This window comes from Podarcis erhardii (genome assembly GCF_964252035.2).
Source record: "Podarcis erhardii genome assembly, chromosome: 7".
Classification (NCBI taxonomy): domain Eukaryota; kingdom Metazoa; phylum Chordata; class Lepidosauria; order Squamata; family Lacertidae; genus Podarcis; species Podarcis erhardii.
Genome location: NC_138511.1, coordinates 69,047,486 through 69,189,865, shown reverse-complemented (window position 1 = coordinate 69,189,865; position 142,380 = coordinate 69,047,486). Strand labels below are relative to the sequence as shown.

The 142,380-nt window shown below is 46.8% G+C and overlaps 3 protein-coding genes and 1 long non-coding RNA gene across 8 annotated transcripts; 3 read left to right on the top strand and 1 right to left on the bottom strand.

The window, feature by feature from the left end:
• Window positions 1-19,556: 19,556 nt before the first annotated feature.
• ID3 (inhibitor of DNA binding 3) lies at window positions 19,557-22,657 on the top strand. Its single transcript, XM_081871734.1, has 3 exons — window positions 19,557-20,043; window positions 20,958-21,027; window positions 21,795-22,657. Exons 1-2 carry the CDS (start codon window positions 19,717-19,719, stop codon window positions 21,012-21,014), a joined length of 384 nt encoding a protein of 127 aa, XP_081727860.1. The 5' UTR covers window positions 19,557-19,716; the 3' UTR covers window positions 21,015-21,027; window positions 21,795-22,657.
• Window positions 22,658-24,431: 1,774 nt separating this feature from the next.
• LOC309346270 lies at window positions 24,432-48,071 on the bottom strand. 2 transcript variants are annotated; one of them, XR_014158548.1, is made up of 4 exons: window positions 47,400-48,071; window positions 37,885-37,982; window positions 29,708-29,743; window positions 24,432-24,611 (listed from the first exon to the last, which is right to left on the bottom strand). It is a non-coding gene; the product is annotated as an uncharacterized lncRNA (long non-coding RNA). The 2 variants fall into 2 exon arrangements; XR_014158549.1 differs by lacking the exons at window positions 24,432-24,611; window positions 29,708-29,743 and adding an exon at window positions 36,259-37,768.
• Window positions 48,072-65,079: 17,008 nt separating this feature from the next.
• CATSPER4 (cation channel sperm associated 4) lies at window positions 65,080-100,327 on the top strand. Of its 3 annotated transcripts, XM_081869128.1 has the most exons (17): window positions 65,080-65,168; window positions 67,671-67,751; window positions 71,966-72,109; window positions 74,768-74,869; window positions 76,238-76,335; window positions 77,861-77,981; window positions 78,412-78,545; window positions 81,120-81,312; window positions 83,070-83,284; window positions 83,840-84,002; window positions 85,433-85,510; window positions 87,232-87,282; window positions 89,230-89,274; window positions 91,106-91,150; window positions 93,376-93,453; window positions 97,070-97,114; window positions 99,423-100,327. In XM_081869128.1, the coding sequence occupies exons 1-17, from the start codon at window positions 65,142-65,144 to the stop codon at window positions 99,447-99,449; spliced, it is 1,647 nt and encodes a 548-aa protein (XP_081725254.1). In that variant the 5' UTR covers window positions 65,080-65,141; the 3' UTR covers window positions 99,450-100,327. The 3 variants fall into 3 exon arrangements, with proteins under 3 accessions (XP_081725254.1, XP_081725255.1, XP_081725256.1); XM_081869129.1 differs by lacking the exon at window positions 89,230-89,274; XM_081869130.1 differs by lacking the exons at window positions 65,080-65,168; window positions 67,671-67,751; window positions 71,966-72,109 and adding an exon at window positions 73,091-73,109.
• A 2,043-nt stretch (window positions 100,328-102,370) lies between these two features.
• E2F2 (E2F transcription factor 2) lies at window positions 102,371-141,683 on the top strand. 2 transcript variants are annotated; one of them, XM_081869269.1, is made up of 7 exons: window positions 102,371-103,661; window positions 128,477-128,582; window positions 130,176-130,395; window positions 131,388-131,546; window positions 133,019-133,133; window positions 135,096-135,243; window positions 136,765-141,683. In XM_081869269.1, the coding sequence occupies exons 1-7, from the start codon at window positions 103,377-103,379 to the stop codon at window positions 137,010-137,012; spliced, it is 1,281 nt and encodes a 426-aa protein (XP_081725395.1). In that variant the 5' UTR covers window positions 102,371-103,376; the 3' UTR covers window positions 137,013-141,683. The 2 variants fall into 2 exon arrangements, with proteins under 2 accessions (XP_081725395.1, XP_081725396.1); XM_081869270.1 differs by lacking the exon at window positions 102,371-103,661 and adding an exon at window positions 119,680-119,697.
• Window positions 141,684-142,380: the final 697 nt, after the last annotated feature.

The following is a 142,380-nucleotide window of genomic DNA, read 5'->3' as shown; positions in this document are numbered from 1 at the left end:
CCCGCGATGGGGTGAGCTCCCGTTGCTCTGTCCCAGCTCCTGCCAACCTAGCAGTTTGAAAGCACGCCAGTGCAAGTAGATAAATAGGTACCACTGTGGCGAGAAAGTAAACGGTATTTCCATGCGCCCTGGCTTTTGTCATGGTGTTCCGCTGTGCCAGAAGTGGTTTTGTCATGCTGGCCACATGACCCGCAAAGCTGTCTGTGGACAAACGCCGGTTCCCTCGGCCTGAAAGTGAGATGAACACCGCAACCCCATAGTCACCTTTGACTGGACTTTACCGTCCAGGGGTCCTTTACCTTTTACCTTTTTACCTGCATGCCAAAGTTCCTGGAAACATTTTTCATGCAAAGCAAAATGCTCCAGTACTGGGCTATAGCTCTTCCTGGTTCCACAGCTTCTACCACTTCTCAGTACAACAGGATGGATGGGAGAGAGAGGAGAAGAAAAATTGCTCACTCAGGAGAACATGAAACTCAGGGTTATGGGTTTCAGCCCCACATTGGGCAAAAGCTTTCTGCATTACAGGGGGTTGGCATAGATGATCCCCGTGGTCCCTTCCACTTATATTTCTATAAGTCTAAACCACAGGCCAAAGAACAGACTGGGCACATGTGAGCCTTGCATTTAAAGGAACGTACAGACTCCGAGAGGAGATGGCTTTCAGAACATGTCTCCCCAGATCCTAGGCCAGCACTGCCTTTCTTGTCCAGATCACACCGGCCAAAGGAACTGCCCTCGACTCTGCTTCAATCAAAGCGACCCACTGATCCGGGGGGGCAGTGGCAGTGGTGGTGGGGAGAAGCAAGGCGAGCCAGAGTGCTGCCGCATTTGTGCCTCCCCGCCCGCCCTCGCGCAGCCCCGGCATTTCCACAAGTGTTTTGTGAAGGGTTAATCCCCTCTTCAAACAAGCTGCCTCAAAACTCTCCCTGGGAAAAGATTTGACATTCCCCAAGGCTGGCTCCGGGTTTCCCAGAGACGGGCAGCCTTGGCCATCTTCTGGGCCCAGGGGAGATAATAACAAGAGTGGATGCAGCTGTGTGACATGGATGGGAATCGGTGGAGCCCGTCACAAAGAGTGCTGGACCACCCCTAATGAGAGAGAGAGAGAGAGAGAGAGAGAGCGCTCTGGATCACTGCCGGGGCGGTCTTTGGATTCAGCAACATTTGCCAGCTAGGAGCAGCTCTTGATGGGAATCCGACTCCCAGATCTCCCTTCTCATCATTTACAGGAAGAGAAGGGAAGTTGCTCAAACCGACCAAAGCAGGCCAGTGGAAGATAAGAGCTGCAGCCAGGGCTGGCGTCGACGGTAGGAATGGTTGGGCACCGGCCAAGGGTCCACCTCCCAGATGGGGTCCCACAGAGAAAGGCCCCCTGAACTGGCTGCTCCTCTCTGCTACTGCAGCCTCTGTGGTCACTTGCCTCTCCTTCTGGCCCAGAGGGGATGGAGGAGCCAACACAGTGGGGGTTAGAAGAAGCGGCTCTGGCTCAGGGCCAGGTAGAGATCTTTCGAGGCCCTCGGCACTGCAAAGGTTATGGCGCCCCGCTCCCCAATGTGTAATTAAAAAACCCCACAAAAACACAATGCTAAACCGTAAAATGCAAAAATTATCTTTCGAAATGACACAAAGCAGACATGTATGGTGGAATCAAAATAGCTTCTTTGCAGATTTTCAGATTGCAAAATTCTGGGTAAGTTTGAGCTGACTCAACAAAGCCTGTCAGCTGCCATACACAGTAGGGAAAGTGAGCCGAGTCTGTCCCCACAGAGGTATACACACACACAAATATATATATATATATATATATATATATATATATATATATATATATTCAACATACAGTGATACCTCGGTTCTCAAACATAATCTGTTCCAGAAGACCGTTCAAGTTCTGAAACGTTTGAAAACCGAGGCGCAAAGGGCTGTCTGCAAATTCAATTGAAAAAATTGAAAAACATGCAGCGGAAGCCTTTCGACTTCTGAGGCGCGTTCAAAAACGGAAGGATTTGCTTCCAGGTTTTCGGCGTTTGGGTTCTGAAACATTCGTCAACAGAGATGTTCAAGAACCAAGGAACCACTGTATCAATAATAAAACATGAATTTATTGCCGTACATGACAGGGTCTGATTTCCTCACATTATTTCAATCTATGTTAGTAGCACTACTTCCTTTGCTTTCAGTGGGATAAGTAAGGAGAAGAGAACAGAGAAAATGAGGGTGGAATGTGGAGTGCAAGGAAATCAAACAAAGTTCTGACTTTTCTTATGATTACTTCACTGTTTTCCCCCCTGAAATATAAAATTCTTTCCTTTGAAAATTCTTTTGGTGTGTTTGCACCACTGTAACATCCCCCCCCCCATTTCCCATAGATAGCTTGAAGATCACTGAGAGTCTTGTAAAATGATTAGATCTGCTGTGCTAGATGCCGTAATGATTTTAAATTGCATTTTTATTGTTTCTTTCCATCCTTATATATTGTGTTTTATTGAATTATGGTCTGAATTCTATATAACAATCTGAAAAACAAAAGAAGCTTTAAAACATGCAGTTCAAAATCAACGTGAATACTGACTGCAATGGACGTGCCATCTCCCATCTTCAACCACATTCCAGTCATACAGTAGAGTACCTCACCGAAGCCCATGGACCAGAGTTTGATCCTTCCCCAATGGTTGGTTGGTTTGTTAGTTTATATCCTGCCTTTTTGCCCTGATCAGACTCAAGGCAGCTTACAGTTGAGAAAGAACTGCTAAAAACATAAGGAAAAAACATTATTAAAAAGCAATTAAGCATTGATAAACTTAAAACACTCTCTCTCTCTCTCTCTCTCTCTGTGTGTGTGTGTGTGTGTTTAACCTATTAAAAAACACACAAATAATTACAATAAAACAGCCTGGCACCAGCCCTTTCATTAAAAGCAGTCAGTCCCCCAAAGTCTGTTGAAGCCTGAGAAGAAAGTCTTCACCTGCTGCTGGAAGGACAACAAGCACAGAACCACATGCATGGAGCATGAGACTCTTAATCTCAGGGTTGTGAGTTTGAGTCCCACATTGGGCAAAAGATTCCTGCAATGCAAGGGGGTTGGACTTGATGACCCCCATGTTCCCAACTCTACGGTTCTATGATACAAAAGCAAGGACCAGTCTTGTATCTCTAGGGAGTTCCAAAGTCTGGGAGCAGCCACTGAGAAGGACCTCTCCTGTGTCCCTACCAAGTGTGCCTGTGAGGGTGGTGGAACCAAGAGAAGGGCTTCTGCTGAAGATCTCAGAGCCTGGGCAGAAGGAATACAGCTTTTCAGATAGCCTGGACCTAAGCCATGTAGGGCTTTGTAGGTCATAGCCAGCCCAGAAACAGAGTAGAAGCCAGTGGAGCTGTTATAACCAAGGAGTCCTATAACCAGCCTTGGTCAACAATCTGGCTACAGCCCTTTGAGCCAGCCAAAGTTCCTGAGCCCTTTTCAAAGGCAGCTCCACGCGGAGAGCATTACAGTAATCCAAACTGGATGCAACTTAAGGCATGTGTCAATGAGGTTAAGTAATGTCTGTTTTAACTTTTTATGGCTTTATTGAATGGTTTTATGGTTTCATTGCTGTAAAGTGCTTTGATATATATATATTTATGGCACAGCAGCATACAACTATTTTTATAAATAAAATACAGTCTAACGGGGGAACCTGCAAGAAATGACCGAAGGCCAGCCTTTACGCTGTTGACGGTGGAACCCAGGTCCATGGAATGACACAACAGAAGTCAATAACGTGACTGTTGTTTCCTGGTTCTGTTTGAATGAAGCTGTCAAATATTATCCTACTGGCACGCCCATTATTTTCTGTCTTTGAAATCATCGGGACTCTTTGGGTCTGCTTCTTCTCGGGCCTCCGCTGGCAGATATCCACCCATGTTTGCCTTGCCTTTCCTGCTTTGTACCAGCCTGACCAGAAAGGGGACTGGGGCCCTTTTGTTCCTCCTCAAGATTTATGATCCTTCACTAAGCCCTTCCCATCTTCTCCTCTGTCACCACTCCTGATGACTGAACCACCTGCCTATCTCAGCTTCCTTGTCCTCAATGCCTTGACTTCAGGAGGAAGCCCATTAGCAAACAAGAGAGATACCTGAGACAATGGGACTGGGATAAATAATAAAAAAGCTTGATAAAACCTGGTGGCAAACTGTTTCCCTGAGCCTCTACCTGTTGTAATGCAAACACTCCCTGGCACCAGGAATGTTTGCCTGTCTGAGTGACTGGTAACAGGATGAGCCTGAAGTGGAACAGCTTTTGAGCTAGTTTGCACTTGGCTTAAAGGTATTATTGGTCACCAAAGGAGACTGGTGTCGTGGTACTGTGCCCCTGAGAGGCAGTAGGATTACCTAGAGGGGTGCTAAGACGTAAGGGGGTGGCAGTGGGGGAGAGCGCTGGAGGTGTAAATGACCATCAGGCTTTGAAAAACTGGTATCACTGGAACAAGTTCATCAGCGTTTTTGAATTAAACAAAATAGTTTGAACTGGATTTTGAATAAATTGCTACTGTTTTGAATTCTATTGTGTTATTATCTTCCTTAGTGGGCCGTGCAAACCAGTATTCTGAATAATGTTTTGGGTTTTTTTAATAGGGTAGAGTAGAGGGCACTACAAATGATTTTATGGAACCAAGAAGGCAGTGGTCCAAAAAAGTTTGGAAATCACTGCTTTACAATTCTTAGAGAAGAAAGGCACACTTTAAATCCTCTGGATGACCTGCTTATTTAGCATTCATCCCCATTTCCTTGCACAGTGCTCACACTGACGTTTGATTATAAATAGTCTTTACCAAGCATTTGTTCTGACTTGTTCGTGAGGAGGTCATACGACAGCGAGCGTTCGTTGTGATTTCCTTGCAGAGTGTTTATAGGTCATCCCATGAATCATTTGTTCATTGTTCACTTTTCAATACATTCCCTGGTCCCTTTCCAGACTGCAAAAAGTCCGTTTTTTAGAGTGGGTATGTTGTCCTACTAGCCGTGATGACTATGTTCTACATACGTTGTCAGAGGCAGTGATGCTTCTGGAAACCAGTTTATGGAAACCGAAGGGTGGGGAGAGTGTTCTTACGCTCAGGTCCTGCTTCTGGGCCTCCCATGGGCAACTGGTTGGCCTGTGAGAACAGGATGTGGAACTCGTTGGGCCATGGGCCTGGCTCAGCAGCGTTCTTCTAGTCTTAAGGCAATGGCCCAGTCCTCAACAGGGTGCAAAACCTTGGTCTGTACTATGTAAAAGTGTAGCTGGGAACTCCCATGGTGGAATGCTGTATCTCTCTCTCTCTCTCTCTCTCTCTCTCTCTCTCTCTCTCTCTCACACACACACACACACACACACTTCCTGATTATTTTTATTATCTATTCATCATTATATACAGTGGTACCTCAGGTTAAGAACTTAATTTGTTCTGGAGGTCTGTTCTTAACCTGAAACTGTTCTTAACCTGAGGTACCACTTTAGCTAATGGGGCCTCCCGCTGCTACCGTGCGATTTCTGTTCTCATCCTGAAGCAAAGTTCTTAACCCGAGGTACTATTTCTGGGTTAGCAGAGTCTGTAAACTGAAGCGTCTGTAACCCGAGGTACCACTGTAACAAGGTTGCTCTCTGGGCAGCTCACAGAATAAAAAAAATTGAAAAATACAACCATACAATGCAATAAAGACTTTTTTTTTCTTCCCAAAAAACTAGTAGCAGCCATTAGCTCTGGGATATATCAGATGGTAGAGCACGAAACTCTTAATCTCACGGTTGTTGTGGGTTCAAGCTCCATGTCGGGCAAAAGATTCCTGCATTGCAGAAGGTTCTCAACCTGTGGGTCCCCAGATGTTGTTGGACTACAACTCCCATCATCCCTGAGCTCTGGCCTTGCTAGCTAGGGGTGATGGGAGTTGTAGTTCAACAACATCTGGGGACCCACAGGTTGAGAAAGGCTGGGTCACTAGATGATCCTAGTGGTCCTTCCAACTCTATGTTTATGTGATCATTTTGTTTCCCATGGTGCCCCAGAGCGATGCTATGTTAGCAATGTCCCATTATCAAAGTTCAATGAGACATTATGGCCAGGCAAAAACATTGGGGGTGCAAAACAGGGCTGGGGAGGGGTGCTGTGACCAGGGGAGAGTTCTGAGGGCTATATAGGGAGGCCTGAAGAGCCACATATGACCCTCTGGGCATGACATCCCCCCCACCACTCTAGATCAGTGTTTCCCAAACTTGGGTCTCCAAATGTTTCTGGACTACAGTTCCCATCATCCCTGACCACTGGTCCTGCTAGTTAGGGATGATGGGAGTTGTAGTCCAACAACAGCTGGAGGCCCTCATCTAGATTATAGGAACTGCCTTTCTCCTTGGAATTATGGGAGAGGAAATAGAACACCACAGTCTCATCTCCCCATTTTCTTGGGGGGTGAGGAGATCAGTGTCCTAAATAATGTATAAAATAATATAAAGGCGTCCTTGCATTTTCCAGGGATGTCCCTGATTTGCGCCTTTCTGTTTTTATTTTTATTTATTTATTTTTTAAAAACTTCTCTCTCTGTCCCTTATTCTTCTTCCTAAGTCCATGGCTCAGCAGCTGCCCGTCAAATCAGTTTGAATTCTTTGGAATTTGCTCACAGCTGTGTCTAGATAGAGACCATTGTAATGACCATGGAAGTCACAATGAAGAGGGTCTTCTTCACTCAGCTGCCTTGCCTGCTCAGATGCAAGCCGAGGAGCAGGACTGAGAGAAATAGCATGACTAGTCAAAAAGCACAATGGTTGCATTAGCCCGGTCCGGGCAGTGCGAGACTCTGTATCACTCAGCCATCATTTTATTTAGTGTGAAGCAAACCAGCCATTTCCTTCCCTAATACTGCACCATTGTGTCCCTTGATTCAAGGTCGGTCTTCTCTGATCCCAGCCCCTTTTGACAGCTTTTATTCCTCATTTGTAGAGTCAAAAGTTTGAGAGTCATGAAGCACAGGCAAGGGAGTGCACTGTGTTGCTTGCAGGGAGGTCACTCGTGATCTGACTACTCCAAAAATAAACTAGGCAATACAAAAACTGCAAGCAGATTCTCAGGGCTTTCTCAGAACGTTGTTGTTGTTGTTGTTGTTGTTATATTTGTACCCTGCCCATCTGACTGTGTTGCTCCAGCCATTCCGCGTGCCTTCCAACATGTTTGTTTGTTTGACTTATTAGTTACTTAAAGGTAAAGGGACCCCTGACCATTAGGTCCAGTTGTGGCCGACTCTGGGGTAGCGGCGCTCATCTCGCTTGCTTGGCTGAGGGAGCCGGCATACAGCTTCCGGGTCATGTGGCCAGTATGACTAAGCTGCTTCTGGCGAACCAGAGCAGCGCATGGAAACGCCATTTACCTTCCCGCCGGAGCAGTACCTATCTATCTACTTGCACTTTGATGTGCTTTCGAACTGCTAGGTTGGCAGGAGCAGGGACCAAGCAACAGGAGCTCACCCCGTTGCAGGGATTCGAACTGCTGACCTTCTGATCGGCAAGTCCTAGGCTCTGTGGTTTAACCCACAGCACCACCCAGGTCCCAGTTACTTACTACAGTACCGCCAAAAATATGTCTAGGAGAGCAATCCAAACCACCCTGGGGTATGTGTGTGGTTTCTGCAGAGGTGTCCTTCCTGCCGGCCGCCTCTTAACAGGCCATCCATACCTCAGCTCCTCAGACTGCTGAATATAGCTCTACAATGTGAATTTTCAAAGCCCAGGAAATCTCTGAATTTAGGGAAGAGAACGGGTAGGACAGCAGTAGTTCGAGGAGGAGGAGAAGCCTTCAGGAATGAGGGGGTTAACAATCTGCATTAAGCTGAGATATGGACAGGCCCAGAATGACACAAATGACTGCCCACCAAACATGCAGGCGTGGGCAGTGGTCCTGGTGCCCACTGGGGCAGGTAAATCAGAAAGCAGGGAGCCGGACAGGAGTCAATGACAGGCAGAGCCCATCCTCCTCCCTGCTGAGTTCTGCCAGGGCAAAACTGAGGGGGAACTCGACTCTTGTTAAGCCACCCATTGTTAAGTAAGAAGGCAGGCATGCAGGGTTGGTTGAGGGCAGATTGAGGTTGATGGGGCAATGCACTGTTCACCCTAGCAGACCAGCGTCTGCTGGGCATGTGGAAATGCTGCTGGTGGGATTCCTATGCCCACAGACCAGCAAAAAGCCCCAGAATGGGACATTCAAGAGGAGAAGTTGAGAAAAGAGGCCGAGCCAGCCCAGGATCCACTGAATCCCAAACCTCTTGCACTGCTCTCATGTGACAGCATCACTGCCCTTTCCTAGCTGGGTCCTTGATTGCAGGGGACAGGGACACTCCAGATAAGTAAGACTACCATGGGCACAGACAGCAGCAGAGTCAAAGGCCAGCCAAGGTTTGCACAAGAAAGTCTCTATTTTCATCCGAGAGAGGTTGGGATGGATGAAATTGGGAGCAAATAATGCACTCTCTTTATTTAGTAACTACAGGGCATCCAGGCAGCGCTCTTCTCCCAACACACTCTTTGTGGGGCACAGTTTCTTATAACACAAAGCGGCGATATAGTTGTAAAATTTGAAGTTTGGTAGGCAGGAGAAAGCTTAGTCATTTATTTGCAGAAGTATTTGCCTAACATCAGGGTGATGTACCAACAACAGAAAAACAATTAAAGCAATACCAAGCAATCATGATAATGACTGGCTACTCAAGAGAGATTTTAACCAATTTCATAGGCCTTAATTGGTACCCAGCACCTCCTGGAACAGGGAGTGGGATAGACACTTCCTGCCACCCCAGCTGATCTAGGTATCTGTGTGTGAAGCAAAAGCTACAGTTAGACACTGGAACTTTAAGAGCATCTTAGGAAACTGCCTGCAGAGCTCAGGCATAGGATCAATGGGTCTTGGCTATGTGTTGGGTTTAAACTCCACCTGTGCTCACCCTGCATATTTATAAATTTTACAAAGAATTTATTTATTGAGTTACTCTTTGCATTTGCTACCTCCCAACAGAAGTCGGCCAGGTGGTGAACCATAATTAAACCTAGAACAAAATGAAAACATAACATAGGTAACAATAAACATATTTGACACTGAAATCCCAGAACCAGCACAGAAACTTAAAATAGAATAACACCAATGCATGCCAATAAGGCTGCAGTCCTAGCCATGTCTACTCAGAGGTAAGTCAACAGGATTTACTCCCAAGTAAGTGGAGTCAGGATTGCAGTCTTAGCCCAGGCTTCCTCAGCCTTGGCCCTCCAGATATTTTTAGACTACAATTCCCATCATCCCTGACCACTGGTCCTGCTCGCTAGGGATTATGGGAGTTGTAGCCAAAAACATCTGGAGGGCCGAGGTTGAGGAAGCCTGTCTTAGCCTCTAGCAACCTCCTTCCAAAGGAAATCAAACCTGGACAAGAATTTCTCACTGCCCAGAGAAGTGGGATAAGGTAATATCTTGTTCTGGGGAAATTATCTATTCTTTCATCTCCACACAGTGTTACAAAAATAAAAGCTACTGTACTGTCATATTTAGATTATCACCACTATTAGACCACAGTAGTCTACTGAAGTTTGTTTTTAATTATTTTGGTTTTAACTTGCTTTTAACTTGTTACGACTTTTACTGTTTGGTTTTATATTGCTGTAAACCACCGTGATATATATTTTATGGCACAGTGGTAGAGAAATATTTTCATAAATAAATAAAATAAATTGGTTAGCACCACTGGCTGCCAATTAGCTAGCGAGCTCAGTTCAAGGTTCTGATTCTGGTGTATGAAGCCCTATACAACTTGACACCAAGGTACATAAAGGATCGTCTGGCCACTTGCATACCTCGTCGGTCACTGCCCTGAGGGAGAGGGCCCTCAGATCTGGAGGTCCATTCAGCACCATATAGGAATTGGGCCTTTAGTGCTGTCCTTTGGAACTCCACCCCCCCCTTGAATCTCTGCATTGTGGGGGGTTGGGTTGTGGGGTCCCTGCCACAGAACTCTACAGTTCTGTGTTTCTATGCAGTGCTTTTTTTCTGGGGGGCTGCAGGGGCCCACATACCCCTAAACATTTTGTGATGTTTGGCCTCCTTGAGGGGCAGTATTTCAATATGAATAGGAAAATGAGAGTACCCCTTAACATTTTTTAAAGGAAAAAAGCACTGATTCTAGGTATACTTGGGTTGCAATCACATTGCAAACACTTACTGGATGGTGCTAGTGCATTCACTGACGGTGAGCAAAACAGCTTCCTCTCCCCAATTTTGTGAGCACAATTGACAGTTTTCTGCAGGGACGTGCTGGACATTTATCCAGTGTTTCACCACCACAACCATTCTCAATCAATTAGTGAGAAAATAATTTACATACAAAAAAAATCAAAAGTGTTGTTATCCTGTTGTTGTTGTTCTCATGGTTGTTATCTGGGCTTTCATCATGGTCGCCTTGCTTTTGAGGTGGCCAAGGGCTGTCTGTGAATATTCCTTTCACTCCAGGTCCACTGCAAGAAGACATTTTGGCACCTGAGGCAAACTGCAAAATGGCGTCCCCCTGCCACTGCCAGGGAAGAAGGGGAGAGTGAACTTCCCTTTCGGTCAATTTCACCCCAATCAACTGCAATTCATACATCCCAAGCCCAATTCCTAAAATGCCAGGGGAATCTCTGCAGTACAAGTCTATTTGTAAACACTCAAAAGTTCAACGGTGCCTACTCTCTGGTGGAGAGGGTTGTGGGTACGAGAGTGAGAGGGTAAAGGTAGCCAGGTTTTTTAAAATAGTTTGTGCGGTTTCTCTTTTTATAAAAGCAAATGATACAATACATTGGGCAAAACCACCTTTCCTTTGCACCATACCCATTAATTACATGGGGAAATGGATAGCCCACGATAACGGATTTGCGGAAGGACCACACAAAGAAAAGTACTATTGGGGTATATTTTATGCTAGGATTGTTGCAAAGTCCTGTGCTGCCTTTTAGGATGTATTAAAAATAGCCAAATTCTTCTGATATTGCTAAAATGTTCATCCCTAAGCTCAGACAACCAAACATCAACTGTATTTAATTTATGCAAATCAAGGGAATCCGTGTTTTGGGCAATTTTTCAATGCAGCGCTGTCAACAACAATAAATATAATAAGGGACTTGATGGGAAAACACCATCGTGTGAGGTTCGTAGTGTTCCTTTTTAACTGGGATGGTTACAGCCGAACGTGGTTTAGGTGCAGCCCAGCATTGAATGGGAATTCTCTGAAAAGAAAATGACATGAGATGAATTGGCCAAAGAGGTTTTATGTGTCGCCCCCCCCCCCCAAACCACTCTTTCCCTTTGGGTTTGGAAAAATAAGTAAAATTAGGCCTGCCAGAAGTCGACAGATCCTCTGAAAGCCAGGCACTTTTTTTTTCCAAGAGAGAAAGTTAATCCAGATGACTATGGAGGAAGAAGTTCCCTATTTAGAGTTTGCCAGGGCTGGAACCATTTCTCACTTGTATTTAGCATCATTTCCTTGGTTGCAAAACTGCCAGGAATCTTCAGTTTTTTGGAGCATTGCGAACAAGAACTCCCCCCCCCCCCGCAACCGCCAGAGCAGGCATCCCTTTCCAAGAAGTTGAGGTTAGACTGGTATGATCAGCATCTGCGGAAGATATGTACTCCCACTTCGCTGCCCTCTCTTATTGTCTTCTGCTTTCCACTCCAAACCTGCCAGTCAAAAACTTCTGAAAGGGGGGGGGATTGTTGGAAGGGGGTGAAAAATCCATGATTGCATTTGGAATCCAACTGTCTCGAATGTGTTCATATCCTGCCCCCTCCATACTTTTTGCTTTTAAACATTTTAGGAGGCTCTTAAAAGTCCGCTTGTAATACAAGGCCCAGCTGGTCACTTTCTAGTAACATTTGAAAAAAAAGGGGGGGGAGGATTCCTATTGAGAGGCAATTTTCAGAGACATAGGTGACTCGGTGAGGGTAAAGAATGGGCGGCAAATGGACTAGGGCAGTTAGTTTTAAGGTTTGGAAAGGGGACGGAGTCAGCGTGAAAATATATATAGGGTGGAGAAATGGCTGGACAACAGGACAGTCAGCTGCAGGCTAGAAAGCTCTTCAGAGAATGGAGCTAGGTAAGGGGGGAAGGAGTAGATTGTGCTAAAGAAGGCTGCACTTATGTATACAGTATATGTATTTTAGCTAGTGGAGGGTCTTGATCAAAATTGCTTTCAGGACAAATCGCAGTTCTGCAAGCAATACAGACTCCTCTCCTGGCGAGCCAGCCTCGCTGTTCAGTCATTGCACCCTAGAGCCTTGGAGGCAATAGCGGGGCTATCAGCATCACTCCGAAAGCCAAGAAAGCGAAGTTCACGCTTTGCCAAACTGACCTAAATTTGCGTGTGGTAAATGATTAAAACTCATAATTCTGGAGTATATAGAAATAGATGCCCATGCTTTCTGCCGGGTGGAAGAGATGCCCCCAAGGAAAAGGGAAAATAAAGCCTCAAAAAATGGTTTTTATGGCCCCAACAGACTGTCTAGCTTTTTTCCTTTATAAAAAAGAGAAGAATTCAAAGCTTTTAAGAAGAAAGGCGCAAGCCATCTGCGAGAAAACCTCCCTCGACTTATTCCCTTCCACGCCTCTCCCATTCTGCTGCTCCGATTTCCTCCCCTACTACCGGGAAGCCCCGCCCCCTCGAGCCCCGAGGCCCCGCCCCGCCCTCTCCTCATTGGCCCTCGCGGCGAGGTTCCAGTTCGGTGCCTATGGCGGCGGCGAGGTTGCCTTGGCCACGCATCCCTGTGTGAACGCATGACGTTCGCAAGGCTGGCGCCAGGCTGTCTGGAGCTGCGAGTTAGATCAACACAGCTGGAGGGACAGGGACACAGCTGGGCAAAGGGAGCGGATTCCTCAACAAAAAATAGGATTGTGAGAAAAGTACTTAAACAAAAACAGTTCAAACAAAAGCCTTAATGACATCCTTTCATAAAAAAAGAGAAAGAAAGAAAGGGAGGGAGGGAGGGAGGGAGGGAAGGGGGAAACGCTTGCAGGACTGGGGGAAAAGGGAGCTGGCAGTGGGAACAGGGAGTTCAGATGCACTGAGAAGCAGCCTTGCTAAACAGCCAAACAAGCGCGATCACAAGCGCGCGCACACACGCACACTTCGAAGAGAAGGAAACTTGGGTTTGGTGCCATCAGCCCTGGGGAGATATTTCAATCTGATCACCCACAAAATTAGAAACGAGTTTTAGAAAAGATTTAAGGCCTCGATCCTATGCACACAGTGCAAGCCCCCTTGCACATAGTGGAATCTTGCCTCCCAGTAAACATGCACGGGGTGGGCTGTGCTAAAAATAATAATAATAGGAGCATTGTGTGAAACGGCATGGGATTCCTGTTAAGCTGCATTTGTAGGGCTGTTCAAGGCTTATGGATCAATTGCATTTGTATGCCACCTTTGTCTCCCAAGGAGCTCAAGGTAAAGCACATGGTTCGCCCTCTCCTCATTTAATCCACATGACAACCCTGTAAGGTAGGTTAGGCTGAGTGAGAGCAGTCGACTGGGCCAAGGTTACCCGCCGAGCTTAATGGCCAAGCGGGGATTCGAACCCTGGTCTCCCAAGCTCCGAGTCCGACACTATTAACCGCTACACCAAAGCGGTTAATGTGTGGAATGGGGTGGGTAGTCTTAAGGGTTTCAAGGAACAATGGACAGTAATGTGGGTGGGATAAACCCACATATAAAAATATGTAAATATGTAGCAAGTATTGTATGCCTGGGTTTAGGAACTGACTTGATTTGAAAAGCTGCAGGGCTGTAATCTTACGTCTGAGGAGTGGCTTCCACTGAAATCAACAGGACTTCCAAGTAATCATGAACAGGGTTGTTATAAAATCCTTGTCCTCACAAGTGGAAGAAAGCGCTAGATTATAGTTTCGAAAGGTAGCAAACAATTCAAGAGCATACAGAACTGGAAGTTGTGATTTCCACTTGGAGAGAATGAAGGACCTCTAGAAATCAAAACCAAAATAAAATGGCCTCTTTGGTTAGGAGTTAAACAAAAAACAAAAACTGGCAGGATCTAAGGAAAAGAATGGAAGAAAGAGGGATCTGTTGGGTTACCCCAAACCCATTCATTGCTTTGGACAGCAAGTTTGCATGCTAAACATTCTTTTAAAAGTTTTTCAGTAACACAGACTCAGTCATTTAGGAAGAAGAGTTTCTCTCTCCCCCCCCCCCACTGAACCAAAGCACCCACCAAGCAAAACATGATTTTTTAAATTGCAAAATGTAAACAGGGTAAAAAATATAGAAATGGACCACGATTAATTGTATACACAATGTGGTCTGTGTGTGAGTGAGAGAGAGAAAGAGTGCAAGCCTGGCTAAAAGGAATTGAATCCAAAAAAGAAAGAAAGGGGGAAACTTTGGTTTGTTTCTTTTTTTAAAAAAGCCAGCTGTGGGATGGGATAGGAGAGCAGTTGGGAAATTAAATTTGAGTTTAGGTATTCTGGTGAATGCTCTACTCGTGGGCAGGCATAATTTATTCCAGGTGCCTTTTCCTTCTTGACTCTAAAACAACATTTTCAAAAGTTGTCTTTAGCCAGAGGTGACTACCCTGTGTCTCTAATCCTGGACTACAACTCCCATCAGCCCCCAGCCAGCATGACCAGCGGTCAGGAATGAGGGGAACTCTAGTGCAACACCTGGAGGGTTGGGTTCCCTGTCTCTGGTTTAAGCTTCTTAAATTTCCAGATGCCTGATTTGTATTTATAGCCAGTCATGGTGGTACGGCACAGATGCATATTAATTATACCCAAGAGGCAAATGGCCTTTGGACACTATCCCTTGGTCTCCGATCTAGGATCAGTTCCTATATGCACTCTGGAGACCAGAGGCCTCCCTTAATTACATCCACATGTTCTGGGAGTCTCTACCTACCAGCAGCACTGGCTGTCACTGCCCTTGAGACATTGACGCCCCCCTCCCACGGCTTATTATAATATCTACCCACCTCCTCCAGCTGTCATTTGGATGCCCAGAACCCGCAGGCTTCTTCTGCCAATGCACAGGAAAAACCAGCAGGAACTAGGGACCCATGGACCTGTAGTTTGTGGGAAAGGACAGAGCTAGGGAACCTGCGATCTGGGGACCAAATGTGATCCTTCGGGCCTCTCTGCCCGGTCCTTATTTTATTTATTTAGAGTTCTTTGACCAATATGGTGGTACCTCGGTTTTCGAACGTAATCCGTTCAGGAAGACTGTTCGAGTTCCGAAATGTTCAAAAACTGAAAACTCAGTACAGAAGCCTCAAAACGGAATGAAAACTCAATACAGAAGCCGCGTTTCCCGTTCGACTTCCGAGGCGCATTTGAAAACCGAAGCATTTACTTCCAGGTTGACGGCGTTGGAAAACCGAAATGTTCGTCAACGGAGATGTTCGAAAACCAAGGTACCACTGTAAAGTTTTCCAAAGTGCCTTACATGAAATCAAAACAAGACGCTCCCTACCCACAAGTTTACATTCTAACTAACTAACTAACTAACTATGGTAACTAACTAGCAAGCAAGCAAGCAAGGGCAAGGGACAAGGAGAGAAGAGGAAAAATAAAACTCAAAATGCAGGCACTGATTTCTATACAGTTGTTCCATATAAACCAGCTGGCATAGTTCAGAGGCAGGAGGTTCCTGTTGGGCTGCAGCAGCAAAGCGGATGCAATGAACCCTGCTTCCTATCTCTCACACTGAGGCAGCCTGATGAAAATGGCTGCCCCAGGTGACAGTTGAGGGGAGAGGAGGCCTGGTGGAGCCTAGCCTGGCTCTGCTGCTCAGCTTCTCAGTGCTTACACTTCAGTACCATGGATGCTGCTCCTCTGTTCAGTTAGGATTAAGCAGGGTCAGCCACAAAGAGGCAAACACAAAATCCAAACCCAGGACTCCAGGCCGCCCCTCTCTTCTGCTACATCCACTTCACCCAGACCAAACCCCATCACCAGCCTTGCTTCACTTCCCCTGGAGTGTTTTTGTCTGGCTGGAATGTGTCCTTGACTCAAATGATGACTGTTTCTTGCCTGGATAAAGTTAAAATTTACTATCATGGCTCCCTGGACTTTTGCCTCCCCAGCCATGTGGCCTTCCCAAAAGTGGATGTGCCCCTCAGGCTGTAAAAATGTTCCCGATTCCTAATGTAGGGAGTTTCGCTTCTCACTATATCCCAAGTGACAAATCCTGGCATTTACTGCATCTATTGTTTAGGCCACTTTTCTGGGCAAATGCCCATCCTTAATGCGGGATCTGCTCATTGTTCAAAATGTGTATCTGAGTCCACCTACCATTAGGTATGGTGAGGTGGTGGCCTCAGGTAGCTGCTCTTGGGTGTCAAGACAAGTAAACTATTATTGTTGTTGTACAGGCAACTCCCCATTTGTGTGAGGGTTGCATCGTCCAGGTCATTGTGTGCGTCAGCGGTCACACATAAGCTCATTCCACCCCACCCGGTTCTGCCCCCTTCTGGGGCCAAAAGCAACGTGTGCATCAGCAGTTGCACGTGTGCAAAATGGTCACCGCCTGTATTTTTATCCCATGGAAGGTGTTTTGAGGGGTTTAGGAACATGAGAAGAGCCCGACAGATCAGCACCTGGTTCTCACCATGGCCAACGAGATGCCTATGGGAAGCCTGAAAGCAGGACCTGAGCATAGCAGCCCACACTCCGGGGCAGACCATCTCTGATAGTGAAGGAATAATGTAGTTGTCATGGCTAGTAGCATCCTCCTCCATGAATTTATCTAATTCTCTTTGATGGCTATCCAGGTTGGTGGCCATCACTGCTTCATGTGGAAGTGAGTTCCATAGTTTAGCAATGTGCTGTGAGAAGAATTGCTTTCCTCTTGTCTCTGCTGGATCCTCCCAATTTTCAGCTTTAAGTTTTCCTCCCTCAACCTGGCTAGCCTTGTACCCTTATGAGGGTGGCCAGATGCAAATGGGACAGGGATCTTGCATCTTTTAACCATTGCGATTTCAGCAGGTCACGCTTGTAAATGAACAACACCTACTAAAACCCCCCATTGCAAGTACAGTCATACCTCGGGTTACAGACGCTTCAGGTTGTGCGTTTTCAGGTTGTGCACTGCGCCAAATCCAGAAGTACCAGAACGGGTTACTTCCGGATTTGGGCACTTGCACTTGCGCATGCGCAGAAGCACTAAATCGTGCTTTGCGCATGCGCAGAAGTGCCAAATTGTGACCCGTGCAGGCGCAGGCGCAGCGCTGCAGGTTGCAAACGCTGCGGCTTGCGAACATGCCTCCTGCACGGATCACATTCGCAACCCGAGTGTCCACTGTAAATGTTAGAAGGTGCCTGGTCCGCCCTAGGTGCAGTGTATCTCAGCTTCAGGGGGTGGCATCATTTGCTGATCTGCCCTACATGGCCCGCACTGTCTGTCCCAATGCTGCTTCTGAACAAAGGGCAATACGTTTGTATCAACATCCTCAAGCAAGATCTTCAAGAGAGTTGGGGGGGGCGGGACTTGTGGCCCTCCAGATTTTGTTGGACTCCAACTCTCATCAGACCCAGTCACCATGGCCAATGGTCAGGGACAATGGTCTGAGAGTCGATAACGGTTCCCCATCCTTAATTCCTTGCAATAGTGGGCTTTCAAGTGAGGCTGCATTTACCCCATGCATTTAAAGCAGTGTGAAACCACTTAGAATCATAGAATTGTAAAGCTGGATGGGGCCCCCAAGGGTCTTCTAGTCTAGCCCCCTGCAATGCGGGAATCTCAGCAAAAGCATCTAAAGCATGTTAAACAGTCCCAATAATTTTGGGAGCTGTACTTTGTTAAGGGCACCGAATGTTGTTAAGAGACCCTTATTCTCCTCCCAGAGCCACAGTTCCCTGAGTGGTTTAACAATGAATCCCTCTTCTCAGGGAACTGTGGGTCTGTGAGGGGAATAGGGTGCTGGGAGTTGTAGCTCCGTGGGGTATAAACTACATTTCCCAGTTAAAAAAAATGGGGGGGGGGGGAGAACTTTCAATGTATGGTGTGTACATCTTAATTTGACTCACTTGGGTGCCTGGTGAAAAGATTTGTATGAGCTTGTGCAAGGTGGAACAGCTATTGCTGCAGATTCCCACATAATGGCCAGTCGGACCTGCTTGTTCTGTTGAAAACTTATGATGGCCATCTGTTGTGGATGCTTTAGCTGAGATTCCTGTATTGCAGGGGGGCTGGACTAGATCACCCTTGGGACCCCCTTTCAGCTCTACAATTCTATGATTCTGTGAGCCTCAAATTCATTGTGACCCAAGTCCCACTGACTGGATACAACCCAATATATTCACAAAGCACCATCCTTTTATTTATTTTATTTAACAGAAGCTATATACCACTTGATTGTACATGGAAGCTCTACGTGGTCAACAAGAGAGTTAAAATAGTCAATAAAGAAAAAGTTTAAGACATGTATTTAAAAATATGATTAAAATCAACAGTTAAAGTGAAAAGCAGATTTAAAAGCACCTCTCTCTATATATTTACCTGTCTACTTGGAAATAAGCCCCTATGAGATTTCCTTCCATGCAAATGTGCACAGGATTACAGCCCGTTTAATGGGTTCCCAAACACATATATTGTTCAGGTATGTAGGACAGGGAATTCAGACAGGGCCAAAGTTCCTCTTTCCTGCCCGCTTTTTCTTTTCAGTCGGAAAAATAATCCTGTTGTCCTAAAATATCTTAGCAATGTATTGCCTGGATTTTTGTGTGCCTGTTTATTTGTTTATCAAGTAAATTATGACTTGTAAGTAATTTCCCCATAATCTCCTCCGCCGCCCCCCCTTCCCTCACACACGTTTCACTACCATTATTGCTGGCTGAAATCTGCTTTCTCCATCGTAGCCTCAGCTTTCCCGCAATTAATTTTTTTTTTTTAACTTGGTCACAAGATAATTCCTGACGCCAGAAAGTCTGGAGGTCATATGAGTAGCAAATTGAGGAACAAGGCGGCACTAAGTCCTTACAAGATTCCCTCCCCCAAACCCTGAAGAGGAGGAGGAGGGGAAAAAATCTAAAACCTTGGGAAATTTCTCTGCCGTGATGGGATTTATGGCTCCTGAACGTTTTAAGGGCTGGGTGAAGGCAGAAAAGCAGTAATAGAAAAATGTGCCCTTTTTTTCTCGGCAATATAGCTCTCCTTCCCTCCCCCTTTATAAGACTAATAATCATACCCAAATATAAGAATTAAATCGGACAAGGCGAATTGCACACATTTCGAATTTAACTGTTTAATTGAATGGAATAGAGAGAGCGAAAGGGGGAGGGAAGGAAGGAAGCGCTTTTGATAGCTGGCCCCTCCTTCTTTGTAATCAGAGCTTCCTCATTCCTTTGATGTCCTCTGCTATTCGGTGTCAGCCGAAGCCAATAGAAACCTGTTTTGCAGTTTAACCATCTTGTAAACGTTCCATTCCAACATTTTCGCTGTCATCAGAGCGAAGGGGAGTGGGAGGGGGAACGCGGTGGCTCATTTGCATCAGCGGGCGGGCTTGAGCGCTCACACTCGGCTATAAAAGCAGAGCGGGGTGACAGCCCTCGGTTTTTTTTGCAAAGAAGCATCTTCTGTGTGTGCACAATAGAGAATTAACCAGGCCGGGGCAGGATCGATCGATCGTTCGCTCGCTTCTCCGCCTTAAGGAAGGAAACCTTGCCCTTCTGCAAATCCCTCTCTCCTCCTTCGCTGCCATGAAAGCCATCAGCCCCGTCAGATCGGTCAGGAGCTGCTACGAAGCCGTGTGCTGCCTCTCAGATCAGAGCCTCGCCATCACCCGGGGAACGAACAACAAGAGCCCGGCTCTGGAGGAGCCCATGAACCTCCTTTACGACATGAACGACTGCTATTCCAAGCTGCGGGAGCTGGTGCCGGGCATCCCGCAAGGCACCAAAGTCAGCCAAGTGGAAATCTTGCAGCACGTCATCGACTACATCTTTGACCTGCAGATCGTGCTGGAGGAGCAGGCGAAGAAGGGGCAAGATCCGTCTGCAGCCGAGACTTCCCTACTCTCTTTAAAAGTAAGGAGATTTCCCTTAGAAGGAAGAGGGGGCGAAAACCCAGGGAGCCTTCGTGGGCGCACACAAGGTTGAGGGGCGGGGGGGGGGGGAGCCGGAGAAAATGCTGTTACTATAGACGCGCCATCTAGGCTAATTTGGGTTATGAGTTAAAGTAATGATCTAACGGGCACCAGCGGGAGCCGCGTCGTCCTGCCTGCGGTCCGCAGAGCGCTGTAAGGCAAATTGCAGTGGGTCGCGAGATAATCCGTCCTTTGCGCTATCCAGCCTTGAGCAAACTGCGCGCGCCTCTAAGGCTGTGGAGTCCTATCGCAAATGGGCTGCGGGAGTACTTTGCTTGCTCGGGAATAGGCGCACAGTTTGCGCTCTTCTCTGCCATATGTGTGGGGAGGGAGGGATTTATGGACGCTTTTGGTTCCGCTGACAACTGTGCCGTCAGCGGGGTCTAAACTGTGATCCTAAATGTTTTACCTCCAAAAGAAGATCCGCTGTATTTATTTGGTGGTGGTGGGGTGTGTTTTTTAATCTTAATAAAGTGCTTGGGATCCCAGTTTCAGTGGGACTACTTGAGCAGGATCCAAGATAGCAATCTTGGGTTCTGATCCTAAGGACATTTGATGAAAATTGAATTGGCACTACTGTCCCTTCAGGCTGCAATCTGAGGCATTTTCCTGGGAGTAAACCCTGTTGAATGTAGTGGGACTTCTGACGAGGCTAGGCTTGCATTGTCAGTCAATAGGTGTTGCTCAGCAGAAATCCCACTGAAAAGTCAATAGGATCATGGTCTTGTGTGCAGCAAACCGATTCTCAAAGACTACTTACTCACTGTTCTAAATCTTTATTTTTTTGTATCATGTGGCGTATATTAAACTGTGAACTCAATATCTCCTTAACGCTTCTCTCCCCTTGTCCCATAGGCTGCAGAGCTGGCATCAGAACTTTGCTCAAAAGAGGAGAGGAATCTCTGCCACTAACCTCTTAAAACAGGTAACAGCCAAGAAATACCCAAATTATTTTTCCCCCATCCCCGATCTCAACCAGCAAGACACTTCCCTGGTCATTAGCAGTTTTTATTAAAAAAACAACCACCAAAATATTTTTTTAAAAACCCTACAGTCAGTCTAGAAATCTAGATTTGCACCCCAATGTTTACTCCAGAGTAGTCCTACTTGACTGCCCTCCCTGGAACAGATTGTGGTCTTTAGAGCCCCTTGTCACTGCTTGGCAATAAGGCAGCAGCCTCAGATGCCTCCATGCTTTTGCCTGTAAATGGAGTCATTATTTTTACAATGTCATTCTTTTTATAGCTTTAAGTCTCTGCAGCTGCTTAAACAGCCCTGTTGAAATCACTGAATCAAGAGGCACTCTTCTTCTTTCTCTCTCTCTCTCTCCCTCTCTTCTCTTCTCTCCCCCTCTTCTTTCTTCTCTCTTTTTTTTTTAAAGTCGGGAAGACACCACTAAAGAGTTTGTCCCCTCCCTCAGAATCTGTAATTTTAGATACATCTGCAGAAAGTTAGAAAACAGAAGGGTCCATTTCATTCCACCCTCTGCTGCCCCGCCTGCTTTAGATTTTTGGTGCCAATTAGCAAACCTCCAGCTTAGAGTGTTGGCTCCTGATTCCTTATCAGCTGGAGGTAAATAGAAGCTTCCTCTCTGGCGCCAGGATGTCTGCAGACCTGCCTCTGATCTGTTGCTGAAACTGACATGTCTTTCTCTCCCGCCTCCTCCCCCTCCCTCCCTCCCCCTTTTTTCAGACTGCAGGTGTGGGATCCTGACACTTGGTTCTCTCCAGTGAGACAGAAGATAGAAGAAGAGGAGAGAGAGAAAAAGATCTTGAGTGGGGAAAGGATCTGATGTTTTAACCCCGTGCATCCAGTAATGGAGAGACCTCCATCATTATCTTCCAGATAAACTGTGGAACATGGGTCTTGCCTGGCAGTTTCAGATGCCTTGACTGGACTTCCAGAAACAACTTTATGCCCTCAGTCTGCTGTTCTCTTCCAACTGCCTGAAAACAAAATTTGCAGGCCAGAGGAGGGGGGCGGGCGGGTTGAAAGCAAGCCCACCTTTTAATCCACTCTCAGATTTAACTATCGGATTGCTGTATTGCACAAGAAGAAACTTTGTGGGGTTTGTTTGTGTGTGCGTGTGTGTGTCGGGACGGTTTTTGGTTTTTTTTTAAAGCTCTGAGCCATCAGATTTTTCTCGTTGATCCTGGTCGGGAGATTTCTTAGTGAAATCGCACACTTCCAACATTGCAACAACTTGTGACAAATGTGGACTGATCTGTCGTTTGCTCAGAAAAAAGGGCAACAAAAAAAACAAAACTTTGCAGATATGCAGCTTGTATGTATATTTTGGATTATAGTTTTTTAACATCATTTTTTTTGGGGGGTGGAAGGGGACTTTCAAGAACATGAAAACTGAGGCGTCTTGGGGCTGTTTCGCCTCATGGTTTTTATTGTTGAACTCTATAATAGAGAGAACACATGTACCTTTTTTTGGCAGGAAGGTTAATTTCTGCATCCATGAATTGTACTTCCTTTGGTTAAAAAAAAAAACTTTTTATAAAAGTTTCTTACATAATAAATTTTAAGCTGGTTTTTTTAAAAAACAACATCTGAAAACTTTTTGGGAGGGTGGAAAAAGTTCTTAGACCAGAACACCACCATCACCTTTCACATCTCTTTATAAACACTTGAGGTATTCTGAGCCGTCCTGGCCCAACATGGTGGCCTCCAGATTTTTTGGACTACAACTCCCATCAGCCCTGGCCAGTATGGTTGTGTTGGCTGGGGCTGGTGGGATCTGTAGTCCCCAAAATGGGACTCCCACCAGGTTGGTGATGGCTGATCTGAAGATCCTACAGATTATAATCCCCTTAAAACTTGGAAACTCTTTGTCTTGCAGCAACTGCAGTTTCCTAAAATAGGTGCAATGGCTGCTGCCTCGTTTTGACCACTCCAGTAGCCTTTAACCACCAACAACAAAAAAAGGCAAATGTTGATGAGTGTTGAAGCCTTGGAGGAAAACATCCAGTTATCTGCTAGGTGGAATTGGCTGAACCAGCTATAAACAATATTGCAAATGTTATTGGTGGTGTTAAAACAACTTGTGTGCACTGTAGGCAGCAACCGAAGGTGTTCTCCACTGAAACTCTTTAGGGAGCCTCTGAGGCAGCTGGCGCTCAACAGAGATGCCATTCTAATGGAGTTGTGTGGAAATGGGACAAACACAGGGCTGTACCAGCTGCACGAACCACCCACATAGTTGCTTACGGCACCAATATTTTTGGGGTGCAGTTGGGAAGCACAATTAACACAGCTCTCCAAGGGATCCTGGGATGGGTGTTATAGAGTCATGGCTTGTGGAAGCAACATATAAACAACTGTACAGTTCATTCATATTTAATCCAGAACTCTTGATGGGTGAGTTAAACAGTGAGAAGTGTTAACAAGCAAGCATAAAAAGAAGGCACTCTTTGAGCTGGTGTTGGGTGATGAAAAAAGAAGCTGTTAAGTCCCTGGTTTGAATCTCTGAACTCACTAGGTAATCTTGGAAGACAACAATTGGGTCTCTGCCTCAGTCCTTGCATCTGCAGCATGGACATAATACTAAGTGGTTGCATTTGACCACTTGCACATGCACTCCAGACATCAACATTGTATTTCTTTGCTTCTGTCCTCTGCCTATGCAAAAAACCTAGTTTGAACTAGTAAATCATTCTCCCATGCTTAAATGGCAAAGCTGAGCAAGATCCCAAGGTAGCTGCCAGTTGCAGGCTGGGAATTTACGCCTAGTTGAAAGTTGGCAAAGCAGCCGGCAGTTACTGATCTATTGCAGTTCTTCAACTGAGCATCTGCCAGTCTTAGCCTGATTGTCTTGCTGGCACAGGCCAATGCAAAGCATACCTCTCTCTGCCTTTGCAACACTTTAGGTCATTGGAAGTCAAAGCGCTTTTTCACTGCCCTATGTGGTACACAATTGCTTAAGGTGGGGGGGTGGTTGTTTTTTTAAATTAAAAAAATACAGTGTCATCCAACCAGTACTTGTACTTGATATGCTTGTGATTCTCTGGAATCTCACTATATTCTGAAGCCACGATGGTCAGTTGTGCAAATAGATCTTTGTTCCAACCTCTGCTTAGCTAACATTCAGTGATTAGTCCTGAGCAGGTCACTCCAGTTTCAGTAGGGATTGTATATATCCGGGACGTTCAACCTGTTGATCGCAATCTACGGTTGATCTCTGGGTGATCCTGTTCGATCACGTGCTCCTGATTGATCCCCTCCCCAAAAAAAGCTCAACAACTTTGGTCAATCCAATGGGTAGATCACTGCCAGTTTTTTATAGTGAGAGTAGATGGCAGTCTCTTGGGAGTTGGACATGCCTGGTATATTATCAAGTGGGTAGACTGGGATCTACTGGTAGACTTCTCTGATTTACAGGGAATCTGCTTAAATTTATGACTCTTGACAGGTTGAACAATAGGGCCTTGTTTTGTTTTGTTTTAAATTAAATTTCTGGGATGGCTGACGTTCTGCTAACCACTTAGCCTTGGTATTGCTCACCTGTAAAATGGGAGATATTGCAGTGCATTAGGATTACTCAGAAGTCCCGTTGAATTTACTCCCAGGTAAGTGCAGCCGGGTAAGTGCATTAACTAAATAACATTAAGTGCAGCCAGGTAAGTGTTGCAGCCTTAACCAGTGGCCTTTGAGTTAGTCCTTGCACAGTTTTAAGAGTTTTGAGGTGGAATACCTGATCCGCAGTAACTTAAGATGTAGATACACACTTAATGTGTGCAGCTTATGAGATGTGGAAGGAAAGTAGCTCTGCCCTATTTGCATTTGGTTCCACCTTCATAGCCACTGTTTTCACACCTGGATGTAGTTGGTGGACCTTTGTGTCGCTAGTGAAAACAGCAAAGCAGATTCTGTAGGCTGGTAAAGGAGACTCTCTGGGCCAATCAAAGGTGGTCAACAGCTAGACAACAAGTTAGTGCTTAATGAAATGATATGGCCCCTGGGTTTAAAGCAGACTGCCCAGGTGGCCTTTTCAGTAGAGAGGGATACATAGTTAATGATGTGTTGGAATGCTGTTTCTCTGCGGCATAAAAGCTGCAGGACTTCAGAGAGTGAATAATAATAATAAATAGGACCCTGTTCACATTTGTCTAGAGCAGGAGTCAGCAAACGTTTTCAGTAGGGGGCCAGTCTACTGTCCCTCAGACTTTGTGGGGGGCCAGACTATATTTTGGGGGGGAAATGAACAAATTCCTATGCCCCACAAATAAACCAGAGATGCATTTTACATAAAAGGGCACATTCTACTCATGTAAAAACACCAGGCAGGCCCCACAAATAACCCAGAGATGCATTTTAAGGAAAAGGACACATTCTACTCATGTAAAAACACGCTGATTCCCGGACCATGTGCGAGCTGGATTTAGAAGGCGATTGGGCCGGATCTGGCCCCCAGCCCTTAGTTTGCCTACCCCTGGTCTAGAGCCTCTCCCACCCACTTCTATTCTTTACCAACTGAAGAACATAAGAAGAGTCTGCTGAATCAGGCCAGTGGCCCATCTAGTTCCGCATCCTGTTCTCACAGTGATCAACTGGATCCCTATGGGAAGCCCATAAGCGGAACCCAAGCGCAACAGCTCTCTCCGCTCATGGGATTGCCAACAGCTGGTATTCCAAGGCAGACTGCTTTCCAACAGTAGAGGAAAAACGGAGCCATCAGCATTAGTAGCCATTGATAGTCTTAGTCTGAAGCCAGCGACATGCCTGCTATGTTATTTATACTCCAATGCAATTGGATTTAGATGGCATTCATGATAATTCTGCAACAGCCCTCATGCCACTCAGCTGGGGGCAAGAGCAATGGCTAGAAACAGACATAGCTCTTCCCCCTTTATCTTACGTGTTCAGTGAGGGTTGATGAGATTTTGGCCGGTTCCTTCTTCTATCTTTTGGTATGAGGTTTGCAGTTCAATCCTACACATGCCCATAATCGGAAATAAGTCGCACTGCATTCTTGGATAATTAATCCCAGATAAAACAGGATTGCAGCACCCTTTCTCTCCCTTTTTTTGATGTGCCCTCATCTCTTCTGACACCCCTGAACATATGCAGAAGGTCCCCCCTCCCTCTTTCCATTGCTTTATCCATTTCACCTTATTTCTCATCTCCCTTTCTGGGCTTCCCCATCCCACATAAAATTAGTTCGAGGTCTCCAGTTGCCCCACCCAAAGTGTTGATTTATTTTGTGTAAGCTATTTGTCTGCCATCCTTCAAAAAATCTTATCCCAGGGTAGTACTTTAAAAAAAAAATCATAATAAAATATACAATAAACTTCAGAAAATGGCAAAACTGCTTTTTCTGAAAAACTAGTTATGTGCAGAGACACAACCTCACTGCTTCTTTTATTTTTTGGGAGGGGGATTAGACAGCAGTGTTGGGAGGGGAAAAATTTGGAATAGAAATACAACACGGAGACTACAGTGGTACCTCAGGTTAAGTACTTAATTTGTTCTGGAGGTCCGTTCTTAACCTGAAACTGTTCTTAACCTGAAGCACTACTTTAACTAATGGGGCCTGCTGCTGCCGCCGCACAATTTCTGTTCTCATCCTGAAGAAAAGTTCTTAACCCAAGGTAATATATCTGGGTTAGCGGAGTCTGTAACCTGAAGCATATGTAACCCGAGGTACCACTGTAGTTGCTTAATCCTTTACCCTCCACTCCAAATCCTCCCGCTAGCTGCTTTTCCCTTACAGCAGTGGTGTCCAAACATTTTTCAAAGAGGGCCAGATTTGATGAAGTGAAGGGCCGTGAGGGCCAACCAAGCTGTTGACCTTTTTTTTAGGATTGAAGTTGTTGAGCTTCTTTCTGGGCTTCTCCGTCCCACATAAAATTAGTTCGATGTCTCCAGTTGCCCTTCTTTCTGGGAAGAAAAGTACAGTAACCCACAAGTGGGTAATTTTGAACAGAGAAGTTGTGAGTAGTTAAGCTCCTTCTTGCTGTTCCTTCTCTACTGCAAACTTCCTCCCCAAGCTGCTTTTCTTCAACGTTTTGTAGATAATGAGCACAACTGATACAGCTGCATCTCTGCTATGCACCCCGTTTTGCATGAACAGTTACCCAGAGCTCCACTCCTTGTTGGCAAAGACCTCTTAAGAAAACCACCTTCACTGCGTTTCAGGAGCGCGTTGTTTTTCAAACCTGGAGCTATTAAAAAGATGATCAGCCAATGGAGGGACAAACCGTAATCCTGATACCTCTTTTCTACCTGGCTTTCGGGATTCTTTTTTTCTCTCTCGCTGCCATAATTTCCCAATCCATGACAAGTGGGGAAGTTCTTCCCAGCTGTTTATTCTATAGTTAAGCACATAGTATGGAATTCGCCCGCGCACGAAACAGGCACCAACTTGGACGGCTTCGAAAGAGGATTAGGCAAATTCATGGGAGAGAAGTCTATAATGGAATCAGTGTGTGCCTCTGAATACAATTCTCTTGGAAAAGCTGCTGTTGTGCTGACGTTCTGCTTCTGGGCTTCCCACGTGCACCTGGTTGGCCCCTGTGATAACAGGATGTTGGCTTGTGACAGGCATTTGGTGAAGGGTCCTTCTCCTGTTCTGACTATCCAGCACCAAACAGGATAGGAATATCACCTGCTTCCTTTCCCAACTCTTCATAATGACGAAGAAAGTTTAGGCAAAAAGTGTACAAAATGGTACTGAAATCCAAGCAGCAACTTCTGCTTTGACACTTGTCACTTTGTTCTGTGGTCACATTCACACCAGGCATTTGAAGCACTTGGCTTCTTCCACCGAACTGTAATCTTAGCCCTCACAGAACTGTAGATCCGGAAGGGACCGTGAGGGTCATCTAGTCCAACCCCCTGCAGTGCAGGAATTTTTCACCCAACATGAGACTCGAACCCACGACCCTGCGATTAAGAGTCTCATGCGCTACAAACTGAGCTATCCCTCCCTTAATACACTACAGAGCCAGTGTGGTGTAGTGGTTAAGAGCGGTAGACTCGTAATCTGGTGAACTGGGTTCGCATCTCCGCTCCTCCACATGTGGCTGCTGGGTGACCTTGGGCCAGTCACACTTCTCTGAAGTCTCTCAGCCCCACTCACCTCACAGAGTGTTTGTTGTAGGGGAGGAAGGGAAAAGGAGAATGTTAGCCGCTTTGAGTCTCCTTCGGGTAGTGATAAAGCGGGATATCAAATCCAAACTCTTCTACAGTTCCCAGGATTCTTGGGCAGAGACCATTTTGTGCTTTAAATGGACATTCAAGATATGGTGTTCATGTGGTCTATAAATGGGCAGGACAGAGAGCATGCAGAGAACTAGCAGAGGAACCACAACAGAGCTCACCTCAGTATGAGCAAATGCACCTATTTCCCCCCATCCGTATTTATCTATTTTAAAGTATTGTTACCTTAAACATTATCCCGTCTTTGTCCAAGACAGCTAACGACAATAAAGCACACACAGTTACAATAAAAATGAAACCTATTAAAAACCAGCAGAAGGAAACAGTAGCCAACATACAAATCACACGTGACAAACAATAGATTCATGCAACGTATCACAAACTGATGAAATTTGCTATTGCAAGAAGTGGTGACGCCTGCTGGCTTAAATGGTTTAAAAAAGAGATTAGCGTAATTCGTGGGGGAGGAGATGTCTATCATTCATGCTGTTTCCAATGTTCAGGTGTGAGTGCCAGTGCCAATGGAGCCAAAATGGAACCACACACACAGAAAGAGGAGATTTTGGCATGTTTGGGGAAACCCTGAGGTTTGCAGAATACTGGAGGAGGGCAGGGAAGTTAGGAAAAAAGTCTTAAAATGAGGGTTACAAAAAAAAAAAATCCACAACAGATCAGCAAGGACTGAGAGTGCTCAGTGGCAACAACATCGTGACCTGAGTCTTGGAGGGGAAATGGAAAACTGGAAGCGGGTGGTGGAATGGAGTATCACAGGACGGCATGGCTGGCTGGAACTCTGAGCAAGAGCACTTCACACTTGAACATTCTGCTGCCAGTCCCCCTAGGAGGTAGGTTAGGTTGACAGATAGTGACTGGCCCAGGGTCACCCAGTGAACTTCCTGGTTAAGTCAGGACTCGAACCTGGGTTGCTCAGACCCAGGTTCGAGTCCTGACTCAACTATGAAGTTCACTGGGTGATCCTGGGCAAGTCACTGTCTCTCAGCCTAACCTACCTCATAGGGTCATTGGTGAGGATCACATGGAGAGGGAAGGGAGAACATGGTATGACATCTTCAATTCCCTGGAGGGAAGGTGGGATAGAAATACAATAAAATAATAAACTCCCAAAATATTAAGGGAAGGCAACAGTGTGGGGAGAGGGCTACTTTTGTGCCACACTGGGTGGGCTTCCCAGAGGCACCAGATTGTCCATTGTAAGAGACAAGATGTTGGAGTGGATGGACCACTGCCCAGGTCCAGCAAAGCCCTCCTGATGTTTGTATCTGTCGTGGGACCCACCTGGCAACAGAGCCTGCAGGGAAAGAAAACTGGTTCAAATTAAAGCAACTCTCTCACTTTGGAGCTGAGAGACTGTCTGTTCCACCCACACTTTCCCCCAAACGTAGGCATGAAAGCTGTTTCCCGGGCGCAGATGTTGGTACCTTTGAACTCTTGTCTTCCTGTCATCAGTTGGATGCCTGGCGGGGTGGAAAAAGGAACATTAGCCTTAAATCTCTCCTCAAACAGGTGAATGGAGAAAACCTCTGTCTCTATAGACCTCTCCACAACAGGGGTCCTTCCTAGCAGATGAAGGACCTGCCCCTGCCAGGATTTTGCCTTCTTCCGCTCCATCTTGGCAGTGAGGGTGGGGGTGTGGGGGTGTGGGGGTGTAACTCCCCCTGTGAATTTTCTGCAACTTACATAGATCCTACATTTATATGTATTGTCACCAGATAAAAGGAGGGCAGGCAGTATATGGAATCAGAAGTAATGTGCCTATTTTGCCTCTTCCTCACCCTGACCTAAGAGGTATATTTCACAAGGGGTTTGCTTCAGAGCAGGCCAGTGTGTTACAGATGAGGAAGCAAAGGAGACACGTCATTGCCACATATTCACATGTAAGAATAAGCCAGGGTCATGATTATGCCATTTCACTAAACGTTTAATTGCCTGATGATATCAATTGTCCAATCACTAGTGGTTAAATGTTTGTTTATTTTGAGTATTTCTACCCTGCGGTTCATATTTAAAAAGATCCTTCAGTGGCTGACATACAATCAGTTGAAACAAGACAGCCTGTGCTCACAGCTTTACAGTCTAAGGATACGTATACATTAGTGGCTGGCTTACGACACAGCAAGGTCGTTGTTCCCTCCAGCTGCATTTCAAGTCACATTTGCACTTGTTGCACACATCAGAGATGGGGTGGGGGGGTCTACACTCAATCCACATTACTCAGTTTGTTTCTGCAAGCCTGCAACCGCCCTGAGCTCCAATTCAAGGGAGTTGAAATCTAAGCATAAAGGAAAAGGGGACAGGGAGGGAGAAGGAGAAGCGGTTTTCATTATTTACCATTCTGTTACTGGTTTGGCAAATAGAAGGGTAAGAAATAGAGGCAGTGAGAGATTTTACTTTATTGGGCTCCATGATCACTGCAGATGGTGACAGCAGTCACGAAATTAAAAGACGCCTACTGCTTGGGAGGAAGGCGATGGCAAACCTAGACAGTATCTTAAAAAGCAGAGACATCACCTTGCCAACAAAGGTCCGTATACGGTAGTTAAAGCCATGGTTTTCCCAGTAGTGATGTATGGAAGTGAGAGCTGGGCCATCAAGAAGGCTGATCACCAAAGAATTGATGCTTTTGAATTATGGTGCTGGAGGAGACTCTTGAGAGTCCCATGGACTGCAAGAAGATCAAACGTATCCATTCTTCAGGAAATCAGCCCTGAGTGCTCACTGGAAGGACAGATCGTGAAGCTGAGGCTCCAATACTTTGGCCACCTCATGAGAAGAGAAGACTCCCTGGAAAAGACCCTGATGCTGGGAAAGATGGAGGGCACAAGAAGAAGGGGACGACAGAGGACGAGATGGTTGGACAGTGTTCTCGAAGCTACAAACATGAGTCTGACCAAACTGCGGGAGGCAGTGGAAGACAGAAGTGCCTGGCGTGCTCTGGTCCATGGGGTCACAAAGAGTTGGACATGACTAAACGACTAAACAACAATAACTGGTTTGTCAAAACTGTGCTTTCTTTTTTATTGCTACTTTCTGTTTAAACTTTATATAAAATTAAATAATAATAATAATAACAACAATAATAGGCAAAGGCATTCTCCCAAAGCAAAATAGGAACAATGATTAATCAGGGACAGATAGAAGAAAATAGGGGCTTTCCCTGTTTAGTAAGGTAAATTGGGAGGGATGCAGATAACAACCCTTGTGGGTGAGATTCACAAGTCAAATGTTGCACTTTACAGGAAGGAGCATGACTCAACTTTGCTTCTGCTTTGTACACAGCAGTTCCCAGAAACCCAGGTCCAGAGATACACAGCTGAACAGAGCAAACGCATCAGAAATCAGCAGGGGAGGACTGCCACAATCCTGAGGGCTGGAGTCTAGTGGCTTAATTGTCAGTGGCTGCTGCTTCAGGGAGTCCCATGAGAGTCCCATGGACTGCAAGAAGATCAAACGTATCCATTCTTAAGGAAATCAGCCCTGAGTGCTCACTGGAAGGACAGATCGTGAAGCTGAGGCTCCAATACTTTGGCCACCTCATGAGAAGAGAAGACTCCCTGGAAAAGACCCTGCTGTTGGGAAAGATGGAGGGCACAAGGAGAAGGGGACGACAGAGGACAAGATGGTTGGACAGTGTTCTCGAAGCTACAAACATGAGTCTGACCAAACTGCGGGAGGCAGTGGAAGACAGGAGTGCCTGGCGTGCTCTGGTCCATGGGGTCACGAAGAGTCGGACACGACTAAACGACTAAACAACAAGCTGCTTCAGGGATTGTGTGTCCAGAGGAAGATGGCATAAGGGCATTTCCAGACTGTTGTTATTTTCCAGTTGGATTAAATAACATCCTGGCAAATCCAGGTTGCACCATCAGAGTTGGAGTGTTTTGTGCGCACACACAAACCCCCCCCGAAAACCCACACCTTTGCACATTATTAATAATGATCCCTCTCCATTCTGTCCTCACTGCAAATCTGTGAGGTAGATCAAGCTGAGAGACTGTGACCGGCCCAAAGTCACCCAATGAGTTTCATGGCGGACTAGTAGGGACTTGAACCCTGGTCTGCCAGCTCCTGGTCTACACTCCAGTTGCTGCACCACACTGGTTTATGATCTCTTCTATCTAGTATCATGCCTTTTAATGTTTGTCCAGGTCTTTTCTGAGCTGGAGCCCACCCTGCCACTTGACTGACTAATTGATGGGACATTGCAAGTTTAATAAGGAGAGAGTCACCCATGAAAAATTGACAGTTGAGAACTGATTAACATGTTCATCTGGAAATGTGGTATAGATCTCCGCTGGACTGCACCCCCTTTGCAATACAGAGGAACTGTGAGTGTGTGGGTGTGGGTGGGTGTTAAGTACCACTGCCACCTTTCCCAAACTCAGTCAAACTCTTCCTGCAAACTTATAAGGAACACTAGTGCTATAACTCTTCCCTGGAGCAGGGAGGTCAACAGTACATAGAGCCAGAGCCAATGACAAGTCAAAATGACTACAGTGGTACCTCGGGTTACATATGCTTCAGGTTACATACGCTTCAGGTTACAGACTCCACTAACCCAGAAATAGCACCTCGGGTTAAGAACTTTGCTTCAGGATGAGAACAGAAATTGTGCTCCGGCGGCATGGCAGCAGCAGGAGGCCCCATTAGCTAAAGTGGTGCTTCAGGTTAAGAACAGATTCAGGTTAACCTCCGGAACGAATTAAGTACTTAACCCGAGGTACCACTGTAATTCTAGGTTTGTCCCATTCCATTCCTTGCTGAGTTCTACAAGAGCAAACTGGGAAAGAAGCTAAAAGGCAGGGTCACCCGCTGGACAGGTGATATGATAAGAGTTTATAAAAACTATGCATGGCATGGAGAAAGCAGATGGAGAAGTTTTCTTTTCTTTTCTTTTTCTCATAACACTAGAACTCACGGGCATCCAATGAAGCTGAATGTTGAAAGGATAATCAGGACATTAAGGATTTATACAAATTTGCAACATGCAGAGAATAGCATTCATAGAGAAACCAAAGATTGGAACTGAGGGAAGTCAGGGGGGGGGTTATGGGAGGGTGGGGGGAGGGAGGAAAATGGGGAAAAATTAAGGATGTTATGTTTTCAGATATTATGTTATGTTTAAGTTTCTAATAAAAATTTATAAAGAAAGAAAGAAAGAAGAGGACAATCAGGACAGATAACAAAAGAAAGAATTATCTTCCTGTGGTGCATTGTTAAACTATGGAACTCCCTCCCACTAGAGTCAGTGATGGCCACCTATTTAGTTGATTAGACAAATTCATGGAGGGCACAAGGGTATCAATAGCTCCTGGCCATGAGAGCTATGCTCTGCCTCCACAGCTGGAAACAGCAATGCTTCTGAAATGCTTGAAGCCACAGGAGGGGAGAGTGCTCTGGTGCTGAAATCCTGCTCGCGGATTCCCCTGGTTGGTCCCTGCGAGAACAGGATGCTGGACTAAATGGGCCATTGGCTAATCCAGCAGGCTGTCCTTCTGCTTTTATGTTGCAAGAAGGGAGGCAAGTAGGAGCTGACTGAGGCAGGCTTGAGGCTTGTGGGGCAGTGCCTTGCAATGGACTAGTCCCACATCCCCCAACTGCTCCTTTTGCCTGCTCTCTCCTCGCAGCCTTATGGTTTGGTCCTCGCAGAAGAGGGGAAGCAGTGAGAAGGACCTCTGTTGTAACTCGAAAGCTGACTCCTCCTGAAGAATGTGGTTCAGGAGGCAGGACGTCACGACAGTGCTTGCTTTGTGTAACTTTACCTTCTGGGCTTAAGTGACTTAGTCAAAGTGAGTCAGGTGCCCAGCTGGGACTAGAACCTCGAAGTCTTGGCTGGTCTCCTGCAAGAACCTGAATGGCTGGTCCCGAAACTGCCCCTCCTCCCACATAATAACCTGCCATGAGCCAAGCGACTGAATCCACCCACTGTGGCTTGGAGAAGCACCTGCCTCTCTCTGTTTCTGCCTGGCGGGGGGGGAGGGGGGGATTGAAGGGGAGGCTAGGTCACACAGCCATCTCTTCAGCCTCACTGGGATCTCTCCCCCCCCCACTTTCTTACAGCAGAGGGAAAGAGTGCCCAGAGAGGAAGCGAGGTGACGGGGTGCGTGGGATGGCGCACGCATCAGGCACAAGCGCCGCTGACGCAAGAAAGGTATCCACGTTCCCCTCGTTGCGCTTGTGGTGGGGGGCGTGGGATGAGACAGGAACAGGGGTCCCCTTGATCTCAGTGCTCTGAGGCAGCCTGGAAACCAGAGTTAAACAGTAAATTGTTTGCGCTGAAAGCTGGGCAGGATGCGGCGGTGTGAGAAGGGGGGTCTGTGTGAAGTACATTGTTCTGATTTCTTATGTGCTTATCCCACCCTGCCTCTAACGTCACTTCCATAGGATCGTAGAATTGTAGCGTCGGAAGGTACTGATATAAGTAAAGTCCAACCCCCTGCAATCTGGGAAATACAGATAAAGAATCCCTGCCATCCAATCTCTGCCTAAAAACCTCCATTGAAAGAGAGTGCACCACTTTCCAAATCCATTTGATAATAGAGAGAAGAATCTGGCCATTTCATTTCTCTCATTTTTCCCAGTTTCCAGTTACTCAGATTTCTGCAGTTAATTCGGAATCTTAAAAAAAAAAAAAAAACCACACAACCCCACCATGAAAATTCTTCAGCATTCTAGTGTGGATTTCAACTAATTAAACACATTTTTGTATGCAGTTTTGACTAATGCACACATTTTGCCTAGCCGTTTCTCCTACTATAATTCCTTTTTGTGTGCTATTTGCAAAGGCAGGTCTCTCTGCACAGCCGGTGGACGAGCCCAGCTTCCTGGGCCATGGCTCAGTGTTGGGGCCTGCAGAAGGTCCCTAGGTCAGTCCCCCAACAACATTCACAGCTGGGAAAAATATCTGCCTGAGATCCTGAAGAGCCACTCAGCACAGGTGATCCTGAGGAAGATGGACCAATGGTCTGATCTGGTATATGGCAGCTTCCTATGTTCCTGGCGATGAGAGTGGAGAAGGTTGTGTCTGGCTGTTTGGACTGTGGGTTTATGGCAGTGGTGAGGAAGCTCAGAGCAGTGGACCATCAGGCATCTCTATTGGGCCCAAGAGGCCACCTTGGGCAAATTTCTAAGCCAAAAGGCATTCCATCCTACCCAATCTTCGTCCTTTTCCTTTGGTGCATTGATCAGCTGAGTCCCTGAATAAGTTAGCTGGCCTGCATTCCCATTGGAATGAATGGGACTTAAGCTGTGATTAAGTAGATTCAGTGATTTCTGTGGGACCTAAGCTGTTCAGCTAAGTCTGGAGCCAACTAAAGGACATTTATGGGTACATTCCTCAACACTGGCACACATCTCTCTGTGTTTTAAGGTATCTCCTCTCTGTACTACCCCAGGAGAGGTTAAAAGGCATTTTGTCTGCATATCAGACAACAGGAGCACCTCCAAGTATCCCGAGTATTTAAATCAGGGGCTGCTAACCTGTTGTTGACCAACAATTCCCATCATCCCTGACCGTTGGCCATGCTGGTTGGGGATATTGGGGCTTGGAGTCCAACAAACATCCAGAGAGCTGCAAGTTAGAGCCACCCTTGTTTGAAATGAAGCACTCGTGTGACGATCTGCCCTTGTACTTTAGAAGGCCTGAGTTCAAATTTCAGTCCAACAGCAAACACTCCAGGCAGCCTTGTGTGCAAACTGCTGCCTCTTAATCTCTCCTGCCTGTCTGTTGCATGGAACTCTCTTTTTAAAAAGTTTTATTAAAAGGTTTTCTTGGGTAACAATAGAACATTCAGAGACTCTGTTTTCAAGTCACAGAATCATTCAAACAAATCAGTCATATTCAGAGTGAGACATTACTGTTACAGGGGCTGAGGGAAAAGAAAAACTGGAAGGGAGAGGGAAGGGAAGGGAAGGGAAGGGAAGGGAAGGGAAGGGAAGGGAAGGGAAGGAAAGGAAAGGAAAGGAAAGGAAAGGAAAGGAAAGGAAAGGAAAGGAAAGGAAAGGGCAAGACAGTAAAAAATCATTTTTCTACATAGTATATGAGCAAAGCTTTTGTGTCAAGTGTCATATAAACAGTTACCTTATTCTTGCTGGTGGTGCAAGAGACCAGAGGGCCCAGGGCATGGTTGGTTGCGAGTTGGTTGCAGCATGTTTTGTCTGTGTGTGAGAGGGGTGTGTGTTGTTGGGTGGGTCAAGTTAACCATATTGATTTGCTGTCTAGGGGTGGGGTTGGTTATTGTCTTGCTGGCTTGCATATGTAATAAAAGGGTGCCACATCGGGGTAAAAGTGTCCTCCTGTGTGTGTCCCCATGTAAATAAAAAGATCAGTAAATAAAAAGATTAAACGAACAGAACGTCTTACCAGTTAGATTCTTTAATAATCACAGTGAAAGATAAAAGAACACGTCTACCTAGAAATGGTGGTGCTCCCAATTAAGGTGTACCCCCCGTCCCTATTAATCTACATCACTCCTATGTCTTGTAATCTGAGCTTGTTCCCTCTGCACTTTCTGTTCTAACACTTTCTGAGCTCTCCGTGTCTTTGGAGAAGGGGGATGAATGCTGTCCAGAGACTTTGAGTCTGTTTACTCTCTCTCTTCTAGTGTTTCTTCTGCCAGCTGTTCCCCATCCAGTATTTCCCAGCTTCTGCCTTCTGAACTATGCCCCTCTGCAAACCACTGTTCCAAATCTATACTGTCCTCCTGCTCCTGGGAAGATTCAGGATCAGGATCAGGGCGAGGGGGTGGCTCCCACCATTCTTCCTCAGTGCAGCCCTCCTCAGCATGGTCTCTGACAGTTTGGTATTAGTGGTCCATGTTCACTCCCAACAGATCCCTCCTGTGTCTAGTTATGACACTCCTAGCAGCTGAGAGTAAGTGGTTTGTGACTTCTTTGTCATGTAAGTGCACATAATTGTCTTGGAAGATATTGAGTAGGACCAGTTCTGGAATTGCTTCTATTACCTGTTTTGTTATTTTGCAAATTTATTGTAAGACTAATATCCGAAAGGATCAGATCTGGGGGCATTCCCACCACACAGGGAGGAATGTGCCCATGGAGGAACAACCTCTCCAGCACCTAGGTGAAATTCCTGGATGTATCAATACTAGCTTTCATTGCATTAGGTACCATCTATAAATAAGTTTCAAAGCGAGTTCCCTTCTTTTGGCTGAGATATATTTAAAGTGTGACTTAGGCCAAAGTTCTGACCATCTGGTTGAGTTTTTTTGTGTCCTGTGTCACGTTCCCATTGGTCTTTGATTGTGGTGAAGGGGCCTGTAGTGGCGTAGAGCAGTATTTTTGTGTGTTGCAGATACCATCCCTTTGCTGCATCCCTCTGTTGTCAGAAGGGGTTTTCCAAAGTTAGCCAGCGGCCTGGTAGCTGCCGCCTTTGCTTACCAGGTTGTTGAAAAGGCCATGTAGTTGGTGATGGGTCAGCCAGGGTATTTGGGTGTCTCCTAGTTTCACATGGAACTCTTGACCTACCTCGGAGGACAGAAAGAAAAAGATAAGGGAGCCCTATGTAATTAACGTAAGCCTTATTCCCAGAAGGGAGCAGGGAGCAGGAGGGAAATGAGCCACCTACGCACACACGCACCCAGCTGCACAGCTGTCTTGCTCTTGTTGTGAAACAACTCTTGATCGATGTCACAAGTCAGCCTGGAGCATCTTGAGACCGGGCAGTCATTTGCAATGCTTTAAAAAAAAAAAAAAAGAGGGATAGGAACATCAGAGCAATTTCTCCATAGAAAGGATTGCCGGTCTAATCAGCAGCAAATGGAATTCATGTTAGCATATATATGAAAGTGCTGTTCCTTCTGCCTATGCAGTAATAGCATATCTATCTATATATGTATATTATGCACGCATGCACATGCACACAATCTAGGCAGGTGACAGATTGCTTTTCTTAAAATCACAGATCTTCTGAATCTATAGTTATACTAGAGCTGCAACAGTTTAATCCCAAGGTTCCCAAATTACCCCCCCCCCCCACTACAGACCACTTGAAGATCGCTGAGGATCTTGGTGGACCACTTAATGGCTTTTCTGCTTGCTGTAGCAATTGCAATGTGCTGTGTGCTAAATGCCATATGATCTTTAATTCCATTTTTTATTCTTTCTTTCTTATATATTATATTCTATTGTATTAGGAGTTAAACCACATGGAATTTAAATGACAACACAACAGAACACAGTATAAGAAATAGAAGAAGCAATAAAAAATACAACTGAAAACCAGTTTTGGATATTTAACATCGGGACGTTTTTTTCTGGGGGCAGGTGTATGCATACCCCTAAATATTTTGTGAATCTAAGTTTGGCCTCATTGAGGGGCAGTATTTCAATATGAGTAGGAAAATGAGAGTACCCCTAAACATTTTTTTAGGGAAAAAAAGCACTGTTTAACATGATGGGTGTCATGTATTGTGTCTTCAACCATAAATCCACAGACCCGCTGCTGCGGACCACTTCAGTGAAGCTCACAGACTACAGTTTGGTTTAACTGATTAACAAATTTTAGCTTTTTTCTCTCCATTCTCCTCTCTGTTGAGTCTTACAAGGGGAGAATTGAGAGGAATAAGATGGCAGGCATTGCCATCCCCTTGGTCTGGACGGACGTAGAAGGAAGGAAGATGGGGATTGGCTGAAGGCTGGCTGAGATTCTTGAGGCAGTGCCTCACTTGCCCTAGAGAACCAACTTCAGCTGGGGAAGGCACCTTCTGAGTCTAAAGATGACATGGCCACATCGTCATAAAAAAAGCCACGTTCAGAAGGTGTTCTATGATTCATCCTCATCCCCTTTCAGTTCTACAAGGCCAACCCCGAGACTAAGGAGGAAGCAGGGAATCTCTGCCCCTCCTTGGACTGGTCACAAGGAGGAGGCAAGCAGGCAGGCAGGGGCTGGCTAAGGACAAGCTGAGCTTGGTGGGGCAGGCACCATTTGCCCTCCTGGACCAGCCCTCCTCAGCTCTCTTGGAGAGAGCTACGGTTTGCTATCACCTTCCGCTGAACCTGCGTGGAGGTTAGGGTGGTTTGATGGAAAGGATGCCGGAGTTCCCGAGCCGTGTTATGAATAATAATTTTATTACTTATATGCGCCCATCCAACTCCTTTCCCCCTCTCCCTTCAGGCCTTCTCCAGCTTCAAAGCAGCTCCCTGTGTAAATACAACAGGAAGTGCCCACGGGGATTCTCGTAGATCATCACCCTCTCTTAGCTCCTGGCAGTGATGTATGTGTACAGGTGTCTCTTTCTAGACCCCTATATACCCAGTGGAAGAAGAGTCTGGCTCAGCATAACATGTGGGAGATATTAAGTGGGGATGAGGGGGGAAGAGGGCTCGATGGGGGGTGCCTGCCGTACTGGCTGGGAAAACTCAAGGAAAGCAAGAGCCCCCACCCCACCCTGATTTCTCCCAGGCAGGCAGGAGCTGCTCCTGCTCCTGTGTACATAATCACTGGCTACGAAAGGCTTGTGATTGATAGCAAACAGCGTGGAAACACTCCCTCAAGAGCACCTGGCTTGAGGCAGGCAGCTTCCAAGCATGTTTGGTAAAAGCTGTGAGACAGTCGGATGCAGGCCGGCATGACTTCCGGGAGACGAAGAAGAAGCAGGGGTCTCCCAGGAGGAATGTTGGGTCCCTGGGCTTTCTGAACTTGAGTCGCCATCAGGGATAAAAGGATCCTGCTGAAGATGAACAGGCGACGTTCCTGAAAATGGGCCTCATCGCTGCTCCTTGCTACAGTGGTACCTCGGGTTACAAACACTTCAGGTTACAGACTCCGCTAACCCAGAAGTAGTACCTCAGGTTAATAACTTTACCTCAGGATGAGAACAGAAATCGTGTGGCAGCAGCAGGAGGCCCCATTAGCCAAAGTGTTAAGGTTAAGAAGGGACCTCCAGAACGAATTAAGTTCGTAACCAGAGGTACCACTGTAATTGAATTTAGCACACTTATGCATGGTGGAAAACGAAGACACAGACTTTCCTGATCCGTGTGGGACGTTTGGGGTGGAGCAGGCATGCACCCCACACAATCTCTTCAGAACATCTACTGTGTGAGGTGGAAATGGTGGGCCCTTAACAACATACCCTTCAACATTTCTCCGATGAAAATAGGGATGTTGTTGTTGTTGTTGTTGTTGTTGTTGTTGTTACCCTACCCATTTGACTGGGTTGCCCCAGCCACTCTGGGCAACTTTCAGTATATATAAAAACATAATAAAACATTTAGAAAACTTCCCTATACAGGGCTGCCTTCAGATGTCTTCTAAAGATTGTATAGTTACTTATCTCCATGGCTTGTGGGTCGCATAACTCCATACCATGCAACATTTCTCCAATGGAAATAGGGGCATCCTAAGTAAAAACCAGACATTTCGGGATCAAATCAGAAACTGGGACGCCTTTTGTAAATCCGGGACTCTCCTTGGAAAAAAGGGACACTGGGAGGGTCTGTAGCAAGCCATGGCTGGTGCCCATTGAGACTTGTGGGGCATATGGGAAGTAGCCCAACAGTAGGTGGAGCCAGATTCAGATAGAGGCAACTAATTCTAGTTGTCCCCATCCTTCTCTCTGCTGAGTTGAGCATTATTTAATATTTAGATGTTGCTTTTCAGCCCTCAGTGGGACTCCCAAAACTGTACATGAGCATGATCAAACAAGAACAACCCTTGTGCATTCATGACTGGGGCAGTTATACACAATCCCACTTTCAATACCATTTCATCTGCAAAAGTTTTGGGATGGACATGCTGCGCTGTTTCCATTGGGACTTGTCCCATAGCATCCTAGTGAGATTCTATACCTTTTCAGGCCACAAATCTTCCAGTGTGTGTGTGTGTGTTGTCCTGCTTTTGCTGCATTACAGTGCCCAAGTGCCCTTGTGGACAGCAGTAATGCAGTAGCACTGAGAAAGCAACGCAAAACAACTAATAAAGTGGGACGATGTGTGGGTAGTCCAATATTAATCCACTGCTAAAGCATTATTATTGCATCAACAGCATGTTGCAGAAGATGCCTGCAAACAACAACAACGATAACCTATCAATCTGGATTGCTCCGAAAGCTCAACTACACTCTGTTTGCCATCTTTCCTGGGTTGTATTCAACTAACTTTTACTCAGAGTAGGTCTACTGAAATCAATGGCCATGATGACTAACTTTGGCCCATCATTAATGTCAGTGTATCTGCTCTGAGGAAAGTTAGTTGAAAGCATCCCCAGTGTGTTAATATTGTTGTTGCTATCTCCCTGGACTGGGGCCACTGCAAAGATATATTGAGTCACAGGGAACTAGTTTTCATTTTGGGTTTCTGTCTTTTAAGCTGTCTCTTGAGGATGGCAAGAGAGGATTTGGTTTTGGGTGACTCACATATTGTGACCAGCATATCCTGTTGGCGTTCTAAAGGATGGAATGAGGCTACAAGACGCATGCAAACCAAGCACAATAATCTTCCCACCCCCCACCCCACCCCAGCTGTAGTAAATGGGATGCCACAACTTGTGACTCTTCTCTAACACGCTTGCACAATGGGGCAGGGTTCCAAATGGCAGCGCTGTTTATCATCCATTGAAGGCATCCAGCTCACCAAAAAAAAAAAAACCAAAACAAAAAACCCCAACAAACCTCTGAATGCAGATCGTTATTTCCTGCATTATTGAGCTGGGAAACTGGATCCAGGCCCCGGCCAAGAATGGTTCACTAACCCGTAACATTATGCAGGGAGACAATGATCCTCCGGGAATGACGCATGAGGCTTTAGTAGTTCCCTGTCCTCTACTGTTACAGTGGAGACATCCATAAGGGCACTCACTGGCTCCTCTTCATGAGAACCAATTTTAGTCGATGGGCAGAAATTCAATTTTGTTTGCTTTTCCATGAGAAACTTGAATCAGAACGTGAACCCAAACACTTCCAAGTTCACACGTCTCTGAATTTGGCAACATGGTTCTCCAACCTGGCTATGTGTACAAAAAATGAGTGCATTAGGGGGAAGTGTGTTTTAAATGCACATGTTAGTGAAAATATCATACAAAAGTTCATAATACGAGGGGAAATAGTAAGTACATTGGTGAATACTGCATATAAAAATCTGTTCATTAGAAGAAATTTGTACTAAAACACTAACAGCTGTTTTGAAGGGGGGGAGGAATCTGTAGTAAGGTGCAAAATTGAGATTAAAATTGGAAAATTGAGAAACTGGGTCAACAAAAGCTGACAGATTTGCCGATCCGTAACCATGGTATAGGGATGCGGGTGGCGCTGTGGGTTAAACCACAGAGCCTAGGACTTGCCGATCAGAAGGTCGGCGGCTTGAATCCCCGCAACGGGGTGAGCTCCCGTTGCTCGGTCCCTGCTCCTGCCAACCTAGCAGTTTGAAAGCACGTCAAAATGCAAGTAGATAAATAGGTACCGCTCCGGTGGGAAGATAAACGGCGTTTCTGTGTGCTGCTCTGGTTCGCCAGAAGTGGCTTAGTCATGCTGGCCACATGACCCAGAAGCTGTACGCCGGCTCCCTCGGCCAATAAAGCGAGATGAGCACTGCAACCCCAGAGTCGGTCACGACTGGACCTAATGGTCAGGGGTCCCTTTACCTTTACCTTTACCCATGGTATAACCTTATATTTCAAGGGCTGAAACAAGTGCAGGGACAGCAGAGGTGGCCAAGGTTCGTCAACCATGCATGGCATTTTGAAATCAAAAGACGTACAGTCAACATGTGGATATACATCGATCTGCAGTGCAATGGGAAGATTTGGGTTGGGAAGGCTGGATTCCAATTTCTGGTCAACCTTGAATCTCACTGGGTGGCCTCAGGTCAAGTACTTTCTCTGTGCCTAACCTACCACACAGGGTTGTGGTGACAACAATCCCCATGTAAACCTCCCTTGGGGAAAAGGCAGGATACGACCTCGAGAAACAAATCAAGAAAAGAACCATACATTTAATGTTCAGGAATGATTCTGCTAAGTGGCTAGAGGGACATTGGTTTGAAGATGTGGTCAGCCCTGCAGCCACATCCTATGGGTGCCTTCTAAGATTTGCCACATCAGCAATGGCAGGAGTCCGCATTGCATTCCTGGTCAGCATCCTGTGCTTAATTTTGGGCTGTGAGCTTTTATGTTTGGTTCTATGAGACTCAATATGCACTTTTTTTCACTCACAACATTGAATGGGCTTAAAGGCACAGCTCAGCTTGATGTGTTGCCATACTGCAAAGGATTCTGGGGCATGTGCTAGAATGCACCATGGATGGAAGGCACTGCTGTGCCCAGTTGCTCTCACCCTGGCTCCTATGTCAACCAAGACTGCACTTTGTACTTTGCCTGATATTTTTATACAGCTTGCTAGAATTGTAGAGTTGGAAGGGAGCTTAAGGGTCCAACCCCGTGCAATGGAGGAATTTTTTGCCCAACATGGGGTTCGAACCCCCAACCCTGAAATTAAGGAGTCTTGCACTCTACTGACTGAATTTCGAATGCAGAGGAAGATTGCTCCCACACCACTTCAGATTGCAGAGCAGGATCAGAATGGCAGTGCAACCATTCTCAAAGAGCAAGCATTCTCTGTGACTCTGCAAGGCATGGACGCTAGCCCTGGTTGCCATCCCATCAGTTGCAAGCAACATTCCCATGCAAATCTGAATTGTGGGGCAAGAGTAGTCACAGGGAGTGCTGTGGAACACTCCCAACAACTCTTGAGAACTATATCAGAAAGCAGCCCTAAAACTCTTTTGTAGGGCAAGAGTGATAGGGATGCACAAGAGAAGGCCAGGAATGTTGGGCAACACTCCCTTAACCCCTTCAGATTCCCACAGAAAGATCAACATTGGCAGGCAAGAACTTTTAGGGAGATTTGCACACCCATGTCTGAACCTCAGAACACTAAAGAACGCCCGATAAACACTCAGTAACGGACCCCTGCTCCCCTCCCAAAAACACAACTTGGAAACCACCACACAACATCTAAGGAAGAAAGATAGTCAAAAGTCCGATTTTATTATTGCACAATTGGTAGCAGCAATCTCTGCTTTCATATTCAGAGGCGGGAGTGGCTTCAGGTTCAAGGGCACCTGGGCAAAGCAAATATTTGTAAGCCTCTCTGGATTCACCTGGGAGAAGCAGTCACAGCATTGCAAACAAGCCACACTGGGTGGCTGCGCCAGGCAGCCATTTTAATTGCCCATAATGCCCTGGAACAATGCTGTCCTAGAGCACTGTGGGAAATCTGACATGTCCGCTCCACCCAGCCAACCAGTGTTGTTCAGAAGGCTATGGTGAAGAGGTGTGTGTGTGTGTGTGTGTGTGTGTGTGAGAGAGAGAGAGAGAGAGAGAGAGAGAGAGAAATTAAAAGGGGTGGGCAGCGCTGGTATCAGCAGCGGGTCCCGCTACAGTGCTGGCAGCCCAAGGCTGCTGGGCACCAACCCCAGCCCTGCTCTTCGGCAAACCTAACCCTGCTCTGATCCACTGCACTGCAAGGGCACGAGAAAGGGCAGGAACCTACTGGTTGGAGTGGGGGGGGGGCGCTCAGATCGATAACCCTCAAGCTGATCCGGCTTGGCTTTTATTCATTCAGCCAGTGAGACTCTTACTCTGAAGCCTCCCCCCACCTGTTTCCCTCCCCCTCCCTTTTTGTGCTGAAAGGGGGGGGGGAATTAATGCAAAGTTGCTTTAAATTAGAAAAGAAAAAAAATCCTGACACAGAGAACAACTCTGGCCGGCTGCTGGCTGGTGGGTCTTGGCAGGCTTTGGAAACTGATGCAATCAGCCGTGATTAACAGTGGGGAGAGGCCTGGCTTGACAGCACTCCCCCACCTGCGTTTGCCATTGTGTTCCTGTTAGCTGCTCGCAGGTGTTTGCTGGCGCCAGGCTGTCTGAGCTCCCAGCCTCGGCTCCTTCCCCCGCCCCTCCCTGCCGGCTGATCTCTGCCTCTCCGCTTCCAAGTCCATTCAATGCGCCTCTCTCTCTCTCTCTCTCTCTCTCTCATTCACACGTCTGCAAACAAGGCCCCACATAGAAAAGGCCCAGCCGCTTGCTCTCGCGCTTAATAGCCTCATTCCAAAAATGAAAAAAGCACCATCCATTGCTCTCGAAACGCCAAAAATCCTACACAAATTCCTGCCTTAATTTCTCTGCAAGTTTCCCCCCCCTCCCCGCCTTCCTCGCGCGTGGTGGTACGGGGAATACTCAGAAGTCTTCTCTTTGGTCCTCCACCCCCCCCCCAGCCCTTTCCCCCTGTTTATTGCTCGCTCTCGATCGGGCCAAAGGGGGCTTTTGACCGGGAAATAATTGAAAGAATTTCATTCCTCTCATCTCTCTTTCCCTCTCTCTCCCTCCCCCCCGCCCGTCTTTCCTTTCTCTTCCCACCCGACCTTTATAAGAGAGGAAGAGAAACGTAGAGGCCGCTTCCAGTTTTCCTCGTGCATTGAGATCTGTTTAATCGCTCCTGGAAACCGGGTATTTGGGGGCGGGGGGGGGGAGAGAAATGTGCCGAGCCCTGCCCTTAAGTGATTTAAAATCATTTCCAAGAATGGGGGGGGGCGGTATATAAAACAGGGTTGCTAATAATATTGCTGTTGTTCCCTTGGCAGGGCTCCTGTGCCTTTTAACAGCTGCTCAAGCTGAACTCTCCATAGGTAGCATTTTCCCCTAGGGTTGCATGTGCGGGGCAGGGAGTGAGGTTAGGGCTTCACTTGTTGAATTTGTGCTGGGAGTTGGGGTGGCACCGGCCACCCTCCGTCAACACGAGTGTGCAGTGGCATTTGGGTGCAGAAGAACTAAACTGCGGCTCGGGCGTCTTATCCTTGCTCCCCTCCAGCTCAGCATTTTCCGCACTGAATGGCAGTGGCTTTGCAGGGTTTTTAGACCTGGGACACCCCCAGTCCTATCCAGAGATGCCAGGGATGGAAACAGGGACCCTTCCACCGACCTATAGCTTTTCCCCGGAGGAGGCCTGCCTGTGAATCACCTGTGAACCTGTGGAGTCTTTGGACTCCAACTCCCATCAGCCCCAGCCAGTCTGGCCAAAGCTCAAGTATGATGGGAGTTGGAGTCCAGCCACATCTGGAGGCCCACAGGTCCCCCACCCCTGGTCTGTTCTGACTGGTAGCAGCTTTCCAGGCTGAGGTTGTTCCTAGTCTCTGCTCCCTGGCTGTTTTAATTTTCTGTGCCAATAACTGAACTTGGGACCTTCATGTTCTCTGCCACTGAGCTGTGGCTCCTGCCCTTGAAAGCCCTGCTAAAGAGAGAAAACATGGGATATCAACCCATCAGTCAAGCTCTCCTCTTCCTCCTCCAAAATGCTGTGGAGGAGAACCACCCAGTCTACATAATGAACTGCTGTATATAATGGCAACATGCTGGTCCCTACTGCATCTGGGGTGAAGAATCTATGGATCTCCAGATGTTGCTGGACTCCCAACTCCCATCATCCATGACTATTGACCACGCTGGCTTGGACCAATGGGAGCTGCAGTCCATCCACATCTGGATGGCACCAGGGTGCCCACCCTAGCTGCAGCAGTTACCAGCATGCTGCCATTACATGCTGTAGCTACTCTATACTTCTGTGTCGTTGCAGAAAGATCAACACAAAACAAGAGGATATGGTGTTTGTGTGTGTGTTGTGTGTATGAACTTTGTAAAATTTCCCAAATCTAAAACAGACCTGAAGGAGGCCTTCAAAACAGAAGAGTCGACTCCCAAACAAATCATTCACATCTTCTACTTACACTCACTGCCAGCTTTTGGAATCAGGCATGGCCAATGGTGAGGGGAGGATGGGAGCTGGAGGTCCAAGAACCCCTGGAGAACACCATATTGGTTCCCCTCGATTTGGAACATCTTCTCCAGGATCACTGATTTGGCCTGCACCACAGCTTGAGCCTTCTGGTGTGGCTGGTGTGCACCATCCCAATCAGGTTAAGGCCAGATCTGGGGGTTGGGGTGGTTGAACAGCCGAAGAAAACTGCATGCATACATAGCACTGAAAGTGAAAGATGTCTAGAAGAGGCCCAGATCTTTTATAAGGCACTCACCACTTTTCTCCACTGCTACAATCTCATCCACCACTCCGCCTACCTCCACCCCCGGCATTCCCTCCTTCTCACCGAACTGCAGAGTCTTAGATAACTTCTGCTCTCCAGGCCTTTTCCCCCTTCTTCTTAAAGGTTGCCAGATGTTCACTGTCAATAGGAAATGGACATGATTTCAAAAACACCTGTGAAACAGCCAGCTCTATCCTTATCTCAGTAGAGACCTGTAACAGACACGCACATGCCTCCACAACGGACAGGCCTCGTAAAAGGGAGACACCCTCCCCCCACCTTCGATTCTTCCAAAGCATGGATGGGCAATTTGTTTGATGCTGGAAAAGCAACCATGACCACAAGGACTCCAAGCAATTTGATGCCTGTATGATTGACATAGTTTTCACAAAGCTGGCGTGTTCAAGCCCAAAGCTGATGAACACATAGCATTTCCTCTGTGCACTTACTTGTGCCATTTTTAAACTAGCCTGGACATACGCACTCTCACAAAAAGACCTGAATTTGTTCTTTGGAAAAATCATCAGCTCAGATCCTGATTTATACTTAAGACGCAGTAACGGGAATCCTTCCTGACAAATAAAAGATAGCTTTGGTTTTCGGAAACTGCAAGCCTGAATAGCTTTAGGAAACGGGTTTTGTTTACATTAGGAAACGTGATGAATCTCACCAGCTTCAATCTCCCAGCCAGCTGAGATAAGCAGGAGTTGCGGAATTGCTTAACCCTGAACCTCAAAGAACCTCCTGGGTCAAAACAAATGAGATCTGTAAGGTTGGGGTCTGCATGCCAGTGGTGGGTGGGGCCATGGATGAGATGGCTACATCATCATAATCATCAATCATCATCACCATCATCATTATTTATTAAATTTACATTTGGCGCATGCAAAACCCAGAGGTTCCTGCACACGCAGTAGACACAAATGCCTCTCCATCCAAAACCGCCTCTCCAAGAAGCATTCTAGTCACATCAACACCTTCCAACTAAAGCACATTTATACCACTTTTACTATTATGGCTTCCCCTTAAGAATACTGGGTGCTGTAGTTTATCTCCTCATTGAGCTACAATTCCCAGCGCCCTTGACAAACTGCAGTTCCCATGGTTCTTTGAGGGAAGCCGTGTGGTTCAATGCACAGGGAGGACGCGACCTATGACAATTCTAAGGCACATACCAGTCAGGCAAAAAGCAGTGAAGAAGGGAATATAACAGGGCCAGCGAGGATATGTGGTTGAGGAAGAGCCACAAGGGTTAGCAAGAAAGGTTGGGGGGGGGGGCGATTCACATTTGGCCCATGGTCCTCCACCCTTAGCATATGTCATGAACTGGCAGGATGACAGGGAAGAGGAAGAGGATCCTGCCGAGAGGTGTAGCTGGGACTGGGAAAACACCGGGGCAAGCAGGGGATGGGGAAGGAAGTACAGTACTCACAGGGTGATAGAGCATGACAAGGGGATGGGGGTCAGTGCACAGGAACCAGAGAACTAGGACCCATCACCAGAAACAGAGGAGCCCCTGTCTCCACAAACACACAAGGGGTGCTCTAGGAGGCTGAGGCAGGCAAGGGCCCACAACCCAGCACACTAGCTGGCTAGGTGGGGCTTGCTAGCTCTGGGAAGAGGTGTGATTCCTCAGCTGCTGTAGGCTTGGAACAGGTGAGGGTCACCTGCCTCCTCAAGCCCAGATGCTGCAATCAGCATGCAAAGTACCAAAGGGAAGCAGAGCTGAGGTGCTGGGTCTGCTCAACTGCCCATGTTGGTGGACCTTGTTTTGGATGCTCCATGGGACTGTAGTTTGGGTTTGACTCTGGACTGTAGCTTGACTGCTGGACTTCAGCCTTGGCTACTTGGATTGACCCTGGCCATTTCCTGACCTTTGGACTTGGCGTTTTGGACTTTGCTTGTGTGGGTTGATCCTTGCACTTTGAACTTTTGACTTGGCATGCTGCCTTGCTGCCAGGTAGGCCAGGGGTTCAGAACAGCTTAGTGTGTGAGAGATCCCAGACGTCTCCAGTGCTCTCTCTTCTAACGGAAACCTGCCCTGTAAAACTGGGGTCCAGGAACCTTTAGCCTTTGCAATGTGCTAGACTATATCTCTCTGCATCCCTGATTGCTGGTTTGTCTGCTGGGTCTGCTGGGAGTTAGAATCCACAAACTAAACAACTCTGTATGTACCGTAGTTTATAATATATACAGTGCCAAAATAATAATGGCATGTGCAATTCAGTATCTCAAAGTTGCGCATGCCATTATTATTTTGGCATTATATATATTATTTGAGATTTAATGTAACAGAAGGTGTTGAAATGCTGTATATTATTGTTAATGGGTTTTTGTAAACTACATACAGAGTTTGTGATTTCTCTCTCTGTATTCCTTGAGTGTGGTATGGGAGTCAGAGTCCAGCACCTTCTGCAGTGTTGCAGGTTCCCCATCCCTGCTGAAAAGACAGGCTTGCAGTTCCTCTTTGGGGCACGCAAGACCCAGTTATTTATTTATTCTAAAGTTTTATATCTTGGCCATTGCCAAAGCTTTCCAGGACTGTTTACCAAAAAAAAAAAAAAAAAAAAAGCACCCCCAAAAAGCAAGTCACACAGGCAAAACATTATAAATAGCAGCATGCAAAACCAATGCAAAATTGTTGGGGATTTGCATACGGGAATTCATTGATGTGTGATGGTATCTTAACAGCTTTGGCAATTCAGCTGTAAGGTCTTTGAGCTGATCTCCAAGCTGAAGTTTGACACGCAGAGTGTGATGGGCATGTTAGGCTTGCCATACGCCAGGAAAATGTCCAGGTTTCTGGGCGTAAAAATGGCGTCAGGGGGGAATTTTGCTGAATTGGCAAAATGTCAGGGAAAATCTGGATGTAGGGCAATGCTCCAAAATCTTAAAATCATTATTGTTGGGGGAAGTTTCCCCCCCCCCCAAAGCTCAACAATTTAGGTGGGTTCCTGGTGTCAGGAATGATGCTTTTTGAAACATGGCAACCCTAGGGCATGTTGCCTGATTTGTAGCTTGCTCATGACTGCCAGTGCAAGATCTGCTCCTGGCTGAGAAATCTCCCCACCCCATAGGCAAAGAACAACCTCTGAAATGTTACATACGGATGCAACGTTCGTCTTTTGCCAAGCTGAAACATCACCATAATATGACATTAATAACATTATTTTTATTTCATTTATGTCCCACCTTTTCCTCAAAGGAGCTCAAGGTAGAGCACGTGGTTCTCCCCATCCTCATTTAATCCCCACGACAACCCTGTGAGGGAGGCTAGGCTGAGAGGCAGCGAATGGCCCAAGGTCAGCCAGTGAGCTTCACGGCCCAGTGTGGGTTTGAACCCTGGCCTGCTGGGTCCTCGTCTGACACTCTAGCCACTACACCACACTGGCTCTCAAATTCTGCCGTCGGAGAGTGGGGGTGGTGAAGGAATTTTAAACTGTGTGTCTTGCAACTTGATGTTCAAACCATGAAATGCAAATTTAATGTCAAGCTTGTATCTCTGTGTCATCTTGAATGACGGCACCCACATTCCGTGGCTAACCCTAGATTTGGAGATGGATTTCACTCTCGCCTGAGACAAAGAGGCTCATTCAGGAGATGAAAAGGAAGAAGTGCTTTCTGCCTCTTCTGCAGAAGAGTTGTTATGGTCACAAGAAAAGCCCTGCTGCATCAGACCAGAGGCCCATCTTAGTCTGGCATCCTGCTGACCACAGCAGCCAACCACAAACAGGACATGAGTGCAGCAGCTGATTGTGTTTCCCAGGAACTAGTATTTATAGGAACATAGAATCATAGAATTGTAGAGTTGGATGGGACCCCAAGGATCATCTAGTCCAACCCCCTGCAATGCAGGAATCCCAACTAAGAGCATCCGTGGCAAATGGCCATCCAACTTCTGCTTTAAAAAACCCAAGAAAAGGAGAGTCCACAACCTCTCCTACTGCAAGATTATTCTTCCTGGTGTTTGGTGGGAATCTCCTTGGTTTGGGGGGTGTTGTTGTTGTTGTTGTTGTTGTTAAGTTAATTAAATTTGTATACCTTCTATAACCATAGATCTCAGGGCAGTTCACAACATAAAATTGAGATATTAAATACATAGTAAAAACAAAAGCAAAGACAACCCAATAACCCCCAACTTCCACAACACATTTTAAAAGGGCATCAGATGTCATTCAGACAAAGGCCTGGTTAAAGAGGAATATTTTCGCCTGGTGCCTAAAGGTGTATAATGAAGGTGCCAGCCAAACCTCCCTGGGGAGAGCGCTCCACAAACAGGGAGCCACTGCAGAAAAGGCCCGTTCTCATGTTGCCCCCCTCCAGAGAAAGGAGGTTACCCTCCAGAGCAGGAGGAAACAGGCTTGCTCCACCTTCCATGTGACAGCCCTTGAGATATTTGAAGATGGCTGTCATATCTCATCACAGCCTGCTCTTTCCCAGGCTAAACATATCCACCTCACTCAACTGTTCTTCATAAGGCTTGGTTTCCAGACCCTTGATCATCTTGGTTTCCCTCCTCTGCACACGTTCCAGCTTGTCAACATCCTTCTTAAATTGTGGTTCCCGGAATTGGACACAATATTCTAGGTGTGGTCTGATCAAGGCAGACTAGAGCGTGACTATTACTTCCCTTTATCTGGACACTCTACTTCTGTTGATGCAATCTAGAATAGCATTAGCTTTTTTTGCTGCTGCATCACAGTGTTGGCTCATGTTAATCTTGTGGTCTACAAAGACCCCTAGATCCTATTCAGATGTACTACTGGCAATCCAGTACTGGTAGAGTGAGAGATTATTCATCTCCTTAGAATCGTAGAATTGGAAGGGGCCCAAGGGTGATTTAGTCCAAACCCATGCAACACAGGGATCACAGCTAGCACAATGTGTTCAGATTAATGTAACATTCTGTCTTTATATTTCTCTCTCCAACCTTCTTCTTTCTAAAATGTCACTTTTTTATTTATTTGACCTATATTATTGAAATGTAAAGTGTGACGTTTATAAAATAAAAATAAAAAAGAAAGGAAATTGAAATATGTCTTAACACTGACTCTAACCATTGACCAGCTGGCTAAGTGCTGTCTACACTGGCTGCCAGCAGCTGTCCTGGGGTGTCAGAAAAGGAGTCTTTTTCAGACCTAGCAAGTGATGGCAGGGATTGAACCTGTGTCCTTTGGCATGCAAAACAGGTGCTCTGTGCCTGAGACGGCCCTTGCCTGCCCCATGCTGCCTCTTATTCTGAATGGAATGGGAAGATGATGACTAAGAGCCATTGATAGCCTTGTCCTCCTTGAATTTGGCTTAAAAGTCATTAGGCATCACAACAGAAAACTGGAGGGCCTTTTGTCAACAAATTATACTGTTTCCTCCAGTACTTTGTTAGCTGTGCCTCTTTGTCTCCCACAATTGCCCTGCTGGATTTTCACCAAACTGCTTCCCCCACCCTTATAAATGCTCAAAATGGTTGTCTATGCACCATGCATTCAAAGCATGTTTAATGCACCCCCACAAAAAACATTGGGAACTATAATTCTCACAGAACTACGATTCCCAACACCCAGTGCGAGCTGTAAATGCATGGTGCGACACAGCCAGTGTGCAGCCAAGAATTTGTGAGCGTGACTTTCTCAGGTGCAGGTGGCCTTTTCATTTGGGATTTGAAACCTCTATATTCCAAACTTAACTTGAGCATTAGAGGTGGTTGTTGTTCTTCATTCATGTTTTGGCTGGGCGGAGTCATGGCACTGCTTGCTTACCACCCTCTCCTATGTGGACCCATTGGCTTTCACCTGGGCTCAGATGTGCTGACCCACTCCAAGCAGCCCTATAAGCAGGGAGGCTGTCAGCTATTAAAAAAACTGGGGGCACAGGTTCCTGGCACAAATTTGCATCAAGTGGCACACATTGGCATAAAATGTGCATATGCTAGTTTCAGCAGGGGCACATAACCTCAGGCCTTGGGAGCCAAATGTGGCCCTCCAGACCTTTCTATTTGACCCTTGGAATTTTCCCTAGACTAGGGTTCGGCAACCTTTTTCAGCCATGGGCCGGTCCACTGTCCCTCAGACCATGTGGTGGGCTGGACTATATTTTTTGGGGGGAATGAACAAATTCCTATGCTCCACAAATAACTCAGAGATGCATTTTAAATAAAAGCACACATACTCATGTAAGAACACCAGGCAGGCCCCACAAATAACCCAGGGATGCATTTTAAATAAAAGGACACATTCTACTCAGGTAAAAACACACTGATTCCCGGACTGTCCGTGGGCCGGATTTAGAAGGCGATTGGGCCGCATCCGGCCCCCGGGCCTTAGTTTGCCTACCCCTGCCCTAGACCCCATCCCTCAACTGGCGCAGCCTCACACCCTGAGTGTTATGCTTGGCTGGAATGTGTCCTTGGACTCTGATAACGCCTCTTGCTTGTCTTGTTGTTGGCGCCCATCTATCTCTAGAGAGTGCGCCTTCAGAGACGAAGTCAAACTGCATAGTAACCTTCTGGGGGTGCAAGGCTGGGCAGTGTGTGTGGAGGTCCTGGGCTGCCCAGATGGAAAGACCCCTCCCCTCTCGGCCTCGCTGATGTGGTCCAAAGGAAAGCAGAGCAATACATTTGGCACCAGCTTGGCTGCAGGAGCTGCCACAAGGAGGCGTATAAAGCGCCATCCAACCGCCTTAGGGATCACACTCCGGATTTGTGTAGGGTTTCCTCCTTAGCCTTTTCTTCTCCTGAAGATGTCTTGCTTACCTGGATGGAAGATAAAGAAGGGAGTTTGTGAGTGTATGAAAAAGCTAGCCTACTGTACAAAGGTGTTGTTGTTTAGTCGTTTAGTCGTGTCTGACTCTTTGTGACCCCATGGACCAGAGTACGGCAGTCACTTCTGTCTTCCACTGCCTCCCGCAGTTTCGTCAAACTCATGCTGGTAGCTTCGAGAACACTGTCCAACCATCTCGTCCTCTGTCGTCCCCTTCTCCTTGTGCCCTCCATCTTTCCCAACATCAGGGTCTTTTCCAGGGAGTCTTCTCTTCTCATGAGGTGGCCAAAGTATTGGAGCCTCAGCTTCAGGATCTGTCCTTCCAGTGAGCACTCAGGGCTGATTTCCTTAAGAATAGGTTTGATCTTCTTGCATTCCTTGGGACTCTCAAGAATCTCCTCCAGCACCATAATTTGTACAAAGGTAACATGTATAATAATTGCTTCACCCACTTTTGTCTCTGGCCCCGACCAGCACTGACATGTGGTTCTCAGAAGGTTGAACAGAAGGGAATGTGGCTGATAAAAGTTCCCCACCTTTGGGATAGGAGATCTGGGGGCCTGACAAGAAAGACCTGGTTGGTGTTTGCGCCCCTTGGACTACCCCATAGCAACACCCCAGCCTACAAGCTTTTTTCTGCTTGGGGGCAAAAGATGATTCATGCTGCCGACTCATTCATTTCCAGGCCCTTCCTGGCTACTTTCCCACCTCTCGATCCCATCTGGATTCCAGCGCTTCTTCCTGATGCTGACATCCACCCCACTCTCTGTCCCAGCAAGAGTTCCTCAGGTCGAGGAGAAATGCTTGGGGGATGAGTCGGAGAAGGCGATAAAACTGTTCCGACAAACCTTTTCTCTTTCTTTCCATTTTTGGCATTGATGCTCACCAGAAGAAAAAGGACCTGCTTCTTCTCAACGGTTCAGCCAGACTAGAATATAGGGTGTGTTTTTTAAAAAAATAAAATAAAAAATTAGGAGGCTGTGCTTATTCCCTTTCTAATATGGTCAGCCAAGCAGGAATTTCATTTCAAAATGGGTCATAACTCCATAGTGGAGAGGTTGTCCACTCAAGATCAGAAGTCCATCTTTGGCTTTGTTTTTCTGAAAGATCAGGTAGTGCAGGGGTGTGGAACCTGTGGCCCCCAGAAGCTGCTGGACTCCAGCTTCCACAAGCCCCAGATGGCATGGCCAATAGTCAGGGATGACAGAAGAGGTAGGCTTTTTACCCAGTATCGTTGATGCTCTCTCACTGCCAATGTCAGAAGCAAAGTACACATGACATCGTTCACAATCCTTATATACATCTTATAGTTTCACCCCATTGTCACACGTCCAGCTTCCCAAATAACTAGTGTGCACAGTTGCTCCTTCTGATGCCCTTGTCTCCAACGAGAAATTGCATACACCACGCATCAGGCAACATTGCTGCGATTCCTTGGAAGGGCTTTTTTTTTTGTACTTTCCTGATTCCAGAAGCTATTGAACTCCTGCAAAACCACTTTCCCATTCACAGGGCTTTCTAGCCAGTTTTGTACAAGTTCGCTTACCATCCTCTCATCTAGGCTGCTCTCTATTTTGATGAATCAGCGGTGAAATGGAAACAGGAGGCCCATTTCCCAAAGCTGTGGACTTCATGATAGTCAACCAAGTTTGGGCCCCTTGGAGCTTTTTGGTGGGCCAGAGCATAACTCTTTGTCACCATCTAGTGGGCTAAACAAACAGTTGTCTCCAGGCCAGGGCAGCATCTCATGTGAGGAGGCTGCATTAGAAAGCAGTCCCAGTGCATCTTCAAACAGGACATCTGCTTGCCACAGACCCAGTTCCTCCCTAAACGGCCTTGTCCCAGTATATCTGAAGGAGCGTCTCCACCCCCATCGTTCTGCCCGGACACTGAGGTCCAGCGCTGAGGGCCTTCTGGCGGTTCCCTTACTGCGAGAAGCCAAGTTACAGGGAACCAGGCAGAGGGCCTTCTCGGTAGTGGCACTCGCCCTGTGGAACACCCTCCCACCAGATGTCAAAGAGAAAAACAACTACCAGACTTTTAGAAGACATCTGAAGGCAGCCCTGTTTAAGGAAGCTTTTAATGTTTGATGCATTACTGTATTTTAATATTTTGTTGGAAGCCGCCCAGAGTGGCTGGGGAAGCCCAGCCAGATGGACGGGGTATTATCTATCTATCTATCTATCTATCTATCTATCTATCTATCTATCTATCTATCATCTATCTATCTATCTATCTATCTATCTATCTATCATTATATCCCACCTTTCCTCCAAGGAGCTCAAAAGGTGGCATGCATGGTTCTTCTCCACCCCAAGTTTATCCCGACGACAGCCCTGCAAGGTAGGTTGGGTAGATTAGTTGAGAGGTGGTAACTGACCAAAAGTCACCCCATTGGAAGACCAGGCTTCAAATCCATACTCAACAGCAGGACACGATGTGTGCCAGGATGAGTGTGACCTAACCACCTGTGGGGCTGGCCCGGCCCATGATACTTTTCAAGGTTCTCAGTCTACCACAAGCTTAACATGAGTCAACAGTGTGATGCAGCAGCAAAAGATGCTAATGCTATTCTAGGCTGCGCCAACAGGAGTATAGGGTCCAGACCAAGCTTTATAGCACCACTTTATTCTTCCTTGGCCAGAACACACCTGGAATACTGTGTTCGATTTTGAGCACCACAATTTAGGAAGAATATTGACAAGCTGGAATGTGTGCAGAGAGGGGTGACCAAGATGATCAAGAGTCTGGAAACCAAGCCTTATGAGGAATGGTTGAAGGAGTTGGGTATGTTTAGCCATCTTTAAATATCTTTAAATATCTCAAGGGCTGTCACATGGAAGATGGAGCAAGCTTGTTTTCTCCTGCTCTGGAGGGTAGGACCCAAACCAAATGGATTACTACAACAGGAGATTCCGACTAAACATCAGGAAGAACTTTCTGAAAGAGCTGTTCAACAGTGGAACAGATTCCCTCAGGGGGTTGTGGATGTTATATTCTTATTTCATGGAAGTTTTAAAGCAGAGGTTGGGTGGTCATCTGTCATGGATACTTTAGCTGAGATTCCTGCATTGCAGGGGGTCGGACTAGGTTGCCCTTGGGATCTCTTCCAACTCTACAGTCCTATGATTTTATGATACTCCTGTTATGATTATTACTATTAGTTTATTAATTGCCTTCTACACAATAGTCTCAAGGCAATGTTCAATAAAACCAAGAAAAAACACTTGAAACCACAAAAAGAACCACAGATACCTTTAAAAGAAAACAAAAACAGTACAAAACCGACACTCATGGCATAGACCCATTTATCCAGCTGGAACTGCCTGTCGGAACAAGAATGTCTTCAATTGTTTCCAGAAAGTGCAAAGAGTGGGAGCTTGTCGTATGTCAAGAGGAATGCTATTCCACAGAACAAGGGCAGCCTGGAAGTCCCTGTTGGACAAGCTTCTGAGATCTTTGGAACTTGCAGGATATGTTCCTGCAGACCATAGTGATCTACTGACTATTTAAGGGGTAAAGCGGTTTATTAAGTAATGGCCAGCCACCATGGTGAGCCCACACAAAATGCCTCTGCTAAAGGACTCTGTACATAACATCCTTCTTGGGTCATTGTTGGGAGAAACAATGGCTTGGGGCGGCCATTTTGCCACCGCCCATGTCCCTGACAGCTCCTGACTTTTGTCATAATCATGAAAGGTTATTATGTTTGAACGTTCCATTGCACTTTATCAATAACGGGTTCGGAGGAAGCAAGTAACACATCTGCCTCAAACGATCAATGACTCAAAAGCTGTGTCTGTTTTCGGAACCCATAGAATACTCCAACAATCCCTTCTTGCATCAGCATGCTTAAGACTTTGCCATTTACCTGTGCCTCCTTTAAAAAACTGGCATTTTTAATTCTTACCTTCTTGTTTGTTTGTCGGTGTCCTGCTGTAATTTTAATATAAACAACAACAACAACAACAACAACAAATTTTATTTATACCCTGCCCTCCCCAGCCAGGGCTGAACTCAGGGTAGCTAACACCAAATGTGAATTACAATAAAACTTAATAGAAAACAACAAACAAACAAACAAACAGTTAATTAAAATACAGCTTAACTGTGCAATTCTCAGCATCTGCTTTAGACTGACGTGGGGCATTTGCTTGCACCGTTCTGTTATTTTATAACGGGAGCAGCTAATAAATCGTTTAAAGGAAATGAATAAAAATAGATGCCATGGACTTTTAATATGCCTCTTGAGAAGAACTGGGCCCCAAATGGCATTCGCCGCATGCAAAATGTGGAATAAACTGTTTGCATTCCACTTCGCCATCAAAAAGACTCCTGAGAAGTGGCTCTTCTGTTGGGTGGAGGGCTCTGGTTTGCTTTTTGCTGTTTTAGGGAATGGGGGGGGGTGTTCAAAGGCGCTGTTGAAGCCCCATGAGCTGGAAGATGCAGTCAGACCGTAAACTTGGGTGGTGCAGCTCTCTGCAGCTGGGACACCACCCAGGCTTATAATTATCTCTAATTCCTCCCCTGCTGCTGCCACTGTGTTAACGATGCCCGCAGCTGCATGCTGAAGGGGCAATTAATTGCCTAGCCCACGTAACCGTGGTTACGGGAGGGATATACAGCCAGTGGGTAAAGATGGAAATCAGTTGATCTGAAGCAGCAACAGAAAAGACCGACTGACTCCGGGACGGAGCTGGCAAGAGCTGTTTATTACCAACGGGAATCCTTGGGCAGGGTTCTCAGCCTCCCTTTGAGGGAAATCGAGGTGGCAATCAGGTGAGGCTGCATCGTGTCCAGCAGGTGTGGATGGGCTCCGAGCATCTGGGATCGACGTTCCTTTTTCCTGGGACCACTGAAATCCACCAATGGCAAAATAGTGGCTTGGGGCAGAGCCAAGTGCAAGCTGGTGGCTCAGGGGGAGAGCCAGTGTGGTGTAGTGGTTAAGAGCGGTGGACTCGTAATCTGGGGAACCGGGTTCGCGTCTCCGCTCCTCCACATGCAGCTGCTGGGTGACCTTGGGCTAGTCACACTTCTCTGAAGTCTCTCAGCCCCACTCACCTCACAGAGTGTTTGTTGTGGGGGAGGAAGGGAAAGGAGAATGTTAGCCGCTTTGGGACTCCTTAAAGGGAGTGAAAGGCGGGATATCAAATCCAAACTCTTCTTCTTCTTCTTCTACTGCAGTGTGCCTTACAAACCATGGCGCTGGGGAGCTTTGCAGATATAGGATGCTTATTTTTTTTTTAATAATATTTATTAAAGTTTTCCAATTAATTACAAATTAATAAAACATCCAATTTCAAATCTTTTTCCAATTACATCCTTTCAGGACTTCCCCTTCCCTCCCCCCCTTGTATTCCAAATCTCTCAAATGATCTCAACAAGTTCTTCTCCTCAGTTCAAACTTGTTATCCTTAACCCAAAAATTTTTTTTTTAAAAAAAAAAAACCATTATTTTCCATTCCCCTAAAATCGGTTTATTCCCACCACGAGTTCCCCACTTTAGAATACCATGTAGATGTATATAGCCTAAATAAAACATAGTTTACGCCTTTAAGGATTCCACATTTCCAACCCCCCCTTTTCCCGGTTGCGTTCCCAATGTTCCTCAATGTCCGATATTTCCACGTCTCTCTAAATCATAGTCCTTTGCCAGTCCTCTTTAGTTTCGAATGTCCAATCATGGAAGGATTCTGTCTTAAAGAGAGGCCCATTTTTTCCATCCAGATTTTTATATCCAGGAGTGAAAAACTCCAAATTATAATCCTTAAGCTTGTCAAATCTGGATGTCCCAAATGTCCCCACTTTTGACTTGGTCCAATTCTTGTTATTTTGTTGTTCTTATTGATCACACTCCTATTTCTTTCTGTCCCTGTTTTCCTGCACAAATGTCCTAATTCCAAAAGTTAGTTCCTTTACAGAGGCTTGTTATTCAGAAACAAAACATTACGTCAAGTTCCTTTCATTCCACAACAGATGATTCCATTGTCTTCTTCGGTGTAGTAGCCTCTGTAGTCATAATAATGTTCCATTTCTGCAGTTTCCCAGGAGATAAACAGTTCAGTTCCAATTTCCAGCTAAAACTTGTAATATCCCTCGGCTCCTCTAGGTGGATTGCAAAAACTGAGTTCTCTTCCAGATCGCATCCATTAGCCCTAGTAACTTTGTAATCCTTATTTAAAACAATTTGTATCCAATTTATAACAAATATAACCAGCAAAGTCCTTGTAACATAGTCTCTATCTTATTTTCCGCTTTGACAGCTCTTTGACAGCTGTCAAAACTTGCCTTTCTCCTCTCCAAGCTCCGTCATCGATCGCTCCCGGGGTTCCAGGGGGGGTTGTTTTTAAGTCCGAATTCTACTTTCCTCCTCCAGCTCAATCTCATATTCTTCACTCGTGAGGTTAAAAACTTGCCAAAATGATGTTACTCCGATCTTAGTTATCAGATCCTTTGCTTTGACCCTTCTACAATGGAGGGGGTGGCTGACTTCCTTTTTTGCGCCTCCCCCGCTCGCTCCGAAATTTTTAAAATTTTTGTCCCTCTTTTTAGTCCAAGTTCCAATTACTTACAGGTTGTTCTTTTAGGTCCGAATTTTCGAAGGAAGAAGCCAGCGCTCTCCGCCGAATGGCATGTGGCTTCGCACGGCAGGGATAGCAGAGGACTCAAAACACCACGCTTCTCCCCGGCACCCGATCCGTAGCCTTTAAAAAGGCTCCTTCACGAGTCGGGAGGGCGCTAACGGTGTCAGCCGAGTCTCCATGTCCACGGCCCCCGTGGCCGTGGTTTTTAAGGGTCCCCGCATCGCCGGTGCGGTAGGACCCAGCCCCTGCCGTGCAGGCTCCCTCCGGAGCTCGGAGGGAGTCCGCCATTCGGCGATGGCGCCGACCCGGAAGTCCCTTGCAGATATAGGATGCTTAAAGCATTGCCTCGTTCCCTGCATACCCTAAACAGTTCCTACGTTCTGCAGGAGAGAGCCTTCGCAGATACCATCAGGAGGCCCATTGCAAAATGCTGAAACCAGGCCTTCAGTGTGCTACAATGGCGGATCTTGGAGCCTCAAATTTCAGCAGTGCCTGCCCTGTGCGATGCCAAAATCCGGTGTCCCCAGCCTCTCGCCTTCCATTGGAGAGCCCATCAGACAAATGGTCCTCCTTCAATGCACCATCTAAAATCTTCCTCCCAGTTAGTATCTGTCTTTAGTCTGAATCGATTTTATGTATGCGCTGTTGTTGTTTTAAACCACAATTCTCTCTTTTTTTAAAAAAGAAAAAGTTTCCCATATGCAGTTGTTTTACATGTGCTATTGCACATTGCTTCGGGATGCCTCACGGGAAGTGATTCATAAATGAAATCATCTCCATCTATTACAGATCAGGAATTCCAATCGCCTCTTTTTGCCCTGGGGGAGGGAGGGGGCTATTGGTAAACAACTGGAAGTCAAAACTCCCGGCAGAGAAACCCCCCCGCCATGTACCAGAAGAGGACAATGATCTGTCAGAGCGTTGTGCCATTCTCTTTTTTATATATAATGTGCTTTTTTCACATGTGCTTCAGGTGTGGTGGTCAACACTCAACAAGTTGATGTGTGCAAACCCAGCAATCAACACACAGGCAGATAGGGGACATCTTGGTCTAAGGGAGAATTTCTTCAGAAAAAGAGCTGATCTCAAATCAGAGGGCTAAGAGGGGCTGCTGGAAGCCCCCTAGCCCCTTGTGCCACCTTACAACTGTTAAACTAATAGCGCAGCAAGCAAGGTGCCTAGGTATGGTTGCCAGGGCAGAGTCTACTATCCAAGCCAGGATCTGATTTCCTTGCATTATTTCAGCCTTAGTACAACACCCCTTAGGGGATGCCGGTGGCGCTGTGGGTTAAACCACAGAGCCTAGGACTTGCCAATCAGAAGGTCAGTGGTTCAAATCCCCGTGACGGGGTGAGCTCCCGTTGCTCGGTCCCTGCTCCTGCCAACCTAGCAGTTCGAAAGCACATCAAAGTGCAAGTAGATAAATAGGTACCTCTGTGGCGGGAAGGTAAACGGCATTTCCATACACTGCTCTGGTTCGCCAGAAGCGGCTTAGTCATGCTGGCCACATGACCCGAAAGCTGTACGCTGGCTCCCTCGGCCAATAAAGCGAGATGAGCGCCGCAACCCCAGAGTTGGCCATGACTGGACCTAAGGGACAGGGGTCCCTTTACCTTTACCTTACAACACCCCTTGGCTTAGGTGGGTATAGGAGAAGAGGAAAATTGGGGAGCAGTGTGCAGTGGTGTGTAAGGAAGTCTAACAAAGTTCTGATTTCCCAGCTGGGATAGCTCAGTCAGTACAGCATGAGACTCTTAATCTCAGGGCTGTGGTTTCGAGCCCCACATTGGGCAAAATAGGACCCTGGTGGTCCCTTCCAACTCTACAATTCTATGCCACTATGACTCCCCCCCCCCCCATTGCTTGGATGCTGGTCAGTAAGGCTGGTTAGAAGTGTGGCCTGGCAAGAGGGGGTGTGGCTGAGGAGGGGTGTGGCTTAGGGAGATAGAGAGGTCAGGAGGCCAAATTTGGTCCCTGGGGCTGAAGGTCCCCAAACCTTCTTTAAATAAATATGCTGCTATGCCCCCTTTCTGGGCAGCATTAGAGCAATTGTACTCCAAAGCTGTTTCTGCTGAAAAGCTTTAGATTCAGCACTAAATTAGAGGCAGTTGTTTGTTGTTTTGTTTATTTAACAAATGTATATCTCAAGTTTAAAAAAGAAAGAAAAAAATGAATTATTCATATTTTGCAAAGCACATACAGTGGTACCTCGGGTTAAGTACTTAATTCGTTCTGGAGGTCCATTCTTAACCCGAATCTGTTCTTAACCTGAAGCACCACTTTAGCTAATGGGGCCTCCCGCTGCTGCCACGCTGCTGGAGCACTATTTCTGTTCTCATCCTGAAGCAAAGTTCTTAACCCAAGGTAGTATTTCTGGGTTAGCGGAGTCTGTAACCTGAAGCGTATGTAACCTGAAGCGTATGCAACCCGAGGTACCACTGTAATTCCTTAGGATCTGTTGTTTTGACTGTTGTTATGCCTTCCAGCCATACTGCCACAGGCTGTGGGTCATAAGACTCTTAATCTCAGGGTCCTGGGTTTGACCCCCACATTGGGCAAATGATTGCTAGATCATGGTCCCTTCCAACTTTACAATTCTATCGTTCTATCATGTGCGTGCTGACAGTCATATGATGCACTCCACAACTGAGTTGTTTCTGGTTAAATAAATGTGAGCGAGGGAGAGTGGTGGCTGGTGCCCATTGGGGCTAGTGTTGTGGAACATAGAGAGGCTAAGAGAAGGTGGAGCCAGGGCCAAAGACGGGAGGAGCCAGCTAATAGGTGGAGCCTGCTGAGGCCAAGGAAGAGGAAGCTGATTGGCAGTGGTACCTCCCTGGGGAGGCAGGTGGGGGCTGGCTGAGGGCAGATTGAGTTTTGTGGGCCCAAATCAACCTGCCTCCACTGCTGGCACCTGACTGCAGCCCCGGGATCTACTTTGGTGTTTCTGCCGGCAAAGCTAGCTTAGCCTATGGCAGCATTGACAAAACCACCAGAGCCTGATTGAAGAGGAACATTTTCTCCCTGTTTTGCACTCGTCACTTTTATGTTGTGAACTGCCCAGATGAAGTGCAGTGTACAAATTTAATAAATAATAAAATTAAATACATGCACTCCCCCAGCCAATTACTGTACCTCTTTCTTCCATCCTTCCTAGTCTTTTCTATTCACTACTTTCTTTTTATCTCATTCCTTTCTATTTACAGCTTCTTTGCTTGTTCATCCCCAACACCACCACCATCAGGAGCAGCAACAAATCTTTGCCTCTTTTCCAGATTGCCTTTAACCTCTCCTCTGGCTCCCCCCCCCCCTTCTCCTTGTCCACAAACTCCTCTGTCTCCTGGCTACCTTTACTCAGCATGAAAGGGGCTGTTGGTGCTGGCATTAGTCCAGCCGAAAGGCTGTGGCCTTTGTCGGGCAGGCAAGGGAGGAGGCTCTGGGCAGGCTGTGGCACTGCAAGGCCCTTGCCCCCTGAAAGTGTGAAGGGTGAGGTCAATGAAGTATTTAATTCACTCTTCATGGGATCAGACGGATTTGCCTAACAAGGCTCAGACAGCCTTGGAAAAGCGGCTTCCGTATTATTTCTTGGTCTTTTGCCTCCCCTTTGTGGTCGAAAGGTGCAAGTGCAGAGCCGTCAAATTGGGGAGAAGGCATGCATGATGACAAAATGTTAGGCTGCAGACATGCTATTTTAAAGCACATTGGAAGCACCATCATTCCCTCGAAGAATTCTGGGCAAGGGAAGTTTACCCGTTCACCGAGTTACAACTCCCAGGAACCCTTACCAAATGGCCCAGAGCTGGTCCACCTCCTTCTCCATGGTGTTGCCTTTGTGGAAATCATTGGGGAAGAGGATGGGGTCAAAACTAGAATTAGTTGCCTCTGCCTGTCATTGGCCTCCTCCCTTTCCATCCGCCCTACCAGCCCCGTAGTGGTGGCTGCTTTGTTTGTGTAAATGGGGCTCTACCCCACTAACCTCAGTTGGCCTTCTGCCAGCAACCACCTGCCTGACTTCCTACTTACCTCCAGTCCACAGGGGTCGGGTGGGGTGGGGCTGGTTGCAATCTTCCTCCTCCTAAGTCTCAGCATTGCCCCATGTGGACTTCAGCAGGGAGAAAGGGAACAGAGACAAAACTAGAATGAACTAGCTCTGCCTGCTATTGGTTGGGGCTCCACCTGCCGTTAGCTCTGGCGCCCCCTACAGTTGGGCTCCCTGTCTTCTGCCCTATCAGTGTCAATGGGCACCAGGCGCTGTTGATGTTTCTCCCACCTGCCATTTTCTCTCTTATCCCCCACTCTCTCCTCCCCCCTCCCCCTATAATTTCCTTTTTATTCCACATAGCAGGAGAGAATGGCAGCTTCTGTGATGTCATGCTTACAGCCAGGATTTCATGATATTAGAATGCTGAGGTCACAATGCAAGAGGGAGGAATGGTTTCGTAGGTGGTGGACTTGACGCTGCAGGCACAATGGTTGAACGTCGTAAGAGCTCTCTGGTGAGATCCTGGGGGTTGATTTCTCGCAACTTCAGCAAGCCAACGGGGTTTGCCCTCCTTCTCTTTGTGGAGCAGCAGAAACCTTTCTGCCCGCTGACCTTTCTTCTCCCCAGAGAAGCAGTGGCAAATTTTGACTTGCAGGACCTCATCTCGAAAGCTTCTATGGCTGCAAGGATTGCATGTTCCCTTAGGTTCAAAGCTAGACTAAAGTTGAAATTAAAGTTGCAGTTTTCTTCATGCTTGTGGCATGACTGCAATCCTACGTTTAGTTACCAGGGAGAAAACAGGCCAAGCTTTCTGTTAGAAATGTTAAAGAACCCTCAAAACCCTGTTGCAAGGAGGTGTCCACTTACACTGCTTACACCACTTACACTGCTAGCATGAAGCAGGAACCCCATCAAATAAAAGGAAAGCAGTATTTGGCTTCTACTGGATTGCTTGCTTATTCTGTGACTTTGAGTACTTTCAGACTGCAGTAAATTTGCAGGTGGGATTCAATGGCATGCCAGCACATTCGGGTTCCACAGTTAAGGTGAATTTGCAGGTCTTGTGCAACCAATTCACTTCCCTAAAAATAAAATAAAACCCAGATCTTTTTGCAATAAGGAAAGTGGCAGGGAAATGCAATGGGAAAATGCTCAATAAAGAGGTGATCTTCAAGTGACCTTTCCCTGTGCTAATCTGTCACAAGCCATAGCAAAACTTGAAGGCCTCATTAGCACCTTATTCATTTGCTAGAGAAAGGAGGGCCTGGCAGTTGGCCTGGAGATCCTGTGGATGATGCCTTCACTCTTGCTCTGAAAACAAGTCCTGGATCTGCAGTTCCAACACATTTCCCCTCCATTACACCAGTTCTCGGCTCCCATCCCAGCACAATACACATTTGATATAGCTGAAATCCTTGTATCTCACTCACCTTCCAGTCCTTCCATCTTTCTGATGCTCCCCATGAGGCCAAATGATTTTTGTGGGGCTGGAGCAATTTGGAGAGAGGGATGTGAAGTTCAAGCATATCCTCCAATGGATGGGAATAAGGGCACATCCTTGTAACATCCCAGTTCTCATCTTACCAAGGATCATTTCCTCAACCCCCAGCATATTACACATCACAAAAAACCAGGTCCTGTCTGTTGTACGCTGCATATATTGACCCTACACTTGCCTGTTCTCCACTCACATAAAAAACCAACAATTTCTGTGCTTTGCATTAGAGATAGGTCAGAAAACCAAAGTCTTAGTAGATTGATTAGAAGGTTGTCGTTCTCCTAGGAGGGATGGGGACCCCCAGGCCCAGAATGTGGCCCTCAAGACCTCCCTGTCTGGCCCTTGGGACTCTTCTCTCCCTCCCTGCCACACCCCCCCACTGGTCCTGCTTTGCAGCCTCCTTGAGTGTTTTCGCCTGGATGGATTGCAACCTTGAACTCTGGCAGTGCCCCTTGCTTGCCAGGATGGAGGGTAGAGGTGTGTGGGTGTGGGTGGGTGTAAAACTCACATTCCTTCCCCTGCCCACTTTTGCTCCAGGCCCCACCCACCCCTAGCATGTGACCCCTGGAAGGTCACCCAGAATGCAATGCAGCCCTCAGGTGCAAAGAAGTGTTTTCTGCCCCTGCCCCTACTGCAACCTGTCAATATAGTTTAGCAGATGCAGCATGTAAAACAGCAGACTGTAACATCACAATGTTGTGTTTGTGTATTTGTATGGCTATGTGCTCCGCCCTTCCCTGGGTAGCGAGAAGTACCAGAGGCTGAGCTACTCAGGTCTGCCTTCCTGTTGGAGGACAGATCACTGGGGACTTGTGGCAGCTTTGCCATTTCCAAAATATGCAAGTACAGTGGTACCTCTGGTTACGTACTTAATTCGTTCTGGAGGTCCGTTCTTAACCTGAAACTGTTCTTAACCTGAAGCACCACTTTAGCTAATCGGGCCTCCCGCTGCTGCCGCCGCGGTATTTCTGTTCTCATCCTGAAGCAAAGTTCTTAACCCGAGGTACTATTTCTGGGTTAGTGGAGTCTGTAACCTGAAGCGTATGTAACCTGAGGTACCACTGTAGAGCATTGGGGCGACAGGCAGCACAGCAGCGCTCCTAGTGGCCAGAGTAGATAAAGCACCCTCCGATGATATGCAAAGGGTGGGGAAACGCAGCTTTCCAGACCTCTCTGTCTGGCTCTGGGGACTGTCCCCAGCCTCCTCAGCCACACCTCTTCTCCCCAGGCCATGGCCCTCACGGACCCTGCTGGAACATTTTTGCCCAGCTGCCGTGCCACTCACTTGCCTGGAAGGAGGACATGTGTCAGTGTGTGTAAAACTAGGCCACTGTTCAAAGGTAGAAATGGCATTTATTGCTCCCCCACACTTTTGCCTCTGGCCCTGCCCTCTACTGCCATTCACCCCCCATCAGGTATATGACTCTCAATATGAAAAAAGGTTCTCCCCTTATGATACGCACGTTCAATATGTTTAGCCTGCTCCCACAAGAGTCTTTGTGTTTTCTTGTCTCCCAGGTGGTTGACCTAGGTGGTCAGGGACTTATTACTGAAGCAGAAGTCCCCGAGATCAACTGCAGATATGTCACTCGTAGTCAGGTATTCTCCTCCCCCCCCCTCCCCTGCCTCTCCTCTCTAAGGCTCAGTCTCTTTGCTTGTTGTTTGACTTTATTCCAGAGCTCCCTGAACTTTCTTTTTTCCCCAGGTTTTGTTTTTTTAAGTTTTTATTGTTAAAATAATTCAGCATTAATACACACATATTGCGAATATACAAGCATACATTTCATACAGTCCTTAAAAATGTTCAAACATACCTACACTCAATCCCACAGATAATTCCTTTTTCCATCACCATCCACCACCCCTCACCCCACCTTTGTCTTAGACTTCCAATCTACTCAATTGCAATTTCTTTCCACTTCTATTGCTTTCTTTCATACACCTTTAACCTAATTTCATGCTTCTTTTTCTATTACACATTGTTATCCATCTTATTTAGTATTTCAGTATTTAAAACGGAACTTGTTTATTCTAATAGGAGTTCTGATTTTTCGATATGGTTTTGCAAGTATCCTTTAAACACCTTCCAGTCCCTGTCTATCTTCTCTTTTGAGATCCTTCCAATTTCTCCCATTGTTTTGGATATATTGTAGTACTCCAGTAATTTGGCAAGCCACTCTATTTTTGTCGGTATAATATCACTTTTCCAATTTTTCGCAATCAATAGCCTTGTTGCTACTGTTGCGTATAAATATAATGTCTTGTCTTCTTCCTTTAGACTTCCTGGTACTATTCCCAATAGAAAACCTTCCTAAATGAATATCTGAACATTTTTTTCATTTTGTTATATATCGTTTCCCAAAATTGTTTGATGTTTAAACAATTCCACCATATAAGTTTTCCACAATGGCCAAGCTGTTGGCTATTTTTTTCTGAGTCATGCAGAGTGATTCAGCAGTTTTACCCTCGAAGCCCTAGGAATGAAGTAGATGCCACACACAAGACTTTGAAGACGATTCTTTACTTGCAGGATGGCATCTATTTACAAGCAGTGTCATACATATATACTAAATCCGATGCAATGCCTTTTGCTCTCTTGAGCCCAAGAGAGTGTCTTCTTGCTACTTACTGTAAACTCCTGTGAAGCAGTCCAAGCTATAAATTATAGCTCTTCTGTCCTCACCAACTCCTCCAGACACAACGACTTCACACTCAGCAAAACATTGGCGAAACGGAGGAACAACCAGCCTTCCTCCAACTCCCACGCCTACCTAAGACACACACATGCTCACTTTTAAAGGGAGTTAACAAACTGTCAAGGCAATGATTCAGTGTTTCTGTGACCTTAGTTGGAGACACAAGATGTTGCATTGCATTGCATTGCATTGGTTTTCTTTCCCCCGGTACAATTTATTCTTTGTAAAATACATTTTCTAATGAATACAGTACAAATACTAACAGTGACCAAGCCAGAGTCGGCTCCAGATGTTTTGCTGCTTGAGGTGAAATAAAAGGTGGTTCCCTTCCCCAAGGCACAGACAGAAGCCAACTGGGTTGGTAAAAGGTAAAGGGACCCCTGACAATTAAGTCCAGTCACAAACGACTCTGGGGTTGCGGCGCTCATCTTGCTTTACAGGCCGAGGGAGCTGGCGTTTGTCCACTTCTGCAGACAGTTTTTTCGGGTCATGTGGCCAGCATGACTAAGTTCGCTTCTGGCGAAACCAGAGCAGCGCACGGAAACGCTGTTTATCTTCCCACCGGAGTGGTACCTATTTATCTACTTGCACTGTGTGCTTTTGAACTGCTAGGTTGGCAGGAGCTGGGACCGAACAACAGGAGCTCACCCTGTCACGGGGATTTGAACCGCCAACCTTTCGATCGGCAAGCCCAAGAGGCTCAGTGGTTTAACCCACAGCGCCACCCACATCCCTCAACTGGGTTGGTAGCTGACTATTACTCCAATAGTGGGGAAGAGCAGTGCCTTCTACTGCAGTTGAGGGCAGAAGTCTAGCCTAGGGGGTACATAGCACTACAGCTCTGGACACTGCACAGACATCAGAATCTGCCACCTGAGGCTGCTGCCTCACTCTGCCTCATTGCAGGGCTGGCCGTGGGCCAAGCAGATGTCCATGGGAAGCTTACAAGCAGGACATGAGCTGGTGTTCCCCAGCATTCATAGACATGCTGACTCAGATACTGGAGGTATTGCACAGCCATTGTGGGATTTTAATAGGCTTCGTAAAACCACAAACTCAGTGCAGGAACCCCCCCAATCATCTTCAAATGCAATGTCGGTTGAGTCATGCATGTTTCCTCCAGTGTAAAAAAAAGAAAATAAAGGATATAAACAAACCTTTTCAAGGACCACTTGGTTTGATCTCTGGCTTTGCTTTACAGTAAAATCTCCTTTTTTACTAGACCAGCTGGAATCATTTAACTCTTTTGCTAATACCAAGGTGGTTCTGTTGCCTTCCCTTGCCGTGTTAAGAGCTAAACTCTTGTCAACATGCCTATTATTCTGGGAGACATATTATGCAGCAGATTACATTGATGATAGGAGCAAATATTAGACTTTTTCCAGTGTTGATAATATTTAATTGGATTGAGGACGATGTGTCTGCAGAACAGATATCTTAAAAAAAAAAAAAAGTCTTATTGAACCCAGAGTAGTATGGGTGAGAAACTGGAAATGCCCTCATGTCGCATCTATATGGGAAATGGAGAGGCTGAGTCAGTCCATCAGAGGAATGACATGGTCTATACAGTGGTACCTTGGTTCTTGAACTCCCGAAACCATTCGAAAACCATTCGAAAACCAAGGCGCAGCTTTCTGTTGGCTGCAGGAGCTTCCTGCACTCAAACAGAAGCCATGTCGGACATTCGGCTTCCGAAAAGCGTTCACAAACCAGAACACTTACTTCAGGGTTTGCGGCGTTCAGGAGCCAATTTGTTCAACAACTAAACCATTCAAGAACCAAGGTACCACTGTAATGCGAACTTGGTTGATTGGGTGGTCATACTTTGTAAATTATTGTAACACAAATCTGAGAAATATCAGCTTGAAATATGTTCATTTATGTACATAAGATTTGTGGAACTCTCTAAATAAATAAATACAATAAAGAAGAGATCTTCTTTATGCAGCTCTTAAGTGCATTGCAATATTTTGTTTTAAATATTTTTTTTAAAAAAAGGTTTGCTCAGCTTCTAGCTGTTGTTGGGCCCAATACGTCAAGTTAAAAACAAAACAAGTTAAAAACAAACAAACCTTGGACTGAAAGGGTGAGGCAAATAAAACTGTTTTCAAAAATGCTTTAAAACCACTCTTGAACAAAGCAACTTTTGAGCAAAATTTAAGCAGACCACCTTTCTCGTTTGTTTATTTATTTATTACACTTATAAACCTCCTTTTCCTCCAAGGAGCTCAAAGTGGCAGGCCATGGTTTTCCTTTCCCATTTTATCCTCACAGAAACCCTGGGAAGTAAGTTAGGCTGCGAGGCATTGGTTGACCCAAGGTCAACCCAGTGAGCGTCGTGGCAGAGTAGGGATTTGAACCCTGGGCTTCCAGGTCAGAGCCCAGCACTGTAACCTTTACACCACACTGGCTCTGCAGAGGAAGCTTTCAGGCTACAAGCAACAAAGGCTACATAGGCGAAGAAGATCCATGTAGGTAACTAAACAAAATTCCAGGGTTTCTGTTTTGTTTGTAAATGTAGCCATTAGGACAAATTTTGATCAGTGGCGTAGCGTGGGGGGTGCATGGGGGGCCGGCCGCACCGGGCGCAACATCTGGGGGTTAGGGTTAGGGGGTGCAAATCCACGGGTTAGGGGGCGCAAATCCATGGGTTAGGGGGCGCAAATTACTTGCCTTGCCCCAGGTGCTGACAACCCACGCTACCCCACTGATCTTGATTCAGGGAGAAGTTCTACTTGGTGCGAGCTCAGTTGTCATAATCGGCTCTTGAAGAGTCTCCTAAGGTCTTGCCTTCCCAGGAACCGCTGTAGCCTCCACTTGTGCTGTAGTATCGCCGACCTTCTGTCTCCACCATCTCAGGAATAGCCACAGCTCCTCCCGCTGTCTCCAAAATGGCCACCTTTGTATCCACAGGAAGGTCTCCCTGCATGATCACCTCTGATCTGAGGCCCATCACCAGACTCTCCATCAGTAGTGTCGTAATAAATTCAGAAGGGACCATGCTACAGAGAAAGACAGAATCAGGCAGAGAGAGACGGGAAGGTGCCGTTCCTATGTTCTGAGTTCCTCTGCCCAGCCTGACTGACACCCCCACAATTCTGCTCTTTCCGCCAACAGGATGACTGGGACGTGGAAGAGTTTATCTCGAAAACATGCATGGGGACATTCCTCCATCATCCAGCCTTCAGGCTGCTACTGGCCAGCTTCATCATCCTCAATGCCATCACTATTGCTGTGCGAACAGAGCCAACGTTAGAAGAGGTGAGCTTTGACACACCAATCCAGGGCAGGGCCAAAGGACCACGAGTGTTAAATGGGCACAGCACACCATTGACTCAGCCTTATTCCCTCTTTGTTATCCCTTTGACTCTCTAGTTCATTGGTAGGGAACCTGTTGCGCTCCAGATATTGCTGGACTACAACTCCCATCATCCCTCACCATGGGCTAAGCTGGTTGCGACTGATGGGAGCGGGAATCAAATAATGTCTGCAAGGCCACAGGTTCCAGAACCCTCCTCTGTTGACCGGGTACTAGTGGCATGTATGAGTTGCATCCAACTATGGCTTCCTCAGAGTAGACCCATTGCAATTAACAGAGCCCCCTATTGGCACTCTACGTTTAAAGCAGTCTCATGCCACTTTAAACATGTATAAAGGTAAAGGTAAAGACTGGATCCTTAGTCCAGTCGTGGCCAACTCTGGGGTTGCGGTGCTCATCTCGCTTTATTGGCCGAGGGAGCCAGTGTACAGCTTCCGGGTCATGTGGCCAGCATGACTAAGCCGCTTCTGGCAAACCAGAGCAGCGCATGGAAATGCCGTTTACCTTCCCGCCAGACCTATTTATCTACTTGCACTTTGATGTGCTTTCGAACTGCTAGGTTGGCAGGAGCAGGGACCGAGCAACGGGAGCTCACCCCGTCGCAGGGATTCGAACCGCCGACCTTCTGATCGGCAAGTCCTAGGCTCTGTGGTTTAACCCACAGTGCCACCCGCGTCCCTTTAAACATGTATGGCTTCCCCCAAAGCATCCTGGGAAACGTAGATTGTCATGGGGGCTTCTGAGAATTGTCAGGAGATGCCTATTCACCTCCCAGAGCTACAATTCCCAGAGTTCTTTAACAGTCACACCCTCTTCCCAGGGAACTGAGATGTCAAGGGCCTGATAGAGAGGTCTGGAGAGCCACAAATCCTGGGCCTGAGGTTCACCACTCCTGAGCTAAACCTTCTGTTTCCACGTTCTATCTGAGGCTTTAGAGCACAGGTGGGCAACCCTGTTCAATTTGGAGGCGATGTTCCCATTTTGGGCAACCTTCCAGTGAGCACACAGCAGTAGTAGGTGGGGCCAGAGTCAAAAGTGGGTGGAGCAACAAATGCAAATCTTCTAAACAAGGTCACACTCCCTCCATCTAGACCAGGGGTCAGCAACCTTTTTCAGCCGTGGGCCAGTACACTGTCCCTCAGACCATGTGGGGGGCCGGACTATATTTTTTTTGGGGGGGGGGGGGAATGAACGAATTCCTATGCCCCACAAATAACCCAGAGATGCATTTTAAATAAAAGCACACATTCTACTCATGTAAAAACATCAGGCAGGCCCCATAAATAACCCAGAGATGCTTTGTAAATAAAAGGACACATTCTGTTCATGTAAAAACACACTGATTCCCAGACCGTCTGCGGGCCGGATTGAGAAGGTGATTGGGCCAGATCCGTCTCCTGAGCCTTAGGTTGCCTACCCCTGATCTAGACAGGCAAGAAAGCTCAGGGTTCAAGGACACATACCAGCCAGGCGAAAACACCCAAGGAGGGTGTGAAGGAGGGCTGGCAAGGGGTGTCGTCTGGAGATAGGGGTTGTGGCTGAGTTGTGGCCTGGGCTGAGTCCAGAGGGCCAGACTGTGAAGCTCGGAGGGCCGCACCATACAGTGCAGGGTCCTGCACCATACACCTCACAGTGAGAATGAGAAACATGACATGGAAAATGCATATCTGCTGCTGCCTTTGTGTTGGAAGAAAGACCTGCTACCTGCTTCAAGGCCCATTTTCACCTGGCCTAGGGGCCCAGACTCACTCTGAATAGCTAAAAGAGGCTCATGGGAGGCCGCTGGGACATTGCTGAACAAACCTTGGGCTGGGGCAAGTGGCTAAAATGTTTTCAAATGTTTTAAACGGTTATAATTTTGGTTCCTCTGTTCCATTTTTGTCAGATTGGTGTTGGTTAAATGTTTAGTTGGGATTGGCAGTTACTTTATTTTGAATATACAGTGGAACTTCAGAAGCCAAACGCCTTTGAACTTCCTTCCAGTAGCACCTTAAAGACCAACTGAGTTAGTTCTAGGTATGAGCTTTCGTGTGCATGCACACTTCTTCAGATACACTCACGAAAGCTCATACCTAGAACTAACTCAGTTGGTCTTTAAGGTGCTACTGGAAGGAATTTTTTTATTTTGTTTTGACCATGGCAGACCAACACGGCTACCTATCTGTAACTGGAGCCTTTGAACTTGAATGTTTCAGCTCCCAAATGATCAAAACCCAGAAGTGATTGTTCCGGTTTTCGAACAATTTTTGGAAGCCGAACATCCAGTGCAGCTTCTGATTGGCTGCAGGATGCTCCTGCAGCCAATCAGAAGCCACGCCTTGGTTTTTGAACTGTTCTGAAAGTCGAACGGATTCCTGGAACGGATTAAATTCAAAAACCAAGGTACAACTGTAACTGTAAACTGGTTGTTGTTGTTTGTGGTGGTGGTTTTTATTGATTGGTTTGTTGCTTGTATAGGATATCTTGTTTTTTAATGTTTGATGTTTTGTTGTGTTTTATATGTTGCAAGCCACCCAGAGCCAGATGGGCACAATATAAATTATTTATTATTATTAATCTAGGGAGACTGCCAACTTTGTTCTTTCCTTCCTCTACTGTAGAAATACTTTGGGTTCTTCTCAGCCATAGATATGATTGTCATGTCTCTCCTTTTCTGTGAAGTAATCCTCAACTGGTACTATGGCTTCTCCTTATACTGGAAGGTGAGAACAGGGCACCTGCCTCAGTGCATAGATCAGCTTTGTCTGTGGGCGCTTAGTTACTCTCAAGAGAAAATAGGGTGTGGTAGCTACGGGAAAAGGCAAATTCCATGCTAGGGATCCTTAGGAAAGGAAAACAAAATGGCTGACACCATAATGCCATTGTGCAGATCTATGGTGCAACCATGTTTGGGGTACTGTTCTGGTCGCCTCACCTGAAAAAGGATATTGTGAGTTTGGGGAAAAGTTTCAGGAAAGGGCAACCAAAATGATCAAGGGGACTCCCCTACAAGAATGGTCTTAATGTTTAGAACTTTTTATTTTAGAAAAAGGGCACGTAAGAGGTGATATGAACCCTGGTCTCCCAGGTCCTAGTCCAGCACTCTAACCACTACACCACACTATGGCTGTATACACTATGCTAAGGCGTGCAGAAAAATGCATACTGTATATTAGATGCATTTAAAATGCATTTAAATGCATTTAAAATAATAGGGGAAATTGCAAAACTACATATAATATGTGTGTATTAAGAGAAATTTGTACTAAAATGCTGGCGAATTTCACACTGACTTAAAAAATAATAATCACAAACTGATGCAGAAATGTGGAGAGCTGAACTTAAGATGGGGGAAATGACAATTTGAGATAAACCGACATATTATCCCACCCCTATGCCCAACATCATCCTGAGGTTCTTCAAGGAAGACTGGTATCACAGGAGTGTGCTGGTCAGTAATAACACAGTTCAAAGATAGAGTAAATTCTTTATTAACAGATTTGATTGAGTGTTGGGTCTAATGAGCAGAGCAGCTCATTCCCGGTGGTCTTCCTCCACGAGAATCAGTTGCCAAGACTTTTTCAAAGCAATCAGAGACAGCAGCTACATGCAGCCAATCTCTCCTCCACCCTTTCCATGCCCCTTCTGGTTCTGGGAGAAATGGGGGGGGGGGGGAGAGGGGTTTTTGCCTTAGTAGGCGAGGGAGACACCCCTGACTCTTTGCCAGCCTGACTCATCTCTGCCTATTGGCCTCCCACATCCTACTCTCCTGCTTCAGTTTCTGCCTGTTTCTTGACTGCTCTCTGCCACAGACTCTCCCAGCTCACTAAGCCCTGTCACCTCTCCAGCTTCCAACACCTCTTCTTCCCAATCTTCTCCCTCTTCTCCTTCTGACCACTCATTGTTGTCCCGCCACCACTCGCCGGGCTCTGAACCTTCTTCCCTAAGGGGTTCCCCAGCTGGTTCCCTCCACCATTCCTCTGCATCCAACCAGTCCATGACAGATGGGATATAAATGTGGGAATTAAAATAAATACATTCCTTGGAGATCTTCCATATGACAATTCATTGTTCCCTGTTTCTTAACTCAGGATGGCTGGAACATAATAAATTTTTTCATTATGCTGCTTCTGTTCCTTGGCCTGATCTTTACCGCACTGAATGACAGAACAATTGTCCACATGCTCAGGTAGGAATGGAGGGCTGTCTTTGTTCCCAAAATTATTAGGAGGTGGTGGTGGTGGTGTTGTTGTTGTTGCTGCTGCTGCTGCTGCTGCTGTTGCTGTTGTTGTTGTTATACTCCTAAAGGAGCCCAGAGCAACAAAAAAAGGGGGGAGCAGCAGAACAATATTTTTAGAAATAAAAATAAACATCTAAACATGTTTAAAATCAATCATACATCCTTGTAGCTTGAGATGTAAGAAGGAACCTTCATTTTCTGTTCTGCCCTGTTGTCATTGCAAACAGCTCCGTTTCTTTTCTGCTGCAGTTCATATTGTGCTAAAAACGACGTTATGCATCTTGCTGCTCACTGTGCTGAGCTTCTGTAACTTGCATTGTCATTATATTATTCTGCCTCAGACATTTTCAGTGCCAGATAAATGCAGCAGAAATGGCAGGGAGGGTAACGTAATCCATGATGCATTGCTTTGCGGACTGGAAGCCACAGCAGCAAATGCCAAAATTTGGTGAAATGCATTCACCAAATTGAGTTCTGTTCTGGACAATGGGGTGAATAATCGAACACCAGCAGTTCCTGCTCCTGTTTCCATTTTGGGCAGAGTTCTTCCACATGCCTACTCATGTCCCATGATTTCAAGGTTACAGGGAATAGTTTTTTGCTCAGCCGTCAAGCACCTGGGTGAACAGGGGAGCTTTTCAATTTCTACTGAATGTTAGTCATGAGGGAGACAGATGCGACTTACCAGGCAGGGCATTCCACAAATGGGAAACTGCCACTGAGAAAATGTGGGCTGCATGCTCCATTCATCCTCTCTCATGAGGTCTCTGCACATGGTAGAGAGAGGATCCAGGTTGGTCAGATGATTTGGCCTAACACTTAATTTAGCTCTTCATCTAGGGATTGCCCATAGTGAGAAGGGGATGTTGGACTCAATGGGTCATTGGCCTGATCCAGCAGGCTCTGCTTCTGTTCTTACATCACTTCTGAGCAAGTGAATAGTGAGATGTACGTTTCCGAGCAATTCAAAGTGTCGGGGCTGACATTTAAAGCCCTGGACGGTCTCGGCCCAGTATACCTGAAGGAGCATCTCCACCTCCATCATTCAGCCCGGACACTGAGGTCCAGCTCCGAGGGCCTTCTGGTGGTTCTCTCACTGCAAGAAGTGAGGTTACAGGGAACTAGGCAGAGGGCCTTGGTTGTGGCGCTCAACCTGTGGAACGTCCTCCCATCAGATGTCACAGAAATAAACAACTATCTGACTTTTAGAAGACATCTGAAGGCAGCCCTGTTTAGGGAAGTTTTTAATATTTGAAGTTTTATTGTATTTTTTCTATTCTGTTGGGAGCCGCTCAGAGTGGCTGGATGGGTGGGGTATAAATAATAAATTCTTCTTCTTCTTCTTCTTCTTCTTCTTCTTCTTCTTCTTCTTCTTCTTCTTCTTCTTCTTCTTCTTCTGTCCTGCATGCAATCTGTGTGCTCTGCCCCTGAGCTTTAAATGCAAGCACATTATTATTATTCCTCTGCTTTCCAGAGTCATGAGACTGATGCATGTTTGCACCATGGTGACTGGTCTGGCACGGATGATCCAGGTGATCCTGCAGTCCATTCCTGACATGGCTAACATCATGATCCTGCTTTTTGCCATCATGCTGGTGAGATGCTGTCAAATTCCTCTTAAGTCAGGTTGCGGTGCACGGGAATGAACTGAGATCCCTTCTGTCTCCTACATCTTCCTGCACCCACTCAGTGCTCCTTCATTTTGTTCTTTCACCGCTGTCTTTTCTTTTTCATTTTGGCAATCCAGGCATATGTATGATGTAGGAATGAGGGATAAAACCAGTTCTGTTTGCTTTGGAGTTGACCTGAACCAATTCACACTTTGCAAAACAATACACAAACTGAAACAAAGGCAACTTTGAAAGTTGTGTTTTTCTGAGTTTTTCAGTGCGGCTCACCAGCAGAGGAATGTGTACAAAAATGCCAGTGCTAGGGTAAAGTGTGCCTAAAAATGCATATGTTAGTGCAAATAAAATCCGGAAACCTTCCTTATTTTTGCATCACCGTTGCTTTGTCCTTTTGCAGGTCTTCTCTGTGTTTGGTGTTACCCTCTTTGGAAGCACGGTCCCAACGCATTTTGGGAATATGGGGACTGCTTTGTACTCCCTGTTCATCTGCATAACGCAGGATGGGTGGATTAACATATATGATGACTTTGAGTGAGTAGCTTGCAAACCATGCTCAGCCACAATGAACAAGGGTCACTGGTCTTCTCGGTAGTGGCACCCGCCCTGTGGAATGCCCTCTCATCAGATGTCAAGGAAATAAGCAGCTATCTTATTTTTAAAAGGCATCTGAAGGCAGCCCTGTTTAGGGAAGTTTTTAATATTTAGTGCTGTATTGTTTTTAACACTTGATTGGGAGCCGCCCAGAGTGGCTGGGGAAATTCAGCCAGAAGGGCGGGTAATTATTATTATTATTATTATTATTATTATTATTATTATTATTATTTCAAACAAGAGAAAGTAGTGAAACCAGATGCCTGCAACTTCCCCAGCTGCAGTGAAACATGCATCTCCCATTTTGGTCTCTACAGCCACAGCAGGTGCTGTGAATCTCCAACAGTTTAACTCTACTTCTGATGGTGCACACTTCTGCTGTCTCTCGAGACAGGCGTATGCCAACAACTGGTTCTTCATTCCAAATGAGAGGAAGGGCATCATGCCAATAAATGATGTTCTGAGTTGCAGCCATGTTAGGCTCAGCATAGTCTATGCTGACTGGTAGCAGTTCTTCAGGGATTCAGGCAGGGAGCATCCACAGCTTTACCTGGTAATGTCAGGAATTGAACCCAAGACCTTCTGTGTACAAAGCAGGTGCCATTCTACCAAGCCCTTCCTCAAGCTTACTGTCCCCTACGGTCCAGTAAAATCAGAAGAAATCCTAGAAGAAGCCAGCAGGTGGGACCCAGACTAGGTTAGTCCAACCAGGAATGGCCCTATCGTTAGATAAAGTGGGGCAGTGGCCTCACATGGCAAATAATGGTGATCATGGATTGTATAAGCCAGGTTTTTGCCCTCATCATAGGAGTCAATTCCTATGATAAAATATTATAATACTTTATATTATATTATATATTGTATACTATATAAATATATAAATACAGTTGTACCTTGGTTCTTGATCGGAATCCGTTCCAGAAGTTTGTTTGACTTCCAAAAACATTTGACAACCAAGGCACAGCTTCCAATTGTCTGCAGGTTTGCAAACCGGAACACTCACTTCTAGGTTTGCGGCCTTCAGGAGCCAAAACATTTGAGTTGCAAGGCATTCAGGATCCAAGGTTCGACTGTATATTATATTTGAGGTGGTCCCCTCACATATTTTATTGTATTCTAATATAATATATTAGAATACAATGAAATATATGAGGGGGCCACCTTCCCCCAAGTTGATGAGCATTGCTGTTCCAATGGTGTGTGTGCACTGTGTCATGTGATCAGTTATGTGGGGTGGGGCTTACCTGCCTCCCCCCATATTTTATTCAAGTTGGTACCCCTGACCCTCATTGACGGTGGTTAGTTGCAAATGAGGGACAGGGCTTCTGCACATTTAATAACAAGCTATATCTGCTGAAATTCACTCTTCTCAGCAACTTAAGGGGCAGGAGACCTGCCTTCTTTTCTTCACCAGGCCATTCTAAATGCATCCCAGATGACATTTAGGCTGGCAGTGAAAACATTCTCCTCCTGGGTGGCTTTGATGTTCATTAAGAGATGACTGAAGGCCTTAACTCTGCTTCTTTTGATTTTAAAGTTTTTAAAACTTTTAAAGTATTTGCTTTTGTTACTTGATGGCCATTTGACTTGATTTTGTTCTTTTATGTAAATTGCTGCATTTTTTTGGAGGGAGTTTCCTTTTTTAGTGTTAGAAAAAGAAGTATAAAATTGATTTGATGAATAGTAGAGGGCTGGTCCCAGGCTCATCCACACTGACCTTTTGCCCCATGCTTTCTAGGCACAAGTCTGTGCTTTCCTGGTCCACGCCGAAGTGCTCTTTTCTCCTTTTGTCCCACTGCTTTCCCCAGGAAAAGCTGCTCTTTAATGCTGAATCAGAACAAACAGCAGTTGGGGTTCCCCATGGATTGCCGAGAATGTTGAAGAGCTGGTCTTCACGGGGAAGTAGGGGAGGCTGTGAAGCTCTTGGGTGCATATCGGAAAAGTACAGACCTGCGCCTAGGAATCACAGAGGAAAATTAGTCTAGATGAGCCTTCAGACTGACATCAGAGCCCTAGATCAGGAATGAGGAGCCTGGTGCCCCCCAGACACTACTGGACTCCAAATCTCATCAGCCCCAGCCAGCATGGCCAGTAGTCATGGGATGATAGTCTAACAATATCTGGAGGGCCTGCAAGGTCCCCATCCCTGGCCTAGAGAGAAAAGGATACGGGAGCCATGGCCCCATCCTCAGAGTAGTGGCAAAGGGTTCCCACCCACCCACGACTGTTATGTACTGAAGTTCTCACCCTGGGCCAGCAGGGGGATACTGTAGATAGTTTTCACTCAGGTCCACATATGCAAATAAGGGATTGAAAGTGACGTTCAGTGATTGGATGGTTACAGAAAATGGTTACTGTTGCGTTCTGGTGGAGCTCTATATAAGCAGGCTGGCTGAACCCTTCAGTTCAGTTTTGTTCTGGCCTGTGAATAAACAAGAGCTGTTTGAAGAATCGCTGTGTCGTATGATATGTTCACCCACAACTGAACAATGGCATTCCTTCTTTCCTTTACAGAAAGGAAGGTCTTGCTTTGGAGATAGGCGGGGCTCTCTATTTTTTCATCTTCATCACATTTGGGGCCTTCATCTTTGCAAATCTGCTTGTGGCTGTGGTGACGACGAACCTAGAACGATCTGTAAGCGAATACAAAGAGAAGAAGCAGTCGGAAGCTCATATCCTTGTCAATACGACCGACGCTGGAATGGATGTGAGTATTAATTCAAGGGCTGGAGAGGGAAGCCAGGTGGGAAATTGGCACAGAAAGATGCCATTTAGGAGCCTAAAAAAGTAAAAAGGCCTCATTTACCAGCATTTTACTAATACAGTATACCCATTTTGGCATGGAATTTTGTTTAATATTGATTTTTTTGTATGCTTTTTTTTGCATGTATACACATTTTGCTTTTTTTGCAATATAGAAATTTTGGTATGCAATTTTGTTTAACATAGACTTTTTTGTCTGCCTACTATAGACTTTTTTTGTATGCAATTTTGCCCAACATACACAGTTTTGCCTAGCCACTTCCCCCAATGTAAAACATGTTATTTTCACTAATATATCCATTTGTAGGCACACTTTCCCCTCAAAGATGCATTTTTGTACACATTACTTGACCAGAAAAGTACATTGAAAATTTCAGAGAAGTGTGAGTTTTGAAGAGTTGGCTATGTTTTGGCTTGCATATTATTTTGGAAAGTGAGAACTACTTAGTTTCAACTTTCATGTGAACTGAATTTCAGCCCTATCCCAACTCTCAGCTTTATTCAGTTTGCCCTTCAACATCAATAAAACAGACACAGTTATATTGCCTGAACCATTTAAAAAATATTTGCAATCAGTCCTCTGGAATTCTTTGATGGAAACCCTAAGGAGGAAGACTTTACCACTGAGCTATATGGTTGTTCCCTCCTCAGGCTTCCAAGATTCTGGGTGTGATTCTCATGGCTGTCAGCCAACGTGGTGTAGAGGTTAAAGTATCAGATTAGGACCTGGGAGATCAGGTTCACAGCCTCACTCTGTGTCCAGGGCAGCTGTTTACCAGCTCCATCTGGTATTCAGGCTGAGACCCTACCTGCCCGCAGACTATCTCGCCAGAGTGGTGCATGCTCTAGTTATCTCTTGCTTGGACTACTGCAATGCAGTATGTGGGGCTACCTTTGAAGGTGACCCGGAAACTAGAACTAATCCAGAATGCGGCAGCTAGACTGGTGACTGGGAGTGGCCACCAAGACCGGTCTTGAAAGACCTACATTGGCTCCCAGTATGTTTCCGAGCACAATTCAAAGTGTTGGTGATAACCTTTAAAGCCCTAAACAGCCTCGGTCCAGTATACCTGAAGGAGCGTCTCTACCCCCATCGTTCTGCCCTGACACTGAGGTCCAGCGCTGAGGGCCTTCTGGCAGTTCCCTCACTGCGAGAAGCCAAGTTACAGGGAACCAGGCAGAGTGACACCCGCCCTGTGGAATGCCCTCCCATCAGATGTCAAAGAGAAGAACAACTACCAGACTTTTAGAAGACATCTGAAGGCAGCCCTGTTTAGGGAAGCTTTTAATGTTTGATGCATTACTGTATTTTAATATTTTGTTGGAAGCTGCCCAGAGTGGCTGGGGAATCCCAGCCAAATGGGTGGGGTATAAATAATAAATTAATAAAAAATAATTAATAATCAGGGTTCACAGCCTCACTCAGCCAGGAAACTCTCTGAGTGACCTTGGACCATCCAGTGCCTCTTAGTCTGACTCTATTTAATAGGGTTGTTGTGAATATAAAAATGGGGAAACAGAGAACACATATGCCGCTTTGAGCTTCTTGGAGGAAAGATGGAATATTGAATGGAGTTTAAAAAAAATGTATTTCAATCCAGGGAGACAACAGGAATAAAAGCTCAGTGGATTGGGGTGGCACCTGTCATTTTATGACACTGGAACAAATACAGGAACCTAACTATATTCCTCCTTGAGCAGGAAGGCAGTGATGATGATGTTGAACCAAGTCACCAAGAACCTCTGCATGTAAGAGAGGTCATGCGTGCTACACCCATGGTGCACCACCAGAATTTGCTTAGCCTTGGAAACTTGGGCAACCTGAATGAAGGCACCTGCGAAGAACTCTGCGTTGTCCTGGAAGCAATCCATGAGAACCTGAAGGCATACCGGGTGATCCGGGATGAGATTGACCAGTAAGTCTTGCCTGTTCTCCTGAAGGTTGAGAAGCACCTCAAATGTCACTTCCTAACTGGAAGAGCTGACTTGACCCCATCCCCAAAGCCAGAGTAAGGCAACCTGGTGGCCTCCAGGTGTTTGTTGGACTCCCAACTCCTAGCAAACCCAGCAAGCAGCGTCAGTGGTCCAGGATTATTGGAGTTGTAGTTCAGCAGCATCTGGAAGACACCCCATTGACCCTTCCTCTTGAGCTATGACCCGTCCCAGGGAAATCTGTGATCCTGTTACTTTTTTCTTTTTCTTTAAAGCAGCTAAAATGGGTGGAGCAAACTGGACCAGGAGTGCAGCAGAGGGAGGGAGGCTTTTAAATTCCTCCCTAACTGCTTCCCTGGCCTCCCCTTCCCCGCCCCCCCGGAGCTGCTATTAGTCACACATATCTCAGGTGTCAAAGGCCAAGGTAAAGAGATATGTCTTCAGCATAGAATTGAAACTACAGTGAAGGTGCCAGGTGCACATCTTCGATGGATGAAGCAAGTCTCCAGCATTCTTTCTTCTGTGGTTACTCTCCACAGAATAGTCGATGAAGTGAGGTCCATCAAATTCAATGTAGATCAGGAGCAAGAGGTGGTTCTGCGAAACATCCGTGGATCTAACATCTCGGAGAGTATGCTTAATGCGGATCCCATGCAACCAAAGGGTGGCGATGTTCTCAGTGCAATGTTTAGCCTGGAAAAGGTATGGTTGCTTTTTCATGCCTTTGAAGGCAATGCGGGGAGCAGGTCATTCCACATCAATCAACATTACTTCTATCCCAAGTCATTCTCCTCGCTCAAGGGCAGCCAAGGTGCTGCCTTCCATTTGTCATTGGGCTCCAACTCCCATCAGGCCCTGTCAGGGCCAGCCCACCCATAAGGCAAGGTGAGGTGACTGCCTCAGGTGTCAGGATCCATAGAAGCAGCAGATCTCAATGTAGATACTCATGCCCTCCCTCCTTGTTCCTGATGTAGATATTCACTCACCCCTTCTTCCCTGGGGAGAGAGGACACCATTTTGTGGTCCACCTCAGGTGCCAAAATGTCTTGGGCCAGCCTTGGGCTCTGTGGTGGGTCTCGGGAAACTGATAAAAAAACACAGAGCTTGCAAGCCCAAAGTCCTAGAGGAGTAGAAAGGAACAGGTTGCATGTCTTGCACTGTTGAAAAGGGACTGGGAAGCACTTTTGTCTGGTGAGCCATTATGCCCACAGGCCCATCTCTTGGCATCACACAGCACAGGTAGGTTCAAGCCTATCAGCAGTAGGGCTTGAATGTGCTCTGAACAGAAACAGTGTGGAAGGCAAGAGCTGCTACCAAGAAGCTATCAGGAGTGCACGGCTTAGAACACATTCCCAATTGTTGCTTTGCACAATTGGGGCTGTTTAAATTTGGCGCCCTGTTGTTTTGGCCAGCCTTCCAGGCCGAATTTGGCCCATGGGCTGAAGGTCCCCCTCCCTTGTGGTAGAAATCCTGTCCTCAAACCCAGTGGGCTTCAGACAGCCTGCCCAACCACATGCCACACTCTTTGAACCCATTCGCACTCTGCATCTAGAGCAGTATCATACTGCTTTAAAGAGCCATGACTTCCCCCAGATAATGCTGGGAGCTGTAGATTCTCATGGATGTGGAGACACTTATTCCTCTCATGGAATTGCAATCCCCTGAGTGATTTAACAACTAGTCCCTCTTCCCAGGGAACCCTGGGAATTGTAGCTCTGTGGGGATTTATTGGGGGAAGCCATGGATGTTTAAAGTGGTATGAAGGCAAATGCATCTAAATCTAAATCTCAGGTTCATGGGTTTGATTGAGCCCCACCTTGGGCAAAAAAGATTCCTGCATCGCAGGGGGTTGGACTAGATTTTATTTTGGGGAGCCAAAGACCCCCCAGGAGTTGGCTCCTATGCACAGACCTTTCATTTGCTCCTGCTCTGGCTCACCAAGAACCTCCATCTCTTTTACACATCGAAATGGACACAGGTACATGTTCTGGGTCCCCAGTCTAGACATGGCCACTGTACCTCTGTGGCCCTAGCCAGCAACACACACACACACACACACACACACACACACACACACACACACAAATTCTCTCTTAAGATTGCCCTCATTCTTTGCCTTCTTTCTCTGGCAGATGAGCCCGGACGTGGAATTCCAAAAGGGAGGGGTGAAATCAGCTGCCATGAGAGTACGGCGGCAGTCTGCGGCTCCGGTAGGTAGATCAGCAGCTTGTGGTCCTTCTCAGGTACCGCAGAAGAAACAGGTCCAAGGGGAACTTCTGCACACAGTGCAAAGTTAGACTGTGGAATTCCTACCTCCTCCTTGCAAAAGGCCGTGACGGCCACCAGATTACATGGCGTTAAAAGAGGATTTGATAGTTCCAGGCTATCAATGGAGACGAACTTTGATGGCTATGGTCTGCTTCCTCTGTCTGAGCCAGTAATATTCTGAATGCCAGTCGCTGGACGCCACAGTGGGGGAAAGGGCACCTGAGCTCAGGCCCTGCTTGCAGGTTTTACACTGGCATCTAGGGCTGGGCAGTTTTCAACATCGTGATGTATCGCAAGCTAACCATTGTGATATACCGATATAACATGACCTCAAGGTCTGGGGCTGTGGAGGGAGGGAGGGAGGGAGGGAGGAAGGAAGGAAGGAAGGAAGGAAGGAAGGAAGGAAGGAGGAAGAGCAATCTCCCGGTTGGGCTGTCTGCCCTCGCGTACCCAGCAATTGCCTCTTGCAGTGGCTGGGCATGAATGCTTTGTTTTAAAGCTCTGTCTGGTGATATATTGTCATTCTGAAACAGTTGTCGCAATCTGAACTTAAAATCAGTTTCAGACGATTTATTGATATACCACCCACTCTGGTCGGTCACTGTGAGAAGAGGATCCTGAGTTAGGTGGCCCATTGGCCTGATCCAGCAGGCTCATCTTAATTTCCCTTTTCGTGTTATGCTCTAAGTGGTTTTCATACTGTGAAATCACAACATATATATTATTATTATTTATATACCACTTAATTCTCGAAACCTCTAAGCTACATACATAAAATACTCATTACAATACTGATATAATCAGATGTGTTGCTCTGTCCCAGTTCCTGCCACTTGATCCAGAAGCTGCAGTTAGTGCAGCTCTTTTTTGGTGCTTGCTAAAAACATTCCTTTTTTGACAAGCCTGCCGATCAGAAGGCCAGCAGTTCGAATCCCCGCAACGGGGGGGGGGGGGTGTCCCTGCTCCTGCCAACCTAGCAGTTCAAAAGCACATCAAAGTGAAAGTACATAAATAGGTACCACTCCGGCGGGAAGGTAAACGGCATTTTCGTGCGCTGCTCTGATTCGCCAGAAGTGGCTTAGTCATGCTGGCCACATGACCCGAAAGCTGTACGCCGGCTCCCTTGGCCAATAAAGCGAGATGAGTGCCACAACCCCAGAGTTGTCCGCAACTGGACCTAATGGTCAGGGGTCCCTTTACCCTTTACTTTTACCCAGATGCTTAGAAAGCTTAAGCAATTTTAATCTGCTTTAGTATTTTAACTTTTGTATGTTTTAAAGGAGAGTTGTAAATTTGTATTGATTTTACTGTTTTGTTTTTTGTAAAACACTTTGAGGGGTTTGGGTTGTTTGTTCGTTTTTTACAACTGAGTGGTGTACACATTTTATGAAATAAATAATAAAACAGCAGGTGGAAAATGTATGCAGATTTATCTTCTTTTTCTAAAGGCATTTCTTCTTTTCTGGCAAGGCACAAACAGTGACCCTGGAAGAGGAGAACACCAAGCTGGGATTAATTGGTCATCTCCGGATACCATTTAAAACTCTCCCCCCACCCTCACCCACAAATAAGCTAGTCAGGGTGCATAAAGCTTAAATAATATTCCATCAGCTGCACTCTTTTCCCTACTCATGTTTCGTATTTTTCTTGTTTCTCCAACAAGGTGGAGAAGGCAACAAGACCTCCAAAGCCTGAAGCTCATCGGTTGAGTTTGGTAAGAGTTAAGAAACCTATACTGTGGATGCTATAACATTCATTATTCATATCAACATGCAGCTTTCCCATGTGTTCCTGTGGGGGACAGAGAGGGTGTCCAAGCTGCTTGCTGAGGGCCCCTCTAGACTGGAGTGAGGGTGTTTGTGGGTGTCTTCTGCAACATTTCATTGCTGCAATAACACTGCATTGTTGTTGTTTAGTTGTTTATTCATGTCCAACTCTTCGTGACCCCATGGACCAGAGCACACCAGGCACTCCTGTCTTCCACTGCCTCCCGCAGTTTGGTCAAACTCATGCTGGTAGCTTCGAGAACACTATCCAACCATCTCGTCCTCTGTCATCCCCTTCTTCTTGTGCCCTCCATCTTTCCCAACATCAGGGTCTTTTCCAGGGAGTCTTCTCTTCTCATGATGTGGCCTTAGCTTCAGGATCTGTCCTTCCAGTGAGCACTCAGGGCTGATTTCCTTCAGAATGGAGAGGTTTGATCTTCTTGCAGTCCATGGGACTCTCAAGAGTCTCCTCCAGCACCATAATTCAAAAGCATCAATTCTTCGGCCATCAGCCTTCTTTATGGTCCAGCTCTCAGTTCCATACATCACTACTGGGAAAACCATAGCTTTAACTATATGGACCTTTTATATGCATCACTGGCGCATCATTCCACTTTATCTTAAATGCTTCTCTGATGTTACTCCTTTATTGCCCCCTGGAGGGGCACTGTGGTTATGATAAGTGATCACACATTGCAAGATCTTCCACAATGGGAGAGCAGCTGCCCGTCCTTTGCCATGGGTTCTGACAAGATTTACAAATTGTGCAGAGTGATCAGAACGGTGACAGAAGCTGGCGGTTGTGCCCTAGCCCCCCCCCCTTGGAGGTTACATTCACATGGAGCTTTGAGGACCAAAGAGGGCTTGCACTCCAACATGCTCTGTAGGAAAAGAGAGTAAGACAGTCCTTGTTTAAAAGACAGCCTCCAATGACCTCGGAGCACAGGAACCAGACCGAGGCATGCAAATGTCAAGAAATGGATAAATGAAATAGAACAGAAAACCTCCGCTCCTTCAACCACATCCCTGGCCTTGATTCTTACTTCCCACATACAGTAACCCTCTTGGAGGGTGTTCCCAGTCTATGTGTTTGGAAAATGTGTGACTGGAAAATTGGGACATTCATGCCAGCCTCATACACCAATGTCCACATGTCTACACAATGTCTAAAGGGGAGCACGTTCAGCTATAAATGCATAGGCTCCTGTTTTATTCATTCATTCATTCATTCATTCATTCATTCAATATCCCACATTTCTCCCAGTGCAGGATCCAAGGTGGCTCACAGCATAAATCAAAACAGATAACTAAATACAAACAATGAGAATATATATATAGAGAGAGAGAGAGCGCGCAACCCTATTAAAAATTAAACAGAAAAACCTTCCTCCTCCAAACATAAAATTAAGAACATCATCCATCTGCACAAGACACTGCCACAACAGCCAGTTGGTGGTCAAAGACCTTCCAGTGAAAGGAAAGCAGAGAGGGCCTAGCTTACCATGGAAGGGAGTGCCACATTCTGGGAGCCACCACCAAGAAGGCCCTTGCATTGTTGCCAAATTTTCCAGTGAAGATGCCGGGGCTGAGAGAAAAGCCTCCCTGCAAGGTCTCAAAACCCAGGTGGGCTCCTATAGAGAGGTATAGTCCTTCAGGTAGCTTTGACCCAAGCCATGTAGGGCTGTGTAGGTCATCCCCAGCACTTTTCAGATGGGGTGTGTGCCGGGGTGGAGCCAGCTGGTGTGGTCCAGGCTTTTCCCTCCACACACTCCTTGATTGTAATGGGTTGGGGGTGGCTTTAAAAGGTGGTTGTGGCAGAGCCAAAACAAGTTTTCTTTGGCGGCACATTTTCCCTTATACCTTGTGTTTCTCTTCTTTGCTCCACCACACTGTAGCCATCAGAGGCTCCACTGAAATCTCCGATCCATCGGTTGAGTTTGGTAAGGCTGTAGAAACGTATCAGTTAGACGATGTACAGTTGACACCTTTTTGGTGCATGCCTGTGAATGGCATAGCAGGATATTAAGCTGTTTGGCTTAGGGCCGGGAAGGGACCAAGTCAAGCTCAGCGCCATCATGTGGTGGCATTTTGGTCATCTTGAGATCCAGAGGATCCAAGCCCACCATAGTCACTCCCTATTCCTGGAGTGCCCAGCTATGGGGTGAAGTCTCCCAGCAGTACTTCACACACACCCCTTGCCCTGGTAGTACTTCCAGGTGACTGGGGGCGGCCGCCGAGACCACATAACACCGGTCCTGAAAGACCTACATTGGCTCCCAGTAGGTTTCCCAGCACAATTCAAAGTGTTGGTGTTGACCTTTAAAGCCCTAAATGGCCTCAGCCCAGGATACCTGAAGGAGCGTCTCCACCCCCATCGTTCTGCCCAGATGTTGAAGTCCAGCGCCGAGGGCCTTCTGCCGGTTCCCTCATTGCGAGAAGCAAAGCTACAGGGAACCAGGCAGAGGGCCTTCTTGGTAGTGGCACCTGCCCTGTGGAACACCCTCCCACCAGATGTCAAAGAGAAAAACAACTACCTGACATTCAGAAGACACCTTAAGACAGCCCTATTCAGGGAAGTTTTTAATGTGTGACATCTTAGTGTATTTTTGGTCTTTGTGGAAGCCGCCCAGAGTGGCTGGGGAAACCCAGCTAGATGGGCGGGGTACAAATAATAAATTATTATTATTGTTATTGTTGTTGTTGTTGTTGTTGTTGTTGTTGTTGTTATTATTATTATTATTATTATTATTATTATTATTATCCCACCCAGTACTTCTGCTCCCTTTCAGCAGGCAGAACCAGAAACTCCACACCAGTGGGAAAACACCAACACCAGTCCATGGGGCTGTGGAGGCTAGTGGAGCTCCCTTCACTGGGTGAAGGGAAACCTCTACCTCAATCAGAGCAGTGAATTGAGGGTGTTGGATCGCACCCTTACTATATGATTTCCCTCAGTATCAGGGGTGGAGAACCTCTGGCCTGCCACCAGTCCATCTTGGGCAAGCTTTGCCCAAGAGGTACAGACTAGGAGCCTTTCCTCAGCTTTTGGATGCGACTCCCCCATTTTACAGATGATGAAGATCTGGGGAAAGTGGAGGCTGCTCCATTAGGGAAAGAGGGGCACTGCCCCACGAAGCTGCCTGCCTTCTTACTTACAGCCGGTCAGAGGGTAGCTCTGCCTGTGATTGGCTCCACTGGCCAATGGTTTCTCTGCCTTCTGCCCTACCAGTCCCAATGGGCACCAGCCAGTACTGACTGGGAAACGGAGCAATAAACGGACAGGTTGTGGGGAGCAGAATTGTGTCGTTCAGACAATACTGAGCAAGATGCAGAGGGTATGATTCTGCATACAGCAGCACCCTATGTCCCCATGGTTTTGGATATTCATGACATGTTGGATTGTCATATCAGAGAGCTGTCACATGTGAATGTCAACATCTAACTTTGGGCATTATAATCCCCCATGCATGTACCGTCGTATCAGAGTTGGTGTGCTAAGACAAGGGTGTGAAATGTTTTGCAAAACCTTTTACTGGATTCTTTTTTTTTACTACATTTTTATATTGTGCATTTATGTTTTGCTTGTGGTTTTCCTATTGTAATTTAATGGTGTTGTTACATCAAAAGCATATAACTTAAAGCCATAATAATAAAAGAGGGGTGTGTGTTTTTGTCTTCACACGAGAAGCCAAAATGAGCTTCCTTTGCCTACGCGCTTTTCCTTATTTAGGTTTTCCATTTTTCTCTTCCTCTTTTTCTCCACACCCCCAGCCGGGACCATCTGCATCAAAAGTTCCAAGTACTCAGAAGACTTTGGTAAGTCTGTAGAAACATATATTGCGGAAGATACCACTTTCATTATTTACCCCCTTGGCAGCCTTTTAGTGCATGTGGATGAGTTGATGAAGAGGAGTTTAAAACTGTTTGGCTTTGTTAATTAAACCCAGGGCGCAACGTCCTGCTTGAAATGTCCTTTGTCACCTCAGACTGCAGATGAGGAAGGGAGGCGGGGAATCACAATTTTGTATACTGCCCTAGGTAAAATAAATAAAAGCCTTCAGCAAAAAACAAAGGCACCCCGTTTGTCACATTTCCATCCCCTCACATGAATTTCAAATTCTCACCATTTAGATAACACGACGTTGGGTGTGGGAAAGCTTTGTCCCTCTAGACATTGCTGAACATATCTGAACTCTCTGCATCTCTAGCTGTTGTCCATGCTTGCTTGGGCTGGTGGGAGTTGGAGTTCAGCAACATCTAGGGGGCTAAAGCTTGCTGACACCTGCACTAAGGGCCCACCCACACCCCCATCTTAATGTGGGTTGCGAAGCCCTTGCACCTCCTTTACTTCCCTCTCTGCTGTGTCGCATTCTCCTCCAACGACCGCTGTCCTCCATTTTCATTCTGGGGGTGTGGCAGGGGTGGGACCAGAGAGGTGAGGGGACTGGATCCTAAGCCTGTTCCGCTCAGGCACATGATCGAGCAACCTGGCCTAGACCTCTATTTTCAAGGCTTAGTTTTCCCTTTGCCGGGCTTTAGGGAACTGGGTTTGGGTCTGGTGTAACATTACACTGGATTAAGTTTCGCCAGCTTCTTGTGCGTAGGATTGCTCCCTTAGTCAGTGTGAATTCTGTTCTATGCCACAGGCACTGGGATGAGGGGGTAGAATGGACTGTCTCGCTTCAGACACAGGCGGGCAGCTACTTATCCCACAATGTAGCAAACAAGAAAAAAAAACCCACCCTGCAAGTAGAAAGCTGCTTCATTGGGAGCAGCTTGGCTGCACTTTTTCTCCCTGCTATGGTTGTTTTTTACTTGCATGGAGACACAATGCTACCCATGTCTTGTTTTGTTTTCAAAGGCATACTGAGAGATGGGGAAGCAACCAGGTGCTATTGGACTGCAAATCCCATTCCACCCCTAACCACTGGGCACACCAGCAGGGGCTGATGGAAGTGGCATCGTGGTTCAGGTGTTGGCCTGGGACAGGTGTGGGGAACCTTGGCCCTCCAGATGTTGCTGAACTGCAATTCCCATTAGCCCTGGCAAGCCTGGCCTGGCCTAGTTTCAGTGTGGTGTTGTGGTTAAGAGCGGTAGTCTCGTAATCTGGGGAACCGGGTTCGCGTCTCTGCTCCTCCACATGCAGCTGCTGGGTGACCTTGGGCCAGTCACGCTTCTTTGAAGTCTCTCAGCCCCACTCACCTCACAGAGTGTTTGTTGTGTGGGAGGAAGGGAAAGGAGAATGTTAGCCACTTTGAGACTCCTTTGGGTAGTGATAAAGCGGGATATCAAATCCAAACTCTTCTTCTTCTTCTTCTTCAGACTATTGTAAGATCAAACAAGTTTTAGGTGGGAAACAGCTGCTTTTAGAGATTTTTCAAAACATGTGTTTCCCCTAGCTCCGGGAACACAATGGAGGCTGGTTCCTTTGGGTCAATGGAGCATTGCTCCAACTTCAATATGCCCCCTTCTGCCTGCCTTCTTATTTACAACCAGCCCTGGGTGGGGTGGCAGCACGGCCTGTTAGCTTCCTCCTCAGCCTAAGTGTCACCCTTGGAGAAATCAGCTTGGAGGGGGGGGGACTGGAATCAGTTGGCTCTGCCCGTCATTGGCTCTGGCCCTACCTACCACCCTGTCAGTTCCAAAGGGCACCAGCCAATACCGCAACAATGTGAGTTGTAGTGCAAGGGATGGTCTCTGCATGAAAAGAGCATTTGGAAGCCTCTGATCTTTGACCGCCCTGCATCTTTGATGGCCTCTGGTGGCCACAGGAACTAGATTTTATTGGGTGTGGGGGGTAAGAAAGTGCAGGGAGGGGTGCAAATGCAATCAGATGTATTTAACAGAATCCAGGGAGCCTCTGGAGCTTCAGCCCCATTCCAACCCAACCCTTAGTGCTGCACATTAGGAGCCAGGAAGAACCATTGTTGGAAGGGATCCCAAAGGTCATCCAACCCCCTGTGATGCAAAGAGTTTTATTGCTGCCTGTGCACATTCTTACTGGTGTTTTGCATTTTCTTCCTTGTTTCTCCGTCCCCCAGCCACCAAGCTCTGAGGACAGCAGCCGCAAGCCGCCACAAAGCTCTGAGGACAGCAGCAGCAAGCCTCAGGATAGCTTGGTAAGGATGTAAAGCCAAACACTGCAAGATGAAACAACATTGGTCAGCAATCCCCTATGCAGCCTTTCACAGTGGATGCACATCTCTCTTGTCAAATTTAGCAATGGAGAAAGATAGGAGATAGAATAATTAAAAAAAAAAAAAATACAGGGAAAAGTATAATAACAACACCCACAGTCAGCTCGCATTGAGAATGCAGTAGCGACCAGTACTTCCAGCTAAAATTGGACATAAAAATTGTTATAAGCCTTCTAGATGTCCAGAGAGGAACCCACGTGAAATTGGTGTTTACAAAAATATATTCAAATGTAGCAAGGGCAGTGAGGTCCTCAGACCATTGCCTAATGGATGGTGGGCATTGATCCTTCCAGGCTCAAAATTTAAGTCTCCTGGCAACCACAAGACCTCACCACATTCACTTTTGCTGTCTTGCTGTTTATCCTCACACAACAGGAATATAGTTAAAAAGAACACGGTCATCCTCCAAATGTCAAAGGTTTGGCCAGTGTAAGATTTATATGGACAATAGCTTCAGACCAAAAATAATATATCCCTCGACATGCCTTGATGAGGCCTTGTCAGCGCTGAACTTCCAGCACCTCTCTGCACAAGAAAGTGCCTTCCTATACAAATGTTGTGAAGTCTAAGCGACCAGAAAGAACCATTTTTGCCTGTTCAGTCTCTGTTTCATATCTAGAGAAGCCACAAAGCTCACCAGGTGACTTCCAGCCCATTGCTGTATCTCAGCCTAAGCTGCCTCGCAGGGGTCTTGTAGGGATAACCTGAAAATTCAGAGAGCCATGAACACCACCTATAGCTTCTTGGATGAAAAGTGGGATATCAACGTAACAAATGTAAAACATAAATAAATATAATTATAATCAATCAACCCATGCCACTCGTCCCCAATTCAGAATGGGACCACAGCAGAACGCAAAGGGTTAAAAATGTCCAGAAATATAATTTTAGTTTTTATACTGGCAGCATCTCAGAATTCTGTTTTTTGTTTTTTTGTTTTTATTATGGGATTATTGTTGCCATTTGTAGGTGTTTGTTTTTCATGCTGATACTGTATTATTTAATTTTGTGCTCTATTTTATTTTTTAAACTGAATTGGACATAGAATCATAGAATTCTAGAGTTGGAAGGGATAATGAGGGTCATCTAGTCGAACCCTCTGCAATGCAGGAATCTTTTGCTCAATGAGGGGCTCGAACCTGCCTCTCTCAGATTAAGAGGACAAAGTTAGTACGTGACTAATAAATGTAAATAATAGATCCATTTTTAAAATGAAAGCCCCACCACCACATGGCCTGGGGTCCAGCTGGTGGGGAGGAGGAACATCTACAATTCTACATTGTTTGTGACTAGTGTTAAGCTTTCTACTCAACTGGCAAGGCCAGGGAGCTGTCCAGTGAGCCACTGATCAATAGGTTTCAGATAGCAATGGAGCTGTCCAGCACAGCAAGATAAGATGCTGCATGAGCAGTGGTTAGACCCCCAACTAAGCAGCCCTACAGCTAGCTCTGCTGTTCCATCCCTAGTCTTGTGGCCAGAATGAGAAAAGGCTGCCTAAATCCATCTGACATCAGGACCCATTAAAAGCAGAGGAGAGCAGGAATATCTGAGATAAACTAAGGTTACCAGATTTCTCTCCCCTCCCCCAATGAATCTAGGGACACGTTTCAACTTCAATAGGAATGATAGGATTTTGTCAGGGGACTGATTTGTAAATCCAGGTACTGTCCCTGGAAAACGGGGACGTCTGGTAACCATAAGATAAATGCTTTGACCCATGGACACTTTCCCAGTCATATAGGGAAGTCCAAAGGGTGCCTCCTTGCTTTGGAGAGGTATTCACTGGCTTAAAGAAGGACTGGGGGACCTGTGCTTCTCCAGGTGTTGTTGGACTCCAACTCCCATCAGCCCCAGCAAGCATGGGCAGTGGTGAGGCATGATGGGAGTTATAGTCCAGCATCTGGATGGCCGCATCCCTGGCTTAAGTATGGAGGTGTAGATTGGAGGCAGGGCAGTGGGTTCCTGATAAAGCTATCCTAGGCTTGTCTCCTCAGAAATCAGTCCTATTGAGTTCAGTGGGGTTGGAAACCTGTGGCCTTCCATTGGAAAACAGGAAGAACAGTGGTAACTGCCTTATACTGTCAGGCCAATGGTTCATCTAGCTAGCTGATTATAGCTGACACTGACTGGCAGTCGCTCTTCAGGGTTTCACATGGGGAACTGTCCCAAGTCTACCTCGAGATGATGAGGATCAAACCCAGAACTTTCTGCATGCAAGGCAGATGTTCTACCACAGAGCCACAACCCTTCCTCTATTATCCTCAGCCAAAACATCCAATGGTCAAGGATGATAGGCGCTGTAGTCCATCCACAATTGGAAGGCCACACTTTCCTGTCCCTGCAGCAGAGGAATACAACCAGAAGAAGCTGTTTTAGGGCAAGGCAGGTTCTAGGATCCAACAAGAGCTGTGCGGGGGAGGGGGGATGTCCCTGGATAAAACAAGGACACAAATACCAATTGCTATATTTGACAGAACACAAGAAGCCTCTGTAGCTTCAGCTGAGCATGAAGAGACAGAAATGGTTTCATTCATTCATATAGCTCAATAACACACTGAATTAAAGCTAAAGAGAAAAGCGATGCAATTACCGTACATGAAAACACACACACACACACACACACACACACACAAAGACACAAATTTGGGTTGTTGCATTCACTATTCCTGGGAATGATACTAAGTGTTGATATTGGATATTTTTGTGTTGTGAATGGCCCTGGGATCTACGGATGAAGGGTGGTATACAAATTTAAGAAATAATAATACGAAATAATGTTGGAGGGTAGCAAGGTGTCCTTCGGAAAATAAATATTTTCTTTGGTTATAGATATCAGAAAGTCGCTGTCAAGCTCTTATGATATTCTGACTTAAAACTGAAAAGTTACTAAGAATTGCAAATAGTAGAGCACCTCACGGCAGGCATTTGAACATTGTTAGCACCATTTATATGCAGGCATTCCCAACTTATATGCATTCAACTTGTGCACATTCAGCTTTATGCACCTGGGGAGAGGGGAGGGGGGCAGAACAGGGATGGGCATCCAGGAAATTTGTTTTTTCAATCCCACCTGCTGTTGAACCCAGTGGAGTTTTGACTATACACAGTTTCACATATACCTGAGAACATAGCCCCTGCAAAAGTGGGGAGATTGTATTATGATAATTTTTACAGTGCAATTGAAAATGAATCTCTTGCTGTTTGTCTTTTAGTATCCCTTAATTTCAGTTGATTTTTCAGCAATAGCTACAGACCAGAATTGACAAAGCCACACAAATCCTTATTTATCCCTTTAAAATATTTGTTTTCTTACCATAACCATCCTGACAGAGTTAATAATGAATATAAAACCAATGCTTTATCCAAACTGTGTTCATTTGGCTCATCCTATATCCCCAGTAATGCTAACAATGGGTTTGGTATCAATTCTTGTTTGTTGTTAATTTCCATGAACACCACCTCCTAAAAAGAAAGGGTTTCACGTATTTTGCCTCCCCCCTCCATTTAACGTTTTCTTCTTTACTTCTTCACACCATAGGCTGTCAGGCCAGGATACAGGGCTCGCAGGCGTCGGGAAAGCATAGTAAGACTTGATAGACATATGTATTTCAGATGTATATTTTTATATTTACAGAATTATTTTTATGTTATTTATATTGCTGCACACCATGATGTTATATTGTATGAATTGGAAGTATATAAATTATTTTATAAATAAATTCCCTGCAGGGTTGCTGTGCGAATTGTCTGTTAAAGAAAGAATGAAACAAACAAAAACAGAGTCCTGTGCCACTTTAAAGATTAATGAATTAGGCATAAGCTTTCATGGACTAAAGTCCACTTCATCAGATGTTCTCTGCTGGCAGCAATATATATATATATATGTTGGGAGGGTGGGGTATAGAGAAAGAAAAAGGTTAACAGTGGATTCAAACGGCAGTAGAATGTAGAAAGTACAGATTGCGACAATTGAAAGCTCAATCTTCTGCAAAATAAGCACTGTGATCAATTGGTGATACAGTTATCCTAACGTTGGAAGGACAATAAAAATAGTACTTGGAGTGGAAACCGTGGTCTATATTGATGCCCAGATGAATATAATCAAACTGTATTTGCAACTCATGCTGGAGTCTGCCCTTGGAAATACAGTGGTGCCTCGCAAGACAAAATTAATCCGTTCCGTGAGGCTCTTCGTATAGCGGTTTTTTCGTCTTGCGAAGCAAGCCCATTGACAGCTTAGTGGATTAGCGCTATTAGCGGTTTAGCGGCTTTTAGCGATCAGCTGTTAAGCGGCTTATCAGCGGATCAGCTGATAAGCGGCTTAGCGGCTTAGGAAAGGGGGGGGGGAACCCCGCAGGAACTCGCAAGACATTCTCGTCTTGCGAAGCAAGCTCATAGGGAAATTTGTTTTGCGAAGCGCCTCCAAAACGGAAAACCCTTTCATCTAGTGGGTTTTCCGTCTTGCGAGGCGTTCGTCTTGCGGGGCACCACTGTAGCTCTGTAGGTGAATGGCAGCAGTTTTATTCTTAGTCATATTTTGTCTTCTTCTTCTTCGTTTCTTCACCACCACCATCCCCAGCTGGGAGTAATGACAACAGGATAGACTTTCTGGTGCACCTGGGGGCAAGATGATGGTTTGGGGGGTGGCATGCCAGGCCTGTAGCGCACCTGGGGTTGTGTCCAATGTTAGTCCTACTCAGAGCAGAGCCACTACTAACACAAAGAACATGAAAGAACACGGCTAACTTTGGTCCGATAGATAAATAGATAGGTAGGTAGGTCTATTCTGTATGGAACTTCACTGGATACGACTCTCAGGCCTGATCTCCAATAGCTGGGGAAGCAGCTACTGCTGCTGTCCCCAGCTTCTGCATCTTGTAGTGGTTGCCTCAGTCACTTTGCCTAACAGTAGGGCTGGCCCCAGTTGTAACCCTGCTGTGAAAAAGGCAAATTCCATACTGGGGATCTTTAGCAGAGGAACCGAGAATAGAACTGCTGGCATCATAATGCCGTTGTACAAATCTGTGGTGCAAACATATTTGGAATACTGTGTACAGTTCCGGTCGCCTTACCTCAAAAAGGATATTGTAGAGTTACAGAGATGGAAAAGCTTCAGAAAAAGGAAGCCCAAAGGATCAACTCCCCTATGGAGAAAGGTTGCCATGTTTGGGACTTTTGCTTTAGAGAAAAGGCCAATAATAATAATAATAATATACTTTTTGTATCCTACCCACATCTGACTGGGTTTCCCCAGCCACTCTGGGTGGCTTTCTAACAGAGCATAACAGAAGCACAACAAAGCAAAACACTACACCTTAAAAGAGGCGACATGATAGAAGTTTTTTTAATAATTAGGCACGGCATAGAGAAGGTAGATAGAGAAAAGTTGTTCTCCCTCTCTCATGACGCTAGAACTCACTGACACCCAGGGAGGCTGAATGTAGGAAGATTCAGCACTTTCATGCAGTGCATAGTTCAATTATGGAACATGCTCCTGCAAGAGGCAGTGATGGCAACCCGCCTGGGTGGCTTCAAAAGAGGGATAGGCAAATTCATGAAGGCTGTCGATGGCTACAAGCCATGTTGGCTATGTTTCTGAATACCAGTTGCTGGAGACAGTGGCCTTGTGCTTGTGGGTTTCCCATGGGCACCTGGGCAGCTGCTAGGAAATGAGGAGGCTGGAATAAATGGGCCAGTGGTCTGATCCAGCAGGCTCTTCTTACTTTCTTGCTTTTTCCTTCAGGGGACTTTCTGAAGCCTCTTGATCATTTTGGTTGCCCTTTTCTGCATCCTTGACAGTATCCTTTTTGAGGCCTTTTTTAGAGATCTATGAGCCTGGGCACGTTATTAAAAGTTTCCAAACTAACCACACATTTTTATTTTAATACCAGAAACCCCCTGAAAAACCAGGAGAGTGAGGAGAGACAAATGCACAATCAGGACTACAGAGACTTGCCTATCATGGGAAAACAGCATCCAAGCAGAGAATGCAAAAAGCAGGAGTCAAGTGGAGGGAGAGGCTTCTGAGTGGAGGCTGCATCTGAAGAAGTGTCAAAAGGGGAAGGGAAGAACAGCTTCAGCACTCATCACCCGGAGAAGGAGCTGTCAGCATACGTACCAACCTCCAGTGATAGCCCTACTGCTAGAGCATCATTCCTTGGACGTGGGCCACAAAGGAACTTCTCTTTGTATATATATGATCCTCAGTGTGTTCACACTTTGCTTCAAATTTCCGGCCCTTTCCATGTTGGCATTGAGTAGGAATTATGCCCAGGTAGTGCCAATTTGGAGGACATGCCCCCTGGCAGCAGCCCAGATCATGGCATAGCATTGGGTTGCTTGAATTGTGGACAAGTCCAAGAACAACATGCACAGCTTGGCTCTGGCCCATCAAGAAAGAACCCAGGACACGTTCCTTAGCCAGGTTCTGGGTCATCTTTTCTGCTACATACAGAGATGCTAGCGGGTCTTTTCAGTAAGACCTTTTGATTCCAAGCTCTTCTCTTCCAAAGCCTCAAGATGTTTGTTATGCTCTCGGCCCTGCATTTTCCAATGCCACCTAGGATCGCGTCACACGCAGAGGAATAAGGAAAGCTCACTTGCTGCTTTGCATTCTCTGGATTTGGGGATGCCGCCTAGTTCAGTTGCCCTTTAAAATGAACTTTGCCCCAAAGAACTTTGTGAACGTCACAAAATAGATGGGGGGAGGAATAGATGCAGTATGTTAATCAACTTTCAGAATTGTGCTGGCTTCAGAGTCGCAATAGAACAATAAAATACTGAATTGAGTGTTAGAGCCTTTATGTTTATGAAAAATTGCTGCTTATACACCAATGTGTGTGACTGGATCCTGGCCTGTATATTTCGAATGGAGGTATTATAATAAGTTTTTTAATTGTACAGTAAACTATCACAGGATAACATGTTATGCAGAGTGGTATACAAATACTTCGAATACGATTTCTACTACTACTACTACTGTTACTACTAATTAAAACAGAGTTTCCTAAACTTTGGCTCTTCTGGATCCTCCAGAAAACCTATTTATTGAGCATTCATGGCAGAACATTTTCCCTCTACTTACTGTAAAAGGGAACTAGCAGAACTTCAGCCAGGCAACATTACAGTAGCAAAAATAAGCAGAAACTAGAATGAGAGCAAAGGTTAATTTCTTGCCTGCTGGTCTGCAGAGCAATTAAAGAGCTACAGTTTTAAAGACATGCATAGACATGAAAAGAGGAAAACGGCACCTTTGAAGTCCACAGTGCAAAGAGCAGCTTTGAGGGAGGGCTTTTTGGCAGGAGGAGTGGCGGGGGGGAGTTAAGTTCCCTTTCCCTGCCTGCTGTGATCCCGATATTGTCAGCGCCTCCCCTTTCCAACAGCTGCTATTTGCATTTTTGAAAGGGGGGGGAGAGACCTTGCACATTACATGCAAAAAGAGATATTCACCTCCTGTCTAGTATGGCCCTCGGTGTCCCTTGTGGAAAGTCCTTATTCAGAGCAGCACAAAGAATAGGGAGCATGATTGTTGCAACCAGCAGAGGGCAGTGATGCCATTTGAGTCTTGCTTACAAGCAGTCCAGGGGGTGGCAGTGCCTGTCAGCATCCTCAGTCTCCAGTGTTTGGTTGGCATCCGCTCGAGAGACAACGGAAGAGTGTTTTCCTGGTATATCTTAGCAGGGAGGAGGACGGGGACCGAACTGGACTTTGTTTGCTCTGCATCCAGCTATGATGGTCTTCCTACCAGCCAGCCACCACCACCACTTGGCATTCAGGAATGCAGCTGCAGAGATGGATAACCTGGGGCCTGCCAGATGTTGATGGACTCCAACTCCCATCATCCCTGGACCTTGACTGATGGCCACGCTGGCTGGCACTGATGGGAGTTGGAGTCCACCAACATCTGGAGGGCTGCACGTTCCCCACCCGGCTTTGGGAGCCCACCCACTCAACTTTCCTCAAGATGAGACGTATTGTGGCGTAAATGTATCAAGATAGATCAACCACAAAGTCAAACCCCACTTCCCCATATTGACAAATGGAAGACGAGTCCCTATAGATGAGCTTCAAGAGGGGCAGGGGCTCACATCGGAAGTGGGATGTGAGGGGGGCAACATAGGCAGCTGCCTGATAATGAGACAGACCACTGGGCCCTGGCTTAGTAGTCTATACACGGGCTGGCAGCAGCTCTCCGGTATTTCAGACAGGGGTACCCTGGAGATGGCAGGGATTGATCCTGCGACCATTTGCACGCAAAGCAAATGAGCTATGGGAGGAACATCGATAACCCTGCTTTCCAAGCCCGTTTATGAGCGTGCACACCCTCGCCATTGGTCTCTTCTTTGTTCATAGACCACCGGGCGGTCCAGCGCGCCCCTCTTCCCCGGTCACCTTGCGGGTTTCGAGGAGCTCGCGGGGGAAGCGGGTAGACGGAAGGCCTGCCTCCCAAATTCGCAACAGGTAAGATGCGCCTGCCTCCCAGGGAGCCCGGCACCGGGGATCGCCACTGCCGAAGCCTCCGCCGGCCGCTTTAAACGAGAGCAAGCAAGGCGTGCAAAGAGAGACCATCCCAGGGTCAATATTTGCATAGCCACGCCCACGCGCCGTGAAGGGCGGGGGGAGCCGGAGCCGGCGGCTGGCTGGAGGCTGGCGGGGAGCGCGGGCCGCCACGCGCTTCCCCTTTAAGAGCAGAACCTCCGGTCTCGCCCCTCGCCTGGCAAAATGTATCAAATCCGGTGGGCGGGGACGGGCTAGCGCGGCGCGGGCCAATGGGAGCGCGGGGTTTTCCGCGGGAGATCCGAATTTCGCGGCACGTAGTTTGGCGCTTAAAAAAAAAAAAGCGAGAGAAGGAGGAACGGAAAGAGAAAGGGCTGGGCAGCCATCGGGTGCGCTCTTGCCCCAATCCAGATCCATCCTTGCCCCAGGCGGCCCTGGCAGCGGCCCGGAACCTGGCAGCGGCCCAGCCGGGAGCCCCAAGGAGCCGAGGGGGCCAGCATTGCAAGTCGGCGGCAGCTCCATGAAAGGCGCCGGGGCCGCGAAAGGATCCAGGGCCCGGACTGGCTGCTTGAGCCCGGCCAGGATGCTTCTGCCGAGCCCCTCCGCCGGCCCTGGGATCTAGGCACGGGGAGCCGGAGCGGGGGGCAGCCGGGGAGAGAAATCTTCCGGCTGGTGTTTTGCAGAAAGAAAGAAAGAGCAGAAAGAAAAAGCACCCGAGCTTTTGTTCCCCCGATTCTCCGGCTGCGATTTTTCCCCCCAGCCACAAAAGCTGCTTTCTTTGCTGGGGGAGGGGATGCGCAAAGCTGATCTGTAACCTTGCAAAGTCTCTCCAGAAATCCTTTATTTTATGTTTTTGGAAAGAGGGCTAGTGCAAAGTTGGTGTGTCTTTTTTTTATTCTCCGCGCTAAGCGTGCATCATTTATTTATTTATTTTTGAAGCGGAGAGCTGGGGTCATTCATCGGTTTGGAGGAGGAGGAAGTGGGGGGGAAGCCTGCTTGGCCGCCCTATGGCTAGCTCCCCTAGCAAAGAAAGGCTCTGGAAACAGACTTTGATGAAAAGAGAGAAATTGGGGTCTGCATGAGCCATTCCTCCAATACCAAAAGCCAATATTGCAAGCTGTTTCTTCCAGGTTTCTTTTTCTTTGAAGGATGAATTTGTGATTATTTTTTTAATGTTGCATTGGGGCTTGACCCCTGGGGAGCAAGCCAATGGCAGTTTTTTAAATGGCTAAGAGTACATTTTCCAAGCTACCTCTCAGGATCTCTCAAAATAAGACCAGTTATTGCCACCATCACTTGCTTTTGAAGCTCTGCTTGTTCCTTTGTGGCCTTGTGGAGAAGGCTCAGCCATGTTGAGAATCCCCAAAGTTGGGCCTCCTGCCCCTGGACGGGCCCCCTCTGCTCTTGGACCCCCCCAGCAGCAAAAGAAAGTCATGCCTGTGATCACCTCTGCAGAACTGGTGGTCTCCAACCTCAGCAGCCCCCAGATGCGAGCTCTCCCAGCTACCTATTTCACTCAGGTGTACCCTCAGACTGCTGTGGTTGCCCCATTGCCTAGGGGCAGCTGCCTTTATGCCACCCCCCATGGACCCGAGATCAAAACCATGCGATCCGCTTCCACTGGAAAACTGCCGGTAATACTGCTTTCCTTTTTCTCTTACTTTTCCTTTCTGTTTCTTTACCAGCGCGTTGGCTTCTGACACCACTGTTGCACCTTTATATGGATGCAACAATGTGGGTAGGGTTGAGGGGCTGGTGGTTGGCACTGGGTTGCACCTGGCTGTGCAAACCCAAGGAACAAGGTGTACTTCTGCCAGTAGCTCCAAAGCCAAGGCTACCTTATGAAAACCTCAATTGCTGGGTGGGCTTTGTGGGGTTGTGCTGTATGGGGGCGTGCAGATGGAGGTGTCCTTTGAGCTTATGCCCAAAGATTCGTGAATCTCAATACAGTACATTGTGGCTCATGCCATTTCTTAACTTCCCTGTACTTTGCCCTACAACACTTCTCCTTTTTGTTATTGCAGAAATCCTAACGCTGCTACGTCATGCAAAATGCCATCTGTGACACTAAAAAGATAGGGGAAGCATCTTTAAAACAAGATGCTAAGGAGAAGAATTTCATGTTGCAAAATTCCTCTCCTGCCTTGACATGGCAGTTTGATACATTTCATCACTATTTCAGCCGAGTTGAGCCAGGCCTCAGTGAATCAGTTCCAGCAGCCTTAATCTTTCCCCCCTTTGATCAAAGCCTTGTCTCTTCCGCCACTCACTCTCTGGAAGAGTTCTGATTTTGACAGAGCTTTTACCTGATTCGATAGCCTCCTGTGCATGAATCTAAAGAACCATGCCTAGGTTTGATGCCTCCTCTGGCAAAGGAATCATAGTAAGCTGGACCATTGGCCCATCTAGCTTAGGATTGATTGGCAGGGGCATTTCCCAGCCCTACCTAGATATGCCAGGAACGTGGGACCTTCTCCATACAAGGCAGATGCTCTCCACCAAGCTGCTCCCCAAAGGGGAAAAACAGTTATAAGGAATTAAGGAAAAGCCCAAAGGCCCACCTAGTCCAGCATCTTCTTTTCACAGTGGTCAACCAGGTGTCTTTGGGAAGCACGCAAGCAGGAACTGAGCACCACATCTCTACTTTCTTCACTTCTGATTCTCAGCAGCTGGTATTAAGAGGTGTGCTACCTCTGACATTGGAGGCAGTGCACAATCATTGTCACCATTTAAATAGGGGATGTTCAACCGTGCAGGAGTCTTGCGCTTGGCGCAGTGAACGATGAGGATGTTCTTTCAGAAAAAAATAGTTGTTGTTTCAGTGCATTTTTGTGAGCTGGGGGTTGTGCCCTCTGGCCAAGTTTTTCCGCACTTCTGGTGTGCGCTGCTTTTGTGTGGGGGTGAATTGAAACCGGAAGCACTCTGGTCCCAAGACAGGGCTGGACGGAAGCACCCAGCATTGCCAGATGGATCCTGAGGACCTACGGGTGCTTAAGCCGGGCTGTTTCCCTTGTCTTTGCTTTTCCAAGGGATCTGGGAGTTGGGTCTAGCAGAATTAATCTGAACCTTGAGAAGCTTGTAGAGCAGAAAGAGGAAGTGGGGGAAAGTGTTGCACTTCCAGCTTCCTGCTTCAGCTCTACTTTCTGGTCAAGAGAGAAAAAGGTAAGCAGCCTCTGCCCGATGACTGAGAGGGCAGTGGGATGAGGGCCTCAGAGAGTTCATGGGCGCCATGGAAAAAACTCAAGGGGGACATTGCACCCATGAGCACTGCATTGGCAACCGCTGCTGTAAGAGCAGGTGGGTTAATCCAGGTGAGCAAAGCATTCATCTTAGAAACAGAACACCCACCCAGATCAACCTCTTGGCCTTTGCATGGTAGATCTAATTGCAATCATCCTGAAAGCGGTTGCTGTGAGAGCTGATGTAGTGTTGTGGCTTTGACTTGGGTTCATGGGCCCCAGTTTCAGTCTTGTCTCTGCCATGAGTTCAGTAGGTGAACATATGAGCTTTGCTGTGTTGGGTTCAAGCAGCTTTGGCCAGCCTGGTGCCCTCCAGATGTTTTGGACTACAACTGCCATCAGCTCTGACCGTTGGCTGTGGAGCTGATGGGAATTGCAATAGAAAAAGCCTGGAGGACACCAGGTTGGACTAAGAGATGGCTTCATGAGTCATGGTGTTCCTTAACTCCTTCAGTTCATCACTAGCCATTTCCCACAACACACAATGAAAAAAATAAGACTAGCTTTGCCGGCTCAAACCAAAGGCCCATTCAGTCCAACATTCTTCACAGCAGTCAGCCTATGAGAAGCCTACATGCAAGGCATGAGGGCATGAGTGCCACTGTTATTCTCCAACTGGTATTCAGAAGCAACGTTCTTCCAATTCTTGAAGCAACATAGAGCCATTGGGACTAGTATCCACTGATGGCCTCATCCTTCATGAAATTGTCTGGCTTTCTTTTCTAAATGGGAATCCGTCACACATCTTGTGATAGCAAATTGCGTTGCATAACTTCAAAGAAGTACTTCCCACTGGCAAGCTTCATTGGATGAGCCCAAGTTCTAGCCAGTATTATTCCCATTTGGAATATGGAAGATAATAGTAGCGGCTTGCTTAAAAGCAGCAGTGGAGGCACTGTGCCCCTCCAGATATTGCTGAACTATAGCTCCCATCATCCCTGGCTATGCTTGGTGGGGATGATGGGAATTGTAGTTCAGTAATAACTGGAGGGCCATAGGTTCCTCACACTTGCTTTAAAGGCCCACTGTAAGGATTTACAACCAGATGGTGCATGTGAAGTTCTCATGCCTTGATTAAGTATTATTATTAATCCCTGCATGGCAGTGCTGTCTGGGCCTGTACATTATGTGGGATGGATGAGCCACAGGGTGGGGCATAGCGTGGAGTGATACCCTACATGATGGTTGATAAGGCAAAGGTGTAGAAATGCTCGTCGTTCTGATTTAACCAGTGCTGTTGTTAGTAATTCTATTACCTGTGTTTTCAGGTAGAACTATAACCCCCTGCTTTCCTGCTAGGGACTTGGGGCCAGAAGGGAGCACCAAAACTATTCCTGTACCATTAGTGGTACTTGGCTGGGTCATATACTAGAAGCAAACTGGATGTCTCCATTGGTGGCGCTTCCACACACCTTTCTGTACCTGCCAATCTACAACCTTACACATGTTTACTCAGAAGTGCATCCTGCTGTGTCTGAGGAGACATATTCCCTAGTAAGTGTGTTTTAGGAGTGCATTCCAGTGCCCTCTGAATCTCAGGCTGCTGCTCTAAAGCACATTATCTTGTAACACCCCCAATAATTTGTGTGTGTTTTGAGAATATAAGAAGGATCTTGCTGGTTCAGACCAAAGGCCCATCTGTTCCAGCATCCTGTTCTCGCAGAGGCCTGTGGGAAGTCCAAAAGTAGATTTACCTTAGCAGCATGTGTGGCACTTGATCATCCAGTCCCATGGTGAGCTTGCAGCCAGCTATTGAAAACCTGTCTTTCTAAGAACCTCTTGGTCCCAGGTTGGACTTAGTTGTCTGGTAAGATTCTGATGCTATAAATCATATGCCTCTGAACACCTGTTGTTTGAGAGCACAAATGGGAGAGTGTTGCTGTGCTGGCCTCTACTCAATAATGCACACCGAGTGGCAGTGGCTCTCCAGGGTCTCTAGGACTGAACTGGAGATATTTTGTGTGCACTGCAGAGCATGAGTTCTACCACAAAGCTGTAGCCTCTGGCCCAAAGGGAAGTTGAGTTGCAACCGAGGTGAGCGGCAAGGCAGAGGCACCTTAAGGGCTTCGGTACCTCTAAGCATCGCATGGAAAAGGGCATTTTGTCAGACATAGCAGCTATCCTCATTGCAGTGCTGTGATGCTTATCCCTGGAACATAGGAAGTTGCTTCATATTGAGTCAGATCGCTGACCCGTCAGTATTGTCCAACAGAAACTTCTCAGGGGTTCTTCCATGGATTTAACCAAGTTTTTCCCATCACCTCCTGCCTGTTCATTAGAACTGAAAATGCCTCGGAGTGAACCTGGGGCCTTCTGCATCCAAGGCATTGCTCTAACACTGAGCTATGCCTTCTCTCATTCCTTCCACGGAGCTGTGGCTCTTGTCCCTGCTCTGATATCCCTTGTGCTGCTGTATCTGGAAAGACCAGAAAACTCAACTGGGCTTGTCTGGTAGTTCTCTGCCTCTGGGGTAGAGGTGAAGTTGATGTTTCTGCTTGGGGCTATGTCTGCTCCCAGGGAATTTGCAAATTGCACTCCTTCCCTATAGTGCTATGGGGAGGACAGGAGGGCCATAGCTCATTGGTAGAGCACACATGACTTGCTTACAGAAGGTCCCGGGTTCAGTTCCAGGCATGTCCAAGTAAGGCTGGGAAAGAGTCCCATCTGAAACTCTGGAGAGCTTCTATCAGTTAGTGGCTGGGTATGCACATCTTGCTAAGCCAAACTATGGCTTGCTGGGACCCTGCTAACTTGCGAAGTGGAGATCACAGCTGCCTTGCTCCTCTCCAGTACTTTTAGCTCAACATGCGGCACTTAAGCCAATGTTTGGCTCAGCGTGTCGTCTCAACATGGAGTTGTGGTTAAGCTCCCTCCTCCTTAGCCATGACCTGTAACCAGGAACAAACCTTGGCTATAGATTGTGGTTAATCCCCGATTCAGAGGACACAATGAGCCAAACCTTGGTTTAGCTGCCATGCTGAGCTGCAAGGATCTGGGAATGAGCAAAGTGGGTGAAATCGCCTCCTTAGGAGCCAGCATGTTCGTGCTAAACCATGGTTCATCTTAGCATAATGTGTGAGTGTGGATGGTGTGTAGGCGGTGCAGAGTGTGGCAGACTGATGGGTTCAAGAATACCTTCCTCAATACAATCTTGCTCCGCTGTTTTGCAACTGTTGATGCTAGGCCTCCATGGCATGCTTGCTGAAAGCTTTGACCAATGCTCCTAATTGGCAGAGAAGCCTGGAGTCATCACCCCCCCCCCAACTTTCCCCAAGTCCTGGGAACTATTCCAGCTTCTGCTGTAACCCTCTGTCCTCCCAAGGGCTGAATCGAATTTCAGATTTCTCTATCTCCCCTGCTGAGTGTTTGACGCCTCCTGACAGGTGTGGGCTTTGGGATGAACATCCCCTTGTGGGTCTGTAGCTCTCCCTCTCCCCTCCATACTTTCTAGTTCTTGGAATTCCTAATCTGGCTGAGCAACTAGGACCTTTGTGCTTAACAGGGGCCAAATGCCAGTTTCTCTAAACAGCCTCCGCCTTATGCTAGAATAATATCACCTGCTTTCTCTTTCCTGCTGCGCATCTGTGCCTTGCATTGCTCTCAGAGATGCTTTCCCTCCCCACCCCCAAAAGAGGGAAGGCACCATCTAAACCCCTCCCCTCTTTTGTTGCCCAGACTCCTTCTGAAGGCATGTCTCTGTCAGGGGCACCATGTCCCCTGTGTTATCTGCGCAGAACAGGAGCTCTGGTGAAATAGACCTCATAGCTCCTCTTGCATTCAAGGAACAAGATCTTTCCAAACTTAAGTCCTTTATGATTCTATCCTGACTTGCATAGGCATGTCGCTGCACCAATATAGCCTTGTCTTTTACAGTTTGTCTGGTACTTGTTTATATGTGACCATAGGAATTCCATGCAGGTGAGTGAATGGATGATGGATAATGGACACAATGTGCCATCCCTCCTCTGCTAGGCTCCTTGGTTTCTAGGTTAGCTGTAGAAGATGAAAAATCACCATGACCAGCACAGCACAGATATGCAGTGGGTTGGTGAGGAAGAATGGATCATCCCATCCCTTTTCTATTAGTCCACTTGGTAAAAGGCCTCCCCCCCCCCCCAGCCTCTAAGTCAGGCATCCCCATACTCGGCCCTCCAGCTGTTTTGGGACTACAACTTCCAATCATCCCTAGCTAACAGGACCAGCGGTCAGGGATGATGGGAATTGTAGTCCCAAAACAGCTGGAGGGCCGAGTTTGGGGATGCCTGCTCTAAGTGGCTAGTGGACAACCTTTCGCCCTCCAGATGTTGCTGAACTATAGCCCCCATCATGCTAATATTAATTTCTAACGCTTGCTCTTAGCCTGGGCATATGACCCATTAAGTTTGTATGTAGACATGTATTGGATTGCACTGTAAATATGCTTGGTAGTTGCATCTGAGAAACTTGTTTCGGAAAGCCACTTCTAATATAAGCTGGTGTGTAATTTTTAAAGTGCAGGTTGGGATAAACTTGCAATTTAGGTCAATGTTGTCTTGGCCGTTCGGTTGATTATGGCACAGCAGTTTTCTTCCGGCCTTCACAAGCAGACTGTGGCTATGATTCAACTTCTAAATAAGCTACTCCATTGTTTTGCTAAGACCAGTTAAGGCTGCTTCATAAGCCCCACCCAGGTACCTGAGCTCACAAAACAGGAGCACTGCACCAGTCAAGTCAGATATGCTTGTGCTGGGGTTGGCAAACTAAGGACCGCGGGCCGGATGCAGCCTGCCGGTCTCATTAATCCGGCCCACGAACCTTGCGGACCCTGCCGCCCGCTTGGTCAGTCCCTGCGCTAAACCAGTGTGGCGCAGAGGCCTCACTGCGCAGAGACTGACTTATGTGACGCGGCTTCTGATTGGCTACAGGAAGCTCCTGCAGCCAATTAGAAGCCGCTGACACCTCTGGGTGGGTGGCGATGCTGGCACGACCTCTGCGCCACTGCTGCTTCCTCCTGCTCAGCCACCTCAGCAGGAAGGAAGGGGTGGCGCCCAGAGGCCGCCAAGTGGGAGGGAGTGGAAAGAGCTGAGCAGGAGGGAGCGGTGGTGGGGCGGAGGCTGCCTCCGCTGCCCAGGCCAGTGGAGACGAGGCGGGGGGGAGGTCCTTTCGGGAGAGGGGGTGCTTTTCGGGGGGGGGTCCGGCCCTTCACAAGTTTGAAATTCGCTCCGACTGAAAGCCCACCCAAACTTTTGCTGCATTGCTTGATGATGCAATCAGACGCAGATGCCTAATGCAGGTTACTTATGGCACATCAGGTGCCGAAAAGGTGGCAGCAGGGCCCAGTTTTCCTCCAGGGACAAGCAAGAGGTTGTTGAAAAGCCTGGTGTATGGTTTCAAAAAGAAAAGCCATGCTCTTCTTTTTGAAACCATAGCTGTGGCGCAGAGCTCCCAGTAGGTTTCCAGGCACAATTCAAAGAGTTGGTGCTAGCCTGTTGTTGTTGTTTAGTTGTGTCTGACTCTTTGTGACCCCATGGACCAGAGCACGCCAGGCACTCCTGTCTTCCACTGCCTCCCGCAGTTTGGTCAAACTCATGCTGGTAGCTTCGAGAACACTGTCCAACTATCTCGTCCTCTGTTGTCTCCGTCTCCTTGTGCCCTCCATCTTTCCCAACATCAGGGTCTTTTCCAGGGAGTCTTCTCTTCTCATGAGATGGCCAAAGTATTGAAGTCTCAGTACTAGATCAGTATTGGTGCTGACTTAAAGGTAAAGGTACCCCTGCCCGTACGGGCCAGTCGTGTCCGACTCTAGGGTTGTGCGCCCATCTCACTTAAGAGGCCGGGGGCCACCGCTGTCCGGAGACACTTCCGGGTCACGTGGCCAGTGTGACGAAGATGCTCTGGCGAGCCGGCACCAGCGCAGCACACGGAAACGCCGTTTACCTTCCTGCTATTAAGCGGTACCTTGCACTTAAGGGTGCTTTCGAACTGCTAGGTAGGCAGGAACGGGGACGGAAAGACGGGAGCTCACCCCACCGCAGGGATTCAAACTGCCGACCATGCGATTGGCAAGCCCTAGGCGCTGAGGTTTTACCCACAGCGCTACCCTCGTCCCTGGTGCTGACCTAGTAAAGCCCTAAATGGCCTCAACCCTGTATACCTAAAGGACCATCTCCACCCCCATCGTCCAGCTGAGATCCAGCTCAGAGGGTCTGCTTAGTAAGTGGAGCAGTGGAACACTCTCCCATAAGATGTCAAGGAAATAAACAACTATTTGACTTTCAGAAGACATCTGAAAGTTTTTAAATGTTTGATGTTTTATTGCGTTTTTACTATTTTGTTGGGAGCCGCCTAGAGTGGCTTGGGTGACCCACTCAGGCTGCCAGCATATAAATAATAAAATTATTATCAGTATTATTGCATGTTTTGGCTCTGCTTACTAGCCAGACAGCCCTACCTCTGAGACACATCTTACAAAAGTTAAGTGCAAAATGAAGTGAGATCTAGTCTCACTCCAAGCCCCTTTCCCAGCTCACAGAGAACATGTGGGAAGGATGGTTGCCACCAGCATCCTGGCTAGTGGATTTGAGGAGCTTAGCTCTGGAGGGCAGGGAGAACACTGAGCTGCTGCTTCCAAGCATTTTAAAGGGATATATGCCCAATCATACATGATCGTGGGTTTGAGCTCCAATTGGGGCAAAAAAAAAGAGAGAGAGAGAGAGAGAGATTCATGCATTGCAGCCGTTTGGACTAGATGACCCTCGTGGTTCCTTCCAACTCTGCAGTTCTGTGAATGTGGCTCCTTCACAACATCTGGACATCTTATAAATATACCTCTCTAGCTGCTGAGGTTGAGCAGGTATTGCCAACACATTCAAGCATATTTTTGTAGCCATAAGGGCTAAATACTTGCCGGGGGTGTGTGTGTGTTTATTTCTTAGGAATCTTTGGCCGGATCAAGGATTGTGCTGAATTTTGAAAAAAAAAATTCTTTTAAAAAAATATCAAGTAAGGCACACCCACACTGAACATTTGAATGTCTGTTGCATAGATCACAGAACAGATTCACTCCCTTGTTGCCCCAGAGCAGGCATAGGCAAACTCAGGCCTATTTTGGGACTAGAGTTCCCATCATCCCTGACCACTGGTCCTGTTAGCTAGGGATGATGGGAGTTGTAGTCCCAAAACAGCTGGAGGGCCGAGTTTGCCTATGCCTGCCCCAGAGGGTAAGACCCGAACCAACAGCTTCAAATTATAAGAAACTAGATTTTATCTAAACTTTGCAAAGAACATCCTGATGGGCCGAACTGCTTGACAGTGGACCAGACTGCTTGGGATAAGCCACCTATCAATGGTGCCCTAGGCTGGATTTTCCTGCATTGTCTGGGGGGGGGGGGTGGGTTGGTTGGTCACGGGGGGGGGAATAGAGGACACTTCTAGCTCTATGATTCATAGGTCTTAATCTCATTCTCTCTGTTTGCATGCATGTTCCCAGGCATGATTTCAGTGACCCTTGACAGGTTAGAACCAGGTAGCAGAGACCTTTAATCTTATTGCCTGTGCTCTCCCCTCCCCACCCCCATTTCACTTTTGTTCCAGGCTGCCCTTTGAGATGATGATTCATAGGACTAGCAACACAGAGTTCTTACAGGAAACTGTTTGGTCAGCATTTGAAGTGCAAGTCACTTCACTTTAATTGCACAAAATGCAGTCACTTCGCTTTAATTGCACAAAATGCAGCTGCCAGGATGGGTGTGGTTTGAGGGACAGCAAGTTCAGCCTTTTGGGCTTCTTCCTGAAGGTGGCTGCAGTCTCTTCTTCCCTGGGGCCATATTTCCGCACATCTGTGGAAAGGGCGGGCCATGCATAACTCAAGTAGACGGCACAGAACATTGGCATCCCGAGAGCCTTGGCTTAGAGAGAGGGAGAGAGATTCAGAATGCTAACTGCCTTTCAGCAGTCAAGATTTGGTGGTCTAGAGCTGCAAAGTTGGTGTTCACGCACTTCAGTCATCATAGCCTTCATTCTTTCTGCTCTTTCCAAAAATCTAGGTTTTATTTAATAACCTGAAGAGGTATAAACACACTGTGTCTGCATTAACACATTGGTACTGGGAGCCTAAATTCATGCAGAGCCCTATAAACGTCCCAACTCCTGAAATGTTGGTATCCATTATTAGTATTATTACAAAAAGTGGTCCTGCAGTGCGGACTGTTTCGATTCAGGGTTCCAGCCAGCCATGCCCTGTGCTAGGAGACTCCATTCCATTTCCCCCTCCCCTTTTGAAAATGAGTATAATAATAGTTCTGCTGTAGAAGGCTTTATGCAGCTCATTGCAGAGCTGCCCTCTTGGAACTGGGACATAATGTCCTGATCCTTTATCCACTCCTTGTGGGCTATTGCCTTTCCCCCCATGCACTGTTATCAATGGATATTTGGTCCATTTGGATTGGCAGTCAGATGCAGTTGGGTGTGATGCTCTGCTCTGTTACTCTTTAGGGTGTACTATATCATAGCTTAGTGGTAGAACACGTGCTCTGAGTGCAGAAGGTCCCAGATTAAATCCCAGCATTCCCACATAGGGTTGGAAGCAGTGTTAGAAATCATCCAGGTGCCAGGCACATTGCAACTAGCACAGGTCCAAGTGTGACCACATGGAGATCTCTTGGTGCCAGATTGGGGACTGACATCTCCATCTAGCTGTCCCCTCCAGCTTTCTTAAGCAAAATAACTTATTTATTGTGTTTATATCCCACCATCCCCATGGTTCACCCTCAGTTAACCTTGTGAGGTAGGTTAAGAGACTGTGACTAGCCCCAGGTCATTCAGTAAGTTTCATGGCCGAGTGAGGAATTGAACCCTGATCGCCTAGGTTCTGTTCCGACACTCTAACCACTACACCACATTGGCTTCTTAGAGTACTTCTGCTGTGGGGCAGCTATATAAATTAAGCAGATAAATGAATATGGGAGAAGCAAAATGTCACTTAGCAAAGGATCTGAAATATTTCCCTTTGTTTTGTTCTGGATTGTTTGATTAGATGTTTTAACGTGTTGTAAATTGCCTTGAGATTTTTTTTCTTTAGAATATAAAGTGGCATAGGAATGAAATTAAGAGTAATGATAACATTAAATGTCACTGCAAAAAAAGGGGGGGGGCTCCTAGGCATTCCATTGTGGCGACTGTAACCTAGGCTTAAGGTGCCATTGGGCAATTGGCTTATATTTTTGAGTTTCTAACACTGGTTGGAAGAGATCTCCCGAAACCCTGGAGAGCTGCTGCCAATCACGGTAGACATTATTGAACTAGATGGAACCAGGGGCCTGACCTGGTGCAATGCAGTTTCCTATGTCACTTAAGAGGCCGTGGACTCCATCGGAATAGATGGAGTCCACGGCCTCTTAAGTGACATAGGAAACTGCATTGATCATCGGAATACAAGCCACATTGTTTGGGGCAGGCAGGCTTTGATTTGAGGGCTGCTGTGCAGATGGGCTTCTGAACGTGAAAAACACTTCCTGCCTTTTCTTTAGGTTACTGATGTGTGCGCTGCATAGTGGGACCTGGCTTTCATGGAGAGGCCCCGACCAATGTGACTCTGCAAATTTTCCTATCTGTAGCAGGAGAGGAAACTGAGGGCTGGGCAGGCAACTCCCAAAAGAGAGTCTGATAAAGTGTGAGGAAAAGCCATCTAAGGACATTCGAAGCTGTATGTTTTCCCATCTTTGCAGGATGTCTGTGCTGTGACCAGTCGCTAGTTTTGATACTGCCTTATGGTTCCTGCCCATTGAGCTTAGTTTACAGCATGTAGCTTTTGTGGGTTTCCTCTGCCATTTCGTCACAGAGCATCTTTCCCAAGTAAAGGTTTTTGCAAGTAAACTCGGCAATGGAGAGAAGGTCCCTCTGCCATCACCAGTCCCCCTGGCACCTACAGCTGGCTGTTCTATAGAAAGTAGCATGCCATATTTCAAAAAGTAGGAAACCACCAAAATTGTTGAGGTTTTTTTTTAATGCCCTCCCCCAAGTGATTGGCTTGCTTAAGATCCAGGACAAAGCGCCACCTTTAAGAAATCCCCCCCGGGCGTCAATTCTGTCAATTCCTGGCACTGTCCCAATAAATTCTGGATGTATGGCAACCCTATGCTAGGGCAGTGGAAGAATGAAGATCTGGGGTGGTGTGACTGTTCAAGAAAAAATTAGATGATATTTTGGTTGTGTTTTTTTAAAAAAGCAAACTAACATGTTATAAGCCTTACTGTTTTTCTAAAAAAACAACACCACACCACTATATCCATGACCTGTCAAACACTTTTGGTTAAACTAGCGGGCATAGGGGAATCACCAGGCTACCCAAGCTATGAAGGGAGTTTTTATGGTGTGATGTTTGCAGTGTCTATTTGTTCTGCTCCATGTTGCCAGATGGCGATCCTGCAAGGAGCCATGATCATTTGGCTCGGAGTCACAGCTATGGCTGCAGTGGAATGCCAGGTTTTCACTGCTGGAGAGAATTGTGCTCCCTCGTGCCCCTGCCAGTGCATGATGAAAGCTCGCCAATGTCTGGCTATTTCTTGGTCACAAGGATTCCTCCATTCTGCACAATGTACACTTATTACGTGTCTTCTGCAAGAGGGACACTGCTACCCACTTGGCAAAAAGGTCTAATTCTCAGTTATTAATATTGCAGAGAGGTGCAGGGTATAGGAGGCATCTGCAGCAATTATATTTTGAAGATATGGTAGAATATAACCTCTCCTTATGGTAGAAGATAAGAAGAGCCTGCTGGATCAGCCCAGTTGCGGAGGCAGAGCATAGCCATCATGGCTAGTAGCCACTGATTGCCTTAGCATTAATGTCTAATTCTCTTTTAATGCTATTCAGGTTGGTGACTCCCACTGCCTCCAGTGGGAGCAAGTTCCATAGTTTAATTAATTGATGTGTACTTTTAATTAAGCGCTGAAGTACTTTTATCTGTCTCGAATCTTCCAATATTTGCTCCATCCCTTGATCACCGGGTTTCCCTTTTCTGAACGTCTTCCAACTTGACAATATCTTTTTTGAGGTGAGGCAACCAGAGCTGTGTTCCAGATGTGGTTGCACCATAGATTTGTATGATGGCATTATGCTATCTGCAGTTTTATCTCCAATTCCCTTCTTGCTGATCCCTCGCATGGGATTTGCCTTTTTCACATCTGCTGCACAGTGGATTGATGTCTTAATCAAGGTTGACCCCAAGGTTTCATTCCTGGTCAGTTACTGCTATTTCAGACTCTGTGGACATATATGTGAAGCTGAGGGTCTTTTCTTGCCTGGCATGCATTACTTTATACTTGCTTACAATGAATTGCATTTGCCATATTACAACCCATTCATTCATTTTGGAGAGGTTCCTTTTGGAACTTTTTGCCATCACTTTTTGTGTTAATGATCCTGAACCAATTTAGCATCATCAGCAATCTTGGCCACCTCACTAGCCACCCTAATGTAAAATTATTTATGAACAAGTTAAATAGCTCAGGTTCCAATACTGATCCTTAGGGGGACTCCACTTTTTACATCCTTCCATTTGGAGAACTGTCCATTTATTCTTACCCTCTGAATTGGTTTCTGCTGAACCAATTCCTGATCCACAAGAGGACCTCTCCTCTTAGTTTTTGTGGAGATGCCTTCTCAAAAACGTTTTGAAAGTCTGAGTGCACTGTGTAATCTGTGGGCACATCCTCATTTGCTGGGCATTTGAGTGGAGTCCTGAGATGGAAAAGCTGGTTATTAGTGCAATATGCTCTTCCTTTGTTTTGTTTTTCTGGGGCCAAGCTGCTTGTATTCCCTATTTGCACCAAAAATTTTCCCATTACAAAAGTTCCTGCTTGCACACTTAAAGCTTACTTGACATGGGGACCAGAATGATACCAGTAATTGCCTTCTGCTATGTACCCTATCCGAGTGTTGTGGCTTCCATTGTTGATATGTTTTAATTGGCTGCAGAGTTAGTTGGCATCCTGACTCCTTTGGGTAGTGATAAAGCGGGATATCAAATCCAAACTCTTCTTCTTCTTCTTCTTCTCAGTTGTGGCTGAGTGGGAAGCAGCCATCTTGGTCTCCCCATTGAGCCTGTCACTGTGTAGTTGCTTACAACAGCTCTTTTGCTGTTTTAATGTTATGCTGATGGTGGAGGCAGGATTTTGGCTGGTGGAGGACAGGATCTGTGCTAAGCTGCCCTTTCTGTCAACTTAACCAGGGTACTGTAGAACTTCACATTGGCATAAAGTTATGCTGCTGTCATGAGGGATTTAGGAGCAATCCTTTTTTTTTTATCTAGCCCACATAACTTGAAGTTGGGATTGTGCTGTGAGATCTCTTTAAATTAGGTGTCAGCCCTAGAAAGAATAGTTGGAAAAGAGCGGGAGAAGGAATCTTACTACCTGTTCAATGTGCAAATTATGAATATTTATAACTGTGAAGCGGACTGCTCATTTAGGGTAAGAGGGACGGAGTTAAGTCATAGCCATACTCTCTTGTAGAAATCAAAGGGCCTGTTCAAAGGTAACATTAAACTATGGACTTGGGCAAAGTCCTATTTACCATGTCCACAAGGAGGAGATTGGCAGCATCTAGTTCCACTTTTAAATTATCTATAGTTCCCAGCTGCACCCAAACTCTGGGAACTGGCTAGTTTAATTTATGTTTAGTGAGCAAGCTAGAATTGTAAGCTATAGTTTGACCCTGACGACTTCTTTTTTGAACTCGACATAGTTTAAACCAGTGATGGAGAACCTGTGGCCCTTCAGATATTGTAGGCTTACAAATCCCATTTACCTGACTATTGGGTTTGATGGTAGTTGGAGTCTAACAACCTTGGTAGAGCCAATGTTGGTTTAAATGAAGTTTATTTACGGTACTTTTATTCATTTATATAAGCATTTATATACTGCCCTCGCAGAACATCAGGGTGGTATACATCAGCACAAAAACATTTAAAAGCAACACAAAGCAATAATTAAAACCAGTTCCTTCTGATACCCTGGTGCCCAAGTTGTGTAGGGCAAGTTGTAGCTGGGGCCCATTGGGACTGCTAGGGTGGAAGGCAGAGTGATATGCAATAGATAGAGCCTATTCTAGCCCTGTCTCCTGCCACAAATCCTCCTCCCTGTTATTGGGTGCAGCGCCCATCAGGCCGGCCAGCGTTGCCAATGGCCAGGGATAACTGGAGTTGTAGTTCAACAACATCTGGAGGTTCCACAGGTTAATCACCGCTGAATGTGCCCCATGCATAGTTTTCAGGGGGTATAAAGATTTCTGTAGAGGGCTGGATTGCCTTGGGAGGTGCTGTTCTTGTTTTTTCATGGTGGAAATCCTGTTCTGTCTGTGCATGAAAGAGAGAGAAGGAGAGAGTGGGTGTGTACCATAAACGCTGTGGTATTCTGTGATAATGTAGCAGAAGGGTTCCCACGCCCTAGAGAGGGTGTGTGCATGTTTTGGGGAAAGGATCGAGGGGGGGTTGAGTTCAGGGCATGACATATCTGCCTGGGCAAGGCTAGAGCGTGGTGGGGCTCTGTTCACAGTTCTGCCACCAGAATCCTCTCTCCTCCTCTTTTAAAAGAAATGTAGGCCCCCTCGGGGCTGGGTTTGGCCTTCGTTTTTGGCTGTAAATGAAGGGAATGCTTGCCTTCCGACCAGGGTCTTTTCACCTGTTTGAGGCTCCCGCTTGTCTTGCCATCCCTCCCGTCCCCTTGCCCCAAGGGATTGTGGGAAATTTGCCAAGGAATGCCTGGCTAGGTTGAGGCTTAGTAGTCAAATAAAACGTTTGCTGATAATGCCATTTGCTGGGAATGAAAAGGAGGGGTGCAGGATCCTGTTCTCCACCTCTTCATTAACAAAAAAAAAAGTCCCTGAAAAAGGAACTTTCATCTTCTTACATACCTATAAATCAATCAATAAATGCAAATGTTTAATAAGAACTGTCTCATGTACAAACCGGGCAGGGCATTGAGGCCTCCTTGCTTCCCACTCCAACCCACCAGCAACGTCCTTTGCTTAGCACCAGCCGTGGCCACTGCAGAGGCAGGGCATTTCTCTCCCCCCAATTCTGCTGGCTTCTCTCTCCCCCTCTCTCTCCCTCCAGCCCCCGACACCCCCAATTCCTTTTGGCTATGGGCCTGTCAAAGCTGAGGAGATGGGGAAAGGAGGAGGGCTCTTCTGTTCCATTATCAACGTGGCAGCTTGGGCAGCCAGCTGTCGTGCGGCTAATCCTGCTGGTGGTGGGGGAATGACAGGATCGCGCTAGGTTGGGCCAGGCAAAGCAGCTGCTCCCTGGCCTGCTCTGCTACTTCCTTTTGTCCTTTCCCTACCAAACGCCCTCCTCCCCTCCTTGGGGACTTGTGAATGCATCCTTCTCCCTCTTTCGGAGGCGGAGGAGGGGAGCAGACAGGCGGGTGCTGGGGACTCTTGCCTTGCATACATGGTGTGTGGATGGCTTGTGTAGTCTTGAACCCTCCACCCCTTGCAGACGTGGGGAACTTTTCCTGTAAGGCTGCCATACGTCGGGGCAGGGGGTTCCAGAAGGAGCCGGGTTGTCTTGGATCTTCAGCAAGTAAACCAAGAAATCATGTTTTTTGGGGGGAGGTTGTCTACTTCTTGAAATATGGCAACCCTATTTTCCTGTCTCCCATTCTTTCCATAAGGCTGTCGTGGGGACAGGCCATAGCTCAATGTTGGAGCTGCCACTTTCCATGCAGAAGGTCCAAGGTTCAATCCCTGGTCGGGTTGGGAATGTCCCCAAACTGAGACATCAGAGAGCAGCTGCCACACAGCATAGAGAATTACAAAACGAGGTTTGCCAATGGTCTGACTCTTTATAAGGTGACTTCCTATGAGGGCCTTTCAGCTCTCCACTTGGACCACATTGGCACCATTCTTTGAAAGCACTATCGTGCTACTTCAACAACCCCAAAGAAACCTGCCTGGTGAAGAGAGTGCCCAGGCAGAATGCAGAACCCCTTCCCAAGCTCTCATTTCCTCTTGTTGGAACCGGTGAGGAAAGACAATCAGACGCATTCTCTTGCCACCAGCAGTTGAAAATGCTCTAGCTTATACTTATTCTCTTCAAACTTGGGTGCAAAAATGACCCTGCCCCCTCTTCCTCTTGTGTTTATTTTCTGGAACTCCCATCATCTCTGACCACTGGTCCTGCTAGCTAGGGATGATGGGAGTTGTAGTACAGCAATAGCTGGGGACCCAAGTTTGAGAAACACTGCATTAAGGGATGCCAACTAGGGCTTTAAAAGTATGCAGTACCCAAACCAGACATTTAAAGCATTATTAAACTATTTTAATAGTCATGGCTTTCCCCAAAGAAACCAAGGAGATGCAGTTTGGTAAGGGTGCTGAGAGTCAAAGAAGATGCCTATCTGCTTCAGAGAGCCATAATTTCCAAAGTTCTCTGGGAAGAGGGATTGACTGTTAAACCGTTCTGGGAATTGCAGCTCTGTCAGGGGGATAGGGGTCTCCTAACAACTCTCAGCATCCATAATAAACTACAGGTAGACATGCAGATTTTCAGCTACATGGCTGAAACTACATGACAACCACCACCTCACAGTTTTGGATGCCACGCATTCAGCTTTTTAAGCAACTAAGCTACTGGTTCCGACTATGGGAAAATGCCAGCATACAATTATCATGTGGCAGTCTGCATTGCTCAAGATGTCTTAGTTTGGAGGGGCGGGGGAGATGGCTAAACTGGGGGTTTCCAACATGGGGACAGAAATCCTGATTGACCAAGGTTCCATTCTCCGTGTTGGAAACTCTTCCTGAGTAGAAACACGTATCTCAGATTAATCCTTATCGCATGTTGGCTAGGGGTGTGCCCATCGTGCTTTGCTTTGCCCCCCCCCCCGCCTGCCTTGTTGTTGCATCTGAGCCTTCTGCTCTTGACTGTTACCATTTTGCAGCTGGGATGTGCAGAACTTTGACCACAGCTGGTGTGGCGTGCAGCTCCTCTCCAAGCAAATTAAATGTAGGGCAGTGCTATGGTAGCAGGCAAATGGCTTCACGGCAAATGCTCTTTGCCTCTCAACTGCTCACCTGGGAGCCGTTGCTGCCGTTGCAGCTGCTAGTCCACTGGTGAGTGTTTTGCAATGTTTACTACGATCTTAGATGCCTGTTATATTCATCGCATGAAGGGTTGCCATGTGTAAACAAGCAGTAACTGAATGTTGCAGATAATTCTGAAGGAGGCAAGCAGAAAAAGCCAAAAGGGGTCACATCATTTGTCTCTGCTTATGTTATCTGTCCTTTGAGCGGCTAACTCTTTAGCTGCTTAAGAAGTGGCGGTTGGTGCCCATTGGCATGGGGGGGGGGTGCAGAAGGCAGGGAGCCCAAACAGTAGGTGGAGCCAGAGTCAATAACAGGCAGAGCCAAACAAGTGTTTTGTCCCCATCCTCTTCCCTGCTGAGTTCTTCAGGGGCAAAACTGAAGCTACCGTATTTTTCGCTCCATTGGACGCACCGGACCATAGGACGCACAGGACTATAGGAGGGGGAGAACAGGGGAAATTTTTTTTTTCTTGTTCTCCCCCTCTAAAACAAGGTGCGTTCAAGGTACATTCACCAGAACTTGTGGGGCTGGCGGTGGGGGGAAGCGCTGCTTTCCCCCACCGCCAGCCTCAAATATCCCTGAAGCCTTTGGAGCGCAGCGCCCCGCTGCCCTGCAGAGGCTTTGCGCGGAGCCGTCCCCAAGCTAGAGCAGCGAGACGGAGCCCTCCGTCTCGCTGTTCTGGCTTGGGAACAGCCTTGCTAGCTTCTGCAGGACAGCGGGGTGAAGGCACCCCGCTGCCCTGGAGAGGCTGTGCGCACAGCCATCCCCAAGCTAGAGCAGCGAGACGGAGCGCTCCGCAGTGCTCCATCTTCCTGTTCTGGCTTTGGGCTTAGCGGCGCAGCCTGCATTCACTCTATACGACGCACACACATTTCCCCTTAATTTTTGGAGGGGAAAATGTGCGTCCTATAGAACGAAAAATACGGTAAGCAGACAGACAGAGCCACCTTTTGACCTGCTGTAAGAAGGCAGGTAGAGGGACGCAGGTGGCGCTGTGGGTTAAACCACAGAGCCTAGGACTTGCCGATCAGAAGGTTGGCGGTTCAAATCCCTGCAACGGGGTGAGCTCCTGTTGCTCAGTCCCTGCTCCTGCCCACCTAGCAGTTCGAAAGCACGTCAAAGTGCAAGTAGATAAATAGGTACCACTCCGGCGGGAAGGTAAACGGCGTTTCCGTGTGCTGCTCTGGTTTGCCAGAAGCGGCTTAGTCATGCTGGCCACATGACCCAGAAGCTGTACACTGGCTCCCTCGGCCAATAAAGCGAGATGAGCGCTGCAACCCCAGAGTCGGTCACGACTGGACCTAATGGGTCAGGGGTCCCTTTACCTTTACCTTTAAGAAGGCAGGTAGGGGTTGACTGAGGACAGTGCCCCATTCACTCAATAAGGGAGCAGGCTCTGATCCTACTGAAAAAAAGACAAGCATTGAGAGATCAAGGAAGACAAGTGATAGTTCTGTGGTCCCCATTGGATTTCTTTGCCTATGACTGGGCGGGGGGACCCTTTAGAAGTCACAACGGCCTGACTTACACATGGCTAGTTCTCTCTGGGGTGTGTAATGTTTAGCCACGGTCTGGCCACCTTCCCTCTTTTTCAACTTCTATAAAAATCATACTGGCAGGAGCATCCTAGAGTCCAGAGGAGGCCATCATGGGGGTCATCAAACTGCAGAATTGGAAACAATGCTAGAGACTCAGATACAGAAGCTGGGAGCCCACTAGAACAGCCCTTGATGTTCCTTCTGAGATTCAAGCACTTTCAGGTGTCTTAAAAAAGAAAAAGAAAAAGAAAAGCTGACCAGCCAACGCAGTTGTCAAATTTTGTTTTTGGGTAACTGGTCATTTTGATGGTCTTCATTTGCTTTTAAAGGTTTTTTATGTTGCTGTACTAAGCCTTGATGTTTTGTGAGAGGGAGGGTAGATCAATATTTTTATTAATTGAATGGCTTTTTAAAATGCAGCCGTTTGCAGCAGGGCCTCGCTTGTTCGCAGATAATATGCATTTCTCTCGTCTGGCTATCAGAGAGTAGCGGGTGGCAGGAGGTGGGGAGGGGAGCAGAATAACTTTGCAAAAGCATCTTTCTATCTCTCTCTCTGAGTGTGAGAGAGAACAAGAGAAGCACAGAGCTCATTTGTCTCGCCTTGCACTGTGGGAGGAGGGTTGGCATCTTGACTTGGCGGGCTACTGGACCCCTCCCCGAATTGTCTGCCCTGTCAAAGCCACCTGTTGCTCTGCGGCCTGCAAGTTGGTGGCTGACAGATGTACCGCATGGGGAGCAGAGGGAGCTGAAAGTGTTGAGACCCCAGAGAACCCTCCTTGGCTCTGATCTGCCGGGCCTGGTGGTAGAGTGGATTCTGCTGCTTGGGGTGATGCTGTTTGCTTTGGCAGGTGTTTCCCGTACAGCTGGGTTTAACCATATGGGTGCCCACAGAGACTTGCTAAATGAAAAAGAGGAGGATATCCGTATCTCGGTTCGCTGTGTTCAAACCAAAGTGATATAAAGAAATCTGCAAGCCCGCTTGTGCGGAAACCTCTGTGCATGCTTTATTTTAAATATTAGGATTTCTTTTCAAAACATAGAGAAAAGAGCCAAATATCCATCCTGGCGGCAGGAGGAATTATTATATTTAGTTTTGTGTGTTTTTTTGTCTAGCCCTCTCTCTGTGTGTACATTGAAGACAATGTTAACTGAAAACTGCACCGTGTATCCATGCAGAACACACAAGCCTGACCTGTAGACACCGGACACTGTTGTGTATGTGCATGCTTCACTACAACCATGCTAGAGTCTTGACCCTTTTTTAAAAGAAAAGGAAACGAATTTTGCAGGAATCAAATGCTGCCCTATAGCAAATTTCTCTCTGAAACTGTAAGACATGGGTAGGCAAACTAAGGCCCGGGGGCCGGATCCAGCCCAATCGCCTTCTAAATCTGGTCCATGGACAGTCTGGGAATCAGCGTGTTTTTACATGAGTAGAATGTGTGCTTTATTTAAAATGCATCTCTGGGTTATTTGTGGGGCATAAGAATTCATTCTCTCCCCGCCCCAAATATAGTCCGGCCCCCCACAAGGTCTGAGGGACAGTGGCCCGTCCCCCTGCTGAAAAAGTTTGCTGACCCCTGCTGTAAGACAAACAGTGGCAAATGTGGGTCCCCAGAACACTGGGGAGCTGGTGCACACAATAAGCCAAACACATTGCAGACCAAGTCAGAATTCCTGTGTCTTTTAAAGGCTTCTACAGAAGAGGGAACTTTAGCCAGTGGCACTAGTTGTACTGGATTGAGAAAAGCAAATCTGGTGTTGTGTAGTGGTTAAAGTATTGCGCTTTGACCTGGGAGACTAGGGTTCAAATCTCAACTTGGCCACGAAACTCACTGGGTGATCTTGGACCAATCACCATCTCTCAGCCTAACCTGTATCACAGGGTTGGTTATATCAATTTATTTGCATATATATATATATAAATTATATACCGCTGTGTTATAAAAATATATATATCACAGTAGTTTACAACAGTGAACCTGAATGCTGGAAGATTCAGGACAGAGAAAAGGGGTTATCTTTTTCACACAGTGCATAGTTTAACTATGGAACTCGCTGCCTCAAAGATGTGGGCATGGCTGCTCCCTTGAATGGCTTTAGAAGAGTCTATAAGTCATAGAGAACAAGGCACTCAGTAGCCACTTTGCTCTATCTGCCTCCCTTGGGGACTGTCTTGCCCTGTTTTCTGCTCCTATGGCTCCCATTGGGCCGAGTGATCCAGTAGCAGGGAGGAAGCACTTGAGGAGAAGGGCAGGCAGCATGGGAGCAGTCTGGCCACTAGGCAGGAAGTGGGCAGGAAGCAATAGGGAAGTTGGCTGACTTCGGCCGCTGCTGCCTGCCCTTATTTTTCCTGTCGGCCATCTTTGCATATTGCTCCTGCTTGCATTTTGAATGGGGTTAAGGACAGGTGTCCTCCCGTAAGTTGGCGCTCATGCCTGTGCACTCTTTCTTCATCTTTTCAGCAGCCATCCCTTAGCTCAGCAGCTGTGGGATTTCAGAACCTGCCTTTATAACGGCTGTCAATTCTATGTCTTGATTCAACCTCTCTCTGGTACTAGAGAAAATGCTTTGTTTGCTTGCTTCAGTTACATCTCCATCTCTGCAGAGCTCTAGGTGGCAAACATGGTTCTCCCCCAGCTCCTTTAACCCCCACAACAGCCCTGTGAGGAAGATTAGGCCGAGAGGCGGTGAACGGTTCAAGCTCACCCAGTGAGCTTCATGGCTGAGTGGGGATTTGAACCAGGCCGACCCTCTAAGCACTACACCACACTGGCTGTCTCACACGGTCTTTGTTGGTAGACCTGGACCTGCTGTGTTAGTGTCACAAAGGTCTTTTAACCAGTGTTAGAAATTAGCCTGGTGCCAGGCGTGTTTTGCAACATGCTAGCTGTTGGAACTGCCCTTCTGCCCATGGTAACCTCCTTTGCCAAAATAGCAAAAAGTCATATTTGTGTGCTCTCTGCACCTTCTGAGCATCACGGACTCATTGCACAAATTCAGCCTTGTTGCATTTCCTCTCTCCTCTGTCTGTCCTCCCCCTCCTTTTTTGAGGGGGGGCAATTCCCCCATTGGGATTCCCCCACTGGAAAACCAAACCCCACCCTAATAGCAGCAGCCTGGCGTCTGCTTGCTTTCTATTTAAATTGGTCCCTCTCCAATGTGGTATAATAATTAGGTTGCCTCAGACCAGTAGAATCAGCTAGTTGCTGCAAGCTGGGAATTAGTGCTCCTCTTTCTTTGTAGGAACGCTAAAGGAAATGTCTCCCTTCCTTTTGCTCAACAAGGTGCGTTTTATTCTCTTTGAACTTAAAACTCGCTAGTAGCAACCTGCTTCAGCATTTGAGATCTGCTGCTAGCAACTTCATCTGGACCAACTTGGTGTCTTTTGCCATATTTCCATAGGTTTCTCTCAGCCTTGAACTGCTTAACCACCACCTTGTTATCACGGAGACCCGTTACCTGTGTTCACTGGCAGAAACTTGCAGCAAAGCTGCTCTGACATCCCACTCTCCACCCCCCCCCCCCAAAAAACACTGCTGCTTCAGCAGACATGTTTCTCTGCAGGGTTGGGCTGAAAGTCATATAGAAACATGTAGCAATCCATCAAGCAGTCAGTCCTAAAGCCTGCCCTGATAAGATCAGGCCTTTTCCCTTTGCTTTGGCTGCTAGCCAGGTTGGTAGCAAACATCTCTCCTCAAGAGAAACACTGTATTCTTGAACCACTTGTGTTCTTTGATAATAAGAACGTACAGCCCGTGGCATGTCTGTCTCAAGGCAACTTTTCCAACAGGTTGTCAACAAGTGGTGGAGCCAGTGTTTGAAACTCAGGTATATAACCTAGGTGCCAAATGGCACCTTAAACCCAGGTTACGGTTGTGACAGAAAGACCCTCTTGGTCCCTTCCAATGCTACAGTTCTATGATCTCATGTACATTGCTTGCCACTTGCTCTTTCAATAATTCACTTGTCCCAGTATGCAAGGAGGAGAAACACACACAGTGGAAATGGTAGTAAAGCAGAGGTTTTAAAACTGTGGTTGCAAACCTGGCACCACACAGTCCACACACATTTCTCCACACACTCCTGCACCAGTCGCAAAAAGCGCCTGGCGCCTGGCTAATATCTAACACTGAGTGAGAAGGCAGGAGTGAATTTCTTCTTCCCCTTTTCTCTCCTTGGCCTGAATAACAAAATTAACTAGGCCTGTCCATGGACTGAGATCAGCAGAGGAAGCCCTGTTTTGGTCTGAACCATGAATCATGGCTTAATAAACTAGAATATGCACAATCAACATGTACCTGCAAGCAGCTGCCTTGTTCTACACAAGCGAGAAAACGAGCCAAGCAGTTGCTCTTAACCATAGTTTGGTGTTACATCCAAATTAGGAAACTATGGTTAACAGCTTCCACAGGAGGCAGCGATGGCCATCAACTTGGATGGCTTTAAAACAATATTAGACAAATACCTGGAGGAAAAGGCTTTCGGTGGCTACTGGCCATTAGGGCTATGTTCTTCCTCCACTCTCAGAGGCATTACATTGCTGGAAATTGCAGGTAGAGATTGATGTTGCGCTCATGCCCAGCTTGTAGGCTTCCCACTGACATCCAGTTGGCCGCTGTGAGGACAGGAAACTGGCCTGCATAATCAGGCCTGGCTCATATTCTTATGACGCAGGTGTCTTTTGTTGAATTATTCTATTATCTCGCTGTATTTCTGCCCCACTTTTCTATGAACTATTTTCACAGCAGCTAACAGTCTGAAAGGTGGTCATATTTGAACAGAGGAAAACCAGAGAGAAGCTCCCATGGGCTGCTCTTCAATTAGGAATCTGCCGTACACCAGGTCAGACCACTTGGTCAGTATTGTCTCGGTCAGTATAGTTCACACTGATGGGCAGTGGCTCTCCAGGCAGAGGAGACTCCCAGCCCTACCTGGAGATGCCAGGGATTGAACCTGGAGCCTTTTGCAGGCATTGTACTTTCTCTGCCATTGAGCTGCAGAGAGGGCTCTTCCCCAAGGCTCAAAGCATCAAGAAGTTCAACTCTACTCATTTGGGTCCAAATAGAGACAGCGGTATGGTTTCCCACTACAGATGTTCTTTAACTCAGCAACGCCAAGCTGATTGTTTTGTCACCTGCGTATGTTAGTGGCCACCTGTTTGCTTGTGCCCTGTTCTGTTCTTTGAGCCCAAGGGACGCTGGTGGTGCTGTGGTCCAAGCCACTGAGCCTCTTGGGCTTGCCGAGCGGAAGGTCGGCGGTTCAAATCTGCACGACGGTGGTGAGCTCCCATTGCTCTGTCCCAGCTCTTGCCAACCTAGCAGTTCAAAAGCACGCCAGTGCAAGTAGATAAATAGGTACCACTGTGGTGGGAAGATAAACAGCATTTCTGTGTGCTCTGGTTTCTGTCATGGTGTCCTATTGCACCAGAAGCGGCTCAGTCATGCTGGACGCATGACCCAGAAAGCTGTCTGTGGACAAACGCAGGCTCCCTCGGCTTTGATTGGACTTAACTGTCCAGGGGTCTTTTACCTTTTGCCTTTTACCTGTTCTCTGAGCTCCTGTTGGTAACTTAACCATGGCAACCTTTCTCTCCCTTCTTTCTAGACCAAAAGGAAGCTGGATCTGGAAGGAACAGGCCAGCAGTGCATCCCAGAGTTCCGAACCCCAAAGGGCAAAGGAAGGACACTCCCACACATCCCCAGTCCCAAAAGTAAGTGGAAGCAGAAGTCCTGGGTGGAGAAAAGATTGCATTCTTTTATTTTTAGTTGCCATTTTTTAAAATTGAAAAATCAAGTTTCTAGCCCTTATGACTGAAGAGATTAGCTTGGAAGTCATGTGGGCAGCGTTCCGGAAAGCTGAGAAGCTAAAGGTGTGTGTACTGATGAAATAGAAAAAGGTAACTCAGTGTACAAAGTCACTTTTTAACACGCGTGTGGCTGTACTGTATTGCAAATCATAGAATTGTAGAGTTGGAAGGGACCCTGAGGGTCATCTAGTTCGACCCTCTACAGTGCAGGACTCTTTGCCCAATGTGAGGCTCGAACCCACAACCCTGAGATGAAGTACGCTAGTATATGTCACTGCAGGGTGTGGAAGAAGAGAGATCAAAACCTACTGGTGGATTGGCGGGTGGTTTGTGGGTGTTTAATAACAGGGATAACAGAAAGCTGGTTTCCCCCACCTCTTGTCTAAATTAGGCTGTTAGAATCTCTGGTCTGTAGTAACTCAGATGCAGATTTATGCCTGCAGGTGCAGGTCACTCCAGTGTATGGCAGCAAGTAGATGTTTGGCTCCTCCCCGCAAGCTACCATTTCCCCACCTAGCCCCGCCCCTGCTGTGACTTTGCGCCTGGCAGGGAAATTGCAGGGCTCCTGCCTCTGTGTCTCTCAGTTGAGAGTAGCAGAAGGAAGAGGAGGCAGCGATGGCAAAGGAGCAAGCTAACGGGGAAAGCAAGCACTGCATGCCACTCCTTCCTTGGGCAACTAGACAGAGGGCACTTTCCAACAGAAGTGAGGGGAAAGGTGGCCACAATCCTGCGGCCAGCTAGTAGGAGATGCCATCTGCCAGCGTTGAGTCAGGGAAGGCTTGCATTACTTTCTTGCAGCACACAAGCAGCTTAGATCTTGGCAGATCTTAGGAAGTTGCTTTTTGCAGAGTTGAGCTATTGGGCAGTGAGTGAGGGGCAGCTGCCTTTCCCCCTCCACATACAGCTGTCATTCCCATTGGGGCATTTTATAGGACTCAGAAGGGTTGAGCGAGAGGCTCATTGTAGCTTGAAGCAGCAGCAGAGCTTGCCCCATTTTAAAAGGAAAGGGTTTATATTCTCTCCTGCCACATCTCAATGGGATGCTTAGGTTTCCTTTCTCCTCCTGTGATGAGGTTTCAATATTTTAATGTTGTATTTTAATGTTGTTTTTAATTTGTATTCATTCAATTTGTTTTATTATTGCTTGTTAGCCACCCTGAGCCCGGCCTTGGCTTGGGAAGGTGGGGTATAAATAATAATAATAATAATAATAATAATAATAATAATAATAATTATTATTATTATTATTATTATTATTATTATTATTATTATGTTCATCTTAGGTTGGGTAGTTCGCAAGTCTCTATGGCTTTGTTTAATGTTTTGTATTTTTCTCAGAAGTTTGATAAAGTATATATAGTTATTGTTCTGTGTATATTAATTGTCAACTTGTTGCATGAGTCTCAATGGGAAACTACCAGGGCCCCATCAAACTTTACAAGAATTCAGTTACAAGAATTCTGTGTGCAGGCTATGGCAACTCTTTTGCATTTTTAGCCCCTAAGTCACCTGGGGAGAAGACCCGCTACGACACGTCACTCGGCCTGCTAACCAAGAAGTTCATCCACTTGCTCAGCGAGTCGGAGGATGGTGTGTTGGACCTGAACCGGGCTGCTGAGGTGTTGGATGTCCAGAAGCGGCGCATCTACGATATCACCAATGTCCTGGAGGGGATTCAGCTCATTCGGAAGAAATCCAAAAACAACATTCAATGGATGTAAGTGCGTTGGGGAACTGGGAGCAGACCCACACCGCCCAGTGCCTTAGCTGCTGGACCCCTGGTGAAAAATGACAGCTAAGGGAATTGCAGCCTTGCGCAGTGAGGTTGGCAGGATACAATAGGGACAAGAATAATAACCCTCCCCTTTCTCCCCAAAAGGGCTCGAAATATCATTAGGGGAATACATTACACCATAATTGTTTTGTGAGTATGTGGTGGTGCTGTCATTTGAGAAAGTTATCAACAGATGCCATATTTCAATAGTCATCCAAGTTTCACCCAATACGGCAACCTTGGTTTGGACATAATTTACTTTTAGGTGTTCTTTTCTTTTTCTTTTTTTACACAGTTGACCAAATTTGACCAACATCCTTCTAAGTCCACTTTTGTTCAAAGACAGCACACAACCAGGTCATCGGCGTAAAGCAGAATGGACACTTGCCAAGAGAGGGAGAAAAGTCCCAAGTCCCATTCAGGACCTTAATGTGTTTGGTCAATTTCTCTACCAACCGCACTGTCCATACCATTTGTCTCTTTAGTGAAAGCTGCAGAAGATCCAAGTTTTAATTTCTTTTTAATTACATTCGTACCTTGGAAGTCAAACGGAATCCGTTCCGGAAATCCGTTCAACTTCCAAAACGTTCGAAAGTCAAAGTGCAGCTTCTGATTGGCTGCAGGAAGCTCCTGTAGCCAATTGGAAGCTGCAGAAGCCCTATTGGACGTTCGGCTTCCAAAAATAGTTCACAAACCAGAACAGTCATTTCTGGGTTTGCAGCGTTTGGGAACCAAAACTTTCGAGAACTGAGCTGTTCGAAAACCAAGGTACTGGTTCTAACGTACATTCTATGTAAACTGCTTAGAGCTTTTGACGATGAAGTGGTATATATTAAATCCTGTTAAAGAAATTAAAATAATGATAAAATTCTTGTTTGAATGCAGCAAAATGCAGTTCTGCGCTCATTCAGTGTATGTTTTGATTTGCTACCCAGGGGAACAGGGATTTTTGAGGACTCCTCTGTGGCAACGAAGCAGCAGGCATTGCGGCAGGAGCTGACGGAGCTCTCCAAGACCGAGAGGATGCTGGACAAGCTCATCCACGAGTGCACACTTCAGCTGAAGCACCTGACAGATGAAGAAACAAATCAGAGATATCCTTTAGAGGCCCAGGAGGTTCTGGAGAAGTTGGGTGGGAGTCTGGAGAGCTGGCTTCTGTCCTCAGTGAACAATGTGGCTCAATGTGGCTCTCATGAGAATTGTTGGATTCCAGCTTCCATCAGCCCCAGATAGCATGGCGTCAAGGGTGCTTCCCAGCCAAAGGAATACTCATGGCAGATGGTTAATAATAATAATAATAATAATAATAATAAATTTTTATTTATATCCCGCCCTCCCCAGCCGAGGCCTGGCTCAGGGCGGCTAACAACAATAAAAGAATACAACATTCTAAAATCATTTCATTAAAAAATTACTTCAAATAAAATTGATGGCAGACATTGGGCTCGAGTTCTGTGAATATTGCCAGAGGGAGTCAGGCTGTGCCCTGGCCAAAGGCTTGGTGGAACAGCTCTGTCTTGCAGGCCCTGCGGAAAGATGTCAAGTCCCTAATCTCTTGTGGCAGAGCGTTCCACCAGATTGGAGCCACAGCTGAAAAAGCCCTGGCTCTGGTTGAGGCCAGCCTAACCTCTCTGTGGCCTGGGACTTTCAAGATGTTTTTGTTTGAAGATCCTAAGTTCCTCTATAGGACATACCAGGAGAGGCTGTCCCATAGGTACAAGGGTCTTAGGCCGTATAGGGCTTTAAAGGTTAAAACCAGCACCTTAAACCTGATCCTGTACTCCACTGGGAGCCAGTGCAGCTGGTATAGCACTGGGTGAATGTGATCTCGCAGCGAGGACCCCATAAGGAGTCTCGCTGCGGCATTCTGCACCTGCTGGAGTTTCTGGGTCAGTCTCAAGGGCAGCCCCACGTAGAGCGAGTTACAATAATCTAATCTGGAGGTGACAGTCGCGTGGATTAAGCCTTTATTGTCAAAGATAACACTTACAGTCACTTCTACAGCTCTGGATACCTATGCACCCCAATCCAGTTATTCCCGGGTCCTCACTCTATAGAGCGGTAGCATCAACATGGGTCCACTCCCCTCCACCAGTTTATATATCTTCCCCCAATGGGCTGCATGCATGCTGCCAGAGACTGTGCCTGTGTGGCAACTTCCTCTGCTCCTCCCTTTTCAGTTCCCTCCTGGTTCTAGGGACAGTGGTGCAGGAGAGGGTGGGGAAGCACCTGGCCCTTCACTTGCCTGATTTGCCTCTTCCTCGTCTTCCGACCCATCTTGTGTTCCACCCTCCAGCACTGAAGTTTCCCCTGCCTCTTGATTCTTGCCTCTTGGCTGGTACAGGTGCCCACAGATCACGGTGTCACTCTCCTGAGTCAGACGCCAGCCCTCTTTCCTCCAGGGAACACTCATCAGCATCCTGCTAGTAGTCCCTGACGCATTTGCCAGGCATGGTGGGAGTGGGAGTCACGTTACATCTAGAGAACACCATGTTGGCTTACCTCTGCCTGAGCTGATTCTGGGTACGGGTGCCTGGTGTTTTCTTTAACTTCTGCCCTGCCCTACGCTAGCATATGTCACGTATCAGGATATCCGGGCCATCAGCAACTTCAACGAGCAGACGGTGATTGTGGTCAGAGCCCCACCAGAAACCCGGCTGGAGGTGCCAGATGTTTGCGAGGTGAGACTGCAAGATTGGGTTGCGGGGCAAGAGTATAAATAATGTAAGAAGAGCCTACTGGATCAGGCCAATGTCCCATCTAGTCCAGCATCTTATTTTCAGTGGCCTCACCAATTGCCCATGGGAAAGCCCTCCGGCAGACCTGAGCAGTTTCCAGCAACTGATATTCAGAAGCATCCTGCCTCCAGCTGTGGGGCTAGAGATATCCCTCAGGGCCAGTAGCCATCAATTGCCTTATCCTTTATGAATTTGTTAAGCCCTATTTTCTTTCTTTCTTTTATTAACGTTCTTATGTCACGTATGTATAAATTATCCTATTACATTACAGGGCATATTATAATATAATTTCCAACATGTATACAAAGTTTATATACCAAATTTATGTACCTAAAGAAAGAAAAAAGGGGGGGGAAAGAAAAAAAGCCATAAAGCCATTTCAAAATAATATTTGTGCCAACACTGTGGACTTCCTGTCAATCTCATATATTCTTTTTTTACAAATGAATGTACTCTTATTATTGTACATTTCTTTACATTTTATCTAATTCCTGTATCAATATGTACCCTTAATCTTGTTTCTCAACTCAATTTCTCTCCAGCGTCAATCGAATGCTAGCATAGATAGCGAACCTTTACTATATTTTTGAACATATATCTTATATCTATCCCATTTTTCCATAAATTTTTGTTTTGAATTTCCTCTCAGGCTATTTGTCAACTGCGCCATTTCAGCAAATTCTTGTAGTTTATTATGCCAGTCCATTATTGTTGGGGCTTCTTCTTCCTTCCACCCCTTTGCTATCAAAGTCTGGGCTGCAGCCGTTGCATATAAAAATACCTCTCTAAAGGCCTTCGGGATGTCCCTGCCAACAATACTCGTTAAGCCCGATTTTCAAGCCATCCAAGTTGATGGCCACCACTGTCTCCTGGTTTTTTTTTTTTTTTTTTTTTTTTTTTTTTTGCCTGCCTCTGGGTAGCATTAGAATACTAGAATTGTTGAGTTGGAAGCGACCCTGTGGGTCATCTAGTCCAACCCCCTGCAATGCTGGAATCTCAACTAAAGCATCTGTGACAGGTGGCCAGCTGGCCTCTGCTCGGAAACCTCCAATGAGGGAAGAGTCCACCACCTCCTGAGGAAGTCCATTCCACTGTCAAACAGCTCTTACTGTCAGAAAGTTCTTCCTGTGTTTAGTTGGAATCTCCTTTCTTATAACTCAAAGAGTGGCTTCACAAGATGAAAGCTAGCATAGCATTAGTGGCTAAGAGACTTCTCTGTGCATCGGGGAGTCCTGGGTTCAAATCCCACATCTGTCATGAACTTACAAGGTGACCCATAGGCAGGCCACTTTTACTTCAGCCTCAGTTTCTCCTCCTGCCCTCCGTAAATGCAATACAGTGGTACGTCGGGTTACATATGCTTCAGGTTACAGACTACGCTAACCCAGAAATAGTACCTCGGGTTAAGAATTTTGCTTCAGGACGAGAACAGAAATTGTGCAGCAGCGGCACGGCGGCAGCAGGAAGCCCCATTAGCTAAAGTGGTGCTTCAGGTTAAGAACAGTTTCAGGTTAAGAATGGACCTCCAGAATGAATTAAGTTCTTAACCCAAGGTACCACTGTATCAGAATAATAATGCTCACCTACATTGCTACATGGACCCTATTACCACGTTATTGACAGCTTGGTAGGGCCCTGTTTCCTAAGTATAACGTAGCCTGGTAGAACATAGGAAACTGCCTTGAACTGCCTATTTGTCCAACTACCCTAATGCTGTCCACTCTGACTAGCAGCTTCTTCCTGGGTATTTAAGCCTTCCCCGTGTAATGTGGCCTCCTGGGGGAGGGGAGGAGGGGTGATAGCTTACCTTCCTAGCCTCTGCCCCAGATCTCAGTGAGTTGTGTTTGGCTTGGTAGGTGACAGGTTGTTCTCTGGTCTCACACCGCTTTCCCCTTTTCTGGCCAGGAGAATGTCCAGCTGCATCTGAAAAGCAACAACGGCCCCATTGAGGTATACCTCTGTCCTGAGGAAATCCTGGAGGAGAGCCCAGCCAAGGAAAGCAGCTTCCCTGCTCCAGCACCCCAGGAGAGCAGCAACCCCCCAACAGTGAAAGGTAAAATCTTGGGGGCCTGGATAACCAATGCCTTGGCACTTTTGCACCAGTGGATTGTATTTTGGTTTCTGCAAGGTGTCTCTGCAGACCCCCCCCCCTCCACCTTTCCAGCAATGCTCTCCAAACTGGTTTATTTGCTTGTCTCAGGGCAGAGCGCCCTGGGCCAAAGCATCCTTCTTTGGGTCCCTTCCTGCTTAATCCTGCAACAGTACCCAGTAGTTGGGTCTTGTGGCCACCTTTTTTTCATTTCCTACAATGCCCTGCACTGTAGCTCCCGAATCTGCTGCGATGCTAAACAAGGCAAGGCAAGCAGACGGGTTAGGAGTCTCCAAGGAACTCTTGCCTGATAGCAGAATCCGCATACAAAGTCAGACAGTCTAGAGAACAGGGAATCCAGATGGACACAGAGCCAAGGGTCCAGATGGAGAGCAGGAAGCAGCAAGGTAGGGCCGGGAACTACAAGCATTGTTTCTAGCATCTGACTGTTGCTGTAAGCTCTGCTTCAGAAGGCTGAAGCCAGCTGGTTCTCAACAGTGCCTTCTCTGAGTCCTTGAAGGCTGATCAGCTGCTGGTGGAGTCACTCTGCCTTCTCCCCCTTCAGGCTGCTGTTCAGCAGGCAAGGCTGACTACTGGCCCATGACAATTACTGCCTCCGATCGTGGAGACAGAACATAGCCATCATAGTCAGTAGCCATGAACTTGTCCTCCTGTGTGTTAGTCTGATCCTCCATCCAAGTTGGTGGCCATCCTTGCCTGCTGTGGGAGGCAGTTCCATCGTTTATGTGCTGCAGAAAGAGGACTTTTATCTGTCCTGAAATCTTCAGCTTCACTGGATGTCCACGAATGTCTTGAGAGAGGGAGAAAGCCCTTTCGCTTCCCATTTTCTCCATGCAATGCACAATTGTATAAACTTTTCTTATGTCACCTCTTGCCTAAAAAAGCCCCCAGTGCTGCGACCCTTCCTCATAGGGACATTGTTCCAACCCCTTGAAACTGTTGGGGCTCCCTGCCTTCTGCTTCTCCTAATAATAATAATAATAATAATAATAATTTTTTTTTATTTATACCCCGCCCTTCCCGGTTCAAAAACTGGCCTCAGGGCGACTAACAACAAATTTAAAACACTTAATTGTAAAAGCAGCATAAAACACAGTATAAAAACATGAATAACAATAAAATTCGAAAATCAATTAGATAATCCCCAGGGCTAGCTGGCTGAATTGGTCCTACTTGGGCCAGCAAGGAGGCCGGGGGAGAATTAGCTGTGGGGTCTCAGCGCGTGTAATCTTCATAAAAGGGGAGGGGGAGGGAAGAGAAGGGAAATAAAAGATCACTCTGAGTTCAAATTAAAGGCCAGGCGGAATAGCTGTCTTACAGGCCGGGTGAAAGGAGGTTAAATCCTGTAGGGCCCTAGTCCCATGGGACAGAACATTCCACCAGGTTCGGAGCCATCACTGAGAAGGCCCTTCTCCCAGTGGGTACCAGCCACCACTCCTCCCTTCTCTTTGTGTCTTTCCCCAGTCGAGACCGTGAAGACTGAGCTGCCCAGCTGCCTGATGGAGGGGGAAGACGGCTTCCTCGAGCTGCCCCACCACCTCCTGCAACAGACCGAGGACCAACTCCCTTCCGCTTCCTATGGTGACGTGGGGCCCTTTGTCACCTTCTCCCCTCCCCTCGACCAGGAGGACTACCTGTGGGGGCTGGAGGAGGGCGAGGGCGTCAGCGACTTATTTGAGGCCTACGACTTGGGCGACCTGCTAAAGAATTGAGCCCCCAGGATCCCCAGGTCCTTCTCATGGTGCTAATTCCCTCCACTCCAGAGCCTCAGGGCTTTTCTGCCTTGGGGCACCTGCTTGCATTTGGGCCCAGCGGAACCTGCCTGCCAAGACCTCCACAAGCAGCTCTCCAAGAGATCCTTATTCATCTCAGGCTTTTCTGAAACCGTCGTGGACATTGTGCGTGACACTCAAGCCCCCCATAATCCAATGAGAAGTGCCAACAGCTGCCATGGGGGGACCCCCCTCCCACCCCTTTTCCTTCTGCAGAGGTTGCAAGCTGGATGATTATCCCTCCACTCCACTCGTGGGGCCAGCAGCTATAATAGCCCATGTCTGTGACTTGTCTAGGGAGCCTTGAAAGCTTAACCCCATGATGCGTCCTTGTTTGGCTCCAATTTCTCGCTGAGGCAGAAATGGTCCATTTAGGGCAGTATCGGTAGCACCCGGTGTGTTTATGGCTGGCAAAGCAACTGCGCTAATCCCAGCAGCTGGAGATTTGCCCTTTTCCTTGGCTTTGGCACCCTGAAATTATGGGCCAATCTGCCGGGAGAAGTAATATTTTTAACAACTGCTTGGCACAGGGTACTCTCCTGCTACTCCTGCGATTCCTCTCCAAGTATCAGTCCTGTGGCACGATGTGTCTGAGCTAAAAGCCCATCCTGGTGAAGCCGATTAAACTTGAAACTTCCTTTCCAGTGCGCTCTGGTATGAAGCTGCAAGGTCGCATGCTTCCTCCGAATGCACCATGTGACGCTCTAAATCTGAAATGAACGGCTGGGGAACCTGTTAGACTGCAGCTCCCATCACTCCAGGCTGGCTAGGGCTGATGGGACTTGTTGTTGAACATTGGGAGGACCACAGGTTCTCTCCTGTATCAGGAGGGTAGGGGAAGGTTTCCTTTGTCTCCTACGGTAGCTAGAACAAGGTGAGGTTGGCTTATTTTTTGCAGGCTGAGTTCTAAGCAAGCCGTGCACATCCCTTGCTAAGACATCTATAGAGAGGCTAAGCTGCACTTTTTGGACTTAAGCCATGCAAAATAATCTGTCCTCTTCATTTCCAAGGGTAGCCTCATCCTTGGAAATGGAGCCATTTCTGGTTGGCGGAACCCTGCTCCTTGTTTCAGATGGTTCTGCCTTGGGCAAAGCATTATTTCTTCCGCTAGAGTTGTCTGACCCCTCTGGACATTGTCAGACTCCAACTCCCACCAGCCCCGATCAGCAGTGTTATTGATGAAGGATGATGGGAGTTGGAGTCCCAGCAACTTCCAGAAGGCCAGAGGGTTCCGCATCCCTGCACTGTAGCCCCCGTCCCAAATTTAGGTACACCAGAGGATGTAATCTCTCGTCATTCATAATCGCTAGATGTAGTAGCTCACCTTTGAGGTGTTGGAGGAACTCAGCTGGAAAGATTGTAACCCTTAAAGCAGGGATTGGGGTACCTTTGGCCCTCCAGATGTTGTTGGACTCCCAACATCTGGAGAGGACTGCAGATTCCCCAACTCTGCCTTATTGGTTCAGTTCGATTTTAATCTTCAACCTCACCATTGTCACCAAATCCTCCTGCCTAACAGAGCCTTATTTCTTTGTATCGGGGCTCGTCATCTTTGGGTATCAAAGGTGGCTGTCCAGTTCCTTAATTTGGCTTAGTAAGTGAGCGAGTAAGGCCTTTTCCTAAGCTTTTCCCATTCATGACCAAGAAATACAAAACAGGGAAGCTCTTTTGGCTGGACCCATTGCTGTAGGAGCCTAGAAGCTTTGGAGTTGCATAGAATTTGTCTGGCAAGCACAAAACCTTGCTGGTTCTTCTTGCTGTGTTCATTGCTCTCTAAAAGTTGATGTCCCGCCAGTTCTTGTCTAGCAGAGCTAGACAAGACACAAGCCAGTCCCTGAAAAGACCATCTTTCTATTGTCCCTAGAAACATTTAGTGAAAGTCTCTGAACATCACATTATGTGGGGAGCTTTCCCACCTTTGCTTCATGCATTGTCAGCTGCGAGTGTAAAATAGCAGCATGATGAACCATCAAGCCCAAGCATCCAGTTTGTCTAGATCATCTATGAGAGAAAGTTGGGGTGCAATTTAGATGCATCATTCTTGATGACTGACCTTGCCGTCTGGGTTTGGTGGGAGCAGTGGTCTCAAAACATCTGGAATGGCCACAGGTTCCCCATCTCTGCTATAGGGGATGCATACTTTCTCAGGGAACAATGGTTTCATTTGTTCTGATGCTCCTGACCAAATAACATGCTGCCTTTGGAGGTGCTGCTGCTCTGAACTGTTCCTGTTCCTTGTGTCTCTCTCTGTCTCTCTCTCTTTGTCTATAACACACACACACACACACACACACACACACGAGAGAGAGAGAGAGAGAGAGAGAGAGAGAGAACTTCTTTGTGGAATGAATCGAGAGTCTTGGAACCAAACATTTTGCTTGGGTATTTATGGTAAGTGACAGTGCCTGACGGTGGAGATTTGGAAACACTCTTCCTTGCAGCCTCATTTACTCTGAATCCAGGATTGCAGGTGTAGTACTTTGATTGGAGGTCTGTCACCGTGAGTGCCATTCATTCTAGAGAGCTGTTCAGGGAGAACTGGGCAGTTGAACTTACAGTAGAGGGTACACAGCCATCTGTCAACATGTCTGGTGCCTACCTGATCTTCAAAGCACAATTTGCACCCCAATTTGAACAGATCCTCAATCTCACATACTCCTTGTCCTCCTGGTGCATGACACCAAATTCCACGAATAAGTTAAGCTGGTCTTTAAATCATAGGATTTGAGCTATGGGTTTGCCTCCTGTTGATCACTTCTTCCATGGCTGAATTAGGCTTAGTTTTTATTGGAGCAGCAAACCTGCATCAGGTCTATAGCACTTCAGGTTGCAGGAGGAACTTGCATAATACATATTGTTCTCCTGTGTTTATTTTTAAATGTTCCTGCATGTGGAAAATGGGATGTTAAGGGTGTGGGCCTGCCCTTTTCTTCTGGCATGCTAGTTTTCTGCTTGCCAAGACTTGTTTTGTTGTTGGAGCATTAGGTCATGGCAGTCCCCACCAGCAGTTTGCCATGTTCAGATCTAGGCGGATGGAAGTGCAATACCTCAGTAAGGACTAGGAGTTTGTTGTAGCACTAAATAATCAAGCAATAGCCTGAAGGTGTGGATTGCAAGAAAGTGAGACTAACTAGTTGCTGCCTTGGACTGTGTGGCCTGCTGCTGCTATCTGCTGTTTCCACTAGCAGGGATCAGCTTGACACAGTCCCTGCACGACAACAAGTGTGTTGAGTGAATGCAGCCCTCCTTTGCAAAACATCTTTTCCTGACACAGCACATTAAAATATCTGGAAAGTGTTCCATTCCCTAATTCATTAGGGAAACATAAAAGGGTGAAAATCGTGCTTTGAGGAGAAGATTTCATGTACATTATTTATCTTTTTCAGTGAGTTGTTTGTTCCCTGCAGCTACTGTAAAGAAAGAAAGAAAGAAAGAAAGAAAGAAAGAAAGAAAGAAAGAAAGAAAGAAAGATGGGCTTCATCCTAAGGTGGCCCAGCCAATCAGGGCTTACTTTGCATTTTGAAATCACACCATCATGTGACCAAATACACCAGTTGCGTGGAACACCATTCAGTTCTTAGTACCCTCCCAAATTAACGGGACACGGAGCATGAATTCATCCTGGATTCAACCACTGGGTTGCCAGTTGCCAACCTCACTTTAAACTCTGATAGCTCATTAATTTGGCATAGATTATTTTGAGGCTTGTCTGGAAAGCTGGGGGGTGGGGGTGGGAATGGGCATGAAAGTCTTAGGTAAGAAATGCCACAGTGCTGTTTTTTTTGGGGGGGGGAGGTATTCATTCCTTTTCTGCGACAGAAGGACACTTAAGGGCTATGTGTTATATACCTGTTTGAAAATAAGCTTTTGGAACTGAATTGTCTTAATTGATTTATTTGCATAGACGAGGTTCTTTACTTTGTACATAGCAAAATGAGTTGTGAGTTTGGGGCTTCATCAACCCTTCTGGGATACCAAATTTCTGCAGCATTCAGTTGCCTGCAATTGTTTCAAAACGTGGTTTGGTGTAGACCTGGCACCTTCCAGGTGTTTTGAACTACCAGCACAGTTGTTGTCCAAAGCATCTGGAGTGCACCAGGTTGGGGGAGGCTGTTTTCTAGAATACTTATTTCTCCATGTTCCTGTTTCACTGGATGGTGTTGGGGTTTTTTAACCAGTTTCTGAATCTAGATTGTAATACGGGTTGAGCATGCGCCAACAATGAAATCGCAGCTCAACTTTAGTCTTAATTCACCATATGTTCAGAGAAGAGGGAGGCCTGTTTTGATTCTTCAGTGCTTCCCCCTGTGTACAAGGCCTTTAACATGTTATTTGGGCCCAACGTTGTCCCCGGTCCTGTCTTAAATATTGTAAAAAGTTGTATATAATCATTGCACTGTATTTATAATGGAATCCCTCTCTGACACTGTTCTGCTGTGTGGCTTTTGTTTGGGACTGAGTATTTAAAGACTTCTAGGTTTTCTGTAACTTTTGGCCTGGTGGGTGGAGATGTATGTGAGGGTTTTGTTTTGTTTTGTTCTAAACTTGAGGCACTTGGTGATGTGTGTTTTGTGAACAACAGCAAAAAAGGAAATAAAATGTTTGAACCAAGCAGAGACCTATTTTGAGTTCTGTTTCCATGCTCATTAGGTTTTTTTGTATTTTGTTGTGGGGGAGAGGGTGGATATTTCTAAGCATGCCAGACTAGGACCTGGGAGACCAGGGTTTAAATCCCCACTCAGCCATGAAGCTCATTGGGTGACTTTAGGCCAGTCGCAGCCTCTCAGCCTAACCCACTTCACAGGGTTGCTGTGGGAATTAAATGAGAAGGGAGAGAACCATGTGGGCCACCTTGAGCTCCATGGAAATAAAGGTGGGAGATAAATGCAACAAATAAAGAAATGCATGACTATGTCCCAAATTTTTAACTCAGGGTTCACTAACATGATGCCTTCAGGCACCAGTGTAACTCCTGTAAAGGTAAAGGGACCTCTGACCATTAGGTCCAGTCATGGCTGACTCTGGGGTTGCGGCGCTCATCTCGCTTTATTGGCCGAGGGAGCTGGCGTACAGCTTCCGGGTCATGTGGCCAGCATGACTAAGCCGCTTCTGGCAAACCAGAGCAGCACACGGAAATGTCATTTACCTTCCCGCCTGAGCGGTACCTATTTATCTACTTGCACTTTGACGTGCTTTCGAACTGCTAGATTGGCAGGAGCAGGGACCGAGCAACGGGAGCTCACCCCGTCACAGGGATTCAAACCGCCAACCTTCTGATCGGCAATCCCTAGGCTCTGTGGTTAACCCA

What these genes read in the sequence shown, in the direction of transcription:
- ID3 (XM_081871734.1), top strand. Translation starts at nt 19,717, where the DNA reads ATGAAAGCCATCAGCCCCGTCAGATCGGTCAGGAGCTGCTACGAAGCC. An exon ending in CTTCCCTACTCTCTTTAAAA is followed by an intron (nt 20,044 to 20,957) that starts GTAAGGAGATTT and finishes CTTGTCCCATAG; the next exon opens with GCTGCAGAGCTGGCATCAGA.
- E2F2 (XM_081869269.1), top strand. Translation starts at nt 103,377, where the DNA reads ATGTTGAGAATCCCCAAAGTTGGGCCTCCTGCCCCTGGACGGGCCCCC. An exon ending in GATGAAGAAACAAATCAGAG is followed by an intron (nt 131,547 to 133,018) that starts ATATCCTTTAGA and finishes GCCCTGCCCTAC; the next exon opens with GCTAGCATATGTCACGTATC. An exon ending in CAACCCCCCAACAGTGAAAG is followed by an intron (nt 135,244 to 136,764) that starts GTAAAATCTTGG and finishes GTCTTTCCCCAG; the next exon opens with TCGAGACCGTGAAGACTGAG.
- CATSPER4 (XM_081869128.1), top strand. Translation starts at nt 65,142, where the DNA reads ATGGTTGAACGTCGTAAGAGCTCTCTG. An exon ending in CAGAGCCAACGTTAGAAGAG is followed by an intron (nt 72,110 to 74,767) that starts GTGAGCTTTGAC and finishes CCTCTACTGTAG; the next exon opens with AAATACTTTGGGTTCTTCTC. An exon ending in ACAATTGTCCACATGCTCAG is followed by an intron (nt 76,336 to 77,860) that starts GTAGGAATGGAG and finishes TCTGCTTTCCAG; the next exon opens with AGTCATGAGACTGATGCATG.